Source organism: Solanum verrucosum, unplaced genomic scaffold (assembly GCF_900185275.1).
Source record: "Solanum verrucosum unplaced genomic scaffold, falcon-dt-bn FXZP01000127.1, whole genome shotgun sequence".
Taxonomy (NCBI): domain Eukaryota; kingdom Viridiplantae; phylum Streptophyta; class Magnoliopsida; order Solanales; family Solanaceae; genus Solanum; species Solanum verrucosum.
The window spans coordinates 597,440-741,618 of NW_026020321.1; the positions used below are offsets into that span (position 1 = coordinate 597,440).

Sequence of the window (144,179 nt, forward strand, 5' to 3'; positions counted from 1 at the left end):
TTAAAAGTTACAAGCCCACCAATCATGGAAGGGAGAAAATTAGAATCAATCTACGTCATGTCAGCAGAGACAACTTATGTTGAGAAAACGCGGAGTAATAAAACAACTGATCTATGACATGCACGTCTTGGGCACGTGAGCTATAGCAAACTAAAAATCATGATGCAACAATCAAAATTAAAAAGGTCTTCCCAAGCTTGAGATAAGAGGAGACACTATATGTGTTGGATGTCAATATGGGAAAACACATCAACTTCCCTATGGAGAATCAAAGTATCAAGCGAATGAGCCATTTGAGCTAGTACACTCAGATGTGTTTGGACCAGTAAAGCAGTCCTCCATCAACGGTTACCGTTACATAGTAACATTTATTGATGACTTCTCAAGGTACGTATGAATTCACTTCTTAAAAGAGAAATCTGAAGTATTTGAGAAGTTTAAAGAGTTTTAATATACTGTGTAGAATGATATTGGAAGAAAAATCAAATATCTTCGTACGGACAATGGGGGAGAATACACGTCACGAGAGTTCAATGAATATCTTAAAGAGAAGTTGATAAGACGACAACTAACTTGTCCAAATACACCACAACAAAATGGAGTGACTGAAAGAAAAAATAGACATCTGGTGGAGTTATGCAGAAGTATGCTGCATAGTATAAATGTACCAGCAAGGTTTTGGGCAGAATGCATGGAGACTGTTGTCCACATCACTAACAGGCTGCCGCAGGCAAGATTGAGATTCATCTCACCATTTGAGAAACTTAAAAAGATGATTCCTACCGTAAGCCACTTTCGAATTTTTGGTTGTGTGTGCTATGTGTTCGTGCCAGATCATCTCCGCAACAAGTTTGATAAGAAAGTTGTTCGTTGCATCTTTGTTGGATACGACGAACAAAGAAAATGATGGAAGTGTTGTGACCCTACCACAAATTGAACATATGTGTTAAGAAATATGGTATTTGATGAAGCATCATCATGGTGGTCTGAAGAAGCCACATTACCAAGATTCAATAGAATTGGAGCAAAAGCTACAACATAAGCTTGAAGAAAAAGGACAAAAAAGTAAAACATAATTACAACAAGAGGTATGTGAAAAACTCGAATCACATACAAAAGAGATATCTTCAAGCGGAGAAAATAAGAGCCCATGGAAAACTGGAATTCATGAAACTCCAGAAGAGTTGCAAGAAGGAGTACATGAAACTCCTCAACTACGAAGATCCACACAAATGAAAAGCCAAAATAGTAAGTATATAAATGCGGCACTGGCTGAGGATGACAAGGTCAAGGAACCTACCACCTTCGAAGAGTAGTGAATAGAGAAAGGCAATGGAAGAGGAGATTTTAGCCTTAAAGCTAAACCAAACTTGGGAGTTAGTGGCTAAACGTATGAATGTTAAACCTGTATCATGTAAGTGGGTATATAAGTTGAAAACACGTCCTAATGGATTTATCGAGCGGTATAAAGCACGATTAGTAGCCCGGGGATTCTCACAAGAGTACGGTCTTGACTATGACGAGACATTTAGTCCCGTGGCAAAAATTACTACTGTTCGTATGTTACTAGCTCTAGCAGCTAGTAAGTCTTGGACACTTTGGCAGATGGATGTGAAAAATGCTTTACTTCATGGAGAATTGGATCGTGAAATATACATGGATCAACCACTAGTCTTTGTGAATACAATCAATTCGGATTATGTGTGCAAATTGAAGAAAGCTTTGTATGGTTTAAAACAAGCCCCCCGGGCATGGTACGGAAAAATTGTCGAGTTCCTGATCCAAAGTGGCTATCAAGTGGCACCAGCAGATTCAAGCTTATTCGTAAAAGCTCGTGAATGAAGGTTAGCTATCATATTAGTCTACATGGATGATTTAATCATCACGAGAGATGACTTTGATGAGACCTATCAAAGTAAAAGAAATTTGATGGTACAATTTCAAATGAAGGAGTTGGGCGAACTAAAACACTTCCTTGGTCTTGAGGTTGAAAAAACAAAGGATGGATTATTCCTTAGACAACAAAAGTACGCGAAAGATCTACTCCAAAAATATGGAATGATGGGTTGCAAGACATCTTCTACACCGATTGAGCCTAACTTAAAACTATGTTCCCATGAAGGGAAAGACTTGGAGGAAGAAACAATGTATCGTCAACTTGTCGATAGTCTTATCTACTTAACATTGACCAGACCAGATATTGCATTCGCAGTTGGAGTAGTTAGGCGATTTATGCAGAAACCAAAAAAGCCTCATTTGGAAGCAATCAGGAAGATATTAAGGTATGTGAAAATAACTATTGACTATGGACTATTCTATATGAAAGGGGCTCCCTGCAAGATAATCGGATACTGTGATGCGGATTATGCTGGTGACCATGATACTCGAAGATCAACCACCGGATATGTTTTCAATCTTAGATCAGCCGCAATATCATGGTGCAACAAAAAGACAACCAATTGTTTCACTTTCAACTACGGAAGCAGAATATTGAGCAGGAACGATGGCAACACAAGAGAGCACATGGCTAAAGCAACTCATGAAAGACTTGCATCAACCATCAAATGATATCGTATCACTATATTGTGACAACTTGTCAACTATTCGTTTGGCTGAAAATCCTGTATTTCATGCCCGGACGACGCATGTGGAAGTACAACATCATTTTCTTCGAGAAAAAGTTCTTCAAGGCGAAATTGAAATGAAGCAAATCAAGACAGAAGAGCAAGTAGCAGACATATTCACAAAGAGCCTGGACAACATGAAGTTTATAAGATTTTGAGAAGCGCTTGGAATGATTGAAAGAGAAAATAAAGTTGGTGCTGAGGGGGAGTGTTAAGAAATCATCACCAACTTAATTGATCTCCAAGACATTTCAAAGAAGAATCTAGAATAATGAAGAGTTATAAAGAAATAAAGGAAGAGCTCTAGAATGAGTATTCTAGAGAGAAAAGTCTAGAGATGTTCTAGAAAAGGTAGTTCTAGAAATAGGAAGTTAGAAGAACATTCTAGAATATAGTAGCAAAACCCTTAGCTAGATTCTTCCATCACCACCTATAAATAGAGGTGGTCCATTTAAGTTGTAAGCAACCAAGAAAGTAAGCAAGAGAACAAACAACAAGTGAGTAAGAAATAAGAGAGAGTTGCCTGTAAAAATTGTAAGACCGAAGCGGGTCCTTACTTTGATATAATAAAATTCAAGTTGTGAGAAATTGATTGTGCTCGTCTCTCCAAACAACAATATTCAACAAATCATGTATCATATATATATATATATATATAGAAAGAGAATCTTTGGCCCGTCTACGTGGCTGCCACCACAAACCAAGATTCCCTTTTAATTTATTTATTTTCAAAATTAGTCTTCCCTTTCATGAAAAGTTGTGACTTTTATAAAGAGTTATGATTTTTATGAAGAGTTGCGGCTTTTACGAAGAGTTGCGACTTTTATGAAGAGTTGCAACTTTTATGAAAGGTTAGTGACTTTTTCAAAGAGTTATGACCTTTCCGATATGACACAATAAACATTTGTTCACACTACCCTTTGTTGTCTATAAATAGAGGGATTTTCTCTCATTTTAAAACAACGAAGATTCTGAGCTTCTTCTTCTTCTGCACAATTAAATGTTTTCGTACTTTGCTCCTATTGAGTGGCTCATTGACACTATTGTTTTTATATCAATACACTGGTGAATAAAATCGTTCTATCCTGAGAGGATCTATTCCTTTAAAACTCGGATACTAGAGGGGAATAATTTCCTTAAGGGGACAATGTGAATTCAGTGGGGTCCATTTTTTCTTTCTGTTTCATTTGATTGTTATAGATCCTGGCCGGTATGTTTTTTTACCGTCGTTAATTTATGCTTATGTTATTAATTGTTGTTTTTGAGTACATGTTTTAAACTTTGTTGTTTATGCTTATGCTTTTGATCATTATCTTGAAGTAAAGATATGTAGATTAGAATTCTTAAACTTGTGAATTGAATGACTTTGATCTTTATAGAGTTTTCAGTGGCAAAAAGATTCATGGGATGTCCAAGAAAGGACTTTTGAGTGTTCAGAAGTTGTGGTGGTTTCACACTACCTTGGAGTTTTAGTTATTCAACTTTCTATCTTTTCGAGGTATTCAATCGATTAGTGACAAAAAAAAAAAATGTAGTGGGAAGGTAAGTATTGTACTCAACTTTAATCAAAGTTTGGGGTTCAAATTTTGGATTGGAGTCAATGAATTACCCCTCAAAGTAGGATGAATCCATATTAATCAAATCTTAAGAAATAATTATCTCCTTATAAACATTAGATTAAAAATTGCATTTTTTTAAAGTTTTAACCATATTGATAGAAACATAAACAACAAAATATGCCTTTTTGGCTATCAAAGTAGTGCCATCGATTGCGAATGATTTTGAATAAGGGACTTGCCATGACATCATCACTACAAGAAAAGTGTGGATTACTTGGGGATTTTCCTAGGGATTGTATACGAAAATTTGCAAGAAACTTAGTTTCCTGCGGATTTCCCTAACAAAAATAATTTGATGGTAAAACCTTCCTAGGTAATTATATCCTGCGAATTTCAAAATCCGCAAGTAATTTACCTAGGGATTTATATTTCGCATGTAAATTACTTGCGGATTTTCTTGCAAAAAATACTAAAAATATCCAAAATATTTTGGTAAAAAGTAACAAAATAGGAATTTTCTTACAATTTTTTTCACAAATATAGCCGCATGAAAATATTTTAATAATTTTTTAAGAAATTTCTTTTAAGCAATATTAATTATTATCTCATAATTAATTATTTAGTTTATATAACCTCACACACATATACAACCTCTTCTTGGTTAGAGACCCATATTTATCCACTCATTACACATTCACTCCTCTTCTTTATTACCTATATTAAATACTGTCTACCCATATTAAATGATTAACCCTTTATCCCAATCCCAATTACCTATATTAAATACCATTGTCTATCCAGTGCCCACCCATACATAATTGCTCCACTCTCCCAATATTCTAACTCTTAGCATTATATATGCTAATATCTTAGGGTCTTCCATCGATGTGGTACAAGAAGTACCAAAGATATTATATTACTTTTTGGTGTTTTTTTTCGATTTGATTAATTTTTAAAGCTAAATTAAATTAAATTAATTAATTTAATATTTATAAATTACATAAAAAGAACTATAAAGTCATCTCATATTAATATGGTAACAAATTATATCTTAAAATATTAGCTAAAGTTCATGTGATTTAACTCTTAAAAAATGAAACATGAAAATTATTTATATATTTAAAATAAATCATTGCCACACAATATATCATGAAAATTTTATGCTTATACTTTCGATGAGATAATAATATAACTAAGCATATTAAATATAGAAAAAAATTAAATTATACGTACCAAGTTCTTATAAATAAATAATTGAAAATATAAATTTATTTATAAGTTTAATGTGCAAGGAAGTTATAATCAACAATTAATAGTATATCTTATTAGACATGTGAGGTATTTATAATTTAAAGTTATCTTTTAATAATTATATTTTGAAATATGTAATTATATATTTAGAAATAAATATCATTTAATAACTTACTATAGAGAAATTATATAATTTTTAATGCTTGTAAAAAAAATATATCAATTGGAAATACAAGTAATTTTTTATTTTTTTTCATTTGATATAATTCTATCAATGAGGAAGTAATTAAAAATAGTGCTTAACTTATATATATATATATATATATATATATATGTTTGTTATCTTCGATTTTTACATTTTCCTATTAAAATTACTTTTACTAATGTTATTATGTTATTATAATGTTCTTTTATGTAATTTGTTAATTTTTCAAGTCACGAAATTTCTACGTAAATTCTCAAAAAATTCCTTAATATTTTCCCAGGTAATTAAATTCTTAGGTCAATCCCCAAATAATTTTTCAAGTAATAAAATCCCCAGGTCAATCCCCAAATATAAATCCCAACAAATTTCACAACAATTAATCCCCAAATAATTTCCGAAGTAATAAAATTCCTAGATAAATCCCCAAATATAAATTCCCAACAAATTTCACAGCAACTAATCCCCAAATAAATTCCGAAGTAATAAAATTTCCACATAAATTTTCACCAAAATATCTCCAGAAAAATCTGTAGGATGGATTACCTAGGGATTTTTCTATGGAATAAAAAAATGATTTAAAAATATTTTTTTGGTTCATGTACCTGCGGATTTAACTAGAGATAATGTACTTGCCATTACTTTTTCCCAGGTAATATCGCAAGTTCATGTCTGGCGCAAAATGACGCCAAATTTACCTACGGAATTTGTTGGAAATATACATTTCATAGGTAATATATTCTAATATTGTAGAATTTAAAACTTTTGCAAGAAATCCTCATGAAATAGTTGAGAAAATTTTCCCTAGGAAAAATTTCCATGTAATTCACAGTTTTCTTGTAGTGCATTTAATCCAAATTATTTGAGCGACATACGTCATTTCATTGAACTCCAAGATATACGTTTTTATATTTTAATTAACTTATCAAGTATAAAACAAATTACATAAGATGTATAACATTTAGATTTTGTATGTAGAGGCCTTGAATAGGAGAAAAACTCTCGCAATTGATGAATAAAATGTTTGTACCACTTTTTGAAAATACAAATATAGACAATGAAACAATTACATATCTTTTCTAAAGAATTTGGTGATGAAGAACTAGAGTAAAATGAAGAATTAATAACAAATGCATAAACAATTAGAATAAAATCTTTTTTGTTTTAAGATTAAAAAAATATTTCATTTCATCTTTGGATAAAATATTCTTGACAATTTATTGTAGGGCTTTACCCACTCGAAAACACTTATATTATCAAATATTCAAAAGTAGATTATTGACGTAGTTCACCACCGTGCGAAGCGCGAACAATTTACCTAATTATATTATAAACGTGAAATAAAACATAGAACATTTTATATTATCTCATTGCAATGATAATGTTTTATAACCCATAGTACTTGTTATTCCACGTCCAATCACTTTCGGATCAAACTTTTGCCAAATGAATAAATCAATATGAATAATTGTGTTATATACACACATTTACATACAAACAAATTATCATACATTATTTTAGCAATAATTTAAGAAAGTGGGGTACTGATTTTAGCATGGCCTAAAATAAAATAGAACATTATTTATTAACATATTACACTTCAATTTGGACCTAATTCAAGTTTGGTTGCTTCTTTTTGGTCAGTATTGGGAGTCTTAAAAATCTTTATGGCGTACAAATTGTAAATGTGATAATTAAAATCAAGTTTATCAAATATGATTTTAGATAGGAGGGTATGAAAATCGCAAATAAAGATAAAATGTTAGAATATAATCGGACGTTGTCTTAATATTAATCTATTCATGTAGTCTATGACTTGGTGATAGTCTAGAGCATCGTGTCTGTCGTATTATTAACATATTTACGTAGCTTTTGACTTTTAGTATTTGTTATTATATGTTGTTTACTATATTTAGGTGATCGCACTTTGTTGTTGATATGACGATTTCATGCATATATGCTCCATACTGATTTTTCTTTTAGTTGTCATATTTTTTTTACTATCTGTTTTCCCTTTTCTATTACTGCATCACTTGAGTTGACAATCTTTCAAAAATAATTTTATTTTCACAAGGTGAAACTAAGGTCTGTGTACTATTTCTTTTAAAAATCTGTGTCAAATTAAAATCATCAACAAAGAAAAAATAATTAGGTTGATTATACTTTACTCTATCTTGTTTTTGTTCATGAACATTCACAAAACGGTGTTTTTTTTAGGAATAAGGGTCTGAAAAATATTCAACTTTGGTCGAATTTGTTGTTGTGATACTAAACTTTCATAAGGACTTATTACCTCCGTAGACTATTTAATATCGTAATTTTTACCCCTGAACTATTTAATAGTATATTTTAAAGGTATATATGTGCCCACGTGGACACATTACTATATATAATTTTGCATTATTTTTTATGTCCACGTGCGCAAATATATATGTTTAAAATACGGTATTAAATCATCTAAAGAGGTGCTCATGAAAGTTTAGTATAGCAACAACAAATCCGACCAAAGTTGGATATTTTTCAGACCCTTATCCTTTTTTTTTTAATAAAAGGTAGCCATCGGAATTTTATTTCCCAATTTTTTTTCCGCCGGAGTTTCTTCACGTCGGCAAAGTTGACCGCCAGTTTTCGTCGGCGACGGACGTCCTCCTTCCGATCTCCTTCTCCGGTGAAATCCACTCGTAAGTTCCCTTTTCTATCTACCGCCATCTCTCTCGATTTATACATAACTAACTGTTCTCTTTCACGGATTTATACTGGTAAAATACGATTGGCGATTCCATTGCATATAGAATGAACTCCAATTTACCAGTTACTATGCTTTCCCTGTGATAAGAGGCTATGAAGTTGGTATAATACGAATTGGAGATTCCATTGCATTAAGAATGAACTCCGATTTACTAGTTACTACGTGTTGTATTACATACTTCCCATAGAAATGTAATTGTTGTCGTTGTATGCTGATTTTGGGATAAAGGTCATAACTTTCTAGATCCACATGATTTCAATTTATATTATAGCAATTAGGAACCTAAGCATTTGATATGATCAATCATTTAGGCTTTAGCTAACTTTGGTAATATTCCTACTCAACTAACTTGTAGGGGTGGAGCCAGGCAGTGGTGGATCAAAGATTTTCATTAAGGGATTTTAAAATATGAAGAAGTAAAGACATGAACTAGCCAAATGGGGTTCAACATCTACTATTTACACATAAAAAATAATTTCAACCAGAGTAATTTTTTGTCGAAGGGGGTTTGGATGAACCCCCTAACATCATGTTGGCTCCGCCCCTAGAGCCAGGTAGGCCGAGGGGGTTCCAAACCTCATTTGAAGGAAAATAACACTATTTATACATGATTAAAATTTTTTATATATAATAGATGTTAAACTCCCTTAAGCTTCTTCTTGTATTTACTTCTTCATATAGTGAAAATTCTAGCTCCGCCATTGCTAATTTAATTTTTATACATGCAAATTAGGAGATAAATCACTAATCACATTTTTCCTATGCAACAAAAATAGACAAAGGATAACAATCTATAGATGCCAGAGTCCTCTGCCATTTGATGTTGTTTCTGCCATGGACATATTAAGCACTTTCTCTGCAGATCTAATCAGGAAGGAACTGTGTATGTTGAAATCTGAGTAGGTCCCTCCTCTCCAAATCATGGCCACTAGCATGCCGAAAATGCAGCACATAATAGGGTTGTGGCCTGATTCCTTTTAGCAGATGCACAAATCTGAGTGAGTATGATTTAAAGTATGCTCCCAGGCACTAGTGTCGACACAATCTTCTGAAGTCCCTTCTGGACTTTGGTTGGTTTTTTCTTTTCTCCGGTGGACTTCTTTCACCAGAATGCCACTCTCTTTCTTTCTTTCTCCTTCTTTCTTTCTCTCTTTTTTAACTCCATTGCTGTTCAGATGGACAACAGAGTTTATTTCAGATCTGGGAGAAGTCTTACGACATCACAGAGTCTAGATCAAAAGCTGAAGTATGGTATGACTGGGTTGAAAATGCTAGGCATCACAAAAGGAGAATGGTTCTTAGCAGGGGAGCACTTGGTTGGGTCTGAAAAAGGCTAACAGAGGCTTGAGGCTTCAGGGATCAGAGGGAAAGCGGCCAAGTCATGGAGATGCAGGGATTTCTCAACTAACTTCTTTATAGCTTTGAAATTCAATCAATACAGGAGATACCTATCTCTAATTTCAGTTAAAGGTAGTGATAAAGTATGTGGTTTGCGAGCTATTACATATAAGCTGAAGTTTTACCCTGTGCGCACCCAAATGATAGCGGTTGTAGGTTTTCCTTGTCATAAAACAAAAAAAACAACAGAGCAGTTATTATACTCCCAGAAAGTGCATTCAATGAAGGGTGGAAGAGGAGTTAGCTAAAAAGATAGAAACATTCATTAATAAGGGTATAAAGCAAACAAAAGCACTTAAATTATCAGGGGAGGCAGAGTATGCTGCTAACAAGGGGGGAAGGAGTTATAGAGACGTTTTGCAGAAAAGTAAATGAACTAGAATTGAGACTGAGCTAGCATAAGAAGGCAACATGTTGAAAGATTGAGTCCAGTTAGAAGACGAAGACCTATTGGCACGTTGTCTAGTGGGGATTTTTTTTTGGAGAAGATGATACACCCACTAGAAATGATGTAAGAAGATGGGCCCAACAGACTTGGAATGGAGCACATGGAGTCCAAATCTATGATATGAATGGAATTTTATTTCTTTTTAAATTGCAGTCCAGAAAAGCAGCACAACATGTTTTGATGGGTGACTGGAGAAGACAAAGGAGCAGATTAAAGCTTTAATGGTGGTCGCCGACCATTGGGGCTTTCCCAATAACCCATGAGTTCGAATGGTTCTTGATTCGAGTTCTAGGGTTGCCTCTACATCTCTGGTCCAGGCCAATAATGAAGGAAATTGGAGATCCGTGTGGCGGCTGGATAGAGACAGAAGAAGAAACCGATCTAAAAAATCATCTCTGTTGGGCTAGGATTCGTGTCAAAGGTCCGGCAAAAAATATTCCGGCATCCATCGAGATCGCCGATGAGGAGAACATCTTATCTCTACATATATGGGTAGAATCGTCGGTGACTTTTTGTAAAAAGTACGATGAGGGAGCATGTACAAGTAAGGAAAGAGACGAGGATGGGTATCGAGGGAGGAACCCATCAAATCTTTCGAGGTGCAGAAATATTCATAGGTCTGAAAAGCTGCCTGTTAAACCTAAAAGAGAAGAAAAGGTTTTTTTTGGTGAAAGAAGTCACGTGGGTGGAAAAGTCACAAAGGGGACCACTTCAGAACAAATATAGGGCCACTTGGTTTTAAACCCTGGCCCAAGTGGGCTTGTTAAAAGCCCAATTTTTAAAAGACTGCCCGATAGAACCTGAGCCTTTTATTTGCGATGTAAATCGTTGGGAAAGAAATCATGAAATTATATACTCCTCAACTGTATAGATTTTGTCATAGACCCTGCATTAACTCCAAAATCTTGAGTTAAACCAATTGAAAACGAAGGTGGATTGTCAACAACTTGGACATGCAATGGCGTATCTCTCGTAATTCTCTTAGATGGAGTCGAATCATCCATTTTGTTTTGGAAAAATGGATGAGAGATTTTTTTAAAAACAAATTTATCATAAAACTAACAAGCATAATACATATGTAAACAAATGTTGAAAATGAAAAGAAAAAAAGATTCACCCAAGATTTTGATAGTTTCTTGCAAAAATTGAAAACACGATTAGAGGGAGAAGGTGGAATTCGAATTTTCCCAATTTCAAATTAGAAGTGGAAGAGTGATTTTAGGAGAAAAATAGGAAATGGGGACATGAGAGATAATGCTGATTTTGTATAAAATCATGTACAAAATCTTATTAATGCTGCTTTGATTCGGTAAACAAAGATGTGGTGGGTCCCATTATTAATGGCAAAAAAACTGAAACTACATTTATTGACAGTAAATAAATTAAACTATACCCTAATTGACTAATAACCTAGGTATGTTTGCCAACTCGCTTAATTTTCTCTTCTTTTTTTATTATAAAACCATTAAAAAACTGTTAATTCAATAACTCAATAACAATAAACCAATAACACTTTTTTCGGTTCAATTTATTGGTTGGTTCGGTTTTTGCACACCCCTAGGACCGACCAAGGGATGAAAAGTATGAAAAGAAATTCAAAATAACATTTTAATGAAATCTAGAAATTTTTATATACACTTGATACACATGATATACAGTAATTTACATGGTCTACGAATCCTTTTATGGCCCATAAAATGATCCACAGATCATGGATTGAATCCTTGGAATTTAGTTGCAAAGTTTGAGCCTCTGATCTCAAACCATGAGCTGAATTTACAACCCATAATTTCAATTTGTAGTTCCTGAAGTAGAAATCTCTGATAGAAGTGTATGTAGTAAAACAGTCATAACTTTTCATTTCGAACCTGTATTAAGGAAAGTTTGATGGTGTCGGAAATAAGACTCATAGGACTTTAATTTGATAGGTCATGAGTCACATAAGTACTCATATTCTAAGATATATGATCGTTTGAAGTTGATCCTTGTATGATTTCATGGAAAAACTTAACAAGTTGAAAAGGCTTTGAACTTGGCTTAGTGTTAGGGGTCCCTAATGACCCTTAATCACTTCTGATACACTTACTACACTTGGTAATGAACCTTAACATACATAAACAACTAGGAACCATCCATACGTACGATTCAGATTTTATCTTAAAAATTTCTTTTGGGGTGTTACAAATAACTTTAGTGAAAGTATAATGGATACATCATTTGGTGGAGGAAGTCACTTGGGAGACCAAGTTAGACAAGTGCAACAAATATCTCTATTTTTCGATGATACATATACTTTCTTTATCATTACGTTCAGGGACTAATATGTATTTTAGTGATAGATGGTGTAACGATCCTCATGGTCATTTTGTGTTTTTTGCATGTTTTTTCATGTTTTATCATTTTTAATAGCTTTGATATGTCATTTGAAATCTGCAGCGATGAGTGACATATTTTTCGAAATGATTAGATGAATAATGAGGGAGTTTTTCAATTTTAAAGGTTCTTTTAGTAATTAAAGAAAACTTTTATTAATTACCACTGAACTTTACAATCCGAGGGCAAACTAAATAATTAGTTTCTTCTAAGTATCCTACTTTACCAGAAAACACATTCAAATATTAGATAATAGACATTAAACTACATTCTGTTAAGACATAATTCTCAAGGGGAGATAATATAACTTAATAGATGGTGGATATGTCATATTAGCTAAATATCATATGCTTAGATTGAGAAGTATGCAAACTCCTTGCACATTTAAGTATACAAACTTTATCTTAAGCCACCATGATATTTTTTTTGTAACAGTAGTCTCACCTAACCGTAGATAGTCCTACATATAGCCTCAATTAATTATGAAGGTTGTATACGTATAATTTGCCACATTTATATAATTCACAACTAACAATTATTTGTTTGATATGTACTTGTATACGGTGGTTTGTATTTGTATATGATGATGATTTCCTTTGGTTTTTCAGTTTTGTCATCATATACATTCTATCTTTTTGTTTATTATAATTTTTTAAAGTTTGTATAAACGTGTAATTTTTAGATTTTGTATAATATAATTTATATAGTGTAATTTGTATAATATATTTTGTATAATTGTTTAAAGTTCATATGTTTATGTTTGAATCAATTCGCTATTTCGAGTTTTTATTATATTTATATAATTCCAGACTTTATATTACTCAATTATACAAAAACACGTGAATTATACAAATGTACCTGCAAATTATACAAATTATTGTCCTCTCTCTCTCGCCTCTCTCCTCCCTCTCTCAATCTCGCTCGCCTCTCTCCTCCATCTCACAATCTCTCTCGCCATAATATACAAATACATATGTATAATATACAATTATTTAACCGATATACATATACAGTTCACCTCTCTCCCAATCTCTGCCTTCTCTCGCTCGCCTCTCTCCTCCCTCTCGCAATCTCGCTCATCACTCTCCTCCCTATAACATGTAGCTACGAATTGTAATTAGCAAACTATAACTATGGAGTATAATTAGGCTATTTTTGAGTGACTATATGCGAAAGTTCCTCTATTTATTACTCCATTTGTCCAATAATAGTTGTCCAATATCTACTAAGTCAACTAACAAAGAGGCCATAAATATATCAAAATTCCTATGTATATTTTTGAACTTAAGCCCACTCGGAATTTTATGTTTTCAATTGTATAGACATTATTTTTTAGGAGAAATTTCACAAATGACCACTAAAAATAACTTAATTAGATTTCACAGCTATAGTTTGCTAATTACGATTCGTAGCTACATGTTAGAGGGAGAAGAAAGACGAGCGAAAATGGGAGAAGGAGGAGAGAGGCGAGCGAGGGAGGTGAATTGTATTTGTATATTTGTCAAACTGTATATGTATATCTGTCAAATAATTATATACATGTATTTGGTATACATATGTATTTGTATATCTGGCGAGCGGGATTAGGAGAGGGAGTATAGAGGAGAGATGAGCGAGATAGGGCAGAGAGTGAAAAAAGACGAATAATATTTGTATATCAGTCATATAATTGTATATAGAAATGTATAATTTGTATTTGTATAATTGAATTTGTATATGTATAAGAGAGAGAGAGAGAGAGAGAGAGGAGAGAGGCACACATAATTAAAGTTAAAAAAAGGCTGAGAGTGATAATTAATTCAAACTATAGTTATGTTAGCTGATTAACTAGTATATGTTTGCTTATCTGCGTAATTCCTCCTATTTTTAAAAAATAAAGATATGTTTTAAAATTTTGGTATATAACATTATATATCAATATATATATATATATATATATATATATATATATATATAATAATAATAATAATAATAATATACACAAAACTTTGAATTTGGTTTACACTAATGTTTAAAAACTTGATATGCAGTACTCCCTCCGTCTCTTTTACTTGTCGAATTTTAACTTAGCATACTTATTAAGAAAACAATGATTGGTATAGTGTGTTTATCATTTTATCCCATATTAATTGATAAAGTCTTAAACATTATTACTAACTACATTTTTTAAAGACATTAACTTAACGTTAATAAACTGAGGGTATAATAAGAAGAAAAAAATTGTCATTTCTTGATTTGTCAAAACTGACAAGTAAAAAGGGAAATCAAATTATATAATATTTGGCAAGTAAAATAGGGACGAAGGGAGTACAATACACCCAATATACAATATTATTTAAAATTATAAGATGTATTATACACTAATATATAAATTTTATTTTAACTCTTCGTACCCAATTAAACAAACTCACTTTTTATTTTTAACTCTTCGTACCCAATTAAACGATGTAAATATTTGAATAATTAATTTACTGGTCCCTTTAGAAATAATTTTTTTCCCTTTTTCTACTTTAAAAGGCAAGGAGATTGTTTTTTTTTAATTTCTTCTGATATTAGTGTTTCCATTAAATATTACATAACAATCAAATTTAAATTTTCAAAATATTGTTAATGTGAATAATTCAATAAAACAATTTCTTAACAACTGAGTAATTTCTTAAAGAAAGTATTAAGTCAATAACGGACTAGTAAAAGTAATTAAACGGAGTAAGAAAAAAAATTTAAAAGCTTAGAGGTCTAAAATGTTGTTGATGGTTCTTTTGTTGTTACTCACAAGTAAAGGTACTCAATGATTATATGCATTTTTTTGGTCTTAAATTTAGTGTTCGGAATTTATATTAGGTTTATATTATAAATCCAATTATTTTGAATTTACGCGTCATAAGGCCTCATTTGGGTGGAAACGCTCCCTATCAAGAATTTTTCCATATTAAAATTTTAAAATCGGAATTTCTAATTAAGGAAAGAATAGCCCCATTCGATCATTTGTTGCATCACATCCATCGATGGTGGTAATATATGTATTCATCAGTTAAGCTTAGAGTGATTTTCTACTTTTTAAATGATAAAAGGATCATATTTGTCATTTTACTATAAAAAATAAATTAATATTTACCATTCGTTATGTTTTTTTGTTTGCAATAAATATACTCCTACAATTATATTTAAAGGTACATTTATCCAACTTATTGAAACTAGTTATATTTATTTTTATGTGAGATGAAGTTAAAGTTTTGTTTGTGAAACTATATGAGAAAGTATGTAAAGTAAAGAAGAACATCTAAGAGAAGAAGAGAAGAAGTGAGGAAGAAGAAGAATTAAGAGAGTTTATCTTGTTATTCTCATTAACCACAATGCCTTCAATAGGCTTACAAATACAACTTTATATAGACTTCAAAACTACCCTAATCCTAATTAACTGACAGCTATTAAAATAACTAACCTTTCAGAAAGTTAGTTAATATAGTAACTAACTTCTTATCACTTACCTAGCTATCTAAGTGACTCCTTTAATACCTTCAATACTCCCCCTCAAGTTAGGTACTCTAAAAATGTTTTGAATACCTAACTTGGAACTCAAAACTTCATGTTGAACTCTGGGCAAGCTTTTGGTTAACATATCTGCAGGTTGTTCATTTGTAGGAATGTAGTTGGTAGAAACCATTCCTTGCATAACATTTTCTCTAATGAAATGACAATCTATCTCAATGTGTTTAGTCCTTTCATGATACACTGGATTTGCAGCTATTTGTATCGCAGCTTTACTGTCACTATACACCTTAACTGGAAGAGTAATCTCCACACCAAGTTCTTTTATTAACCCAATTATCCATATCAACTCTGCTACTATTGAAGCCAAGCTTCTGTATTCAACTTCTGCTGAACTCTTGGAGACAATTATTTGTTTTTTAGACTTCCATATGATAGGAGAGTCACCAAGCTTCACTACATATCCTGTTACAGACCTTCTAGAGTTAGGACAAGCAGCCCAGTCTGCATCACAATAAGATGATATATCAATGCTCTTATTGCTAGATAGTAAGACTCCCTGCCCTGGCTCTTTTTTTCCAGATATCTAACTATTCTAACTGCTGCTTCCATATGAGAATGTTTAGGAGCTTGTAAGAACTGACTCAAGGTCTATACACAAAATGAAATATCAGGTCTGGTCATAGTGATGTACATAAGTTTTCCTATGAGTTTCTGATAAGAGCCTTGATCAGCCATAGGTTCTGCTTGAGTTTTGAGCACATAATCATCATATTCCTTTGATGTTAACTTCACATTTGCATCCATAGGAGTCATAGCAGGTTTTGCAGCCCCTAGACCTGTTTCAGAAATCAGCTCTAATGCATACTTCCTTTGATGCATGAGAATACATTCCTTTGACCTTGCAAACTCAATGCCAAGGAAATACTTTAACTCTCCTAAGTCCTTCATTTTGAATGCTTCTTGTAAGTACCTTTTGGTCTCATTGATCAGACTGAGACTTTCACCTGTGATAAGCATATCATCCACATATACAAGAACAATGGTGATGCCTTTTGTGCTATTCTTTGTAAATATTGAATGATCATATTGACTTTGTTGAAACTTGAACTTAAGAAGTGCCTCAGTTAACTTAGCATTCCACTGCCTAAGAGCTTGTTTCAATCCATACAAGGATTTTTTGAGTCTGCACACTGCCTTAGTCTCCCCCTGACTCAGAAATCCTTGAGGCAACTCCATGTAAATCTCATCAAACAAATCACCTTGTAGAAAGACATTGAACACATCCATTTGGTGTATATGCCATTGTTTTGTTGCTGCAATAGCTAGGACTGATCTCACAATTTTCATTTTAACTACTGGAGAAAAAGTTTCTTGATAATCAATCCCTTCTTTTTTACTATACCCCTTGGCTACCAACCTAGCTTTGAACCTTTCCACTTCACCAGTAGATTTGTAGTTTACCTTGTAAATCCACCTACATCCAATAGGTTTTTTCCTTCAGGCAAAAACACTACTTCCCAAGTGTTATTTTGTTGTAATGCACTAATTTATTCCTTCATAGCCTCCACCCACCTAGGATCTTTGGTGGCTTCACAATAACTACTAGGTTCAGTGTATGCAAAGAAAGCAGTAACATAGGCTTGATACTCTGGTGCCAAATGATCATAAGCAATATACTTGGACATAGGATAAGCTACTGTTTCATTCACACTTAGAGAAACAAAATCTTTTAACCAAACAGGAGGATTTTTGTCTCTCATAGACCTTCTTGGACCACTGACTGGTACCATAGGAACTTCTGCTGGTCTAGTTTCTTCTGTCTGTGAGCTTTGGACCAGATTTTGAGGTGATGTACCTCCATGTACCACAACTCCTTCAGGTATTTCATCTCCACCATATTCAATATCACAAGGAACATACAATCTGTTACATGACACACTAGTGTTTGTTTTAAAAGGAAAAATATTTTCCCTAAACATAACATCCCTGCTAACAAACACCTTCCTTGTTTCTAGATCATAAAGGATATACCCTTTTTGAGTCATTGAATATCCCATATGAACTGTCATTTTTTATCTTGGACTTAGCTTATCAAGCTCTTGTACTACCTTTGCATAACAAAGACATCCAATAACTCTTAAATGTGAAATACATGGTTTCTTGTTATAAAACACCTCATATGGAAACTTGTTTTTTAATACTGAGCTAGGTAGTCTATTAATTATGTGTACAACATCTAACACACACAGACCCCATAATCTAATAGGTATTTCATCTTGAAATCTTAAGGCCCTTGTTACCTCTAACCAGTGCCTATGTTTTCTCTCAGCTACCCCATTTTGCTGAGGAGTATAGGCACAACTTGTCTGATGAACTATGCCAAATTTGTTGAACAATTCCTTACACACTAAGTTGACAAACTCAGTACCATTATCAGACCTGATGACCTTGATAGGACTACCAAAGTGTGTTTTAGCATACTCAATAAACTGTTTAATGACTACACAAACATTAGACTTTAATTTCAACAAGTAAACCCAAGTTATCCTTGAAAATCATCAATCATAGTGAGAAAAAATCTATTACCATCAAATGTAGGTACTTTGTAAGGACCCCAAACATCCATGTGTACAAGATCAAAGCATGCTGAAGTTTGTATACTACTTGTAGGAAAAAAAATTCTAACTTGTTTTGCACAAGGACAAACAGTACAATTATGCAGTGTATTTCTTACACACTCAACCTTTATTGACAGAATCTTGTTCAATGACTTTGTGGATGCATGCCCAAGCCTTTTATGCCATAGTTCCACATCTTCAGACTTTTTATGAATATGATTTCCTTTCACAGTACAAACACAACCATTGCTTTGAGACTGCAGTATTTTTTAACTTCCAGTCAAAATATACAGCCCATTCTCCTCTTTACCAATCTCCCTCACCATTCTATTGGAGAGATCCTGAAACAAGCAAAAAGCAGGAAAGAAACTTACTGAGCATCCTAACTCTTTTGTGAGTTTTGACACAGACATCAAATTGAACTTGAATTGAGGCAAATGCAGCACATTAGTCAAAGTTGTCCTTGCAGTAACACTACTAGTTCCAATATGAGTGACTTTAGCAACATTTCCATTAGGTAAATACACTTCTTTAGACACTATAGAAGGTTTATCTAACAAGTTTACATCAGCTACCATATGGTTGGTAGCTCCAGTGTCTACTATCCACTCTTGTATGTTTTTAACTGAGTAAACACTAGCCTGGTTAATACCTGCTAAGTTTGCTGAAGACATAGGGTTTGTAGCAGCACTATTGTCTCCAATATTCTTCAACAGATGAACGATCTGATTATATTGCTCCTTAGTAAATGGATACAACCCTATCTCAGTCTTTCTGTTTTGTGAAGAAGATTCCATACTTTTGCCTTTGTAATCTGACATAGTTCCTTCTACTACATTCTCACTTGTATCACCCATCATATCACATTGTTCTGATTCTTGAAAATGACTATCAGTGATCACATTATGAGCCCTTGCACTTGTGTTATAACCATTACTCCCTGCCTATCCTCTTTTCTTTCTAAACTTGTTATAATCTGATGGGTATCCACCAACTTGTAACACACTTCTTTGGTATGTCCTTTCATTTTACAGAAATCACATTGTACATTGAAATTTTTCTTGTATCTTGTAGAACCATTTCTGGTAAACATGGCCATATCAAAATTACTACCACTTGAAGTAGGATTTGCACCCACGATTCCAGAATTTGCTACTATAGACCTTTGTCCTTCATCACTAATAACCATTCCATACGCCTAATTAACAGTTGGCATATGACTCATAACTAAGATCTGACTTCTTGCTTGATTATAGGAGTCGTTTTGTCCCATGAGAAACTGAAACAACTTTAACTTCTGAAGATGTATTACAAAGTTTTTTGATTTTTCAGTTACAACCGGGACTAGGGACAAGAGCTTCAAACTCTTCCCACAAGATTTTCAACCTAGTAAAGTATGCAGAAACTATAGCAGTACCTTGACTTAATGTAGCAATTTCCTTGTGTAAATTGTAAGTTCTTGAACCATCAATCTTGTTGAATCTTAATAGTTCCTCCCATACTTCTTAGGCATTAGAAGCATACATTATACCTCCCAACAACCCTTTTTCCACTGAGTTCATCAGCCAAGACAATACTACTATATTTACTCTTTCCCAGTGATTCCCCATCTCCTCTGGAAATACTTCTTTCTTACAGGAACCATTAACTAATCTCAATTTGTTCCTTCCAAGCAAGGCTACCCTCATGGATCTATACCAGATTGAGTAATTTTCAACCCCTGCTAGTTGAAACGAAATAATCTGTGTACCACTTACATCAGATTGAGAAAGAAACAAAGGATGATTGTAGTCGACACCAGTCTTTTGACCGGATTGAACAGATTGAGCCTGTTTAGATTGTCTTGCTTTCACTATCATTGTAAAAACAGAGAATATTCAGAGAATTTGACTAGTTCTTCCAACATAATTGAACAATTTTTTATTTACGTTACAGAACGATTCTTTCAACCAGAGTAGAGATCGATTCTTTCAACCAGATTATCTAGTCGACTGCTCTGATACCATGAAACTATATGAGAAAGTATGTAAAGTAAATAAGAACATCTAAGAGAAAAAGAGAAGAAGTGAGGAAGAAGAAGAAGAAGAATTAAGAGAGTTTATCTTGTTATTCTCATTAACCACAATGCCTTTAATAGGCTTACAAATACAACTTTATATAGACTTCAAAACTACCCTAATCCTAACTAACAGACAGATGTTAAAATAGATAACCTTTCAGGAAGTTAGTTAATATAGTAACTAACTTCTTATCACTTACCTAGCTATCTAAGTGACTCCTTTAATACCTTCAATAGTTTGAACATGTAATTTGAAATTTTAAGGTGTATAATTTACTCGTAAATATAAAAAAATCATAAGTTGTGAAAACTATCAAAATTATTTCAATTTTTATACAATCTTACCTAATAAGCAAAAGTTCAAAATAAAAGTATAATGCATTGTCAAAAAGTTATTCTAAAAATGTGTAACATTTATTGATCGAATTTTAATTCATTAAAAAGATAAAATTTGTAACATCCGACAATTTGAAGTGGCTTTGAAGGAGCTTGAAATTTGGAAATAGTCATTTTTGGAAAAATAAAATTTAAGAATCTGGAAATTTGGCTAAGTGTGGAAATCAGTGAGTTTTTGGCCAACTTTGAGCAGTCATAACTCCTAGATCAGGATGATGCAGGAGTAGTTCCAGTTATGTTTAGAAAGCCCTTGGAACGATCTTTCCAACGCCACTGAGTTTACTCGATTCCGAGTTCGTATGAGGGAGTTATGCCCTTTAGAAGTTGGGCAGTTGGAAGGGAAATCCGTCCGAAAATTTAAGGGCATTTTGGTCCTTTCACAAATCATTTCTTTTGAGCTCATATTGTTGTATTAGGCTGATCTTTGGACCATTTTGCCCCATTTTGAAGGAGAAAGAGTTAGGGTTCTTGAGATTGAAGAAGAGAAGAAGGAGAAGAAGAAGAAGAGAAGAAAGAGGAGATCAACAAGATCATTGTGGATTTTCGTCGGGGGTGATCCCTATCAAGGTATGTGAGTTTTCGTGTGGGTTGATCCTTTCCCTCACACACACTAAGTTTATTCTATGATTGAGAAAAGATTGGAATTTGTCGTTGAAGTGTTGGAGTTGTTAGGTGTTGTTGATGTTGTTGGTGGTGTTGTCGAAGTTATTGTTTGTTGTGAGACATGATTGGGTTGTGTATTTAAGTTGAAATCTATTGTATGTTGAGGGAATTATGATTCTAAGAGTTATGACCCTTTTTGAAGTTGATTCACCATCAATTCTCAGCAAGTTTTGGCTGTCGACCCCGATCTACGGACGTGACCTACGGACCGTAGATCGATTGACGGTCCAACTGGTCAACCGTCAATCGGGACAGAAGGTGGGTTTTTGGGGCATCGATCTACGGTCCGTAACCTGACCTACGGACCGTAAGTCCGGACCGTAGGTCAACACTTAGTCATTTTCTTTAAATGAATTCTGGGGAAGTTTCTGACGTGATCTACGGACCTGCAGGACGGACCGTAAGTCCATCTACGGTCCGTCGATGGCGTCCGTAGATGCCATCTGTGTCACCAGAAATCTGATGTCTCAGCCAAATTTCCCCATTTTTTTTCTCACTTTCTCATGCATGTTTCAAAGTATTATACCTATGTTTTACAGTTGTTTCCGACACTCCAAGGTACGCCTAAGCGTTCAAGAATCCCTCCATAACATGTGATCGAACACCTTGAATTCATAATTCCGATTCAAGGAAAGATAGTTCCAAGTCAAGTGAAGTTAGAAGTCAAGAAAAAGAGTATAGAGTTTCAAGTCGAGTAAGAGTCTCAGTTTTAAGTTAAGTCATGAGTTTAAAGTTGAGTTCATTTCTCAAAGTTGTTAGGGAACTATGTATTCCCAAAGAAGTTTTAAAGAAATGTCTTTACATTTGAATAAGGTTGGAAACTGAGATTTCCAAAGGGGCCTTCGGGCTAGTTTTGAGTAAGTATCTCATATCAGCAGGAATAAATATATTTTAAAGACATAAGAGCCAGTACATTTTTGGGAGTAGTATCGAGCACCGAATTGGGGGAGCGTTCAAAGAACCCACAGCCCCCATAGAACCATGTTAGCCACCATGGGAAGAAAATGATCATGCTTTTTAGATGAATCCTTTTCATATTAGACTAGTGGATCCATTAGGCAGTTCAGGTCTTATACTTTTGGCCGGGTATAAGATGCTCTGGCAGCGTGAGGTCGATCGCTGTATCATCACTATAGCTCTTATGTGATGGTTGTCGGTTAGAGAAGCTCCCACAACAATTACTATATTTTCATATGCAGAGATTATTGTATTTTTATATACATCAGTTCATTGTATTTCTATATACATTTCAGGCTTATTGTATCTTTGTATACATACAGAGTTTATGGCATGTTTTAAACAGTCTTTCTTTATATCGCACTTGTTTTAAATTGCCTTATATTGAAAGAAATCAGTCAGGTTGAGTTGAGTTGAGCCAGGTAAGCTGTTCAGTTTCTTCCAGATTTCCTTCTAGCCTTTGTTGCTTAGTTTTCCATCTTGCATACTCGTACATTCCATGTACTGATGCCAGTTGGCTTACATCGTTTGATGATGCAGATTCAGGTACCCCAGATCAGCATCCTGCACGTCGTTGATCCAGCTGAGCACTCCAGAGTCAGTGGTGAGCCTCCTTGCATTCCGGAGGACTTACTTAATTGTGTTCTTAGTTTTTTTTTGGTTTTATTAGGATGTTGCGGGGTCTGTCCCAACATCCATCTCAGTATTTTAGAGGCCTCACAGACAGACAGACAGTCAGTCAGTTAGTTTTAAGTCTCTCATCTATATATATACGTACATATTCTATTTTGAGATTCGAGTTGCCTTCATGGCCATATTTTATAAGTTAAGTTGTTTTGTAATATTGCAGTGCATTGAGTTATTCTGTTGAGTTAGGCTTCCGCTGAGTTAAGAAAGCCAGGCCAAGGGTTCGCTTGGGGCCAGAAATGGTCTCCGGGTGCCGGTCCCGCCAGGGTGTAGGCTCGGGGCGTGACAAACTTGGTATCAGAGCAAAGAGTTCAAGAGTCCTAGCGAGTCTATGAAGCCGTATCTGTAGAGTCCTAGTTATCGGTGTGAAGCGCGCCACATCTATAATTGGGAGGCTGTAACATTTAGGAAGATTTCTCATTTCTTTCACACTCATTTCATGCGTTAGAGTTGATCTCTAAAGAGTTTCCTTCTAATTCACGCTTGCGCGTGTTTCAGCTAGTCATGCCTTCACGAAGAGTTGGTAGAGGGCGTCTTCCTAGACGTTATGTTAATGAGCAAGAGTTAGCTGATGCACCTGGAGTGCAAGATCAAGGGGAAGTTTCTAATGCCGAGTTCAGAGAGGCAATTAGAATTCTGAGTCAAGCTGTGACTAATCAAATTGGTTAGCAGAGGGGAGCTCGACAGGAAGGAGCTGACACTTCTAGGATTCGTGAGTTCTTGGGAATGAATCCTCCGAGTTTCATGGGTTCGAGCACTACTGAGGATCCAGAGGATTTCATTGAGGAGTTGAAGAAGATTTTTGATGTGATGCATGTGGCAGATACTGAGCGGGTTGAACTAGCTGGGTATCAGCTGAAGGATGTTGCTAGAACATGGTTTGACCAGTGGAAAGGGGGCAGAGTTGAGAATACACCACCTGCGAGTTGGGCCTGTTTTGAAGAAGCTTTCTTGGGGCATTTCTTTCCTCGAGAATTGAAAGAGGCTGAGGTACGTGAGTTCCTCACACTTAAGCAGGAGTCCTTGAGTGTTCATGAGTACAGTTTGAAGTTCACACAACTATCCCGCTATGCTCCGGAGATGGTTGCGGACATGAGGAATAGAATGAACTTGTTTGTCGCGGGGCTGTCTCGATTGTCAAGCAAGGAAGGTAGGGCTGTAATGCTTATCGGGGACATGGATATATCAAGGTTGATGGTTTATGTGCAGCAGGTTGAGGAAGAGAAGCTGAGGGACAGAGAAGAGTTCAGAAGCAAGAAAGCTAAGATCGGGAATGAGTCCGGGCAGCAGAGAGGAAATTCAAACCGTTCCTCCTTTCAGCAAAGACAACAGGGACCTGCTCCATCATTTGCTAGAGCACCTGCACCCAGATACAGAGGTGAATTTAATGTTCAGAATTCGAAGGACTTCAGGGCTAGACCAGCACAATCTTCGGGTAGTGTGGCGCAAGGGAGTAGTAAGCCTCCGGTCTGCGCCAAATGTGGTAGGAACCACTCAGGTATTTGTCGAGAGGGCTCCCTTGGTTGTTTCAAGTGTGGTCAGAATGGGCATTTCATGCGAGAGTGTCCAAAGAATAGGCAGGGTAATGGAGGCAATAAAACACAGTCTTTTTCAGTTGTTCCACCAGGCAGAGGACGACACCTAGAGGAGCTACTTCTAGTGTAGGTGGAGGAGCAAACCGCCTTTATGCTATCACCAGTCGCCATGAGCAAGAGAATTCTCCAAATGTTGTCACTGGTATGATCAAAGTCTTTGCTTTTAATGTGTATGCTTTGCTAGACCCAGGAGCAAGTTTATCGTTTGTAACTCCTTATGTTTTAAATCAGTTTGAGGTTCTTCCTGAAAGACTTTGTGAACCCTTTTGTGTTTCTACACCTATTGGGGAGTCTATTCTAGCGGAAAGAGTTTATCGTGATTGTCCTGTTTCTATCAATCACAAAAGCACCATGGTTGATTTGTTTGAGTTAGACATGGTAGATTTTGATGTCATTCTAGGTATAGATTGACTTCATGCTTGTTATGCATCGATAGATTGTAGAACCCGAGCAGTCAAGTTTCAGTTTCCGAATGAGCCAGCCATAGAGTGGAGTAGCAGTTCAGCAGTGCCTAAGGGTCGTTTTATTTCGTACCTTAAGGCAAGAAAGTTAGTTTCGAAGGGTTGTATCTATCACTTAGTCCGAGTTCATGACTCTAGTGTTGAGATACCTCATTTCCAGTCGGTTCCTATAGTAAGAGAGTTTCCAGAAGTTTTTCCTGATGATCTACCCGGAATTCCTCCTGAGAGAGAAATAGATTTCGGCATAGATCTTATTCCAGATACTCGTCCTATCTCTATTCCGCCATATAGAATGGCACCAGCAGAGTTGAAAGAGTTGAAAGAGCAGTTGAGAGATCTCCTAAAAAAGGGTTTCATTCGACCGAGTGTCTCACCTTGGGGTGCTCCAGTTTTGTTTGTGAGAAAGAAAGATGGTTCCCTTAGAATGTGCATAGATTACCGCCAGTTGAATAAGGTTACCATCAAGAACAAGTACCCTCTTCCGAGGATTGATGACCTTTTCGATCAGCTTCAGGGTGCCACTTGTTTTTCAAAGATTGACCTCCGATCAGGCTATCATCAGTTAAGGGTAAGGGAATGTGATATCCCAAGAACAGCTTTCAGAACCAGGTATGGTCATTATGAGTTTTTAGTCATGTCCTTTGGTTTGACTAATGCACCGACAGCTTTCATGGATTTGATGAATAGAGTATTCAAACCTTATTTAGATATGTTTGTTATTGTCTTTATTGATGATATACTAGTTTATTCAAGGAATGAAGAAGATCATGCTAGTCATCTCAGAACAGTTCTTCAGACTTTGAAAGACAAGAAGTTGTATGCCAAGTTCTCTAAGTGTGAGTTTTGGCTTAAGTCTGTGGCATTCCTAGGCCACATTGTGTCCGGTGATGGAATTAAAGTTGATACTCGAAAAATTGAGGCAGTGCAGAATTAGCCTAGACCCACATCTCTAACTGAAATTAGGAGTTTCTTGGGTTTGGCTGGTTATTATAGAAGGTTTGTTGAAGGGTTCTCGACTATTGCATCTCCTTTGACCAAGTTGACTCAGAGGACAGTGAAATTTCAATGGCCTGAAGCTTGTGAGACAAGCTTTCAGGAATTGAAAAAGAGATTGATTACAGCTCCAGTTTTGACGCTACCAGAAGGTACTCAAGGTCTTGTGGTGTATTGTGATGCATATAGAATTGGTTTGGGTTGTGTCTTAATGCAGAATGGCAAAGTTATAGCTTATGCCTCCAGACAGTTGAAGGTTCATGAGAAGAACTACCCAACCCATGACTTAGAGCTAGCTGCTGTAGTATTTGCTTTGAAGATATGACGTCATTACTTGTATGGTGTGCACGTCGACATATTCACTGATCACAAGAGCCTTCAATATGTGCTTACTTAGAAAGAGCTTAATCTCAGACAGAGGAGGTGGTTAGAGTTACTCAAGGATTATGACCTGAGCATTCTTTACCACCCAGGTAAGGCTAATGTTGTTGCTGATTCTTTGAGCAGGTTGTCTATGGGTAGCACCGCCCATATTGAAGAAGGAAGGAGAGAGTTAGCAAAAGATGTGCACAGACTGGCATGCCTGGGAGTCAGATTTACAGATTTCGCAGAAGGAGGAATAGCGGTGACGAGCAGGGCCGAGTCATCACTAATGTCAGAAGTGAAAGAAAAGCAAGATCAAGACCCCATTTTGCTTGAGTTGAAGGCAAATGTTCAGAAGCAAAGAGTATTAGCTTTTAACAAGGGGGAGATGGTGTATTAAGATATCAAGGTAGAATGTGTGTACCCATGGTAGATGGACTCCAAGAGAAGATTATGGAGGAAGCTCATAGCTCCGGATATTCCGTTCATCCAGGTTCCACCAAGATGTATCGTGATTTACGTGAAGTTTATTGGTGGAATGGCATGAAGAAGGGCATTGCTGAGTTTGTTGCTAAGTGTCCAAATTGCCAACAAGTAAAAGTTGAACACCAAAGGCCCGGTGGTTTGGCTCAGAGGATAGAACTTCCTGAGTGGAAGTGGGAGATGATCAATATGGATTTCATCACAGGGTTGCCAAGATCTCGCAGACAACATGATTCTATTTGGGTGATTGTCGACAGAATGACAAAGTCAGCTCATTTTCTACCGGTAAAGACTACCAATACCGCAGAAGATTATGCCAAGTTGTATGTTCAAGAGATAGTGAGACTTCATGGAGTCCCAATCTCCATTATTTCAGATAGAGGTGCACAGTTTACTGCACAGTTCTGAAAATCTTTCCAGAAGGGCTTGGGTTCAAAGGTGAACTTAAGTACTGCCTTTCACCCTCAGACTGATGGGCAAGCAGAGCGCACTATTCAGACCTTAGAGGATATGTTGAGGGCTTGTGTAATCGATTTCAAAGGTAGTTGAGATGATCACCTACCTCTAATTGAATTTGCCTACAACAACAGTTATCACTCTAGCATCCAGATGGCTCCATATGAAGCTCTTTATGGGAGAAGATGTAGATCTCCTATTGGATGGTTTGAGGTTGGTGAAGCACAGTTGATAGGACCAGATTTAGTTCACCAAGCTATGGAAAAAAGTGAAAGTGATTCAAGAGAGGTTTAAAACGGCACAGAGTCGTCAGAAATCCTACACTGATGTTAGGAGAAGGGCATTAGAGTTTGAAGTAGATGATTGGGTATATTTGAAGGTTTCACCCATGAAAGGCGTTATGAGGTTTGGTAAGAAGGGGAAACTCAGTCCCCGGTATATTGGACCTTACCGCATAGCCAAGAGGATTGGCAATGTTGCTTATGAGTTGGAGTTACCACAGGAACTAGCAGCGATTCATCCGGTATTTCACATCTCCATGTTGAAGAAGTGCATAGGCGATCCTTCATTGATCCTACCGACTGAAAGTATAAAGATCAATGATAACTTATCTTTTGAGGAGATTCCTGTTCAAATTTTAGATCGGCAAGTTCGTAGGTTGAGAACAAAGGATGTAGCCTCAGTCAAGGTCCTCTGGAGGAACCAATTTGTTGAGGAAGCTACTTGGGAAGGCGAAGAAGACATGAAGCAGAGATATCCATATCTCTTTGAATCTGCAGATCAAGGTATTAATTTCCTTCTTAGTGCTCTTTAAATTATAATGAGCATGTCGTTGTCGTTGTTGTGTTTGCATAGTTGCTTGTTGGGTGGTTGAGTTGTTGTTGCACCCTTAGCCTTATAAGAATAACTGCATTCGAGGACGAATGTTCCCAAGGGGGAGATATTGTAACATCCGACAATTTGAAGTGGCTTTGAAGGAGCTTGAAATTTGGAAATAGTCATTTTTGGAAAAATAAAATTTAAGAATCTGGAAATTTGGCTAAGTGTGGAAATCAGTGAGTTTTTGGCCAACTTTGAGCAGTCATAACTCCTAGCTCAGGATGATGCAGGAGTAGTTCCAGTTATGTTTAGAAATCCCTTGGAACGATCTTTCCAACGCCACTGAGTTTACTCGATTCCGAGTTCGTATGAGGGAGTTATGCCCTGTAGAAGTTGGGCAGTTGGAAGGAAAATCAGTCCGGAAATTTAAGGGCATTTTGGTCCTTTCACAAATCATTTATTTTGAGCTCATATTGTTGTATTAGGCTGATATTTGGACCATTTTGCCCCATTTTGAAGGAGAAAGAGTTAGGGTTCTTGAGATTGAAGAAGAGAAGAAGGAGAAGAAGAAGAAGAGAAGAAAGAGGAGATCAACAAGATCATTGTGGATTTTCGTCGGGGGTGATCCCTATCAAGGTATGTGAGTTTTCGTGTGGGTTGATCCTTTCCCTCACACACACTAAGTTTATTCTATGATTGAGAAAAAAATTGGAATTTGTCGTTGAAGTGTTAGAGTTGTTAGGTGTTGTTGATGTTGTTGGTGGTGTTGTCGAAGTTATTGTTTGTTGTGAGACATGATTGGGTTGTGTATTTAAGTTGAAATCTATTGTATGTTGAGGGAATTATGATTCTAAGAGTTATGACCCTTTTTGAAGTTGATTCACCATCAATTCTCAGCAAGTTTTGGCTGTCGACCCCGATCTACGGACGTGACCTACGGACCGTAGATCGATTGACGGTCCAACTGGTCAACCGTCAATCGGGACAGAAGGTGGGTTTTTGGGGCATCGATCTACGGTCCGTAACCTGACCTACGGACCGTAAGTCCGGACCGTAGGTCAACACTTAGTCATTTTCTTTAAATGAATTCTGGGGAAGTTTCTGACGTGATCTACGGACCTGCAGGACGGACCGTAAGTCCATCTACGGTCCGTCGATGGCGTCCGTAGATGCCATCTGTGTCACCAGAAATCTGATGTCTCAGCCAAATTTCCCCATTTTTTTTCTCACTTTCTCATGCATGTTTCAAAGTATTATACCTATGTTTTACAGTTGTTTCCGACACTCCAAGGTACGCCTAAGCGTTCAAGAATCCCTCCATAACATGTGATCGAACACCTTGAATTCATAATTCCGATTCAAGGAAAGATAGTTCCAAGTCAAGTGAAGTTAGAAGTCAAGAAAAAGAGTATAGAGTTTCAAGTCGAGTAAGAGTCTCAGTTTTAAGTTAAGTCATGAGTTTAAAGTTGAGTTCATTTCTCAAAGTTGTTAGGGAACTATGTATTCCCAAAGAAGTTTTAAAGAAATGTCTTTACATTTGAATAAGGTTGGAAACTGAGTTTTCCAAAGGGGCCTTCGGGCTAGTTTTGAGTAAGTATCTCATATCAGCAGGAATAAATATGTTTTAAAGACATAAGAGCCAGTACATTTTTGGGAGTAGTATCGAGCACCGAATTGGGGGAGCGTTCAAAGAACCCACAGCCCCCATAGAACCATGTTAGCCACCATGGGAAGAAAAGGATCATGCTTTTTAGATGAATCCTTTTCATATTAGACTAGTGGATCCATTAGGCAGTTCAGGTCTTATACTTTTGGCCGGGTATAAGATGCTCTGGCAGCGTGAGGTCGATCGCTGTATCATCACTATAGCTCTTATGTGATGGTTGTCGGTTAGAGAAGCTCCCACAGCAATTACTATATTTTCATATGAAGAGATTATTGTATTTTTATATACATCAGTTCATTGTATTTCTATATACATTTCAGGCTTATTGTATCTTTGTATACATACAGAGTTTATGGCATGTTTTAAACAGTCTTTCTTTATATCGCACTTGTTTTAAATTGCCTTATATTGAAAGAAATCAGTCAGGTTGAGTTGAGTTGAGCCAGGTAAGCTGTTCAGTTTCTTCCAGATTTCCTTCTAGCCTTTGTTGCTTAGTTTTCCATCTTGCATACTCGTACATTCCATGTACTGATGTCAGTTGGCCTGCATCGTTTGATGATGCAGATTCAGGTACCCCAGATCAGCATCCTGCACGTCGTTGATCCAGCTGAGCACTCCAGAGTCAGTGGTGAGCCTCCTTGCATTCCGGAGGACTTACTTAATTGTGTTCTTAGTTTTTTTTTGGTTTTATTAGGATGTTGCGGGGTCTGTCCCAACATCCATCTCAGTATTTTAGAGGCTTCACAGACAGACAGACAGTCAGTCAGTTAGTTTTGAGTCTCTCATCTATATATATACGTACATATTCTATTTTGAGATTCGAGTTGCCTTCATGGCCATATTTTATAAGTTAAGTTGTTTTGTAATATTGCAGTGCATTGAGTTATTCTGTTGAGTTAGGCTTCCGCTGAGTTAAGAAAGCCAGGCCAAGGGTTCGCTTGGGGCCTGAAATGGTCTCCGGGTGCCGGTCCCGCCCAGGGTGTAGGCTCGGGGCCTGACAAAATTGAACATGAGTTATAGTATATTATTTTTTATAAAAATGGAACATAAATTATAGTGTACTACTCTTTTATAAAAATGAACATGATTAATATCATTAGTAAATGTATCAACATGTTCATATTCTGCTTATGTTTCATCACTCCTTTGGTTATATTCTCACAAATTTTTTTATGTAGATGAAAAACAATAAATTTTTTTATAAAATATATATTTGTGGGCCAACTTTTGTATTTGAAAAATGTGAAGTCATGATAAGAAAATTTTGAATTAAACTATTTGGAAAATTTGGGATTTCATCTCATGAATTTGAAATCATGAGATGGAAAAATCACATGTCCAAACCCTGATTTGATCTCATCAGATGAAATCATGAGATGGAAAAATCACATGTCCAAACCCTGATTTGATCTCATCAGATGAAATCGTATCTCCAAATGCCTAACTAAGTTTAAAAAAAATGAAAAAGTGTCATATTTGTCCTTATACTATTAGAAAAAAGTTATATTTACCTTCGGTTATATTTTTTTTAATATATATTTATTCGTACCATCCAACTTTGAGTTCATATTTTTCATTGAATTGTTAAGTCTCGTGCTCCACTTTTATTATCCTACGTGATGCCTACATAAATATATTTTTATCACAATTAAAACTTGCTTCCAATATAGTTATTATACCCACACATCTAACCCATTAAATCCATTCCTAGTACCATATTTGCCTAGTCACTTTTCCATAGAAAAACGTAAGCATCAATAAAAATATATTTATGTAGGTGTCACGTAGGATAATAAGAGTTAAACAAAATGAAATTTAATTATTCAAAGATAAATAAGAACTTAAAGTTGGATGATAAGAATAAATATATCAAAAAAGTACTATGAAAGATAAATATAAACTTTTTTTCAAAGTACATGCACAAATATGACTTTTTTTAAAAAAGAAATAAAACCTTTCTTCTTCAACTTCTTTGACTATATTAATTTCTTTGTCATTTTAATATTATTATTATTATTATTATTATTGATGCTAAACAGTCAGAAAATTTTGGCAAGAATTTGGCCAGAATTTTGAAAAGACAGTTATAACCTTTTTCCTTCAAATTAAGGCTTGCTCTTTTCTAGTAAATTGTATAAAGCATTTATTAATTTGATAAGATTAATGTTTTGAGTCCCACCTAATAAAATATTTAACAGTTTTGTTTCTTCGTCAAATTCATTTTTCGTCATTCTACTTCTTTACCTTACCTTTTTTTTAATTCTCCTGGCTCTTTTTTAAAAATAAAAATAAATGTGGAGTAAATTAAAAAAGAAACTAACAATAATAAATATCTACTTTATGTCTCCAATAAAGCAACTCTATAAGATAACAGAAAAAACACTATTTTTGAGATTTAATTTCATATTTTTTTGTATATAAATAATTAATATATATAAAAAAATTATATTATAATTCAATTTTAAATACACTATTCATATTTTAAAATAAAACACTTACGCTTCATGTAGTGTGAAAATTCTATACTTACACTTTCAATGAGTTTATCTATAACTAAATATATTAAAATAAATTATTAAACGATAAACTAAAATTATAAAAATACAATTTTTGTGAAATTATTCTAACAAAATTTTAAAATGGAAATAAAATTTTCATTCATGCATTTGATTTAAAAATAATTAATATTTTTTAAAATATTAAGTGATACAAATTAGTTAATAAGATATATCAACAGTTAGCAATAACTTTCTTTTAATTTAAATACGTACATTATTTATAATTTTATTTTAATGTAATATTTATTATATATAATTTCTTTTTATTTATCTTCTTGCTTTAAAATTATGTATATATAATTAGTTCGATAGAATTTCATTTACGTAGAACATTCATTCTATACAATGTTTATATTTTTTTTAGGAAATTAGAAATAACATTATTGGTGGATAAAAAATGTATGATTTCTATAATATAGAAGATGTGAATGTTTGATTTCAAAATATAGAGGGTCTATTTTTAATTATACAAATGTTTAGTGTAATTAATTAGGATTGATACTTATACGTTATAGTATGAATCTTATGATTTTTAAAATATATTGATCTCTATAAATTGTTTTGAGTTTTGACTGTTTTTACTGTAATATTTTCAGATTATATTAAAAAATAGTAATATATAAATTAAATTTGTTTAAACACAATAATTCATTAAATTATTTAATTACAGCTCATATTCATAACAAGTATCAGTAATAATTCAAGTTATCAAGTTGATATAATATAGAGGCGCAAGACTATAGCATTAATGTGTAAACACTCTCTTAGCTTTTTTTTTTTTTTTTTTTGAAATACTCTTAGCTTGTTGTTAACTAGGGATATCACTTAATTATTTAAATATGTAGTTTATTTTTTTAAAACATAATAATTAGCAAATATGCAAAACTACAACATTATGTGTAACTATCTTTGGTTATTGTTAAATGGCTTAAGTCATCTATGGCCCCTTAAAGTTGTCAGTATAATTCACTTAGACACCTTAACTAGGACTAGTACCTATTAAACACCTCTACCCTCTCGAATTTGAACCATTTAGACACTTTTTGCCGACGTGGCACAAAAAGTGTAATTCACATCTTGGTGAGCGCGTGAAATTAATATTTTAACATTTTTCCTTTTCCTTTTAAATCTTTTCTTTTATTTTCTCATTATTATTTTTTAACAATAACAATCTTTTTATTTTTCTTCTCTTCCAAGACCATACACCTACTGCCACCACTTTTCTTCACAAATTCATCGCCATTTTTTTTACAAATTTTTCTGCTTTCTTCTTCTTTTTTTAATCTTCTCATTATTGTCTACTTCCATCATCTTTTTTCTAGAAAAAGATGGAGATCACCATCCACAATTTTTTGTTGGAAAAATGGAGATGTCTTCTTTGTCGGAAAAAATGGAAACCATCTACGTCTTCTTTGCCGGAAAAAATGAAAAATCATTATTCAAATATTTTATCTCTCCCTCTTCACCTCTCCCCCCAGACACCACCTTGACCAACACCCCTTCTTCCTCACAAATTAGAGTCGAAACAGCAAAAACAAAAAAACAGTAATATATAAATTAAATTTGTTTAAACACAATAATTAATTAAATTATTTAATTACAGCTCATATTAATAACAAGTATCAGTAATAATTCAAGTTATCAAGTTGATATAATATAGAGGCACAAGACTATAACATTAATGTGTAAACACTCTCTTAGCTTGTTTTTTTTTTTTTTTTTTGAAATACTCTTAGCTTGTTGTTAACTAGGGATATCACTTAATTATTTAAATATGTAGTTTAATTTTTTAAAACATAATAATTAGCAAATATGCAAAACTACAACATTATGTGTAACTATCTTTGGTTATTGTTAAATAGAATCGTCGCTTATGAACCATATGATTTTAAGTGTTTCTATAATGTGTCGATGTATACTAATTCTAAAGTACTTTGAGTTTCGATTGTCATTATTGAAATATTTTCAAATTATATTTTTACTTTTTATGCATAGCTTAATTTTTTTTAACATACTAATAATTACTACAATTACCTAATTAGAGCTCATATTAGTAACAAATATAAGTAATGATTCTCAAATCATCAAATTGACATAACACAGGGGCACAACAAGACTACAATATTTGGCTTTTTTGGTTTGTTATCTAGATTTGATATATATGAACTAGAGTGTTTTGAGTTTTGACTGTTATTATTAAATTATTTTACATATATTTAAAAAATTATGTAAAATGTAATTTAATTATGTAATTTAAATTTATTTATATATTAAATACAATTAAATTACTTAATTATAAAAATTCATAACCAGTTTCAAAAAAAATATTAATTTGGGGGAAAAATAATATTAATATTATGACTATAACATATCATTTAATAACAAACATTTTTTTTGTAAAACAAAAAATAATACTAATAAAGAGAAATATATATGTTATGAAATTTTGATAGTTCATGCTTAACAAATTTGTATTGTCATTATCATCGGAGAACTATGAAGATGTTTTTCTTTCAATTTTTTTTATAAAAGTTTATTTTGAAATCATAAAGAACTTTCTATATCTTTTCCGTGTTATTATAATTTTTCAATGAAGCGCCATCAATATTTTTATCCAAAAAATATTTGTATACGTCTCTAGTACTAAAATAAAAAAATATATATTAATTTTAATGAGTCTTTATTTGTGTATGATATGATTCATATACGATCGAGGATATGAAGACACTCACATAATAAGAGAAACATTATTATAGTTTCAATTTTCTTCATATTTCGCTCACATACATTCTAAATATAATCAAATAAAATATATTTTTATTATTTAACTTCTTTCTAGAAATCGATGTGTAACAACAACTTTTTGAAATAAATAGGAGTAATTGTTTTGCCAACTCGATCAATTTCAGATTTTTAATTTTGAGTATTATAGATATAAATTTTTAATATTTAAATTTAGATATAATTTATCTTTTCTAGATTAGAAATTATAAACTAAAATAGATCATCTACACTTTACTCCTCTTTTATACTTTTTAAAATCTCTTTTTATCATTAAGAAATAAGAAATGGAAAATAAATAAACAAAAAAAGAATAAGTAAAAAGGATGAATTTTTGAAACTGAAAAAGAGATATGTTTTTTACTACTTTTTTTATTATGTAGTTTTTTACTACTACGCTTACATTTTTAATTTTTTTTAAAACAATTTTTTTTTTTTTTAGATCTTGAAAATTTCAAGAGAGAAGAGTGGGTGAAACTTAAGTTTTTTTTGGTGGATTTTGTGGTTCATTTTTAATGTTTAACTATGAAATCATAAATAATTAATCTCATCAATTATTTTCAATGCATTGAAAACACAATTGAAGAATATATTTAATATTTGAGTTAAAGGGCAAAAATGTCCAAAAACAAACTAGTTTATAGTGTGAAAATGTTCTTTTACCATTCTAACAAAATTATGGCCAAATTTTTCTGGTCAAAAAGACTTTTCCTATTATTATTATTGCATAATCATTTTATTTTTGTCATAACCTAACAAAAATTGATATTCTTTAAAAACATGTTGGTAAAGAGCATTAAATTTTGGAAAAATTACACCATATACATATTTAAGAGATAATATTACGGGTTTTAAAAATACTCTTAAAAAATTCTTATTTATAACAATTTATTTACGGGTTATAACATATCAATTAAATTTAAGTTTATTTAAAAATCAATTACGATTTAATTTAATAAATGATTAATCTCTTTACATTTTTATATTATTAATTATTAATAGTTAATTAATTTAATTGCAGTTCCTTTTTTAAAATAGAAATTATCAGTTACACAAATTTAGGAATTTACATTGATTAGAGTTCCTTGAGTACCGTTACACTCCAAACCTCCCAAACGTTAATCCTCCCCCCTCCCCCCATGTCTAACCAATACTACATGCTACCACCCCACTACCCCACATTCAAAATCGTCCCTCCCATCTTTCTCACCACTCCACTACCCACATTCACAATCGTCCCTCCCACCTTTCTCACCACTCCACTACCCACATTCACAATCGTCCCTCTCACCTTTCTCACCACACCACTACCCCAACTTCACAATCACCCCGCTCATTCCGTTTCTCATCATCATCATGCCGAAGAAAATCATTGAAACGCCTCGAAAGAGTCCTCAATTAGTTGAAGGAACTTCTACGGATGAAGTACATGCTCCAACTTTCAATATATTGACTCAAACCCCGCCGCCAAAAAATGTTGAAACTCCGGCAAAGGGTGGTTCCTCTCACTTTAAGGATCAAAATGAGAAAAAAAATGAAGCAAAGAAAAGGGTGAGTCCGGCAAATCAAAAGGAAAAGAAGAAGAAGGGAAAAATTGTAGAAACTCCTACTGATTCTGATTCTGATTCTGATTTTGTTAGTGAAATAAAAAAGAAAAAAAAAACAAAAAAGTAATAGATGTAGAAGTTGCTCAATCTTTAAAATCATCAATAAGAAGAACAACAAAAAAGAAGGAATCAGAAATTCCAATATCCGAAAAAGGCAAAAAAATTGTTAGGGTAAGTACTATATTTAATTTATTTTCATATTATTCATATGATGCATGTGCCTCAACAAGAAGATAGTTCCAAGTATGTATTTCTATACTTTACTGATTTCATCAGAAAAGTTAACTTAATTTATTTCTTAAAATGATTTTTCTTTTAATTTTTTTCAGTGATTGTGGTTTGTACACATGTCTAATTTGCTGAATACATCAGTAATGGTGTTTTTGATATGCATTCTGTTGATATCGATGCAAAGTACCATCGTCAAAGATATGTCACAATCATATGGCATTATGGAAAAACAAAGAATGAGAATGTCGCGATCAGTGAGAGTGAAGTAACTGGTACGGTTGCTAGCAAATTTGGTGGACCTCGCATAGCAAAAGAACACACTCCGGATACCAACAATTATCCTACACCAAGACTATGGAAAAGAAATTTGAGATAGTTGATTGCACCTTCTACTTTTTAGAATTACATGTTTTTTTAACTTTTGGACAATATTTTTGTGTTTCAGTATTTGATGATATATAATATCCACTGTTTTATTCCAGTTAGATACCATCTACATATGAATTACTGACTGACTATTATAATTTCAGGATACTAGTAATATACAGACTGCATACCATTTGGATACACCATTTGGAAGATATATTACACATTGAGTATAATAGTTTTAAGGATGACAGTTATATACAAACTGCATACTAATTGGATTCAACATTTAGACTAACTGATATTACTGTGTATTACTAACTAGAAACAAAAAGAATACCAATTTATAGTTCATAAACCAACTTTGTCTTATAATTGGTATCCCAACTGTACACTTATGGAATCCAAATTCATTCATTCATGATTTTTTTACTTCATATTCTAACACAAAAAATAAAAAAATAAAAAATGAATGAAGTTGGTATCCAACCTGTATAAATACCTTGAAGATATGATTATGCCAATGTAAAATAGTGATTATTGTATTTTGTAACAACCTCAATTACATCTTTTTTTATATTTATTCAAGTTGGACACCTAATGGATACCAAATTATTACTAATTGTAAATTATATTCTCTTAACAAGCATGTATTAAGTACTTTAAAGATGTATGAAATTGATATACAATTTGTATAAATACTGGAAGAAACGAATCTGACAATCTAAAACAATGATCATTAACTTTTGCACCATCATTAATTACATCTTATTTTATTTTGATTTAGAGTAGGACACCAGTTGGATACCAAATTGATACTCATATAAACTTACATTAAATAATATCAACTGCTATTAGGATACCAAATGCATACCATAATTACCTTATATAATTATCACTAATATGAACACTATCTTATATATTAAACTGGAATGAATTTTATTTCCAGCAGTATGCAATTTGTATGATTAATGAATGAATCTTGTATAAAACATGAACAATATATTAAACACTTAGTTGTAATGCATGTCATGCCAATTCTGTTTCATATCAAAACAAAACATGAGTCTAAAAGACAAAATAAAATAATTTTTTAATATATTTTATACTAACAGGTGGGCATCGATCACTAACTATATATTTTATCTCTATATCATTAATATTAACATCTATCATAAGCTGCAATTTTATCGCACTTACTAGACCACTATACAAACTAGAAGATTCATAGATAATCCCCTCCATCTGAAAATCAACATATTTCCCTGTTTCATTAAACAAAAATAACAGTTAGTTTTACATAATACAAAACAATAATAAATATGTTGTATTTATATTAACTTTTCATACCACAGATAATACAAATTTAATCCAGTTCATTCTACTCGCACAAAAATTACACACACTCGTCATTACTTATTCATACAAATATCATTCCGACAGTATACCAGAATTCATACCATAAAACAGATTTCATAAAAAAAAAACATTTCACATTTCATACCAACTTAATACACATTTCATACGAATAATCATACTTCTTGCTCATTTTTTTTACACAATACAAATTATTTTTTCATACCAATTTCATTCTATTCACACAAAATTACACACAATAGTCATTGCTTATTCATACAAATATCATTCCAAACAGTATACAAGAATCCATACCATAAAACACATTATATAAAAAATAACATTTCACATTTCATGCTGACTTAATACACTTTTCATACAAATCATCATACTTCTTACTCATATTTTTTACACAAAAGTAAATACATTTTAATACCAATATCATTCCAGTTACTATATCAAATTCATTCCAACTGATACATTTTATTTATATTTAAAAAAAAAAACAGTAATTCATATATTAATTTAAATCTGCATACCGAATCCCTCTCATTATTATTATCATCAAATTGACTAAAGAAATTCCAGTTTCATAACAATGTTACAATAAATTTCATAATTTTTTTTCACAAATTTCATAACTTTACAACGATAAAACTATTAATATTCTATACATTTATAATCAAATCATTCATAAATGTCACACCCCAAATTCGGATGTGATGACACGTGTCCATTTTCCACCGGACACGTCAGCCTAACCCAACCACAACGATAGAGAAGTAGAAATACGAGAATAAAAGATAATAAATAAGCGGAAGACTTTAATTAAGACTCAACACTACCCAGAATTTGGTTGTCACATGTACAAACCTCTAAATACAGAATTCGAATAAAAATATACAAGTCTCAGAGTATAGTTCTCAAATAGAACAAAACTGAAAGTAAAGATAACTCAAGGGCGCGTCTGGGATGAACCGCTACCTCTCGAGTATGTCCCGAAGCTCAATCTGCTAAAGAAAATACTAAGCCGAATCTGAGAGAGAGCTGCCAACCTACACAATTGTGTAGAAGCAAGGGTGAGTACCGAAAACCACAGGTACTCGCAAGTAACTCTAAACTAAGCAAAACTACCAGCTACAAACAACTCCTTTCAGTCACAACCGAACCACCGAAACTTCAATCTAGTAGCGAACCAACCAACCTATACTAAACAGATCATATTCAACAGCCAGAACCAACAGTATATCCTCATCAACCTCAGATCAACAAATACGAGCAAGTAGATCAAATTCCACATAAGAAGGGTAAACCGATACAATCCACACATCACAGACAAAGATAAGGCAAATGCGATTCAAAATGCAATAATGATGTCATGTAGTCGTGATGCATGTCTGTCCTACGATACACATCTGTTGACATAATCAGTCCGCGCTGAATACTCAAATCAGAACCCATGGGGGCCACACATGGACCATGTATCTCCGCCGGAACCAGATCCCATCGGCATCCAAATCGCTAGCCGGAGCTAGTCCATTTCATATATCTCTAGCCGGAGCTAGTCTCAACTGTGTCTCATATCCATCCATCCTCATATCAGTGTCTCAGAACTCATGCAACAGATAGTTCGCACATGGGATGAATAATGAATATGCACATGCCATCAATCACAATCATATCACGATCACATCATAGTATTACACATCATCTGTCTCAATCACAACCATATTACGATCACATCATAGTATTACACATCACCTGTCTCAATCACAACCATATCGCGACCACATCATAGTATTACACATCACCTGTCTCAATCACAACCATATCACGGCCACATCATAGTATTACACATCACATGTCTCAATCACAACCATATCACAACCACATCATAGTATTACACACCAACTGTCTCAACATCAATGTCTGTATCAATCATAGCCTACTCATGCTCTTCTATCCCCTCAATATCAGTTATCACATGACTTATTCAGCAAATTCAAGTCACATATAACACATTTAGCTCGTTTTATTCCCCATCTTTCATTTACAAAAATTTCAATCAACAAATAAAACTCATCCTCAATCCCCATTACTCCCCAACACAATTAGGAAAGTAGTCATGCGTAGTCTAAGAGTTTTACAAAGTTTGGAAGCCACTTGCCGTAAAACGAACTCCAAAAGTTACTTGACTTGAGCCTTTCCTTTCGGAGTAGAATCCGGATCACGATAATCTATTCAAACAATTATTCACAATCACAATTCGAGTCCAATGACACCAAAATCAAGAAATTTAGGGAAAAAAGGCAAAACGGTCCAAAAGTCTCATACCAGAAAATGATACCCAAATCTGGAAATTATTGATGTAAAATGATCCTTAAAGTATTTGGAAGCTAATGGTGAAAACCAATTTGAAAACGGAGTTGAAATCAATTCACAAACTCAATTTGAAGGAAAATCCACGTTCTTGAAGAAGCCTAAAATATTCGGATCCGAAACCCCGACTCGAAAATGAAATATCTCTTGAAAAACATCTTACCCATGCTTAGATAAGTTCAAATATGAAATTTCATCAAAAACGGAGTTAAGATCGACCTTGAAATTCTCAATTTATCAAACTATAACTTTATCGGGAAAGTCCAAATTGTATGCGGTTAATATGATGAAAATAATCGATGAATCAATAATTTTATGTTAAAATCAGTTTACCCATAACATAAGGATCGTAAATATACCTTTTTCATCAAAAAGGGAGTCCAAATCGATAAAACCCCAATTTTTCCCAAGAGATTTACGCATAGGAAAAAAAAACCAGATAAAGAAATTATGAGAAAATGTCGAATTGAAGATTGAATACTAACCCTCATATTAATTCAAGAAGAAACCTGTAAGAATCACTCCATTCCGATCTCTAGAACTCCCGATATGCTCAAAATACCAAATGAACACAGTCTGAGATTTTTATAACAGTACATTGCTGTTATGCACCAGAAAAACAACAGCTAATCTTTCACTAAAAAGGCCGTAATTTCCCCATACGATAGTGAAATGACCCGATTCTTTTTTGTAAATGTCTTAAATAATGATACGAACATGCTCGTTCAATCGGAGCTCAATTTCATGCTCGTTTGCCCAGTCAAATATCATTTATACTCGGTAAATAATTATTTCTTATTTGCGATAAAAGTCCAATCTCGGGTTAGTGAAAATGCACCAAACTTTGCAGATAAGTCCTATAATTCATGCTCAAAATTTTAGAACTTTCAGAATAATTTTTCGACCTTTAAAACTAATAATGAACCGTTTAGTTGCCACAATTTGCTGAAATAGTGTCAAAGCATCCAAGAAGCTTAAAAGCTCACCCAAAACTCATTTGGCACTTCCCGAACACAAACCAAATATGCTACTAGCTTGAAAATGACATTTCGGACTCGATGAAATCGTCGGAATTTGAATTCGAGGTCTCCTTGACCCGGTATCCGATAAGGCGTCAAGAAACTAACTTTAGACTCAAAAACTCGAAACGCACTCGGGGCCTCTAAAAATTCAACCAAGACTCATTCTAGACTTAGAATCACCCCCTGAATCCAACGGTGCCCTCGGAATTCCATTTCGAGCACTGGAACCTCGTTTGTTGACCAAAGTCAACTCTTGATCAAAATTTCACAATTTTAGCAACTTAGGACCTCAAATCTTCGTTTTAACTCCAAATTCGACTCCGTAAATTCTCATAGACCCGTTTCGACATTCTAAAACCGCTGGAATCGACGGAAATCCAATTCGAGTCTCGAAACTCCAAATGACTTGAAATAACACTTTTAACCAAACTTTAACTCTTAAAAACTCAACTTTCCAAAAACTCAACTTTCCATCAATTTTCCTCCAAACCAACTTCGAAAATACAACAATTAGGACTCGGGGCAACTATCGAGACGGGTAAAACGGTCATTTTATGAAAATTTCCAAAAATGACCTTTAGGGTCATTACAATATATTAAGCCAATTTTGCACGAAATCATGATAAAGTCAATATACAAAATAACCAAAAAAAATAAAATAGAAACGTACCAACAAAATCATAGAATGTCATTAATTACAGTTTCACATAAATTAGTACGTATTATGAACTAAATGGATGATTTATACAAAAGAACATCACAACTTAAATATAGTATACAGAAATAAAATTACAAAATGTGATTTACATATATATTCCATATCGAGTTAATAATAAAATTGTGAAAAAAAATCAAAATGTTGGGGGATTTCATACAACTTTTGTATAGTTTTCATACCTGAAAAAAGTGAGCAAAATTTTAAGAAAATTTTTATGCTCTAGAATGAATTTTTTAAACCTCAGAGTGAAATTTTGTACTTCCTCTGTTACTATTTATTTGCTCATTCTTTTACTTGATGCACCTATTAAGAAAATAATAATTAATATAGTTAGTTTATTATTTTACCTCTATTAGTTGATAGAATTTCAAAATCAATTTATTCATTAAAGAGGTTTTACATTATTCAAAAATAGTAACTCTCTAAATAAATTAAAGATATAATAAATAAAAAATATTATCTTTTGTTAATTTGTCAAACCGCTTAATTATTTAACGCTCCCTAAATAAGTGACAACTATCGGATGCATGCATTTATTTCTTGGTGAAACTGATGATATTATTAATACAACTATCCATTATTCCATTTAATACAAATTAAATTACCCTCTCCGTCCTCGCTTAAATATTTTATTTCTTTTAGTCTTTTCAAATTGAACTAAAGTTATATTTCAAGCTAACACCTCAACTTTTTTAAAGAAAAAAATATGTATTTTTATTTTTCTATTAAATAGTTAAGTTAACTAAATAAAACAATGATATTATTTTTAATTATATGTATCTACCTCAAATAGCTAGGAGGTTCAAAATCTATATGTATACATAAAAAATAAATCATTATATATATACCATATAATTTTTTGTATACCTCCTCGCTACCCTCAAGATTTGTCCATGCATATTGAGAGAAATTTAATTTGCAGGTGTTTTAGCAAAATAATTATATATAGCATGCTATACGATTTGTACCCTCAAAATCAATATATTGACGTATGATTTGGGATCATGATTACAATTTCTAGATTCTACAAAAAGTATGATTTGAAATAATTTTAATGTAAAACTTGATCTATATATACTTGTTCTACTTTCTCAATTTTTTGGATCGAACCTATCCGTTGATCTTCTAGTCAGACAATTTTCTTTTTTCATTATTTTTAGTAGTGTTTATGTTCTCTTAACCTTATGCTTACTATTTTGTTGATTCTCGAGAATAAATAGATAATTACTTATTGATCTTGAGATTATAGGAAGGTTAGAGATAGAAGTGTCTAAGGATGAATTTGCGGCTAGGATGAAAATTATATGACTCTATTGTCCTTCATTGCATTCATAGCTTCCTCTCTGATGCTTCCCTTTTATGACCTTCCACTCCTTCTCCTTCTTCTCATAATGATCGATTTTAAAATGTGTGGTAAATGAAAGGTATGATTATGACGATATTGGAATATGAAAAATAATTTTTAAAGATATGGTTTGAGTAGTAGGTGGGCCTTGAACACAAATAAGTCTTTTGTAAAAATTTGATAACATAATTAAGTATTTTGTCTATTTTTAACATGGTATGGTGCTAAAAATAATCCAACTACAGTAAGGCTGTAAATGGCACAGATTATAAAGTCAATAATTAAGCCATACATTGTCCACCTTACCTATTGCTTCCGATAGACTATGATTCTTGAAAAAACACACCAAACGAGTTATTTTCATGCTACATATCTAAAATTCAGACTATACACGTGATAAGAAAGCAATTTCAATTGTTTATGCAATTGTTATTTTTTTCCGTTTTAATTAGCGGTGATAATTGAACGGGTTACGCTATAATTGAACGGGATACAATGGATCAAGCCAACAAATCAGCTAAGATCCATTTCAATTAAAATTTGTTTGCATCAAAATCAATTATTCAATTTTTACTAAGTTTTTATTATTTAATTTGTTTTTTAATAAGATTTTAGTCCCACATTGGTGGTTAATGAGATGGATGGACACCTTATAAGGCTTGGACAATCCTCCTCCCTTTGAGCTAGCTTTTGGGGTGTGAGTTAGGCCTAAGACCTAATATAACAGGGCATCAGAGCAGGGTCATCTCACCCAATGTTGGGGGACCCAAAATTGAAAAATTGCACATGCACCAGATGCTAAGCACTGGGCGTGAGGTGGGGTGTTAAAGAATGACAAAAGTTTCACATTGGTGGTTAATGAGATGGGTGGACTCATTATAAGGCTTGGGCAATCCTCCTCTCTTTGAGCTAACTTTTGGAGTGTGAGTTAGGCCTAAGACATAATTTAACATGCTATACTAAAAAAAATACTCCCAAAAATAACCAAATCGAACCAAGAAATTATATATATAAATTTTGTAATTGCTTAAATATTATTCATAAGTAAAATATAAATATTTTGTTAAATTTTAATTAACTTAAGTCTTTAACTTTTCATTTCCTTAAGCCCAACAATTAAATTTTAGTCTAACTATTAAACTCTTAAGTCCATCAAAATCCATTACTATAGTCTTTACCTATCATACCTCACATCATATAGTCACACTTTCTCTTAATTGAATCACTTTGTTCGTGAAATAATAAGACACAATACATAAATATGCCCTTTAACTTGGCCTTTGTTGATAACTATGCCCTCCAACTTTGAGTGTCTGTAAATAAGCACTTAAACTTGTATAAAGTTGAACAAATAGATACATATGTCCTACGTGACGTCCTACATTGCAATATCATATCTTGCATGGTGTCCTACGTGTATTATGTCATGTAGGACGTGTGTATCTACTTGTTCAATTTTATACAAGTTTAACTGTCTACTTGTGCACACCCAAAGTTGGAGGATATATATATGTTAGTTGAAGCCAAGTTAAATGGTACATTTATATATTATAACTCTAGTATTGTTTAATTGAGTCCACGGTAGCTTTCCTATGGATTGTTCATGTACTTGGTATTTGTGTCTATTGAGATGTGTATGCCTTCAAAAATTTATTACTTTCACAGTGAAAGAAACCTCAAAACCCGAACAAAATCGACACTAACCAAACCGATGGTTATTTTTTTCATTTGGTTTGATTTGATTTTAGAAATTTAAAACTGACTTTATTGATTTGGTTTTGATTTTCGCCAATAACCATTCCAAATCGAACCATGAATATCCCAGGCTATATATAAAACAAATCAATTTTTTTAAAAAAAAAAATCTTTCAAAAAAATATTTTGACAAAATTTTTCATTAGTTCATTTGGGCTTACACATCAATCCATTGTTATTGAGTTGAGCTAATAAATAGGTTGTTCAATAATCCGTCCAAACTTAAATGAGTTTGGCTACCTGAGATTGATTTTGTCACCCCTAGTTTTAACCTACATTTTTTTTACTGAGGAGGTTCAAAATTCACCTTGAATTTCTAGTTCAAATCAAATCTTAAGCACCATATTTTTATATTTCAAACCCCCTTACACCTTGTTTGGATTGTTGTTACATGTTGTATTGTATTATTAGTTTAAATACAATGTTTGGTTTGATCATTATTTAAATTTTATTGTATCACATAGTTTAAATTCATCCTTAGGTAAAGGACAAAGAGTCCCATTTTGTGTAACTACTGATTTGATATGATCTCATCGTCACCTTAATATCTTCTTCTTATTTTATCTTTAATTATTATTTAATAATCTTAGTTTTTCCTTTACCTTACCTTTTTATAATCACTCTACCCTATTTAATTTTTTAAGATTATCATTCAAATAATAGGCGTGTAAAAATAAATAACGACAAAAAATGATACAATCTATCCAAACATTATATTCACTAAAACAATACAATATGATATATTATAAAATAATTCATAACAACCATCCAAATAAAATTCTATAGTGAAAATGTTAAATCCGTCATGGTCAATACGATGAGAGTGAACACCAAAAAGAAAAGTCTAATCAACCAGTAGTATAAAATTACAACAACAAAAAAAGAGAGGAGTTAAGAACATGTAACATGTGGATTTGTCTATTGTTCTTTTATTGTTTATTATTATATATCTTTATCTTGCTAGCTAGTATTTTTTTTTTGGCTATAAATAAGAGACTCATTTCCATTGGATTTTCACAACAAAAACTCATCATCTCTTTTTATACTTTTAATTTTTTCTCTTATTCATCATCATGATTGGTCAAATTACGAGTGGAATATTTGGTCACCCTGATGACTCAAAGAAACTTAAAGGAACTGTGGTGATGATGAACAAAAATGCTCTAGATTTTACTGATCTTGCTGGTTCTTTGACTGATATAGCCTTTGAGTTCCTTGGCCAAACGGTTTCTTTTCAATTAATTAGTTCTGTTCAAGGTGATCCTAGTAAGTTACCTCTCATGCACTTTATATAATTATCACATATGCATTATTTTATCTGCTGCAGTGACAGGGTCAAGATTATCACTAAAGAAGGTTGATATTGACGTTATTAAAGATGGTTCAATATGTATTGTTTGTATATAAAATATAATTTTATCTGTGCTGTATAAATAACATAACTTTCTATCGAAGGAAGTTTAGATGAATGCCTTTGTGTTAGTCGAAGATGTCTCCTACAATTGGAGTACTCGAAGTTTAATTGGAAGGAAAATAATAGGCGTGTGACAATTTGCATCTTACATATTGGTGTGTATTTTAGAGGCGTATTCAAGATTTCGAGATGATGGGTGCACTATTACAAAAATGTTGATTTAAGATATAAATTTGATCGGTTTGACATTTAGGTTCTTATTACTAAAAGATGTTCAAATTTTAGTGACAATATTATAACATGATCGAGTATTTATAAGCAACACTGTCTCTGTATATAAATGCTGCTAAATGTTTTATCGACCTTAGATGCAATATTAACATGATAGGAATTATATCAAAATTATTTTTCATCTGAACTAAATTTCTGACTTCGTTACTGTTTGCCAGCAAATGGTTTACAAGGGAAGCACAGCAATCCAGCCTACTTGGAGAACTCTCTCTTTACTCTACCACCATTAACAGCAGGTAGTGAAACAGCCTTTGGTGTCACATTTGATTGGAATGAGGAGTTTGGAGTTCCAGGTGCATTTATCATAAAAAATGCGCATATCAATGAGTTCTTTCTCAAGTCACTCACACTTGAAGATGTGCCTAATCATGGCAAGGTCCATTTTGTTTGCAATTCTTGGGTTTATCCATCTTTTAGATACAAGTCAGATCGAATTTTCTTTGCAAATCAGGTATGATTACTTTTTCAAGTATTAAGGGGTCGTTTCGTAGCTGGTTTGGAGGTGAGTTATGCATGCATTAATTGCTGCGTAAGTAATGGTATGTAATGAGTTATGCAGGTATTAAATTGATGTTGTATAAGTAATGTCACGTTTGGTAGGTAGTTAGGGGGTAACACTACTAGAAACAAAAGTTTTTTTCATCATCGGGAATCAATGGAGAATTTGTGCTATACAACATGATTTTCCTATTCATTTTTCAGCAATTCAGCTCATTGAGAAAATGCATGGTGGAAAATAGATTTTCAGTGCAATACAAGGAAGTTTCTTAATTTTTCCATATGAAACAATTACAATATTTTTCTTTTCTCGCCAATTTAATAAAAATATTTGTGGGAATAGCTACTGAACATTTTTCAGTCGGAATATAGTGATATTTTTGGTAGTGCAAGTTATTCATATATAAAATTAATACGATGTTTGGTTTACTATTTAAAAATAAGCATAACTAATACATACTACATATATATGTTATATGAGAAAATCCATATATTGTTATAGGCAGGATATACATGAATGACTAAACTATGCATAACTAATCCATACATAAATTCCCTTATACTAATTCATATACTACTAATACCTGGATGACTCTAACCAACTACGAAACGACCCCTGAGCATGTAAACAAAGGCAAGTGTTCAAACTCAAAAGTTTTAGCAATGTCTTGATTGTTTATGCAGCCATATCTCCCAAGTAAAAACACCAGAGCTTTTGCGAAAATACAGAGAAAATGAATTGCTAACATTAAGAGGAGATGGAACTGGAAAGCGCGAGGCGTGGGATAGGATTTATGACTATGATATCTACAATGACTTGGGTAATCCTGATGAAGGTAAAGAAAATGTTAGAACTACCTTAGGAGGTTCTGCTGAGTACCCGTATCCTCGGAGAGGAAGAACTGGTAGACCACCAACACGAACAGGTTAGTTAGGCATTCACAAATATCAGTCCATTCTACGTACTTACTCAACGCGTATAGCTTCATTGAAAGCAACTTTTTGATCAGTTACATTGTTGCTTTGTATAGATCCTAAAAGTGAAAGCAGGATTCCTCTTATTCTGAGCTTAGACATCTATGTACCGAGAGACGAGCGTTTTGGTCACTTGAAGATGTCAGACTTCCTAACATATGCTTTGAAATCCATTGTTCAATTCATCCTCCCTGAATTACATGCCCTGTTTGATGGTACCCCTAACGAGTTCGATAGTTTTGAGGATGTACTTAGACTATATGAAGGAGGGATCAAACTTCCTCAAGGACCTTTATTTAAGGCTCTCACTGCTGCTATACCTCTGGAGATGATAAGAGAACTCCTTCGAACAGACGGTGAAGGAATATTGAGATTTCCAACTCCTCTAGTGATTAAAGGTACAATTTGTTACATCATAAGAAGTAATCTAGCTAATGATCACTCACCTTTATGTGTTTGTATGATTTAAGTATTGATTGTGCAGATAGTAAAACCGCGTGGAGGACTGATGAAGAATTCGCAAGAGAAATGCTAGCTGGAGTTAATCCTGTTATAATTAGTAGACTTCAAGTAAGTTGGTTTCTTCGCGATTAGGAAATTGTCTCGAGTTACTTTTGATTGTCTATAATCTATATAGTCTTCTTGTAGATAAAGAGTATTGATGTTTTGTTTCTTGATTAATTTGCAAGGAATTTCCTCCAAAAAGCAAGCTAGATCCCGAAGCATATGGAAATCAAAACAGTACAATTACTGCAGAACACATAGAGGATAAGCTGGATGGACTAACGGTTGATGAGGTAATGTATTTACTCGAAATTCCACACTAGTTTGTATGATTACGAAACGTTACAAGTACTAAATAAGGATTTTTACATGTTTTTTGACAGGCGATGAACAATAATAAACTTTTCATATTGAACCATCATGATGTTCTTATACCATATTTGAGGAGGATAAACACTACAACAACGAAAACATATGCCTCGAGAACTTTGCTCTTCTTGCAAGATAATGGATCTTTGAAGCCACTAGCAATTGAATTGAGTTGGCCACATCCAGATGGAGATCAATTTGGTGTTACTAGCAAAGTGTATACTCCAAGTGATCAAGGTGTTGAGAGCTCTATCTGGCAATTGGCCAAAGCTTATGTTGCGGTGAATGACTCTGGTGTTCATCAACTAATTAGTCATTGGTAATTCCCTTTATGTCATACGACTTCTATTGTGATTCATGATACACAATAATAACTAACTCGAAGGGGATCCTTGAAGTAACTGGTAAAGTTGTTATGAGTTCATAAGGTTATGTACAATAGAACCTTGTGGTTCGGCCCTTCTTCAGACCCTGCATATAGCAGGAGCTTTAGTGCATCGGGATGTCCTTAATAATGACTAATTCAACACATGCTTTGTACTATTAATCTAATACGTTTGATCATCTTCACAGGTTGAATACACATGCGGTGATTGAGCCATTTGTGATTGCAACAAACAGGCAACTAAGTGTGCTTCACCCTATTCATAAGCTTCTATATCCTCATTTCCGGGACACAATGAATATTAATGCTATGGCAAGACAGATCCTAATCAATGCTGGTGGAGTTCTTGAGAGTACAGTTTTTCCATCCAAATTTGCCATGGAAATGTCAGCTGTCGTTTACAAAGATTGGGTTTTCCCTGATCAAGCCCTTCCGGCTGATCTTGTTAAGAGGTACTATACAATAAGCTCCATCAAAACTAACATTATACGAAAACATTATGATGTTCACATTGGTATTTTGCTTCTATGACCAATTCAATTTCAGGGGAGTAGCAGTTGAGGACTCGAGTTCTCCTCATGGTGTTCGTTTACTGATAGAGGACTATCCATACGCGGTTGATGGCTTAGAAATATGGTCTGCAATCAAAAGTTGGGTGTCAGACTACTGCAGCTTCTACTATGGATCGGATGAAGAGATTCTGAAAGACAATGAACTACAAGCCTGGTGGAAGGAACTCCGAGAAGTGGGACATGGGGACAAGAAAAATGAACCATGGTGGCCTGAAATGGAAACACCACAAGAGCTAATCGATTCGTGTACCACCATCATATGGATAGCTTCTGCACTTCATGCAGCAGTTAATTTCGGGCAATATCCTTATGCAGGTTACCTCCCAAATCGCCCCACAGTAAGTCGAAGATTCATGCCTGAACCAGGAACTCCTGAATATGAAGAGCTAAAGAAAAACCCCGATAAGGCATTCTTGAAAACAATCACAGCTCAGTTACAAACATTGCTTGGTGTTTCCCTCATAGAGATATTGTCAAGGCATACTACAGATGAGATTTACCTCGGACAACGAGAGTCTCCTGAATGGACAAAGGACAAAGAACCACTTGCTGCTTTCGACAAATTTGGAAAGAAGTTGGCAGACATTGAAAAACAGTTTATACAGAGGAATGGTGACAACATATTGATAAACAGATCAGGGCCCGTTAACGCTCCATATACGTTGCTTTTCCCAACAAGTGAAGGTGGACTTACAGGCAAAGGAATTCCCAACAGTGTGTCAATATAGAAGGTTGACATCGGAAAATGAAGAAAGCTGGAGTTTGAATAAATCTTGAAATAAATTTTCATTATGTTAAGTGTGATCTCCCTTTGTTTGTTTCATTTCTATAAGTTTATTTCTCCTAAGTTTACTGTACTTTCATTTCAACCATACTTGTTATGTATTTCTCAGTATGTTGTGAGAATAATAAAACTAATTCCAGCTGAAAATCATATATCATATATCAAATATATATATATATATATATAAAAGAGAACCCTTGGCCCGCATACGTGGCGTCATCACAAACCAAGATTCTCTTTTAATTTATTTATTTTCAAAATTAGCCTTCCCTTTTATGAAAAGTTGTGACTTTTATAAAAAAAATTGTGACTTTTATGAAAAGTTGTGACTTTTATAAAGAGTTGTGGCTTTTATGAAGAGTTGCGGCTTTTACGAAGAGTTGCGACTTTTATGAAAGGTTAGTGAGTTTTTCAAAGAGTTGTGACCTTTCCGATATGCACAATAAGCATTTGTACACTACCCTTTGTTGTCTATAAATAGATAGATTTCATCTCATTTTAAAACAACGAAGATTCTGAACTTCTTCTTCTTCTGCACAATTAAATATTCCCATACTTTGCTCCTGTTGAGTGGCTCACTGACACTATTGTTTTTATATCAATACATTGGTGAATAAAATCGTTCTATCCTGAGAGGATTTATTCCTTTAAAACTCTGATACTAGAGGGGAATAATTTCCTTAAAGGGACAATGTGAATTCAGTGGACTCCATTTTTTCCTTTCTGTTTCATTCGATTGTTACAGATCCTGGTATTTTTTTTACAGTCATTAATTTATTATTATGCTATTAATTGTTGTTTTTGAGTACATGTTTTAAACTTTGTTGTTTATGCTTATGCTTTTGATCATTATATTGAAGTAAAGATATGCTAATCAAGAGTTTGATGTAATCATTAAACTACTGGTGTCATGTAGATTAGAATTCTTAAACTTGTGAAATTAATGACTTTGATCTTTATAGAGTTTTCAATGGCTAAAAGATCCATGGGATGTCCAAGAAGGGACTTTTGAGTGTTCAGAAGTTATGGTGGTTTCACACTACCTTGGAGTTTTAGTTATTCAACTTTCTATCTTCTCGAGGTATTCAATCGATTAGTGACAAAAAAAAAAGGAATGTAGTGGGATGGTAAGTATTGTACTCAACCTTAATCAAAAGTTTGGGGTTCAAATTTCGGATTGGAGTCAATGAATTACCTCTCAAAGTAGGATGAATCCATATTAATCAAATCTTAAAGAAATAATTATCTCCTTATAAACATTAGATTAAAAATCGCAATTTTTTTAAAAAAAATTAACCATATTGATCGAAACATAAACAACAAAATATGCCTTTTTGGCTATCAAAGTAGTGCCATCGATTGCGAATGATTTTGAATAAGGGACTTGCCAAGACATCATTTAATCCAAATTACTTGAGCAACATACGTTATTTCATTGAACTCCAAGATATGTGTTTTTATATTTTAATTAACTTATCAAGTATAAAACAAATTACATAAGATGTATAACATTTATATTCTGTATGTAGAGGCCTTGAATAGGAGAAAAACTCTCGCAATTGATGAATAAAATGTTTGTACCACTTTTTGAAAATACAAATATAGACAATGAAACAATTACATATCTTTTCTAAAGAATTTGGTGATGAAGAACTAGAGTAAAATGAAGAGTTAATAACAAATGCATAAACAATTAGAATCAAATCTGTTTTGTTTTAAGATTAAAAAATATTTCATTTCATCTTTGGATAAAATATTCTTGACAATTTATCGTAGGGCTTTATCCACTCAAAAACACTTATATTATCAAATGTTCAAAAGTAGATTATTTACGTAGCTTACTACCGCGCGAAGCGTGGATAATTTACCTAGTTGCATTATAAATATGAAATAAAACATAAAACGTTTTATATTATGGCATTGCAATGATAACGTTTTATAACCCATAGTACTTGTTATTCCTCGTCCAATCACTTTCGGATCAAACTTTTACCAAATGAATAAATCAATATGAATAACTGTGTTATAAATACACATTTACATACAAACAAATTATCATACATTATTTTAGCAATAATTTAAGAAAGTGGGGTAGTGATTTTAGCATGGCCTAAGATAAAATAGAACATTATTCATTAACATATTACACTTCAATTAGGACCTAATTCAAGTTTGGTTGCTTCTTTTTGGTCAGTATTGGGAGTCTTAAAAATCTTTATGGCGTACAAATTCTAAATGTGATAATTAAAATCAAGTTTATCAAATATGATTTTAGATAGGAGGGTATGAAAATTGCAAATAAAGCTAAAATGTTAGTATATAATTGGACGTTGTCTTAATATTAATCTATTCATGTAGTCTATGACTTGGTGATAGTCTAGAGCATCGTGTCTGTTGTATTATTAACATATTTGTTTACTATATTTAGGTGATCGCACCTTGTTGTTAATGTGACGATTCCATACATATATGCTCGATACTGATTTTTCTTTTAGTTGTCATTTTTTTCTTTACTATCCGTTTTCCCTTTTCTATTACTATTTTGATTTGCTTCACTTCAAAAATAATTTTATTTTCACAAGGTGAAACTAAGGTCTGTGTACTATTTTAAAAAAAAACTGTGTCAAATTAAAATCATCAACAAAGAAAAAATAATTAGGTTGATTATACTTTACTCTATCTTGTTTTTGTTCATGAACATTCACAAAACGGTGTTTTTTTTAATAAAAGGTAGCCATCGGAATTCTATTTCCCAATTTTTTCCCGCCGGAGTTTCTTCACGTCGGCAAAGTTGAACTATGTATGTTGAAATCTGAGTAGGTCCCTCCTCTCCAAATCATGGCCACTAGCATGCCGAAAATGCAGCAATAATAGGGTTGTGGCCTGATTCCTTTTAGCAGATGCACAAATCTGAGTGAGTATGATTTAAAGTATGCTCCCAGGCACTAGTTTCGACACAATCTTCTGAAGTCCCTTCTGGACTTTGGTTGGTTTTTTCTTTTCTCCGGTGGACTTCTTTCACCAGAATACCACTCTCTTTCTTTCTTTCTCCCTTTTGTAACTCCATTGATGTTCAGATGGACAACAGAGTTTATTTCAGATCTGGAGGAAAGTCTTACAACATCACAGAGTCTAGATCAAAAGAACTTAAATTATCAGGGGAGGCAGACTATGCTGCTAACAAGGGGGGAAGGAGTTATAGAGACGTTTTGCAGAAAAGTAAATGAACCAGAATTGAGACAGAGATAGCAGAAGAAGGCAACATGTTGAAAGCGCGAGTCCAGTTAGAAGACGAAGACCTATTGGCACGTTGTCTAGTGGGAATTTTTTTTTTGGAGAAGATGATACACCCACTAGAAATGATGTAAGAAGATGGGCCCAACAAACTTGGAATGGAGCACATGGAGTCAAGTCTATGATATGAATGGAATTTTATTTCTTTTTAAATTCCAGTCCAGAAAAGCAGCAGAACATGTTTTGATGGGTGACTGGAGAAGACAAGGGAGCCGATTAAAGTTTCAATGGTGGTCACCGACCATTGGGGCTTTCCCAATAACCCATGAGTTCGAATAGTTCTAGATTTGAGTTCAAGGGTTGCCTCTACATCTCTGGTCCAGGCCAATAATGAAGGAAATTGGAGATCGGTGTGGCGGCTGGATAGAAACAAAAGAAGAAACCGATCTAAAAAAAAATCTCCGTTGGGCTAGGATTCGTGTCAAAGGTCCGGCAAAAAAAATTTCGGCATCCATCGAGATCGCCGATGAGGAGAACATCTTCTCTCTACCTATATGGGTAGAATCGTCGGTGACTTTTCGTACAAAGTACGATGAGGGAGCGTGTACAAGTAGGGAAAGAGACGAGGATGGGTATCGAGGGAGGAACCCATCAGATCTTTCGAGGAGCAAAGATATTCATATGTTTGAAAAGCTGCCTGTTAAACCTAACAGAGAAGAAAAGGTTTTTTTGGTGAAAGAAGTCACGTGGGTGGAAAAGTCACAAAGGGGACCACTTCAGAAAAAATAGAGGGCCACTTGGTTTTAAACCCTGGCCCAAGTGGGCATGTTAAAAGCCCAATTTTTAAAAGACTGCCCGACAGATGTTAAGCCTTTTATTTGCGATGTAAATCGTTGGGAAAGAAATCATGAAATTATACACTCCTCAACTGTATAGATTTTGTCATAGACCCTGCATTAACTCCAAAATCTTGAGTTAAACCAATTGAAAACGAAGGTGGATTGTCAACAACTTGGACATGTAATGGTGTACCTCTCATAATTCTCTTAGATGGAGTCGAATCATCCATTTTGTTTTGAAAAAATGGATAATCTGATAAATAATGAGAGATTTTTTTAAAAACAAATTTATCATAAAACTAACAAGCATAATACATATGTAAACAAATGTTGAAAAACGAAAAGAAAAAAAGATTCACCCGAGATTTTGACTGTTTCCTGCAAAAATTGAAAACACGATTAGAGGGAGAAGGTGGAATTCGAATTTTCCCAATTTCAAATTGGAAGTGGAAGAGTATTTTAGGAGAAAAATAGGAAATGGGGACATGAGAGATAAAATTGATTTTGTATAAAATCATATACAAAATTTTATTAATGTTGCTTTGATTCGGTATACAAAGATGTGGTGGGTCCCATTATTAATGGCAAAAAAATTGAAATTGTATTTACTGACAGTAAATAAATTAAACTATACCCTAATTGACTAATAACCTAGGTATGTTTGCCAACTCGCTTAATTTTCTCTTTTTTTATTATAAAACCATTAAAAAACTGTTAATCCAATAACTCAATTAACAATAAATCAATAACACTTTTATCGGTTCGATTTTTGCACACACCTAGGACCGACCAAGGGATGAAAAGTGTGAAAAGAAATTCAAAATAACATTTTAATGAAATCTAGAAATTTTTATATACATTTGATACACATGATATACAGTAATTTACATGGTCTACGAATCCTTTTATGGCCCGTAAAATGAACCACAAACCGTATATTGAATCCTTGGAATTTAGTTGCAAAGTTTGAGCCTCTGATCTCAAACCATGAGCTGAATTTACAACCCGTAATTTCAATCTGTAGTTCCTGAAGTAGAAATCTCTGATAGAAGTGTATGTAGTAAAACAGTCATAACTTTTCATTTCGAACCTGGATTAAGGAAAGTTTGATGGTGTCGGAAATAAGACTCATAGGACTTTTATTTGATAGGTCATGAGCCACATAAGTACTCATATTCTAAGATATATGATCGTTTGAAATTGATCCTTGTATGATTTCATGGAAAAACTTAACAAGTTGAAAAGGCTTTGAACTTGGCTTAGTGTTAGGGGTCCCTAATGACCCTAAATCACTTTTGATACACTTACTACACTTGGTAATGAACCTTAACATACATAAACAACTAGGAACCATCCATACGTACGATTCAGATTTTATCTTAAAAATTTCTTTTGGGGTGTTACAAATAACTTTAGTGAAAGTATACTGGATACATCATTTGGTGGAGGAAGTCACTTGGGAGACCAAGTTAGACAAGTGCAGAAAATATCTCTATTTTTCGATGATACATGCATGTACTTTCTTTATCATTACGTTCAAAGACGAATATATATTTTAGTGATAGATGGTGTGTAACGACCCGCTAGGTCGTTTTGAGAACTAGGACTATTTTGACTCTTCTCATAAATTTAAATCGAAAACTTTGGAATATTCGGTAACTACGAGTATCTAGTTGATGAAAATTTTATTAAATAATTAATATAGTTAATAGTTAGTGGGCCAAGTCAACAGTTCATTTAGTACCCTTGTATATTTGGCCCATGAAATTAAGCTAAGTAAAGAAGGGTTAATAATTTCTTAGTCATAACTCAAAAATAATAACAAAAGGGCAGAGAGCGGCGGTTGGCTACGGGGTTACTGTGGTTTCTGGTAAGAACTTCAATCCTTCAATTTGTATATGTAAATTGTGCAATATAATGCTCCTGTAATAATTTCGTTTATTACAGAAAGTGATCTGATTCCTTTTATATTAATGCTATTGGGAGGGGTTGGTCAGAATAGGTGGAGGAACGGAAATTTTTTAGCAGTAATTAATGTGATGATTTCTCTTAGGGTGAATATACAGTGAGGTGGTTAAATTTTGTTTGGATTGAAAGAAATGGAAAGTGGAACAAATCTGGAAGGTGATAACGTTCTTTGGACTAGATTAGGAAGAGAAAAATCTTATGTTAATTTTTAAGGGTAATCATTGAACAATTATTAGGTATAATCATTGGAAAATGGGAAATCATTGGCAAACAATATGTCCGCATAGTGGAATCTGTGTAGTTCCATTGGTTATTATTTTGTTTTGTTTCGTGGGTGAGGTTACAGGTGAGTAATCATTTGGCTTAAAATTTAATTACTTTTATATAGTTATTACTCTTGAAGTTTTAATAGATGGATATAAGTAATACACTTTGGTGGTATTATAGTATATGAATATCACTAGATTCATGATATTTGGAGGAGTTGAGGCTTAATCCTAGGCTTGAAATTTAGCAAATATATTTTGACATATAAATTATATCAAAATTAGGAGCTTGATTAGAGATATGAGTGAGTTTTGGGTTTAGGATAGACTTATAATAATATGGGTTTCTATGAACTCACATGCTTACAAATATTTCATAATTGGTTGATTGGGAACGTTCTGAAGCTTTGCGAAAGGGGAAGGAAAAATCTTGAGGATTTGTGGCACGTGTTCGGCATTCAAGGTATGTTAAGACTTTTAGACTTCGTTGGAGGATGTTTTCCTAATTTAAAGATTAAAAAATGGAATAGTCAATGGGTAAGGGCGAAAGATGGGAGTCTCGTACCAATGATGTGACAGGCATTGGTACGAGTACCGGTGTTATAAAGGGAAAGTTTATTACTATAGAATGCGGATTTTAATCTGAGAATGCCAAAGCATATGGGTATATTATTGACTGATTATTTTGTGTGATTGTGTTCTTATTTGAACCTGTATACTTGTGATGGTTGAGGTGGTTATGTATTATGCTGATATTTGATTGATTGAGATGCATCATCATCCCCTTTATTTGAGATTATATTGTGCACATCCATTGACATGAGATTGAGTATAAGTTGGGCACGTGGAGATCGTGTCCGTGCTGGGGATGGTGAGATGTTAAGATTATATTTTGGGCACGTGGAGATCGTCCGTGCGGAAATTGTTTGATTTTATGATAGTGCGTTGAGATTGTCCGTACAGACACGTGGAGATCGTCTGTGTCGGTATATGGACCTTGCGAATCCCCCATGGGTCATGAACTCTCGATGTACTTCCGAGGAGTATCATGTATATACGGTTGAGAGAGTACTTGGCATTCTGAGGCATATCATTTCATGGTGTCACATTGAACTGCATCTCATTACATCATTTATTATTGTTGATTACATGCTTTATTGGTGGTTGTACATTATGTGAAGTTTGTTTATCCTTATTTTGATGAAACTCGACTGGTAAGCGTACTATAGACTTGTATAAGTAAAAGACTTATTTTTATTATTTAAACTCCTGTCACTACTTCTTCATTGTTGGTCTATGAGATATACTGGGTACACGTGGTTTCGTACTCAGATTACACTTGTTGCACTCTTTTGTGGTCCAGATTCGATTCTGAGTACGAGCACATCACGTGGAGCTTTTTGAGTCCGAGCTTGGAGTATCTTGGAGTTGTGGTGAGCTGCTTGGTTGTTCCGTGGCCCACACCTCCTTCTACCTTTTATTTATTCTATTATTTTAGTATTCAAACAGAATATCCCTTATGTTTGGATTTGTCATTTAGTTTCAGACTTGCATCATATTTAGAGGCTCTTGTACTTATGACACCAATTCTTGGGTAGTATTTTGGCTTTCCGTATTTCATATTTATAAAGAACTTAGTGTTGGAAATTTTATTCGTTGATTACCTTTTTACCCCATTAGTTAATCATAATTGGTAAATATGTTGGGTTGACTTACCTATTGGTTGGGAACATAGGTGTCATCACGACCTGTGAATTTGGATCGTGACATGGTGTAACGATCCTCATGGTCATTTTGTGTTTTTTGCATGTTTTTTCATATTTTATCATTTTTAATAGCTTTGATATGTTATTTGAAATCTGCAGCGATGAGTGACATATTTTTCAAAATGATTAGATGGATAATGAGGGAGTTTTTCAATTTTAAAGGTTTTTTTAGTAATTAAAGAAAACTTTTATTAATTACCACAGAACTTTACAATCCGAGGGCAAACTAAATAATTAGTTTCTTCTAAGTATCCTACTTCACCAGAAAACAGATTCAAATATTAGATAATAGACATTAAACCTACATTCTGTTAAGACATAATTCTCAAAGGGAGAAAATATAACTTAATAGATGGTGGATATGTCATATATATTAGCTAAATTTCATATGCTTAGATTGAGAAGTATACAAACTCCTTGCACATTTAAGTATACAAACTTTATCTCAAGTCACCGTGAATTTTTCTTTTGTAACAGTAGCCTCACCTAACCGTAGATAGTCCTACATATAGCCTCAATTAATTATGAAGGCCGTATAGGTATAATTTGCCACATTTATATAATTCACAACTAACAATTCTTTGTCTGATATGTACTTGTATACGGTGGTTTGTATTTGTATATGATGATGATTTCCTTTGGTTTTTCAGTTTTGTCATCATACACATTCTATCTTTTTGTTTATTATAATTTTTTAAAGTTTGTATAAACGTGTAGTTTTCAGATTTTGTATAATATAATTTATATAATGTATTTTGTCTAATATATTTTGTATAATTATTTAAAGTTCATATGTTTATGTTTGAATCAATTCGCTATTTCGAGTTTTTATTATATTTATTTAATTTCAGACTTTATATCACTCAATTATACAAAAACACGTGAATTATACAAATGTACCTGCGAATTATACAAATTATTGTCCTCTCTCGCTTGTCTCTCTCCTCCCTCTCCCAATCTCGCTCGCCTCTCTCCTCCATCTCACAATCTCTCTCGCTAGAATATACAAATACATATGTCTAATATACAATTATCTAACCGATATACATATACAGTTCACCTCTCTCCCAATCTCTGCCTTCTCTCGCTCACCTCTCTCCTCCCTCTCCCAGCTCATCACTCTCCTCCCTATAACATGTAGCTACGAATTGTAATTAGTAAACTATAACTATGGAGTATAATTAGGCTATTTTTGAGTGACTATATGCAAAAGTTCTTCTATTTATTACTCCCTCTGTCCAATAATAGTTGTCCACTATTGACTTGGCACACCCCTTAAGAAACTATAAATAGAAGGATAATTTTACTCTATCGCCCTTTGAATATAATAAATACAATGTCTTGAAAAATATAATAATAAAATAACTATAATTAATGATAAGGGTAAATTAGGAACTAAGTGTAAAATTATCCATTGATTTCATAAAGTGGACAAGTATTGTTGGACATCTATTTTTAGTATAGTGGACAAGTATTGTTGGACGGAGAGAGTATAATCAAATGGTTATATAGTAAAATTATCCTTCTATTTATAATTTTTTAATAAGTGTGTAAAGTCAATTATGAACAAGTATTATTGGAAGAAGGGAATAATAAAATGTTAGACATTCCTTGTATAAATTATGTTATCTTTCCTACACTTCTGTTCCATATATTTTCATTGAATTCTAGATATTCTACATCTACTAAGTCAACTAACAAAGACGCCATAAATATATCCAAATTCCTATGTATATTTTGGAGCTTAAGCCCACTCGGAATTTTATGTTTTCAATTGTATAGACATTATTTTTTAGGAGAAACTTCACAAATGACCACTAAAAATAACTTAATTAGGTTTCACAACTATAGTTTGCTAATTACGATTCGTAGCTACATGTTAGAGGGAGGATAAAGACGAGTGAAAATGGGAGAAGGAGGAGAGAGGTGAATTGTATTTGTATATTTGTCAAATTGTATATGTATATTTGTCAGATAATTGTATATATGTATTTGGTATACCTATGTATTTGTATATCTGGCGAGCGGGATTGGGAGAGGGAGTATAGAGGAGAGAGATGAGCGAGATAGGGCAGAGAGTGAAAAAAGACGAATAGTATTTGTACATCAGTCATTAATTGTATATATAAATGTATAATAATTTGTATTTGTATAATTGAATTTGTATGCGTATAAGAGAGAGAGAGAGAGAGAGAGGAGAGAGGCACACATAATTATAGCTAAAAAAAAGGCTGAGAGTGATAATTAATTCAAACTATAGTTATGTTAGTTGATTAACTAGTATATGTTTGCTTATCTGCTTAATTTCCCCTATTTTTTAAATAGAGATATGTTTTAAAATTTTGGTATACAACATTATATATCAATTATATATATAATAATATACACAAAACTTTGAATTTGTTTTACACTAATGTTTAAAAACTTGATATGCAGTACTCCCTCCGTCTCTTTTACTTGTCGAATTTTGACTTAGCACACCTATTAAGAAAACAATGATTGGTATAGTGTGTTTACCATTTTACCCCATATTAATTGATAAAGTCTTAAACATATTTACTAACTACATTTTTCAAAGACATTAACTCAATGTTAATAAACTGAGGGTATAATAAAAATAAAAAAATTGTCATTTCTTGATTTGTCAAAAATGACAAGTAAAAAGAAAAATCAAATTATAAAATATTTGGCAAGTAAATAGGGAAGAAGGGCGTACAATACACCCAATATACAATATTATATAAAATTATAAGATGTATTATACACTAATATATAAATTTTATTTTAACTCTTCATACCCAATTAAACAAATTCACTTTTTATTTTTAACTCTTCGTACCCAATTAAACGATGTAAATATTTGAATAATTAATTTACTGGTCCCTTTAGAAATAATTTTTTTTTCCCTTTTTCTATTTTAAAAGGCCAGGAGATTATTTTTTTAATTTCTTCTGATATTAGTCTTTACATTAAATATTACATAAAGTATTAACAATCAAATTTAAATTTTCAAAATATTGTTAATGTGAATAATTCAATAAAACAAATTCTTAACAACTGAGTAATTTCTTAAAGAAAGTATTAAGTCAATAACGGATCAGTAAAAGTAATTAAACGGAGTAAAAAAAAAATTAAAAAGCTTAGAGGTCTAAAATGTTGTTGATGGTTCTTTCGTTGTTACTCACAAGTAAAGGCACTTAATGATTATATGCATTTTTTTGGTCTTAAATTTAGTGTTCGGAATTTATATTGGGTTTATATTATAAATTCGATTATTTTGAATTTATACGTTATAAGACCTCATTTGGATGGAAACGCTCCCTATAAAAAAAAATCATATTAAAATTTCAAAATTGAAATTTCTAATTAAAGAAGGAATGGCCCCATTCGATCATTTATTGCATCACATCCATGGATGGTGGTAATATATGTATTCATCAGTTAAGCTTAAAGTGATTTTCTACTTTTTAAATGATAAAAGGATCATATTTGTCATTTTACTATAAAAAATAAATTAATATTTATCATTCGTTATGTTTTTTTTTTTTTTTTTTTGCAATAAATATACTCCTACAATTATATTTAAAGCTACATTTACCCAACTTATTGAAACTAGTTATATTTATTTTTATGTGAGATGAAGTTAAAGTTTTGTTTGAACATGTAATTTGAAATTTTAAGTTGTATGTTTTACTCGTAAATATAAAAAATTCATATGTGTGAAAACTATCAAAATTGTTCCAATTTTTATACAATCTTATCAAATAAGTAAAAGTTCAAAATAAAAGTATAATGCATTGTCAAATAGTTATTCTAAAATATGTAACATTTATTGATCGGATTTTAATTCATTAAAAATATAAAATTGAACATGAGTTGTAGTATATTACTTTTTATAAAAATGGAACATAAATTATAGTGTACTACTCTTTTATAAAAATGAACATGATTAATATCATTAGTAACGGTATCAACATGTTCATATTCTGCTTATGTTTCATAACTCCTTCGGTTATATTCTCGCAAAAAAAAATTATGTAGATGAAAAATAATTAATTTTTTTATAAAATATAAATTTGTGGGTCAACTTTTGTATTTGAAAAATGTGAAGTCATGATATGAAATTTTCGAATTAAACTATTTGGAAAATTCGGGATTTCATCTCATGAATTTGAAATCATGAGATGGAAAAATCACATGTCCAAATCCTGATTTGATCTCATGATTTCAAATCATCAAATGAAATCGTATGTCCAAATGCCTAACTAAGTTTAAAAAAAATGAAAAAGTGTCATTATTGCCCTTATACTATTAGAAAAAAGTTATATTTACCTTCGGTTATATTTTTTTTAATAAATATTTATCTGTACCATCCAACTTTGAGTTCATATTTTTCATTGGATTGTTAAGTCTCATATCTCCACTTTTATTAGCCTACGTGATGCCTACATAAATATATTTTTATCACAATTATAACTTGCTTCCAATATAATTATTATACCCACATAACTAACCCATTAAATCCATTCCTAGTACCATATTTGCCTAGTCACTTTTCCATAGAAAAACGTAAGCATCAAAAATTATATTTATGTAGGTGTCACGTAGGATAATAAGAGTTAAAAAAAATGAAATTTAATTATTCAAAGATAAATAAAAACTCAAAGTTGGATGATAAAAATAAATATATAAAAAAAGGTACGATGAGAAATAAATATAAACTTTTTTTTCAAAGTACATGCACAAATATGATTCTTTTTAAAAAAGAAATAAAACCTATCTCCTTCCACTTCTTTGACTATATTAATTTCTTTGTCATTTTAATATTATTATTATTATTATTACGAGAGATGCTAAACAGCCAGAAAATTTTGGAAAGACAGGTTGAATAAAACCTCTCTCCTTCAAATTAAGGCTTACTCTTCTCTAGTAAATTGTATAAAGCATTTATTATTTTATATAAAGCATTTATGTTTTGAATCCAACCTAATAAAATATTTAACAGTTTTGTTTCTTCGTCAAATTCATTTTTCTTCTCCTTTTTCGTCATTCTACTTCTTTACCTTACCTTACCTTTTTTTCAATTCTCCTGGCTCTTTTTAAAAAAAATAAAAATGTGGAGTAGATTAAAAAAGAAACTAACAAGAATAAATCTCTATAAGATAACAGAAAAAACACTATTTTTGAGATTTAATTTTTTTAAAATTATATCATAATTCAGTTTTAAATACACTATTCATATTTTAAAATAAAACACTTACGCTTCATGTAGTGTGAAAATTCTATACTTACACTTTCAATGAGTTTATCTATAACTAAATATATTAAAATAAATTATTAAACGATAAACTAAAATTATAAAAATATAGTTTATGTGAAATTATTCTAACAAATTTTTAAAATGGAAATAAAATTTTCATTCATGCATTTGATTTAAAAATAATTCATATTTTTTAAAGTGTTAAGTGATCGATACAAATTAGTTAATAAGATATATCAACGGTTAGTAATAACTTTCTTTTAATTTAAATACGTACACTATTTATAATTTTATTTAAATGTAATATTTATTATATATAATTTATTTTTATTTATTTTCTTGCTTTAAAATTATGTATATAGAATTAGTTAGATAGAATTTCATTGACGTAGAACATTCATTCTATACAATGTTTATATTTTTTTTAGGAAATTAGAAATAACATTATTGGTGGATAAAAATTGTATGATTTTTATAATATAGAAGATGTGAATGTTTGATTTCAAAATATAGAGGGTCTATTTTTAATTATACAAATGTTTAGTGTAATTAATTAGGATTGATACTTTATAATATGATTCTTATGATTTTTATAATATATTGATCTCTATAAAGTGTTTTGAGTTTTGATTGTTTTTATTGTAATATTTTCAGATTATATTAAAAAATAGTAATATATAATTTAAATTTATTTAAACACAATAATTCATTAAATTATTTAATTAGAGCTCATATTATACAAGAATAAGTAATAATTCAAGTTATCAAGTTGATATAATATAGAGGCGCAAGACTATAACATTAATGCGTAAACACTCTCTTAGCTTGTTTTTTTTTTTTTTTTTTGAAATACTCTTAGCTTGTTGTTAACTAGGGATATCACTTAATTATTTAAATATGTAGTTTAATTTTTTAAAACATAATAATTAGCAAATATGCAAAACTACAACATTATGTGTAATTATCTTTGGTTGTTGTTAAATAGGATTGTCGCTTATGAACCATATGATTTTAAGTATTTCTATAATGTGTCGATGTATACTAATTCTAAAGTACTTTGAGTTTTGATTGTCATTATTGAAATATTTTCAAATTATATTTTTATTTTTTATGCATAGCTTAATTTTTTTAACATACTAATAATTACTACAATTACCTAATTAGAGTTCATATTAGTAATAAATATAAGTAATGATTCTCAAATCATCAAATTGACATAACACAGGGGCACAACAAGACTACAATATTTGGCTCTTTTGGTTTGTTATCTAGGATTGATACATATGAACTAGAGTGTTTTGAGTTTTGACTGTTATTATTAAATTATTTTACATATATTTAAAAACTTATGTAAAATGTAATTTAATTATGTAATTTAAATTTATTTAAATAATAAATACAATAAAATTACTTAATTATAAAAATTCATAATCAGTTTCAAAATAATATTAATATTATGACTATAACTATGTAAACTTAATATTTTAACATATCATTTAATAACAAACTTTTTTTTTATAAAACAACAAATAATACCAATAAAGAAAAATATATATGTTATGAAACTTTGATAGTTCATGCTTAACAAATTTGTGTTGTCATTATCATCGGAGAACTATGAAGATGTTTTTCTTTCATTTTTTTTTTTTAGGGAAAATGGTTCAAAACACACCTCAACTATTGTCTAAATTGCTATTACACACTCTAACTTTGCGGGGGTCCTATAACCCCCTAAACTATTTTTTAGTGTATTATTAAATGTATTATCGGCTTTGATGAACAAGCAAGTGACCATACGTACAGTGAGCGCGTCAGGGTTAAATTAAGAGCAACTTTCACATATAGCAAACACAGAATTCATATTTATATGCTATAGCAAAATTTGCATAATTGCGCTCCATAGCAAACATATATATGTATAATTCACTATACATATACAAAAAAAAAAACAGTTGTATAATTCGCTATGCATATACAAAGAAGGCAGTTGTATAATTCGCTATACATATACAAAAGAAAGCAGTTGTATACAAAAGATCAATTGTATATTTGTGTATGTATAAAACGAGAAAGAGAGAAAGACAAAAGAAAACTGGGCAGATAAATATTTGTATTGTATAATTATAAGTGTATAGGACAAAGATATATGTATTTGCATGTGTATATACAATTTTCTCTCGCTTTATACAAACAAAAGCTCAATTTATACATTTCGTTTATGTTTGTATGAGCGAGAGAGGCGAGGGTGGCGAGCGAGATCTGGGAGAGGGGAACAAAAATATATGTATATATACAATTTTCTCTCGCTTTATACAAACACAAACACATTTTAGACATTTGTGTTTGTATAAAAGCGAGAGAGGCGAGCGAGACTGCTACCAAACGAGAGTGGCGAGCGAGACTGCCACCAAACGAGAGTGGCGAACGAGATTCCACTAGGGAGAGTGGCAAAAATAGCAATAATTTGCTATAGGGTACAATTAAATCAAAATATATTTATAGCATTTAATTTGAATTAATAGTTTGATATTATATACAATTTTCTCTTAAATTAAAGCAAAATGGACCCATCTCTATTTTCCACATGGCAGTGCACATTACTTTTTTTTTTTTTTTTCATTAAATACCCTAGTTTTAGATATCAATTTCATTTTTTTTTATAAAGACATATATACATGTCAATTTTTAATTGGATATTTCTTAATAAGGTAAACTTAATTATTAATTATCATTATAACTTAAATGCCAACATTTTTTTTATTTTACTTTTTGTTTACTTCTTCGTTAAGATTCAGCTATGGCGGAAGACTTGTGCCGACGCCGGCAATGAATCAGTCGCAAGAACTCTTGGCAGTAGAATCATCACAACGATACCACATATCTCCTTTAGGCGCAACAACTACCATTACCACCAGAATCGCAAGCTCCACCACTATCAAATTTTGATGGTGAAAATGCTAATCATCACTAATATTTCTCCATAACTATCAAGATGACAAAGAAGACCACAAAATTTTAGATCTGTAAGAAAGATAATAAAAATTTATTGTCAAAAAAAATTCATAACTCGCTAAAAGGAAGACCCATTTCTTTTTTGGGGAACTATTAAATTTTTTAGATGAATTTGAACAAAAACTACAGGAATAGACCAAGATAAGATTTAAAAAAAAAAAGATATTGTAAAGGGACTAAAAAAAAATATAAATTCATTTGAATTGGCATTACAAAAAAAAAAAGGAAAAAAATCTTGAGAAAAAGACATAATAAGTACAGCTATTTTCAAAATTCAAGAAAAGTACAAAAAAATAATTGTATATAAAACAAAAGATTAAGATTAAAAAAATAATTTACAAACATTAACTATTACCGGTTTTAAACATACTCTTAAAAAAATATTACTTATAACAGTTTATTTACGGGTTATAACATATCAATTAAATTTAAGTTTATTTAAAAATCAATTACGATTTAATTTAATAAATGATTAATCTCTTTATATTTTTATATTATTAATTATTAATAGTTAATTAATTTGATTGCAGTTCCTTTTTTAAAACATAAATTATCAGTTACACAAATTTAGGGATTTACATTGATTAGAGTCCCTTGATTACCGTTACACTCCAAATCTCCCATACGTTACCCCCCCCCCTCCCCCCACGCCTAACCAATACTACACGCCACCACCCCACTATCCCACGTTCACAATCGACCCTCCCATCTTTCTCACCACCCCACTACCCACATTCACAATCGTCCCTCCCATCTTTCTCACTACCCCACTACCCCAACTTCACAATCACCCCTCTCGTTCCATTTCTCATCATCATCATATCGAACAAAACTATTGAAACGCCTCGAAAGCGTCCTCGATTAGTTGAAGGAACTTCTACGAATGAAGTACATGCTTCAACTTTCAATATATTGACTCAAATCCCGTCGCCAAAAAATGTTGAAACTCCGGCCAAGGGTGGTTCTTCTCACTTTAAGGATCAAAATGAGAAAAAAAATGAAGCAAAGAAAAAGGTGAGTCCGGCAAATCAAAAGGAAAAGAAGAGGAAGGGGAAAATTATAGAAACTCCTTCTGATTCTGATTTTGTTGGTGAAATAAAAAAAAATAAAAAAACAAAAAAAGCAACAAATGTAGGAGTTGCTGAATCTTCAAAATCGTCAACAAGAAGAACAACAAAAAAGAAGGAATCAGAAATCCTAATATCCGAAAAAATCAAAAAGGTTGTTAGGGTAAGTACTATATTTAATTTATTTTCATATTATTCATATGATGCATGTGCCTCAACAAGAAGATAGTTCCAAGTATGTATTTCTATACTTTACTGATTTCATCAAAAATGTTAACTTAATTTATTTCTTAAAATGATTTTTCTTTTAATTTTTTTCAGTGATTGTGGTTTGTACACATGTCTATTTGCTGAATACATCAGTAGTGGTGCTTTTGATATGCGTTCTGTTGATATCGATGCAAAGTACCATCGATAATGTATGCCACAATCATATGGCATTGTGGAAAAACAAAGAATGAGGATGCCGCGGTCAGTGAGAGTGAAGTAACTGGTACGGTTGCTAGCAAATTTAGTAGACCTCGCATAGCAAAAGAACATACTCCGGATACCAGCAATTATCGTACACCAAGACCACATAAAAGAAATTTGAGATAGTTGATTGCACCTTCTACTTTTTAGAATTACATGTTTTTTTTTAAAACTTTTGGACAATATTTTTGTGTTTTAGTATTTGATGATATATAATATCCACTGGTTTATTCCAGTCAGATACCATCTACATATAAATTACTGATTGACTATTATAATTTCAGGATACTAGTAATATACAGACTGCATACCATTTGGAAGATATATTACACATTGAGTATAACAGTTTTCGGGATGACATATACAAATTGCATACCAATTGGATTCAATATTTAGACTTACTGATATTACTGTGTATTACTAACTAGAAACAAAAAGAATACCAATTTATAGTTCATGAACCAACTTTGTCTTATAATTGGTATCCCAACTGTACACTTATGGCATCCAAATTCATTCATGATTGATTTTTTTTACTTCATATTCTAACACAAAAAATAAAAAAATAAAAAATGAATGAAGTTGATATCCAACCTGTATAAATACCTTGAAGGTATGATTATGCCAATGTAAAATAGTGATCATTGTATTTTGTAACAACCTTAATTACATCTTGTTTTATATTTATTCAAGTTGGACACCTAATGGATACCAAATTATTACTAATTGTAAATTATATTCTCTTAACAAGCATGGCTTAAGTACTTTAAAGATGTATGAAATTGATATACAATTTGTATAAATACTGGAAGAAACGAATCTGACAATCTAAAACAACGATCATTAACGTTTGCATCAACATTAATTACATCTTGTTTTATTTTGATTTTCGAGTAGGACACCAGTTGGATACCAAATTAATACTCATGTAAACTTACATTAAATAATATCAACTGCTATTAGGATACCAAATGCATACCATAATTACCTTATATAATTATCACTAATATGAACATTGTCTTATATATTAAACTGGAATGAATTTTATTTCCAGCAGTATGCAATTTGTATGATTAATGAATGAGTCTTGTATAAAACATGAACAATATATTAAACACTTAGTTGTAATGCATTTCATACCAATTCTGTTTCATATCAAAACAAAACATGAGTCTAAAAGACAAAATAAAATAATTTTTATTATATATTTTATACTAACAGGTGGACATCGATCACTAACTATATATTTTATCTCTATATCATTAATATTAACATCTATCATAAGCTGTAATTTTATCGTACTTACTAGACCACTATACAAACTAGAAGATTCATAGATAATCTCCTCCATCTGAAAATGAACATATTTCCCTGTTTCATTAAAAGAAATAACAGTTAGTCTTACATATTACAAAGCAATTATAAATATGTTGTATTTATATTAACTTTTCATACCAAAGATAATACAAATTTAATCCACAACTTCATTCTACTCACACAAAAATTACACACACTCGTCATTACTTATTCATACAAATATCATTCCAAACAGTATATAAGAATTCATACCATAAAAAAAATTTCATAAAAAAAAAACATTTCACATTTCATACCAACTTAATACACATTTCATACAAATAATCATACTTCTTGCTCATTTTTTTTAGACAATACTGATTAATTTTTCATACCAATTTCATTCTACTCACATAAAATTACACACAATCGTCATTACTTATTCATACAAATATCATTCCAAACAGTATACTAGAATTCATACCACAAAACACATTATATAAAAAATAACATTTCACATTTCATACCGACTTAATACACGTTTCATACAAATCATCATACTTTTTACTCATATTGTTTACACAAAAGTAAATACATTTTCTTACCAATATCATTATTCCAGTTACTATATCAAATTCATTCCAGCTTATACATTTTATTTATATTTTTAAAAAAACAGTAATCCATATATTAATTTAAATCTGCATACCGAATTCATCTCATTATTATTATCAAATTGGCTAAAGAAATTTCAGTTTCATATCAATGTTCCAATAAATTTCATAATTTTTTTCCCACAAATTTCATAACTTTACAACGATAAAACTATTAATATTCCATACATTTATAATCAAATCATTCATATATTAAGCCAATTTTGCACGAAATCATGGTATAGTCAATATACAAAATAACCAAAAAAAAAAAACAAACAGAAATGTACCAACAAAATCATAGAATGTCATTAATTACAGTTTCACATAAATTAGTACATATTATGAACTATATGGATGATTTATACAAAAAACATCACAATAAATATAGTATACAGAAATAAAACTACAAAATGTGATTTACATTTTCATCGCTCTTTTTTTTTTTTATTATATATTTTAGTAATAAACAAATACAAACAATAAATCATAAACAATACTAACCTGAAGGATCCATCTTCCACCATGTTTAATTAATATAGATACGGAGTCGTCCATCACAACAAAATGAAGATTTTTCAAACAAAAAAAAACTGAATTTACTCGTCAATGGCAAGAATTTTGAAAATAAAATAAAATGAAGAGAGAGAAACGTTGAAGAAAGTGGATAAAATCAGATTTTTTAATTAATTTTAACAAATTAGAGTGAATTAAGGAAGATAAATATTCCTAATTAGTTTGAATCTCCTTAATTTATGCTAATTAAAAATTATCATCAATCAATTCAAATTTAATTAATACTCTTATTTCTATTTTTTTTATTTTTTTTCAAATTCAAAATCGTTTTATTTTCCTTTTTTATGTTTTTGTTTTTTTCAAAATAGATTTTTACAATTACTTAAAAATCTTTTTTTTTTAATAAAATGGTACAACCTAAAAAATTTTAATGTTGCAACTTGAAAGTTATATTCTAGTGCTACAACTTGAAAATATTAGCCTAATATTTGTTATTTATAAAATTTTCACTTAATTTTTCTATACCTACAAATTACAATTTGATCCACTATCTATGACCCCTCAATAATCCCATAAGTTTTCCTTTCTTCTTAATAAAAATATTTAGAAAGAAACTCACAAGTTAAATTATTCAAAAGTTCATAAAATACGTATAAAATCAATAGCATCTTTGGCTTCTATTTCATCACACTGATTGGTTACTATTTGATTTTTTTTTTAAAAAGGAGTTAATAAATATGTATAAATTCCAAATCATACTAATGTCAATTATTAAAGGGATTTGAAGCTCAAGTTGATAAATTAATTTATCGCAAATAAATTTTATTTTTGAGTAGGTGATATCTCTCGAATATAAGTTTTGGGGCTATTTATAGATAAGATTTGAGCTAATTTTGAATTAAATTTTAGTCTTAGTTTATTGAAGTTTGAAGTTACATTAGTATTTATATCAAAAGTATCTTAAAATTTACAATGAATGGTATGAAAAATGTATTTTATGATGTTTAGTTATGTTAAATTTTCAGAAACTAACATAAAATTTATACGCTTATAAACAGATTTCATACATGAGTAATGAGTTATGTGTGTGTTGGTTTTTTTCAAAAATTTAATATGAACTTTATAAAAATCCATATATATATATATATATATATATTTCTTAAAATTTTGCTCACTTTTTTCAGGTATGAAAACTATACAAAATTTGTATGAAATCGCCCAACATTTTGATTTTTTTTCACAATTTTATTATTAACTCGATATGAAATATAATTGTGAAAAAAAATCAAAATGTTGGGCGATTTCATACAAATTTTGTATAGTTTTCATGAAAAAAGTGAGCAAAATTTTAAGAAAATTTTTATGCTTTAGAATGAATTTTTTAAACCTCAGAGTGAAATTTTGTACTTCCTCTGTTACTATTTATTTGTTCATTCTTTTACTTGATGCACCTATTATCTTTTGTTAATTTGTCAAACCGCTTAATTATTTAACGCCCCCTAAATAAGTGACGACTATCGGATGCATGCATTTATTTCTTGGTGAAACTGATGATATTATTAATACAACTATCCATTATTCCATTTAATACAAATTAAATTACCCTCTCCGTCCTCGCTTAAATATTTTATTTCTTTTAGTCTTTTCAAATTGAACTAAAGTTATATTTCAAGCTAACACCTCAACTTTTTTAAAGAAAAAAATATGTATTTTTATTTTTCTATTAAATAGTTAAGTTAACTAAATAAAAAAATGATATTATTGTTAATTATATGTATCTACCTCAACTAGCTAGGAGGTTCAAAATCTATATGTATACATAAAAAATAAATCATTATATATATACCATATAATTTTTTGTATACCTCCTCGCTACCCTCAAGATTTGTCCATGCATATTGAGAGAAATTTAATTTGCAGGCGTTTTAGCAAAATAATTATATATAGCATGCGATACGATTTGTACCCTCGAAATCAATATATTGACGTATGATTTGGGATCATGATTACAAATTCTAGATTCTACAAAAAGTATGATTTGAAATAATTTTAATGTAAAACTTGATCTATATATACTTGTTCTACTTTCTCAATTTTTTGGATCGAACCTATCCGTTGATCTTCTAGTCAGTCAATTTTCTTTTTTCATTATTTTTAGTAGTGTTTATGTTCTCTTAACCTTATGCTTACTATTTTGTTGATTCTCGAGAATAAATAGATAATTACTTATTGATCTTGAGATTATAAGAAGGTTAGAGATAGAAGTGTCTAAGGATGAATTTGCGGCTAGGATGAAAATTATATGACTCTATTGTCCTTCATTGCATTCATAACTTCCTCTCTGATGCTTCCCTTTTATGACCTTCCACTCCTTCTCCTTCTTCTCATAATGATCGATTTTAAAATGTGTGGTAAATGAAAGGTATGATTATGACGATATTAGAATATGAAAAATAATTTTTAAAGATATGGTTTGAGTAGTAGGTGGGCCTTGAACACAAATAAGTCTTTTGTAAAAATTTGATAACATAATTAAGCATTTTGTCTATTTTTAACATGGTATGGTGCTAAAAATAATCCAACTACAGTAAGGCTGTAAATGGCACAGATTATAAAGTCAATAATGAAGCCATACATTGTCCACCTTACCTATTGCTTCCGATAGACTATGCTTCTTGCAAAAACACACCAAACGAGTTATTTTCATGCTACATATCTAAAATTCAGACTATACACGTGATAAGAAAGCAATTTCAATTGTTTATGCAATTGTTATTTTTTCCGTTTTAATTAGCGGTGATAATTGAACGGGTTACGCTATAATTGAACGGGATACAATGGATCAAGCCAACAAATCAGCTAAGATCCATTTCAATTAAAATTTGTTTGCATCAAAATCAATTATTCAATTTTTACTAAGTTTTTATTATTTAATTTGTTTTTTAATAAGATTTTAGTACCTAATAAAATTATTATCTCTCTTTATTATGGCTAGATTTTTTATGAGTATGGTTAGAAAATTAAACTGACCCACAATCCTAATCAAACCGATCTAAAAAATTGACATTTGATGTGGTTTAGTTTGGTTAATTAGGTTTGGTTTTAAATTTTGAAAATCGATACTATTTGATTTGGTTTTACTTAAAAAACTACAAAAGTCCCACATTGGTGGTTAATGAGATGGATGGACTCCTTATAAGGCTTGGACAATCCTCCTCCCTTTGAGCTAGCTTTTGGGGTGTGAGTTAGGCCTAAGACCTAATATAACAGGGTATCAGAGCAGGGTCATCTCACCCAATGTTGGGGGCCCCAAAATTGAAAAATTGCACATGCACCAGATGCTAAGCACTGGGCGTGAGGTGGGGTGTTAAAGAATGACAAAAGTCTCACATTGGTGGTTAATGAGATGGGTGGACTCATTATAAGGCTTGGGCAATCCTCCTCCCTTTGAGCTAACTTTTGGAGTGTGAGTTAGGCCTAAGACATAATTTAACATGCTATACTAAAAAAAATACTCCCAAAAATAACCAAATCGAACCAAGAAATTATATATATAAATTTTGTAATTGCTTAAATATTATTCATAAGTAAAATATAAATATTTTGTTAAATTTTAATTAACTTAAGTCTTTAACTTTCATTTCCTTAAGCCCAACAATTAAATTTTAGTCTAACTATTAAACTCTTAAGTCCATCAAAATCCATTACTATAGTCTTTATGTAACACCCCGTATTCGAAACAGACGAAAATGCAGATTTTGAGAAGTTGCAGGTGCAACTTACGGTCACCATCCACGGACCGTAGGTTAGACCACGGCCCGTGCTGGTGGTCCGTGATTCACCACTGCAACCCCTCCCCAGCTAGCTTAGAAAATTGGTTAAGTCTCGACTCACGGACAGACCCACGGTCCGTAGATCAGACCACGGTCCGTGGATCAAGACCTCTTTTACCAGCCTTTGACACAAACTACGGTCGACCAGCATGGACCGTCATTCGATCCACGGTCCGTAGGTCTGACCGTAGATCGAAGGATAGCAGCCAGTTAGCTGAAAATTCTGATAGGTCAACTTCAGATGGTCATAACTTTTAGCACAAAATTAATTATGTGTCCCATGACCTATGGTTAGATATATAATTGAATTACCTTTCCAACGCCACCGAGTTTGCTAAATTCCGACCTCCGAGTAAAAAGTTATGCCCATTTTAGTGAAGACCTGTCAGGCAGACTCGAACTACGGACCCAATCTACGGACCGTAGATTGACCTACGGCCCGTAGGTCCAAACCGTCGGTCACTCCGACAGCAGTTAATTCAGGGGTCTTTTGGTCTTTTCCTATTTCGTTTAACCCCTAAGATACGTCGTTTAGACCCTAAATCATGAGGTTTTAATTAGTTTAAGCCTAGAAACATAACTAGAACTTACCTAAGTCAAATCATTAATCAAACTTAGAAGAATTAGAACGCTAAAAGGAGAAAAGAGGTCAAGAACCCTAGTTCAAGAACGCAGCAAGTTTCCTTCAGTTCCAGCCCTGAAATCGAAAGATTTCTCCGTGGAATTCGTCACCAGGTATGTGGGATTTCACTAGTGGGTTCCTTTCGCCCATTAGGTCCCTAGAATTCAGTCAGATTCTTGATTCCATGATTATGAACAGACCTAGGGTTTCTAGAATTATAGCAGATCATCATGAATTAGTTATTTAAATGTTCCAAATCAGATTATCATGTTATTACTCAGTTTATCGCATGAATTTCAGAACCCTAGCTATGTATTTCTTTAGTTCTTGAATTACACATGCTAGGTCAGATATTTCAGTATTCAGTTTTACATGCCTCAGTTTATGAATACATCATTATCAGATTAATTGTTGCATTCTCAGTTTGCATGTTCAGTTCGAGCTATCCAGTATTTACAGAAATTCAGTCATAACCAGTTAACTACTTAATTCATTGGGAGTAGCATAATACCGAGTTGGACTAGGGTTTCAGCGTACCCATATAGTCCCAGAACTACGAGCCACGTAGGTGTAAGTCCCCTCTGTGGGCAACATCAGTTTACTGATCACGCCAGCATGCCTTTATACCTCTGGCAGGGTATATTGGGTCCTCTCGATGGGGCGTATACATCGGACTCCACATTTAGCTCATGTGATTTTATGTCGGTTATTAGTAGCTCCCACAGTTTAGTCAGACTCTATTGCATTGACCACATTTACAGTTCATTCAGTATTCAGTCAGCATGTTATAAATTGGTCATTGCATTCAGTTAGCTCAGTATTCAGTATCTATATCATGTTCAGATTATTTCATTGCTTTATTGCTTTGTTCAGTTATATGTTCTTTCAGCTTTACTCTATCCTGCATGCTCAGTACCTTTCAAGTACTGACGCATACGTGCGCTACATCTTCTCGTGATGTAGGTTCAGGTTCTCAGTATCCAGATCACGCTTAGATCGGTTCTCGATCTTCAGTTCAGCAGAAACAGTTGGTGAGTCCTCATTCTTCGGGGACAATAGTCATGAGTTCTTTTCAGTATTTTAGTCTTTAGTTTCAGTTTTGCTAGATCTAGTTGGGGCATGTCCCAACATTTCTAGTCAGTTTAGAGGCTTATTTCAGACATAGTTAGATTCAGCTTAGTGTTTTGAGTTTGATATTTCTTTTGTATTAAACTCTCAGATTTCATATATTCAGTTACAGTATATGGGTATTCCCCATCTTTTCAGATTTAATTATGAATTAGCTTCCGCATCAGTTTATTTTCTTTAGTATGCTCATGATCATGCCAGCAGGGTTAGCTTGGGATCACTTGTGGCCTAGGTCCCGTGTCCGCGTCTTGGGGGTAGCTCGGGGCGTGACACTTTACCTATCATACCTCACATCATATAGTCACACTTTCTCTTAATTGAATCACTTTGTTCGTGAAATAATAAGACACAATACATAAATATGCCCTTTAACTTGGCCTTTGTTGATAACTATGCCCTCCAACTTTGAGTGTCTGTAAATAAGCACTTAAACTTGTATAAAGTTGAACAAATAGATACATATGTCCTACGTGACGTCCTACATTGCAATATCATATCTTGCATGGTGTCCTACGTGTATTATGTCATGTAGGACGTGTGTATCTACTTGTTCAATTTTATACAAGTTTAACTGTCTACTTGTGCACACCCAAAGTTGGAGGATATATATATGTTAGTTGAAGCCAAGTTAAATGGTACATTTATATATTATAACTCTAGTATTGTTTAATTGAGTCCACGGTAGCTTTCCTATGGATTGTTCATGTACTTGGTATTTGTGTCTATTGAGATGTGTATGCCTTCAAAAATTTATTACTTTCACAGTGAAAGAAACCTCAAAACCCGAACAAAATCGACACTAACCAAACCGATGGTTATTTTTTTCATTTGGTTTGATTTGATTTTAGAAATTTAAAACTGACTTTATTGATTTGGTTTTGATTTTCGCCAATAACCATTCCAAATCGAACCATGAATATCCCAGGCTATATATAAAACAAATCAATTTTTTTTAAAAAAAAAATCTTTCAAAAAAATATTTTGACAAAATTTTTCATTAGTTCATTTGGGCTTACACATCAATCCATTGTTATTGAGTTGAGCTAATAAATAGGTTGTTCAATAATCCGTCCAAACTTAAATGAGTTTGGCTACCTGAGATTGATTTTGTCACCCCTAGTTTTAACCTACATTTTTTTTACTGAGGAGGTTCAAAATTCACCTTGAATTTCTAGTTCAAATCAAATCTTAAGCACCATATTTTTATATTTCAAACCCCCTTACACCTTGTTTGGATTGTTGTTACATGTTGTATTGTATTATTAGTTTAAATACAATGTTTGGTTTGATCATTATTTAAATTTTATTGTATCACATAGTTTAAATTCATCCTTAGGTAAAGGACAAAGAGTCCCATTTTGTGTAACTACTGATTTGATATGATCTCATCGTCACCTTAATATCTTCTTCTTATTTTATCTTTAATTATTATTTAATAATCTTAGTTTTTCCTTTACCTTACCTTTTTATAATCACTCTACCCTATTTAATTTTTTAAGATTATCATTCAAATAATAGGCGTGTAAAAATAAATAACGACAAAAAATGATACAATCTATCCAAACATTATATTCACTAAAACAATACAATATGATATATTATAAAATAATTCATAACAACCATCCAAATAAAATTCTATAGTGAAAATGTTAAATCCGTCATGGTCAATACGATGAGAGTGAACACCAAAAAGAAAAGTCTAATCAACCAGTAGTATAAAATTACAACAACAAAAAAAGAGAGGAGTTAAGAACATGTAACATGTGGATTTGTCTATTGTTCTTTTATTGTTTATTATTATATATCTTTATCTTGCTAGCTAGTATTTTTTTTTTGGCTATAAATAAGAGACTCATTTCCATTGGATTTTCACAACAAAAACTCATCATCTCTTTTTATACTTTTAATTTTTTCTCTTATTCATCATCATGATTGGTCAAATTACGAGTGGAATATTTGGTCACCCTGATGACTCAAAGAAACTTAAAGGAACTGTGGTGATGATGAACAAAAATGCTCTAGATTTTACTGATCTTGCTGGTTCTTTGACTGATATAGCCTTTGAGTTCCTTGGCCAAACGGTTTCTTTTCAATTAATTAGTTCTGTTCAAGGTGATCCTAGTAAGTTACCTCTCATGCACTTTATATAATTATCACATATGCATTATTTTATCTGCTGCAGTGACAGGGTCAAGATTATCACTAAAGAAGGTTGATATTGACGTTATTAAAGATGGTTCAATATGTATTGTTTGTATATAAAATATAATTTTATCTGTGCTGTATAAATAACATAACTTTCTATCGAAGGAAGTTTAGATGAATGCCTTTGTGTTAGTCGAAGATGTCTCCTACAATTGGAGTACTCGAAGTTTAATTGGAAGGAAAATAATAGGCGTGTGACAATTTGCATCTTACATATTGGTGTGTATTTTAGAGGCGTATTCAAGATTTCGAGATGATGGGTGCACTATTACAAAAATGTTGATTTAAGATATAAATTTGATCGGTTTGACATTTAGGTTCTTATTACTAAAAGATGTTCAAATTTTAGTGACAATATTATAACATGATCGAGTATTTATAAGCAACACTGTCTCTGTATATAAATGCTGCTAAATGTTTTATCGACCTTAGATGCAATATTAACATGATAGGAATTATATCAAAATTATTTTTCATCTGAACTAAATTTCTGACTTCGTTACTGTTTGCCAGCAAATGGTTTACAAGGGAAGCACAGCAATCCAGCCTACTTGGAGAACTCTCTCTTTACTCTACCACCATTAACAGCAGGTAGTGAAACAGCCTTTGGTGTCACATTTGATTGGAATGAGGAGTTTGGAGTTCCAGGTGCATTTATCATAAAAAATGCGCATATCAATGAGTTCTTTCTCAAGTCACTCACACTTGAAGATGTGCCTAATCATGGCAAGGTCCATTTTGTTTGCAATTCTTGGGTTTATCCATCTTTTAGATACAAGTCAGATCGAATTTTCTTTGCAAATCAGGTATGATTACTTTTTCAAGTATTAAGGGGTCGTTTCGTAGCTGGTTTGGAGGTGAGTTATGCATGCATTAATTGCTGCGTAAGTAATGGTATGTAATGAGTTATGCAGGTATTAAATTGATGTTGTATAAGTAATGTCACGTTTGGTAGGTAGTTAGGGGGTAACACTACTAGAAACAAAAGTTTTTTTCATCATCGGGAATCAATGGAGAATTTGTGCTATACAACATGATTTTCCTATTCATTTTTCAGCAATTCAGCTCATTGAGAAAATGCATGGTGGAAAATAGATTTTCAGTGCAATACAAGGAAGTTTCTTAATTTTTCCATATGAAACAATTACAATATTTTTCTTTTCTCGCCAATTTAATAAAAATATTTGTGGGAATAGCTACTGAACATTTTTCAGTCGGAATATAGTGATATTTTTGGTAGTGCAAGTTATTCATATATAAAATTGATACGATGTTTGGTTTACTATTTAAAAATAAGCATAACTAATACATACTACATATATATGTTATATGAGAAAATCCATATATTGTTATAGGCAGGATATACATGAATGACTAAACTATGCATAACTAATCCATACATAAATTCCCTTATACTAATTCATATACTACTAATACCTGGATGACTCTAACCAACTACGAAACGACCCCTGAGCATGTAAACAAAGGCAAGTGTTCAAACTCAAAAGTTTTAGCAATGTCTTGATTGTTTATGCAGCCATATCTCCCAAGTAAAACACCAGAGCTTTTGCGAAAATACAGAGAAAATGAATTGCTAACATTAAGAGGAGATGGAACTGGAAAGCGCGAGGCGTGGGATAGGATTTATGACTATGATATCTACAATGACTTGGGTAATCCTGATGAAGGTAAAGAAAATGTTAGAACTACCTTAGGAGGTTCTGCTGAGTACCCGTATCCTCGGAGAGGAAGAACTGGTAGACCACCAACACGAACAGGTTAGTTAGGCATTCACAAATATCAGTCCATTCTACGTACTTACTCAACGCGTATAGCTTCATTGAAAGCAACTTTTTGATCAGTTACATTGTTGCTTTGTATAGATCCTAAAAGTGAAAGCAGGATTCCTCTTATTCTGAGCTTAGACATCTATGTACCGAGAGACGAGCGTTTTGGTCACTTGAAGATGTCAGACTTCCTAACATATGCTTTGAAATCCATTGTTCAATTCATCCTCCCTGAATTACATGCCCTGTTTGATGGTACCCCTAACGAGTTCGATAGTTTTGAGGATGTACTTAGACTATATGAAGGAGGGATCAAACTTCCTCAAGGACCTTTATTTAAGGCTCTCACTGCTGCTATACCTCTGGAGATGATAAGAGAACTCCTTCGAACAGACGGTGAAGGAATATTGAGATTTCCAACTCCTCTAGTGATTAAAGGTACAATTTGCTACATCATAAGAAGTAATCTAGCTAATGATCACTCACTTTTACGTGTTTGTATGATTTAAGTATTGATTGTGCAGATAGTAAAACCGCATGGAGGACTGATGAAGAATTCGCAAGAGAAATGCTAGCTGGAGTTAATCCTATCATAATTAGTAGACTTCAAGTAAGTTGGTTTCTTCGCGATTAGGAAATTGTCTCGAGTTACTTTTGATTGTCTATAATCTATATAGTCTTCTTGTAGAGAAAGAGTATTGATGTTTTGTTTCTTGTTTAATTTGCAAGGAATTTCCTCCAAAAAGCAAGCTAGATCCCGAAGCATATGGAAATCAAAACAGTACAATTACTGCAGAACACATAGAGGATAAGCTGGATGGACTAACGGTTGATGAGGTAATGTATTTACTCGAAATTCCACACTAGTTTGTATGATTACGAATCATTACAAGTACTAAATAAGGATTTTAACATGTTATTTGACAGGCGATGAACAATAATAAACTTTTCATATTGAACCATCATGATGTGATTATACCATATTTGAGGAGGATAAACACTACAATAACGAAAGCATATGCCTCGAGAACTTTGCTCTTCTTGCAAGATAATGGATCTTTGAAGCCACTAGCAATTGAATTGAGTTTTCCACATCCAGATGGAGATCAATTTGGTGTTACTAGCAAAGTGTATACTCCAAGTGATCAAGGTGTTGAGAGCTCTATCTGGCAATTGGCCAAAGCTTATGTTGCGGTGAATGACGTTGGTGTTCATCAACTAATTAGTCATTGGTAATTCCCTTTATGTCATACGACTTCTATAGTGATTCATGATACACAATAATAACTAACTCGAAGGGGTGCCTTGAAGATACTGGTAAAGTTGTTATGAGTTCATAAGGCTGTGTACAATAGATCCTTGTGGTTCGACCCTTCTTCAGACCTGCATATAGCGGGAGCTTTAGTGCATCGGGATGTCCTTAATAATGACTAATTCAACACATGCTTTGTGCTATTAATCTAAATGTTTGATCATCTTCGCAGGTTGAATACTCATGCAGTGATCGAGCCATTTGTGATTGCAACAAACAGGCAACTAAGTGTGCTTCACCCTATTCATAAGCTTCTATATCCTCATTTCCGGGACACAATGAATATTAATGCTTTGGCAAGACAAATCCTAGTCAATGCTGGTGGAGCTCTTGAGAGTACAGTTTTTCAATCCAAATTTGCCATGGAAATGTCAGCTGTCGTTTACAAAGATTGGGTTTTCCCTGATCAAGCCCTTCCGGCTGATCTTGTTAAGAGGTACTATACGATAAGGTGTTGTCAAAATTAACATTATACGAAAACTTTAGGAAGTTCACATTGGTATTTTGCTTATATGACCAATTCAATTTCAGGGGAGTAGCAGTTGAGGACTCGAGTTCTCCTCATGGTGTTCGTTTACTGATAGAGGACTATCCATACGCTGTTGATGGCTTAGAAATATGGTCTGCAATCAAAAGTTGGGTGACAGACTACTGCAGTTTCTACTATGGATCGGATGAAGAGATTCTGAAAGACAATGAACTACAAGCCTGGTGGAAGGAACTCCGAGAAGTGGGACATGGTGACAAGAAAAATGAACCATGGTGGCCTGAAATGGAAACACCACAAGAGTTAATCGATTCGTGTACCACCATCATATGGATAGCTTCTGCACTTCATGCAGCAGTTAATTTTGGGCAATATCCTTATGCAGGTTACCTCCCAAATCGCCCCACAGTAAGTCGAAGATTCATGCCTGAACCAGGAACTCCGGAATATGAAGAGCTAAAGAGAAACCCCGATAAGGCATTCTTGAAAACAATCACAGCTCAGTTACAAACATTGCTTGGTGTTTCCCTCGTAGAGATATTGTCAAGGCATACTACAGATGAGATTTACCTCGGACAACGAGAGTCTCCTGAATGGACAAAGGACAAAGAACCACTTGCTGCTTTCGACAGATTTGGAAAGAATTTGACAGACATTGAAAAACAGATTATACAGAGGAATGGTGACAACATATTGACAAACAGATCAGGCCCCGTTAACGCTCCGTATACGTTTCTTTTCCCAACAAGTGAAGGTGGACTTACAGGCAAAGGAATTCCCAACAGTGTGTCAATATAGAAGGTTGACACCGGAAAATGAAGAAAGCTGGAGTTTGAAATAAATTTTCATTTATGTTAAGTGTGATCTCTTTCATTTCTGTATGTTTGATTCTCCTAAGGTTACTGTATTTTCATTTCAACGTTACTTGTTATGTATTTCTGAGTATGTTGTGAGAATAATAACACGAATTCCAGCTGAAAATTCCAATATATTTTGCAACAATTAATTGTCATGTCTTCTGATATTTCTGGATTTGAAAATCACTACATGAAGTTTCAATATTAGAATTCGAAGCCAAATAGGGGATTTTCGAAATAGAAAAATCTCGTCGCTCAAGGATCGGATCTTTTATTTCATCTTCTAAGCTAATAGATTGCTCACTCAAATCAATGGCATGTTAAATTTGTGCGGTAAGCATTATCTTGAACCATGAAAATAGTGTATGGGGTAGGGGTGTACTACCATGCATATATATCATTATTGGCTAAGAGATGTATATATTCTACATACAATGTATATCACGTACATGGTGTATGGGGTAGGGGTGTACGAACACTACAAAGAGAAAATGTGCAAGATATTCTCTATAAATTAAACGGAAAAGGCCAAAAATACTCCTGTACTATTCGAAAATGTTTAAAAATACCCCTTATCCACCTATTGGGTTAAAAATACCCCTCAGTCAACCTTTTTGGTCCACTATTACCCTTTAAACTAACAACCCTATATTTTTTAATTATTATTATTATTAATTATAATTATTACGTGGCGTCTTTCTATTGGTTAAAGTAAATTCTAACCCACCAAACTTTCTCCTACCTACCGACCTGACCCATATTGATATCCCTGACCCAAACCCAATTAAAAAAATTGGATTATCTCATCTCCCCTAAACCTAATATCCTATTTTTCTTCTTTTCCCTTTTCTTATTAAGAAATTTCAAGATCAATTTCACCTAAAATGGGTTAGATTTTCAGTGCAATGATTTATTGAAGTTGAGGGATTCAAGTTGGAGCATTGAATTTTGAAGTCTTCTCTTCATTCAAATATCTGAATCTTCTTCTGTTACTTATCGTGATGTAGGAGAGTCTTGAATGGTTGCCAATTTTTTTACTGCTGCGAAACCTAAAACGATGGTCGTAGATTTGTTGTCGCTATGACGACGAATGGTTGTCGTTATTGAGAATGGCAAGGTAAAAATCAATTTTCATCTCATGTGACAATGTTTATTCACATTAAAAAAATCATTGGATGTCATTCGTCAAAAACGCAACATGTTAAGGAAGACGTGAATGATATGTCTAAATTGACAAATTTGAATTATGTATCTACCTTGAGGAGAAAGTTTCAAATTTGGAGTTCAAAGACAAGCGGTGGAGGAAGATTGTGCTATGGTCATGGTTTTTTTTTTCTTTGAAGATGATGTCTTGAATTGTTGTTTTTGCTACTTTTCTCTAGATAAGTTTGTGATATGAAAAATTGTTGATAGTGTCTAGTTAGTGTAATGTTCTTAATTGTAATTTCTATTGTTGTTGGTATTGTAGCGAAATTGTGTTTAGTTCGCAAGCTTCATTGTAATTCGTTGCTAATGAAGTGAATTAGGATCAATTTTGTGTTCATTTTTGGATCAATTTTTTTATCTCATAATGGTGCATGCACTTTAGTTGAGTTCTTGCTGTTGTTTTTTCTTTATAGTTTTTGTGTAGTTTTTGGTAGAGTTTAGGTACTGTTTGATCGAGTTTAGGTGTTAGATTTGAAGCTATTTTTATTCTAATTTCATAGATTTGTTATTCTTCAATGCTTTTATAATTTTATAGTTTGGTGAATTTCTCATGTTTAACAACTATAAGAATAGCTTTGAAACTTAAATTTTATTTTTCCGGAAGTGTAAAGTCATTTTGTGGCAGCATTGTGTAGTATCTATTGTGGTGCTTTAGAAGTATTCTTGATTTGGCTGGCCTGGCATGTTTCTGCAACAAATTGACAAATTCTTATTTGTATCAATGACACAATAAAATTGACTTATTTTAAGTGTTTTAAAGCTAAAATAACTTTTAAGCACTTTTGGAGTACCTGAATAAGTTAATAGAAGTGTTTTAGTTAAAACTTATTAAAGTTACACATATATTAACCAACAAACTATGATATAAGTTATGAGGGGTAGTAAATGGTGCACATTAACAATATCTAGCCATTGCAATACATTTCTGAATATTCTGTTCATACAAAAGTAAGCTGAAATATGCAAGACGTGTTTTTCCACAAATTCACAATGTACTTCACCCTATGTTGAGCATAACAAAAATAATTAAATATGAATCAATACAAAATTAGCAAATTCTTGAATTAGTCACCGCAAAAATATGTACGTTTCCTAAACGTTGGTCATTTCTTCTCTAATCTTGCCTTCTTAGTCTTCAATTTACCAACTTTTTTTCCTTCTCTGCAACCAACTGGTTTGATGTCATTGCTGCCTTGCCTTTCCAGGTAACTTTCTTTGGTGAATAAGGCAGATTGGTAGGCTCCACGACACCAAATTCATCTCCCTTGAAGCTAATTTTTCTAGTACCAGTTGGTCTTCGTTGTAATTTTTTTTGTTGAAGCCTAGTCCTTTCTTCAGATACCACCTTCGGCCTCAAAATTGGCTGGCCGTCTTCATTTTCATCTTCCTCTTCACCTTCCCATTCATCATCACCAATGGTTGAATGTTGATCAAATTGTTGTTCTTGTTCAAAAGTTTGACTCTCGTGTGCTGTTGTTAAGGTCACATCTTGCACTTTCTGGGAAGATCCTTCACCCATATTCTTTATCTTCTCATTCACCTGCAAAAACAACCATGAATATTTCACCGAATCAAACAAACAATAAAATTAAGAATATTTCAGTTTATAAGCATTCAAAAGTAACAATATTTTACCAAAGGACAAGTTATGATGTTGTGACCTCTGTTACAACAATATCCACATGTCATTCAAAGTCCTTTTCTTGAAGATGACCAAGCCCCCTCTCTCTTCCTTGCCTCGTCCTTCTCTCTCTTTCTTTTCAACTTTGGTCTACCAACCATTTTATGTATTTTCGGTGGTTCCATTGCATGTTTTGGTTTCACTTTCCAGAATTTTTCACCTCTAACTGGTTGTAGTTTATGCATATAAACTAACTTGTAAGCTTCCTTTGAATACCACCAATGCACCTCGCTCATCGGATTTTTTTCCTGGTAAATCAAAGCTTTGATGGCATGGGAACATGGTATTCCTGTCAAATCACATACCCTGCATGTGCACCTCTTAAATTGAAGATTGACGGTATGCTTGTCTTCACCTTCATGCACTTCATATCCAAAGTCTCCATTAAAATGAATTTCACACCCTTGTGCTATTTCTCTGTAATCAGTCAACAAATCCTTGACATATGGACTGATTTCATCTCTCCAATTCCTACATTCCTCCTCACGATCTTTCAATAATTTCATTACCTTTCAAACAACAAAATCCACAATTAACAAAAATATAACATAATTCTAACAAGAAATATCTTTGCCTACTTGGTAGCAGTTTTGATGTACTTTTTTGAGCTTTAAATTTCAAATACGCACAAAAAAGCAGTTTAGTGTAATTGTAACTATAAGCTAGATTAGGCAATTTAGTGATGTGAAGGTGACCAATTTCTTCAACTTCTAGCAATGATGTTAAAATTAAAGTTGTGCTTACAAATCTATAAAAATCTAAGGTGCACGGACTCTTCACTTTCAATGCCACATTCGTGTCGAATTCTCTAAAAATACACTATTTTTAGAGAATTCAACATGCACTCGTTAGCATTTTTGATGAGTTCGATAAACATAGGTAAAGTAATTACACAATGTGCTTAAAATTTTATACACATCAATGTTATAAATACAGAAAATTGATAGTAATACAAGTGACAAAAACTCTAATAATGAAAAAAATTATCAAAGACAAAGTAATAGTTAAATACCTTGACTCTTATCTCTTCCAACATCTTGATAATTGGTTTGTGTCTTGCCTCTAAAATCCATTTATTGAATGATTCTGTAAAGTTGTTGTCAACCATTTGATTCTTGCATCTGGTGTCAAAATAAGCTCTACACCATTTTTGGGGTGGGTAGCCTATTAGTTCTTTGGCAGCCATTTCAGAACCAGTCCCTAAAGTTGTCAATTGGTCATTGAACTCTTCTCCATAAGTGCTCCAAGCACACCACCACATTAATTTTTTCATTAGTACACCTCTCCAGTTCTTACTCCAGTTAGCTTCTATATGTCTAGCACACCATCTGTGATGTGATTTAGGAAGTACATCATCAACCGCACCAATCAACCCCTATAATATCCAAATAGTTAAGTACATAAAATAAGATTAGTAATTAAAAAAACTTACAACACAAATGTAAATTAAGTTGAGAATCTATAATCTTTTGCATGTCTGATATAAATGTAACTCATTCACCCTCCCTCAACTCTAAAGAAGATCTCAATAGCTCCATAAACCACTTCCAAGTTTTATTTGTTTCGTTATCCACCACGGCCCAAACAAGTGGATAAAAGTGTTTTGCTGAATCTTGTGCCATAGCAACCAGTAAAATTCCCTTGCATTTTCTGTCACGACCCGAGTCTACACCCTGGACGTGGCCGACACTCACGAACCATTGCTGGTCCCCAAGCGAACCCTCATCCTGGCTGACTACAAGCGGAAAACTGATTCAAGTATACAAAGCTTAAAAACTGAAATAAGAGTTCATAAAACTTAAATACAAAGAAAACTCTGTATAATAAAATATATACAACTCGCCAAAAAAAGGCAACTTTAGTCTTTAAAACATTTAATAAAATAAATGATACAGACTTCTCAACTATACTGACTATCTATGAAGCCTCTAACTGATAAAGATGGAAGTTGGGACAAGACCCACGACATCCTAACAACTGATATAACTGAAAGGTAAATGAAATCCTCCAGAAGCAAGGAGGCTCACCATAGCTAACTCGAACTCTTGGATGTATCAACGAAGCTCCTGTTGATGATCCTGAATACCTATGTCTGCATCATGAGAAAATGCAGACCAAATGGCCCAGTACGTGGAATGTACGAGCATGTAAGAGGATTTCTAAAGCATAAACATAAGCTTGAAACTTGATAAAAGGAAACATACTTACCTCTTCTCAAACTTACTCAGCTGAAGGAATACTCAAGGATACTCAAAACTACTCAACCTACTCAACTCAGAAGTACTCAAGAATAAGATACTCAACTCAAAGATATGATATTCGATTCTAGGTACTTAACTCTGGATACTCAACTCAATATGACTGAACTCATTTCAATATAAAGCAATTTAAAACAAGTGCAATATAAAGAAAATAAAAATTAATATACAAAAATAGTTCTAAAAAATAAAATGTAGTTGTTCTCTACATGTTCATGTGACATCTAAACAGATTAAGTGAAATACACGTGCAAAACACATCTGGTTAGATGACAAGAAAAGTACACATCAAATATCGTCTATAAGGTAATATTATTGAGATACGACTAATTTCATGATTGAACCTCATCAAATTGAAATAAATATATACAATATTGCATTTAACTAATAAAATTTTTCATTGACCATCTTCATAGGTTCGTGTGAATAAGAGATATATATATGACGATCCACATTGAACATTCACAAAAGAATCTACAATATTATTTTGTGCAAAACTTATTATTCAAATCTTCGCTTAAATTTTCTCAATTGATGTGTCGAAAAACTAGTTTAATTAAAGACACCAAATAAAAAGGAAATCGAGACGTTCTCTGAAGATCTCATTAGGACGAGTACACTGACGAACCTTGTTAGCTATTTTCCGTTAAGTTGGTCACATTTTTCGCCGGAGATCGGACGAATTTCTGCCGTCCGATGTGAGTTCAGTTACAGATCCGAATCCCCATTTCCTGTAAGTTGCCGTTTCCTTGTTTAATTCAATCATTTCTTTGCAGATTTGTATACAATTATGCTGAATTGTCACTTTGATTTATACGTGAAATTTGCTGTATTCCTATAATTCTGACCAGTCTGATGATTTTTCTCAACTGTGTTGATGTGCAAATCAGCATTCTAGGTGTTACCCCTTTTTACTTTTTTGAAAAAAAGGAGCAACAACAACAATAAGATACCCTAAGTGTAATCCCACAAAGAAAGGTAAAGTGTGCGTAGACTTTACCACTATCTAAAAGGTAGAGAGATTGTTTTTGATAGATGACTCAAGAGAAAAACGCCCAAACTAGTATAGAGAAAGAAATAACAAAAATACTACAGACAACTTGAATAATCATCCTAAATAATAGTCATACCAAGATTAATGATTATCAAAGTGTAAAAACAATAGTCATACAAAGATATAATGATAATCAAAGTGTAAAAAATTACAAATAGTAACCAAACTCAAAGGATAAAGAAACTACATAAGCAATACGAGTAATAGTAAAGAGGAATAAGTTAGACAATGTCTTTTCTAAAGTCCTGTCCTCGGTAAGCTGAAGCTGCATCATGTCATGTCTAATCACCTCTCATCTATACTTCTTCGACCTACCTCTGCCTCTCTTGATAATGATCTATAACCAACCTCTCACACCTTCGCAATGGGGCATCCGTGCATCTCCTATACACATGCCTAAACCATCTTAGGCTTGCTTGTAAGCATTTCATTTGTTTGATTTTACGAGATGTACAACTTTAATGTTGTGCTGGCCTTTTACTGCTTGATTTTTATTTGCAGTTGTTGCTACTATTAAGCTTTTCCCCTGTCTCCAAATTCCGAGAATTAAATTTACTTTTTGTATTTCTTGAAAGTTATACACTTTAGACTAAAGCATTTTCTTTTGGCTTTTACCTAGAAAGAAGACATGATCTTCTTAATTGTGAAGATGAGAAGATATTAATCTGGTATGATGAGTTCGTTATGCTAAGCATGCATTTACTGAAACCTTTTGAATTACAATTTTAGTCTCCACTTTTAACCAAAGACCTTCTTGTACACGTCCTCGAGGGCAGTATTCATGTCAAAGAATTCTTGGTTTAATATGGATGCAAAATAATTATACAATGTTGAATTAATACTCAATAAAATTAGAGTGTTTGTTGTTATTTACTATGCTGACGGGAGGTAATAATACTTGGAAATAGTCGAGGTGTGTGCAAGTTAGTCCGAACACCACCATCAATTCCTCATAGAAGGTGATCTTCTCATATGTTTCATGTAGGACAAATCTCAATTGATTATTTCCATTTCTCTGTGTAGATGTGGATAAATCATATGTGTTCTCACTGTTGTATTACTACCCAAAACGTTTAGTGAATTTACCATTTCATGTATTTTAGTTTAGTATATGGATTAATATGGATCATGTTAGTAAAGATTCACTGCAAAGTTCATATAAATAGTCAAGACATGCATAGGTATCAAGGTTGTGGTTAATGGTTCTGCACAGTTACAGATGCAAAATAACCACTGAAGGAAGGGGTGGTTCTCTCCTCTCTTAACCAAAATCTCTGAGTTCGAATTTGGTAATGAAGTCCCCTTCAGCTGGGAGCATTTTACCGATTTATGAGTTGATTTTCGTTACTAAATGCTAAAAAAGGTATATTGTTTTTAAGTAGTAGCTGAAGTTGTTTTTCAAAAGGAAGTGGTTTTTCTCGTATTTTTGGAACCTTGGTCAAGCACAAACTCCTGCTCGAATATTGACAAAAGTGTTTTTCAAATTTATTAATCAAACACAATTTGTGACTCTTCAAAAGTACTTTTCCAGAAGACACTTCTAATAAAAAACAACATATTTTTGAAGCTTGCCAAAGAACCTATGAGTTTCGAATAATTAAATTTAAGATTCTACTAACATATAACCAAAGATTTTGGATCAAATTTTAAAAATTACCTTTGAATATATGTTTGGCCATGAAATTCAATCTTTAAAAAATTTCAAGTTCTCAAGAACAGTCCTGCACAAGTTTTTAGATTTCCAGGACTTCCAATCACAAAACTTCAATTTTTTTCTAAGTAAATCCATATTCAAACACATAATTTAAAAGTATTTTTAACCGCTTTTTCCCTTTAGAAAATGAAATCTTTGCACTGTCTTTCTTTCTCAAAAAAAAAGAGAAGCTTTTATATTAATATTAGTGAAAAAATTAATTTCAAATGTTTTGGAGAGAAAATCATGTTTCATCATAAAATTTTAAAAAATTCTAAAACTAGTTTTGAAATTTGAATGATACCCAAAAGTTATTTTCACTCCAAATCACTCGTATTAATAACTAAACACAATTTCAATTTTTTATATTTTATTTTTCAATTAAAAACAAAAAATTATATTATTTTTTTTCAAATTTCATGGACAAATTTGCCCTTAAAATGTCGAAAATAATACTAAGTATGATTTTGTCTTTCAGAAACAAAACATAAGAAAGCAAAACCCCTGAGCTTCGTACTTTAATCGTCAGAACAGCGAGAAGACTTCTTGCCGGTGAAGATCGGAGGTTTCGCCGGCGACGGATTTTTTCTATTTCAGACTTCGAACTTCAAGTATGTATCCCTCTCTCTCTCACACACACTGTGTAATTTTCAATTGAACGGAATGGTTATAAAAGGGACATTAAGTAGTTAGGGATTGAAATGGAGAAAAATGGTTATGGAGGATTCACGTAGCTGATATTAACTAGTTTGGGAGTATTTTCCGTCCGATCCCTTTGAACAATCTGAGCCGTTCATCTTTATTAATTCATTTCCTCTCACGTGCTCATCCCTTTGCTCTAATTCCTTACATTTGAAGTTGGTAGATAGTAGAAGACGTTGTAGAGAGAGAAAAAAAGAAGCAAAATCCGATGATGGGAAGCGATTCAACATGGGTAGGAAGAAAACCTATGAGACGACTTGGTGGAATGTCTGATGCTCTCTCCATTGCTGCTGAATTGGGCTTCTCTGTACCTCCTCCTCCTTCCCAGGTTCACTTTTTTTTTTTACTGCCCAAATGGGTCTTGTTGCTGAATTCCCATTTTAATGTAGATCTATTTGATTGTGATGAACGCAAGTTTAATGTGGTTTTTTGGAAGTTACATTTAGGCATTTAGGGTTTAACTAAGGGGAAATAAAATGATTTAAAAAGGGCTTCAACTAAAAATGATACGCACCTGTCCAATGTTGCAGAGAAATGGGGGGAATTTACATGGTTTATCTTAAGATTCTAGAGGATTTGTTGGTGGACGGGAATATTTGCTTGTAGGCTAGACATGTGATACGATTTGGAAATAGAGCACTTGTTGGTCAGATTATTTCATGGAATTTTCCTCTTTTCATGTGTGCTCTTTCTATATACTACAAAACCATTTTAAACATCTTGTGTATTGGAAAATCAAGGCTTTACATTTCTAATTTTGAAAGATTGGGACAAGGTGGAAGGAGTATTGGTGACAATCTGCAATGGTGGTTGACAAGGGATACAGTCTCCTTACTATTTTTGGTACTCAGTTGACCACATACCTACTAGACAATATTTCTGCTTCTAGGAACCATTTGTATCAGTTCTTGGATATCATTTTCTCTCAAGGTCATAATCACAATGGTTGCTCACTCAAAGAGAAGAAATATAGTTGCCTAGTTGACTGGAGGAGTGAATTGAGGCAACTAAAGTATAGTCTAAAATTCATAAACAAGTTGTGCAATGGCATTAATTTGGATAGGGATCAAACTCAGTTGGTAAGTAAATTACATGGTGGTAATATTGCATCAGATGCCTACTTCAATTTCGGCATGGTCTTGCAATGAAAACGATACTATAATTTAAATATAGGTTGTTACTTGTACTTCTGTTACTCTTTTTTGGGCCTGCTTTGGACTATTTTCCCCTAAGCTAAGGGTCTATCGGAATCAACCTCTCTACCTTTGAGGCGTAGGGTTAAGGTCTACGTACACTCTACCCTCCCAGGACTTCACTTTGTGCCACTATATTGGGTATGTTGCTGTTGGTGTTGCTCGACATGCTACTATGTGGATTTGTCGTGGTGTGCATAAGCTGGCTCAGTCACTACCCATAACAAAAGGAAAAAGAAAAAGAAAGAGAAGAGTCTAGTTGGTTTTTGCTGGGAAATGAAAATTTCATGCTACTGAAAAAGAAAAAATAGTTTAGGTGCTTTTTAGTGCTGCAGTTTATCTATGCTTTCATGTTTGTTGACCTTTCATCGTTGCAGATTGCTTTCCTTTTCCCAACTTTTTTGTTTTCTCTATAGTTCTTGCACTATGGGGATACCCAAAATTTGTGCATTTGTATTCAAATGGCTTTCAATATGTCCTTGCTTCTCTCTCTGTTCATCTTTATCGTTATCGTTCTTTGTTTCCTCTCATACTTTGAGACTTATTTGTATTTATTGATTGGAATTCAACAACATCCCCCTGTTTAGGAGGAGATGCAAAACTTATCCACCACCACTGGCGAAAATGGTGATGATTTGATAAGGGTCTTGAAGGAACTTACTGCTGTTCAAAGGAAGATTGCAGATTTACAAGTGGAACTTCAAGGTCGAAAGGTAACATTGTTGTTGTTCTAATGATTTATCTGTTCTTTGTAAGGTTTTACATTTTCCTTAAAATATCCAACACGATGTGGTACTTTAAATCTAGTGAATGCGCTTCATGCCTTTGTGAATATATATCACTTTGACTTTTTAGTTTGACCCTAATATACAAAATGTTCTATCCATTTAGACAGGGCATGGATACCATATTGTTCAAATTAATTTGAGAACATAAAAAAGAGAACATCCTACTTTTTAGAGCAATGTTAACAAAAGCTCACAACATATACAATTATTTGGTTGTGTATTAATTAATACCTGTTAGATATCGTTTTCTATTTTGTCCGTGTATTCAAGTGCATAAATAGCTTGCGCACTATAGTTAGAGACTAGCTCACATTGGGTTGGCAGCTTAGTTTAATAGTTTGGTAATTTGGTCAAAATGGGTGACCATTAAATATTAATGCAATGAGTTTTCTAATGAGCATGTACCTCTAAAATTTATACTTGTTTCATCTTGAGAAAACATAAGTTCAGTAGTATCACCTGTCTGTGTCTAACTTAAAAGCAGAATACTTTACTGAATTCTAGATTCGACTTGGATCTGCATGAACATAATCTGGGATAGGATCATTGCAGTTCAATCATTCAATCTCCCGACTCCCGGGTGATGTACTACATTAAGGAAAAACCTAATATTTAACACTACAAAGCATTTTGATTTGATTGGGCACAGAGAGGATTTGCCACTTTCTTTGCTATTAGTTCAACTCAAACTGTACTTTTTGTGGGTCTTCAGCTCGTGTCTCTTCATAGTGGACTCCTAGAGTACTGCATTGGACATTATATATTGAGTTTACAAGGACTAATAATTGTGATATTTTATTTTCATCACCTGGTTACCTGAAAATTTACTCTTTTAGACGGTATCACGAACTAACATAGTACTGTGCTACAACTTTAGGAGGACAAAAATGTTGCTCATCTGACACATGTCAGTGAAATGGAAAAGAAGATTGAAACATTGCAAAGGATTACTACTATTTTGAAGGACGTTATTCAGAACAAGGTAATTGACCTAATCTAAATTTTAACTCCTATTTTTTGCATTGTCTAAACATGAATATGATTGTTCAAGTGGTTGCTGATTTCTGTAGATTTTGTTCGTACTGAACAAATAAGAGACATATTCATGAAAGGATAATTTGGAATAAAGAACTTTGTTTCTGCAATCAGGGGCTGAGCCACCTTGTACTAAGGGGGGTTCGGCCCCCTTCGGCGGAAAATTATATTAATTATACATGGTTAAAATAATTTTTTATGTATATATAGTAGATGTCGAACCCCCTTTGGCTATTTCGTGTATCTATTTCTATAGATTTTGAACCTCCTTATTGAAAATCCTGGCTCCGCCACTGTCTGCAATATTTAGGAAAGACTGAAAAGGAAGAATGATGTTGGTTTTTATATGCATGTTTTTTGTTTGCGCACAGCCATATTCATGAAAGTATTACAGCTGTGCTTCTTTGTGCACTTTTTCATTCTTGCATGGGGGAATCAACGGTAGAGAGAGAATGCTTGTTTGTGCACTCTTTCATTCTTCCATGGGGGAGTCAACAGATAAGAGAGGCAAAAAAAGAAAGAGGTAGTGGTGTCGTGTCCTATGTTGGAGTTATACTTAATCATTCAGGTCTATAAATGAATATCGCAAACTGAGACTGAAATCCTTAACATACCCACTAGGTTAAGTCATGAGCCTCTAAGAATACTAAAAATATAAGATTGAGCTCCCACCAAAGTGACTAGTGAAAGTGAGTTGCGTTGAAGTCTAACCAATCTGATCGTGCCTGGAGTGTAATCTGTAGAATCTGCATCCAAGAAAATTGAAGCAGGCCCTCACAGGCTAAGTATCTCCGATAGGATACCAGGAAGTCTCATAGACTATTTCCTCAGCAGAAGAGAACGAAACTTTTGGGTTAAAGGTACAAAATAGCAAGAACAGGAAAGATCACATATGTTGGAAACTGGCATATTCGTCTAAAGGTAGCTGATAACTAGAGACTGCATGCTCACAATATAACTAGACTATGAATTGAACTGTAAACTGAATAACTGGCATGTACATGAATGCGTAGATACTTTTGAAAGCAAATGATTTTCGGAAAAAAAGTTTTAATGTTGTGACCCTATGTACGTTGAGATCTGGAAACACACATGGGGGGGGGGGGTGTCGGCCTATCCCCTAAGTCGGCGCTTACGAGCATGGGTAGCTAACCCTGGCCCTCGTGGCTCTCACACAAGGGGAGGTTGGCCATTTCTCTCTTCCGAGTCTGAATGTGATCACACCAGTAGCTAAATTTGAACTGAGCTTAAACATGACAATGCAGTGCATGTGATGAGTAATGGTTCATGATTCCTGTACCGTAATATTCTGAAAGCTGAGTATATAAAGCGCACAAATAATGAAAAGTATCTAATAATACATGTACAACTTGTACTTTCTTACTTACGACTGAACTAAATGAGAATAGGGTGGACTGAGAGCTGATTCACCAGGATATTATCTCTGGTATTTTATCGAACGTGTAGGGTACATGGGTTCTAGAATTCTCATTAAGTAAGTTAGTAAGCTTTAACTTATCATTTCTTTTTCTATTTTCTTCATTTTTCTGCTGTGTTTGCTTAAATCTCTTCTGTGGGTCTTTTAGGACCGCATAATTGCTCGCCTTCAACAACCATATTCGTTGGATTGCATTCCTGTTGAAGCTGAATATCAGGTTTGTTACTTGCCAACTGTATAAAATTAGTTTATCTTCCATGAATATCTAGAACTTAAGAGATAATTGCTTGTCCATATATATACTCTTTTATTGTTTGATCACCGTGGTTGTCCATATATATGTACTGACTACCAAAGAGTTTTAATCTCATTTGCAAAAGATTATTTTTGCAGAAGATTGGGAAAAAACAACATAGGTATGTGGAAGAATTTTCACAGAATATTATTTAATTAGATTCATTGCATTTGGTTAACGTAATATTGTGAATATCGTTTATGATATTTTAGGGATTTTTAACATTATATTCATCAGCACCAGATGGTGCCGGTATCGGCATTTACAATCACAGAAGGCCCAGTCCAAAATATAGAAGGAGTTAAAAAATTCATATTGTTTCTGCATCCTCTACAGAATTTCCTTACACCGGAATATAAAAAACAAAAACAGTTCTTCTTAATTTCCTGTATTGAGCAGCTCGTGTCTTCCAAGCACCCAGCTTTCCTTTCTTTCCACACAGTCCACCCCGTATGCAAGCTGAACAGCATTCCACCATTTCTCCTGTCTAATACTTCTTGTCACATTGCTCCAAGTCCACAAAAGGTCCTTTGTATCTTTAGGCATTACCTGTATAATTATTTAACCTCAGCCAAAGACAAAGATAATTACTATAAAAGGTCAGTGACTTGTACAATGCAGAAATAAATGGCTATTGTTCTCTGCCTCCTCCTGACACAAAAAACACCTAGATCTCAACTGTATCCCCTTTTAACAATGTAAAACACAAAACTTTGAATGGAGCTTTGACTTTCCAAAGAAATTTCCAAGGCCAGTCAGGGTTAATGGAATCAGTTCCTGACAGAGAGTGATAGGCAGAATTGATTGTGAACCTTTTTTTGCTGCTTCCGTTCCAAACTATGTAGTCCTCAAAATTTCGTGAACCATGAAAGACCTCGTGTGTCTTCAGAATTTCAGCCACCCTTTCAATCTCCTAGTCATATAACAATCTTCTAAAAGAGATATCCATTCCTGTTGACTCCATGCATCCTCAATTGTAGCTTCAGGTGTAGACGCCAAACAGAACAAATCTGGATTTAATTCTTTTGAAGGACCATGTCCTAACCAATTATCATTCCAGAAGAATGTCTTCCTTCCTTTTGTCTGAACTCAATGTTTATAGCAAAGTTCTCCCAAAATTTCCTGATGTCTTTCCAAATACTAACCCCAAAAGAAGAATTCACTGGTTTAGAGCACCAATGTCCCAGTTGACCATATTTTTTATTTATTGACTTCCTCCAGAAGGCATTATTTTCAGTACATATTGTCTCCATCTTTTCCTATGTAACTACACACAACAATGTTCTAGAATTCCTTACATCTCTTTTTTTTTCTGGGTTGATTGCTTACCATTTCGGCAAACATTATCCAGACAATTAGTAACTACTCGGCCCGGGTCTATCTTTAGTTTTTCATTTTCAAAATAAGCAAACTATAAGTTACTTTATCACCCCCAGTTTGAGGGAGCATGATCAAAGTCAAGAAAGAAAACCTAGTCATTCTTAATAGTTACATTAGTCAGAGAGCAATTAGAAGTGTAGAATATTCATAATATTTATCCTCAAAAAAAAGTGTTGAATATTCATAATACATATGTCTCATAATCAAGAAACACAAATATTGCGAAACTTTTGTACTTGAAAACTCTTATATAAGGAGCTCTTTGATGAGTTTTTAACCAGTTAATTTGAACAAGATTTTTCTGCTATACCACACCGTGAGTAATTAACTCTGATTTTTTATCACTAAAAGTTGCATAAGCTAACTTATCAAAAATGTAAAAATTGTATGAGTTCGTCTGGTTTTACATTAGTTCTCTAGATTGAAAATTTCCTGTTATTTTGCCAATACTCTTAATTTAGTCTAAGCTCAATGTTAATATCACCTGGTTAGAACTTCTTAAAGCTGCGGTGTTTACCAAACATGAAATTATAAAACCAAATTAAGTGTCTCATTATGTTTTGAAAATAACTCTATTTCTTCCCTGATGTGATGCTTGTCATTGCTATTCTTTGCTTTATCAACAAGAATGAGTATTATTTTCATAATACCTAATCTCTAATTCTTTATTCTTTTGCTACTGTGTGCACCATTGCTACACAATTCAAAAGCACTTCAGCATTGACAACACAAATAAAAAAACAAAGAACAGCAATTGATGAGTGCACACAATGAATGTGGGGCACTTTGCCAAAGAGCTACTGCTTAGTCCTTGTCTTGTAACCCTTTGAAACTTAAACACCCAGTGAGAAAAACTAAGAGGAGGAGATTTTTTGATAACATGATGATAGTGGAATAAAAGATACACCTATTTATAGCTGTAGGATGCAATCTTCAGTAGCCATTATGTGTTGGTTCTATGTAAAGAGAGAAACATGAGAGCATTTGAAGGAGTAGATAGTGATTTGGTTAAATTGCAAAGTAGTCCTCTGCTTATGTTTCTTTTTTGTGTACCCTTGAGATTCCTATATGTATAGGTGATTGGATTGCTTTCTTAGAGAACCATACATATTTTGGTGTAGGTTCTCTATGTTTTGGTATATTGCTTGTACTTGTTTATGAGGTTCTCCGCCATCATTAATAAAAACAATTACCTTATCAAAATAAGGATAACCTACATCTTATATTTAGTTGAAAGAGGAACTAACCAGATACCATCATAACATTCTTAATTACATTAACACTTCGCTTCTAACACACCCTACTGTACATTATTTACCTTGTAAAAATAGACTCACTGTAGTTACACTTCGACTGATACCCAGATGCTTCTATACCACTCTTTAGCTTTTTAAAGCTGTTCATTTAATCATTCAGATACGTATCAAGCCAATAGATGTCTTAATGTAATTGAATTGTGCAGAAACAATTTTCAGAATTGCTGATGAGGGCTGCTAGTGATTATGGTGCTTTAACGGCCTCCGTAACAGATTTTCAGTGGAGTCAGAATTTTAAAGAACCACCAACAGTATGGGGGGTATGCACTTCTTTTTTCAGTCCTGCTGATTAACTTTTTCTTCATATGTTACCAAAATTAAACTAATTTGTTTTAATGGTTTGAGTTTGAAGCATTATTTGTAATATTGTATATAATATGTTTTGCGTGGAAGCTATTATCTTATTTTGTATGTTGGGTTCTTGTATAAAGAGTAAATGGCATCATCATGTTTAGCATATATCTGTCCTGTTGACAGTCAGGTCCTTGATGATGCTCATGTTTTATTCCCTATTTGTCTGGTGCTAGAAAATATTGAGTTTTATTTTGTGGAAGGCATGTCACTAGTTCTACATACACTTTGATGGAAAGAAAATTGTAAAACTCAATAAGGAAAAAAATAAAATTGTATGTGGCGTAGTTAGCAGGAGCTATAACTGTCAAATAGGGACAGAGATGTATGATGCAGCTAGATGTTAGTGTGTATAGAAGCAACACATGTTTGTATGTGCACTCAGGGAAGACTGATTCAAGTTGTAACTGCAAAAGGATTAAAGGATATAGGAAATTGCATGCCTGGTGAGTTGGAACCCTCAAAGTCAATGTTGCTTGAACTTTCCAAAAATGTTGCCGCATTGGTGTTAGATCTTCCAAAAATGCACTACTTTTTGGAATATCCGACATGCACCCATCGATATTTTTGAAGAGTTTGAGGAATATAGCTCAAAGTACACAATGGGATACAAAATTATTCCTTCTCAAGACCCCGAATTAGTCATGAATTCACATCTATGGATAGGAAAACAAGGTTAAGTATTTTAGACATACCAAATTGCATTTGATATTTATGTTTGATGTTTAATTAATGTAGGAAATGCTTCGTCCAATTCCTGTTGCTTTGGCTTCCAGCACCCGTTTCTTTGAAGCCATGTCTGCCATGAGAGAGTCAATTGCAACACTGCATGCTTTGAGAGTTGGTCATTCTTCTTCCTTGTCTACAACACCAAGCAACGATCCTATTCAGACAACACTTGGAGATACTGATTGCGTGACTCCTCCCCCATGGAGAACAGAATCAAGCTTTGATGATTTAGCAGTTGGAAGCCTGAGAAGGCAAGAGAGTGAGCCTCAAGAAGGTAGTGAAATTGAAAAAGGTGATGGTATGAGCCACAGGAGATTGTCATGGCCTCCTTCAGTTAAAAACATCTGACGGGTTTATCCACATTTCCATGAATTTGTTGTTTTGGTTCTCTTTGTATTCCTTTAGTTGCTTGTATTATCGGTGTCTGACGGGTGTGTTTTTCTCGATTGAAGGAGATCCCTTTAGTGAATTTCCCGGGACATCTGTTTGGTTTTAATCTTGTAAATGTATTCCTTAACTGCAGCAATTGCTGGAACTGTCCAAAATGAAAAGATGTTTTTTCACAGATATATTCACTCTCCAATTACATATAGACTTTGTTTTTTCTAATTGATGATGGTGACAAAGATAAAAGTGAAAATAAGCACACACTTAACCTGATGGTATATATGAAATAGTGTCTGTGTATAAAACTTAAACTCTATTTTATTACTGTACAAAGGTCTTTACCAGGGAAGGGAGCAATAAGGCAAGTATAGTATGCCCAAAAATTGTACATGAAATCAGTCAACTCTTTGTTCCCTTGCGATAGAGATGACATTTTTCCGTCCGTAAAATCTGAAGATCAATGACCATGAATGCTTGAGTTTCTATTGTGAGATGATCACCCCCAATGCATGAGTTGAGGGGGGAAGAATGGAGTTTGCGAGTTCTTCATTTAACTTAACTGGGAGTGGTGGCATCTGCTTCAGCGTGCAGGACGACTCATTCAACCTGTAAATAAAGAACAAAGGTAGAATATAAAAGATGTAAAGGGACAGGCATACTCAAGAAGAGGGAACGTACTTATGTAGAATCTTGAAGATGTTATCTCGAGCTTGACACAAAAGTCGAGTATTCTCGTGTATCTGCAAGAACAAGAACGAAGGTCTACTAATTAAAATTTCACAATTAACAGTAGGCAACTTGCAGACTGTTTAGTAGTTAGTTATTATTTGACAGTTAGAACTTAGAAGCAAGAAACTGAAATGATACTTACTTGATGTGTAACAAGATTTGCAGAAATTTGTTCGAAGATCCGGGCGTTTTGATGAATAAGCTGTGTGGCTGCAAAGAACAAAATTCTGTTTTTTTTCAGAATAAAAGAGGTTGGAATTAGATGATAAGAACATTAACTTGAGATATTAGGTGTTTGTCCTCAAAACACTTTGTGCTCAAGCTGATATCTTTCTTCTAGTTATAGATCTCTTTTATACAACAAGATGATAATATTGTGTGGATATATCATATAAAGATATTGTGTTTGGTCAAAATAACAAGTTTCTTACACACAACTTAATAGATTTAAGTTTCCATCACTTCAAACATTGAGAAAGAATTTAAAATGCAAATATGGAGTTTGTGATTATTAACACCAACAAGACATATATAGTGTTCACATAAAATGAAAATTCTTGAGAAGTAGAACTGACCATGGTACGATGCGAAACCTTCACACTTATTAGAAACCACTCCTTGAGTGTATGGAGCATAACTAGGCTGCTGCATTACCACGGGGGACGATACTGCAGTAGGATCAATCAATTTTTCCTGAGAAAAGAATAATTTTAATTTTACACATTCATCAACACAAAAAGGACCAAAAGCAGCAGTGACTGTATAGGATATATATATATATATATATATATATTATTTTCTCTGCTCGACTTCAAGCTAAGAATGAATTGATAGTGTTTTGAGCTGTTGTATTGTAACAAGACTGACCAAAAGAAGAAATCACACATCTCTGTTGCTCTCATTAAAGCAAGAGCATCGTAAGGAAATTGATCGTTTGTAGCCAGCCTTGAAACGTCTTGTTTACCTAGTCATGGTTAAAGGGGATAGTATCTTATATGTCGTCTGTGGTTTAAGAGCTAATTAAAAAGGTCTAATCATGCTACTGAAACAACATTCATGTATCATACATAAAAGTTAGACAATTGTGATTAACGGATCATAATTCATAGCTACGTCAGGGATTGCACTCTGACTACACCTTGATGCGGACTCATCATCTAAGTCTTGCATGTTAGACATCCTACTAGTCATGAATATATCATGATGTATATGTATCTCAACTTTGATTAAACAAATATATGTTTTTTTGGGAGAGAGATTTGTTCTTTTCTTACAAATGATTTCCTTGAGTCGAGGGTCTATACTTCCACAAGGTAGGGTAAGGTCTGTGTACACTACACACTACCCTCGATCCCCAGAACCCACCTGTGAGATTACAATCCCACTGGGTATGTTGTAGTTATAGTTTTGTGCTTTTCTCCCTTCCTCTCCTCCAATAAGCATCTAGAGAAACTTCTCTGGCTTGGAGATAGATAAGGTATCTCATTTTCTCTTGAGATTGCCGCGAATTCTAAATTATCTTACCGGACAAAAGAATATAGGCTTCTCTGTTGGATCATGCTGCGTTTCACACGTGAAATGAAGCAAGCATGCCTTATAGAAACTTCAATGTATGGGAATACAATTCATAAGATGCTATAAGTGTTAGAAAGCACAGGAGAAACCGGATCTCTAGCTCCTACACTGCTCATTTGTTAACTTATATACACCGATGACATAAAGAAATGTTTACGCAATCAGTGTACTTTTAACTTATTTCCCTAGTTCCTAATCCCACATATTATGGACGGGTTGCTAATAGTTATTTCATCTTTTGATTAACCTGGTAAAATAAAAGTTCTTTTATATATAGACGTTAAACTCTCTGGACTCATAAAAATGAGATGGAACAGATTACAGAGAGGGAAGACAATATTAATAACAAAACATAAAAAAAAAAAGTGCTTACCTTTCTATCTTTATTTTTCTTCAATAGATTTGCATCATCTTTCCTTCTCCTGCTGTTTTCCTTTTTCTACAACACAGTCAATACAACAACACAAGAAAAGAATTTGAGAATTATACCTAAACAATATAATTTGTGACACCGTTTGACTTAACACAAAATTTAAGAAAGAAATGAAAACTTTTGAAAATTGTGCAGCTATAAAGCATTTCATCAAGGAGATATTTGAAGTTAAATTGTTTCTAATTATAGCAATGTGACATTCTTTTTGAGACAGAGGAAGTATATATATGTCAACTCTTTTTAACGAAATACCTACCACTTTACGTATTTTCACAATACCAAATACGTTTTGAATTCAATTAACAGGAGGACTATTTTGTGGTTAAGAATTTCTATGTTTTTAGTACTAGCTACGACTTATTTGGAATTGAGGTATAGTTGATTGTTTGATGTATGCTTGTCTATATTTTGTTTTCGAAGTAACAAATTCAAGATTTGTCCTTTTTTTCTGGTTATATTTTGGTCAAGTATCAAGTTCAGGTAGACTTTTGAGCTAATATACTAAAAGTGCAGCAGGTAGTATAGAACACATACCGTGGTCCATTTGCATCGTAATGCCACATCACGAACAGTCTTGTTCTTCAGTGCAATTGCAATTTTTGCATAACGGGATATGCTCGTCTCAGAGGCGTATCTGCAGGTATATATTTTGGAGTTATTGCCTTGTTATACGCGGTATAGATAGAGCTTACAAATAAACTCTAAACCTCAAGTAAATTGGCTTAGAACAACAAATAAGAGACCAAAAAACTTTGACAAGTTACATAATAGTTAATAACGAAACATCAGCCTTTTATCTTTGCTTCTTATAATACTAGAAGTTAGCAGAGTTAAAACTATGTTCAGATCATATTATGAGTCAACTAGTAGAAGTTTGATGCGTACAATAGATCCTTGTGGTCAGCCCTTCTCCCGACCCAAGGGTGGACCTAGTCTATTAAGAGAATTAATGTGCACGTGCACCAGTTAATCTCCGAAAAAACTCTGTATATATATGTGTGTACATACCTTAAAGAACTATCATATAACCCCTCAAACATATCTGATTAGGGAAGCTGGTCATTGTGCTCCTTTGGCTCTTGATGCCAGTGGGTGGCTCGAGTTTGAACCTCGGTGACAACACTTGATGACAGAGCTATTCAAATTCTTCTCCTAACTTCAATAACTCTATATCGTAAACTAACAAGGATAGTGTTCTTGATTTTCCGTGATGCTCTCATTTTTTTCCCTCTAGTCTCACATTTCCCATCTCCCTAAAACAATTGTGCTTGACTTCAATTCCTAATTCCTCACGGAGAAATCTCAAGCAAGATGGAGTCAGCTATATACGAATCTTCAAAGATTGTACCCTTAGAAATTTCACATGCAAACATTTGACTAATTCATCAGTACAACAATCACAAAGCTTAGACAACCACAACAACAAACAAATAATTTGACAAGCCAACATAATTGGCCACAAAGGCAAAGCTATCTCTATCGAATAGCTTTGGTCCAAATTCTATATTTATATTGAAAAAGTACAAAATTATTAATTTAGAACTCAATAACTTCAAGCTACTAGAATCCCGAACCTATACCTCTGACTAGCCAACCCCATAAGTAGAAACAACAACTTATCATTGAATATGTACAAATCATTTTAGTCCAAACCCTATATTTGTATAAAAAAAAAAATCATCAAATACGTACAAATTATTAATTTAGAACTCAGTAACTTCAAGGTACTAAAATCCTTTCACACATAAATTTCAATTCCTGACTCCGCCTCTAAATAGAAAACAACATGTAATATCAAACTCAAAACATCAAATTGAATACCAAAATAAAAAAAAGATTCACTTACTTTACCAAGCCTTCCTCCAAAGTAGCTTGTTCTTCTGGAGTCCAATCCATTGAAACTTGATTTTGTTGAAAATTTGTAGGTGAAGATGAACTGTCTCTTCCACCTATTGAATTATTATTATTATTATTATTATTCCCACTACATGAATTTGTAACATTCATATGTTGATTATTCCCTTCTTTAATATTCATATTTTCCATTAATCACTTACCACAAAAGGAAATTTCCTTTATATATAAAAACAGAGAAATTCTGTTTTATTTTCTTTTTATATGCAAAAAAAAATGTATCAACAATGATGTTTGGAGAGTTAGAAAAAAAAAAAAAAGAGTTGAAGATGGAGTTGAAAGATATTATGGTGAGATTATTATTCTTTGGCAGATGCATGAGCATAAAAAATAATGAGAAAATTCAAAGTTATTAGAGAATGGAAAGAAAGAGAGAGAATAAAAAAGGAGGGAATCTATGAAGGATCACACTTAGTTATGACAAAAAGGTTGGTTGATACACAACTGAAAAGCAAAAATAAAAATAATAATAACATGCTAATGCAAATACAATTTTGTGTTTGTTTTTATGTGAATATAAAATTGTAGAGAAAAAGAAAGGGTTGTTGTGAAAGGTATTATATAAATATATACTACAACAATAATATATTCAGTAGTTAGTGTAATTTCATAAATAGAGCATAAAAAGAGAGTATAGTGTATGTAAATTTTATCTGCACTTTGAAAGATAGAGGAGATGTTTTTCGACAAAAAAGCATGTCAAAGCAAATCGAAAAAAATAACAAAAATGAAGAAATTATAACAAAATACTACAGAAAGCGTGACAAAATACTGTTGAAAGAAACAAAACTAACTACAATGTTCTAATTGGCTCAACTTGTTACCTAAAACACCTTTTGAAACTCCTTTACTAGTAAACAAAGTGGATATATATATATATGATTGATACAAAAACTAAAGTATCAAAAAAATCAATATAGTAGTTCTAGACATAAACCAACTTATTGGCCAAATTGTGACAATAAATTAGTAATACTTGTAAATTTCAATAAACACAATTATTCATAATATAAAAATAATGACTTGGACTCACAATCTCTCATGAACTTTTTTTTTTCTAATACCAAACATACATTTTCTTATTTATTTTTTAAATAATGAATGATGAAAAAAATCAAACTTAGAATCTTTGTTGTCAACAGACATGGACACTCTGGAGTCTGGTACTTCATTAATTATATAATTACTTTGTTTCAAAACTTGTACTAATAATAAGGGCAGAGTCAAATAAGATTAAGGGGATTTATTCAAATTTATTTTATAAAAAACTATATTGTATATTTAAGGTAAATATTATTGTTTCAGATGTTGAATCATTTTAATTTATTCGTATTTTGAACTTTCTTAGTGAAAATTATAATATCGCCATTGTATATGAGTATATCAGTATTAAAGGATGATAAATTATGTTTTAATTAATTATTTTAAGGTATGTTTGTGTAACATGCGTGGAGGTGGGGGGTTGGGCATTGTCAGTATATTTTTGAGAGAAAAATAAAGAAAGAAAGGGAAGTGGGAGCTGACGCACTGACAGCTTCTCACTCACTTCTGAATTCCCTTTCTAAAAGGCATTTAAAGGCAAAGTTTCTTCTTTTTTGCCTTTAACTTTGAGAAAATGAAAGCTTTATTTACACAAAGAGAAGGGAAATAAAAAAAAGTATCTTGTTAATTAAAAATATGGATTAAAAATGTCATTTTATCCAATTTGATCCAAAAATGTCCCAACAATTAATATTTTAATCCAAAAATATTCATATTGTTACTTAGTGGGTCAAAAATTTCATTTTCCTAATATGGTATATATGTACACACATAATTAGTGTATATTTTGTAGGAAAAATTACTGAAATACATGTCTTATATTTTCCTTATTTCCAATATCCCCTTCTATTTCTAAAAATCTCTAAAATCCCTTATTTCTTTAATGTATTCGAGCTACATATTAATGTATCCGACCTAGTATTTAATGTATCTGAGCTACATATTATGTGTCCGGTTTATTTTATAATGTATCCGAGCTACATATTATGTATTCGAGCTAGTTTTTAATGTATCCGAGCTACATATTATGTATTCGGTTTATGTTATAATGTATTCGAGATACTCTTTAATGTATCCGAGCTATATATTATGTATCCGATTTGTGTTACTTTTTAAGGGATTAATGTAATTACAAACTAAAGAGGGATAGATTGTAATTTCATATTAAAACCATGTGATTCCTAAAATTTACCATATTTTGTAATATTACGGGCGATGGGCCAAAAATGAAAAAAAGTCCATTGAATTAATTATTTATGTGCAATGAATATGAATTTATGGTAAGTTTTATAAAGTGGTGTATGAGGTTAGCTATGGTGGGTATGATGCGAGATAGAGATAGAACGAATACGTATTGTGAAGAGGTGATTGGACATGACAGGACAGATTTACAGGTTACCGAGGACATAACATTAGATAGGAGAATATTGAGGTCGAGGATTAGGATAAAAGGTTAATAAGATGTTGAGCGTTGTTTAGTTTATTTTATCAGTATTGTTATTATTATAATTTTTCTGCTATTACTATAAGTTGTTTCCTTTGTTTTTGTTATCATATTATTTGTTGTTGCTAACTCTCCTACTTTTTTATTCTTCTACTATTACTATATGTTTTTTTCTTTGCTTCTATTATCATATTCTATTCTACTTTATTTTTAGCATGACTAATTCACTACTATATTTCTTTTTAATACTTGATGTTGATATACTTTACTTGAGACAATGGTCTATCGAAATCATTTCTTTATCTTTACAAGGTCCAGGCAAAACTGTGTACATACCACTCTCCCATACTCACTTGTAAAATTATACTAGTATATTATTGTTGTATAATATACATTGAATTAGTGGACCTATTTCTTTGGTCTAGTCACCTTGTTTAGCCCAAGTTGCCATCTCATTCTGGAGGCTACATTGATGCTATGTTTCAAATGATGTGGTATACCAAGTTAACATAGAAAACCAATAGGATAACGCCACTTGCCTAGTCAAATCAAAAAAGATAAAAATATGCCAGGAGTATAAGTGACATGTTTCGGTCAATTAAATTTTGTGTTCATAACTTCAATCTAATTGGTTAGAGATTCAAGTCAACCAATTAATTCAAATGAGAATTTATTCAAGTCAACCAATTAATTCAAATGAGAATTTGTCCTTATTACAACTCTTTCCATCTACAACTATAAATAGAGGTAATTATAGTTCAAAAAATACGTCAGAACTAAAATAAAAAGTCAAAGTGAGCTCACTGGGGATCAAATTATATAAATTCTCTACAAACTGCAAGAATTCGAGTGTTCTAAATATATGAAGATAAAGACCAAAATTGAAGATCAAACTTAAAAGGCTAATGAATTTATTTCTGCAAGGAAGAATTGGAGGAGTTATAGAGATTATAATATTCATTGTATATATTGACATAAATTACTACATGGCTTGTTACAAGATTTTTTAGACTTCGTTATTTTCTTGACGCGACTTTAATTGTCTATAAATTTTAGCATGCACAATAAATAATATCTACCGCTTATCAAGGGTCGGCGGCTCAATGCCTTTGAAAATCAAGCGTCCGCCTTAGACCTCCAAATTTGAGGGCTCTCATTTTTTTTAGTAATATTAAATTTATTCTAATTTTTTATTTTAAAAAATAATTATATTGTGTCATTTCAATTTATTTGTCTTACTTTGTTTAGTTCATTTCGAAAAAAAATATTTTATTTTATTTTATTTTGTCATTTTTTAATTGTCATTTTTTACATGTCATGTTTAAGACCATAAGATTTAAAACCATTTGTACTTTTCGAAATTTTGTTAGAATATATTAACAATTCTACATCTTGAAAAACTATTTTAAAAAAAAATAAAAAATAAAAAAATAATAATAATTAACACCTTTGATTTATTTTTGATTTTAAATTACTAATAAACTTAAGTTGTGTCTGCTCTTATCTCTCTTTTCCTCTAGGTTTAAAAATATCAAGATGATTGCAACAAAAATCAACCCCAAATCTAATACTATTGAGTCAACCTACTCCTAAAGAAGGTCAAAAGTTACCTTGGCAATTATTGGTCAAATCAAAAGAAGCACAGTTGAAATGTTAGGACAACAAGTGCTTCAAGTGTCATCCAATAAACTCATGATTTCACTCATCTTCTCCAAACAAAGTGAGATTTTTTTTCATGCATCCTAAAAGAGGGGAACAACATTGCTATGATGGTTGAAAGAGCTTTGACTTGATTCAATCTGTCAAAAAGAATGAGATTGACTATCCAACAGCCATTTCATGCAAAAGGATGATACTTCCTCCGTTCCGTTTCATTTTCTATAAGTTAGTTTGACTTAATACATAATTTAAGAAAAAAATAATATTTGGAATTTATGGTGTCAAATTAGTGAAAAATGTGTGTGATTATAAAATTATTTTATTAAGGATAAAATTGATATTTTAAAATTAAATTCTTCGTAAATATAGAAATATATCATTCTTAGCTTTTTGAAACTAAAAAGAAAGAGAGTCATATAAATTGGGACACAAAAATAATATGTAATTGGAGCATATAAATTTCCTATCAAGGTATACTCCCTAGTCAAAACTCTATTCAAATAGTTATTCACATGACCATTCTTCATCGTCCACTAAGAAATACAATATTAACAATGAGATGTTATTGTTATATTGTCGTAGTTCCTGCATTCCATATTAATTGAATTTTTAAGGTATTTCACACCTTTTAAGAAAAGTAGATTAAGACATAAATTGAACATTGTTTTCATTTTTACCCTTATTAATTATTGTCAAATTTATTATTAAAATAACTAAATATTAATTAATCACTAATTACAATACTAACTAATGAAGGGTAAAATTCGAAGAACACTCTAAAAATAGTCTTGAAAATTAAACAATTAAGTTAATTTGAAAATGAAAAATACCTCAAAAATTCAATTAATATAGAATGAAGGGAGTAGTAATTGAAATTTCAGACAACATTTAATCATTGTTTTTTGGGGATGAAAATTGGATCATAAAAAGTAAGGAAAAGAACACTTGTGCATCAGAAAGGAAAATTATTTACAAGCGGTTATTCTTTTATTTTCATACCCCCTCGTTTTTAATTACTAATGCGTCTTTATTGCTTAATACTATCACAATATATATTTACTTTGATGGCATCAAGGAGGAACATGCAATGTTTCAGTAAAAAAACTGATCAATTATCGTTTGATACCATCAGAGTGTATAGATACATCAGAGTATATATATATACACACACACAAGGGCGTTGCTACCCTTTTCCTAGGGTGTCCAATTGGACACCCTTCCTTGGAAAATTACACTGTATTTATAAGAAAAATGATACTTTAAATGGTTAAATAACATATTTTGGAGATCCTTGAAAAACAATAAAGTTTTTTTAGCTCAGTGGTTTTAATCGTTTAGTTCAAGCTAAGTCCTTTGCAATCTGATGTGTGCGAGTTCAAATCCCCTAAATATTTTATTTGACTTTTGATTTTTTCTTTTCATTAAAAATTTAAATAAAATTTAGAAGGAATTATTTAATTTAAAGTTAATAAGCAAATTCTATTTATTTATTTATTCCATAAAGCTACTAAAAGTGAAAAGGCTTCCTATAAAATTTCTTTTAATATAACTCGTTTGATTCTACTCTTTATTTTTCATTTCTCGTTGTTAGTCATCTAAAGTTCGTAAAATCTTGAAGCATAAAAGTTATTTCACTCTAAACTGGATTTTCTCTCTTTTTTTTTCTTTGTCTGTTCACTTTCTATCAAATAAATGTGAACATTAAAGCTAAATATTATGTAGAATGATTTTAAACTTTTTGATATATTTTTTAGTTAAAAAAATTAATCATTAATGTTACGTAGTTTGATTTACAAAATTTAAGTGCACCCATTCATTAAATAATTTTTATTAGCTATTAAGTTTTTGAATACCCTTCGTAAATTTTTTAGCTACACCACTGTATATATATACTCTGATGGTATCAAGGATGAAGAAGTAGTGATTCAATGAATAGAACAAGGGGGCGTCGGATAAATAATTTGAACCGTGAATCTAATTAGAATAAATAGATTGAGTTGAGTCCAATTTAGATAAATAATTTACCTAATGAGTTCAATTTGTATAATTTCCCCTAAAAAGTAAGGATGAAAAATTTACAAGAGAAGATGTTAAATTGCAACTAAGTTAATGATTTTGTTTATTCAATATTTTGACCTAATTCTCCGTTCGTCACTCCTAACCATAGCTAATAGACACATTTTCATCTCATCAAATTAATTAATGGAAAAGGGGGTAAATATTTCTCTTGACTCTGTCATTTAAAGAAATATATTACTTGTTTAAAAAATTCATATATATTTTTGTTGTCCAACAAATAAGGTATATTTATCATTTTTGTAAACATATCTGTATTTACTAAATTAAAAAAAGATCTTAAAATTGGTGTTTTAATTTAAGAAATTATTGGAAATTTTAGTAGATTAATTGGTTTGCTATCCAAATTTTAACCTTGTTAATGAAGATTCGATTCCCCACCTTATAAGTTGTAATCCTCTCCCCTTCCTTTCCCCTAGCCCCAATTTTGTTGTTTTCAAATAAACTCCATTAACGTCATGCGGTTTTAAATAATTATCTCACTCTTTTTTTTACCCCTCTAGACCTGATCCAATTTAAAAAAAAATGCAATCCCTCTTCTACTCAAATCATAATATGAGTTTAGGTCGAATCTAAATTAAAAGGCATTGGATTTTTTCTACATGGGATTGATCTAGGTTGGGTCTAGAGGGGTAAAATAGTGGATAAGGTCAACGAATTTAAAAAAACAAAAGGGATAAATATGCATTATCTATTAGATGACAAAGGTATATATAAATTATTTGTCAAACGAAGAGGAATGTACCACTTCACTAATAAGGAAGATCGGATTCAAATCGCAAAATTAAAAAAAATATATTTATATCGATCTTTGCTTTTAATTAATTATTAAAAAAATTAATATAATTTTGTGTAAACATCAAACAAGCATAAAATTTTATATATAAAAAAAATTCAATTTCATACTTTGAGAGCAAACGAGTGCATGCATGTACAGAAGGAAGAAAAAGAAAGGTCTGATATAAAAGGTAGAACATATTCTAAGTGGAATTTTAAAGGAGACAACTTTTTTATTGCCTTTTTTCCTTATAAAAGTCAATTGGATTTGATCACATTAGAATCTAAATTCTAATCTTGACTTGTTTCCTATTTCTAAGTACAATAAAAAAGATATTTATTGATAATAAATTTCTTTTCTTAGCGGTAAAATTTATTAACGTAAAAATATTTAGCGCCGCAATTGAATTAATGTCACTATATTCAGAATCGCTAAAGTATTTAGCAATATTTGTATAAAGTATGGATTATAATACTCTTATTTATCATAGAAAAATTTCATAAAAGTACAATTATCTAACATACATTGTAAAAATATAACCCAAGACTTACATTACAAATTTTAGCCTAGAGGTATTTATCATACATATATATATATATAATATAATTTATACACTATTATACAAAACAAAATTTTGTCTAACTTTGCTAGAAGATTTTTCTCAAACAAAATTTTAGTTTTTGAGTTGACTTTGATTAATATTTGGAGTTTGGATGCTCGGATCGTATTTTCGAAAATTCCATTGGATTCAGAGGATGATTTTAGCCTAGAAAGGAGTATTTGTTGAATTTTCAAAGGTACCGAGGTTTTTTAAGCGTTAAGTTAATTATAACGACTTTCATTGGTTTTGATCAAGGATACCTTAGATTCGTGTATCGATGATTTCATTGAGTTTGGAATGTTGAGTTTAGTCGGGTAGCATATTTGGTTTATAAACTCAGAGTTCAGAACGAATCCCGAGGGTCCATTCGAAAATATTTGTGCCTTATGATTTTGTTGGTTTTTCTGTTTTTGGTGCCTGGGTAACTGGTCATCGCGATTGCAAGACCCTTTCTCGCAACCGCGTAAGGTTGTTATAGGATGCATTGTGATCGTGTAAAGTCCCACCGCAATCGCAATGATCTACTTAAATGAGTTGACATGTACGTTCACTCATTGTGATCGCGAGGCCTTGGGTCGCGATCGCGATGAACAATTTTTTTGCCTGAACATCATTTTCTTCTCAAAGTCATGATATCAACCTCATTTCACCATTTTTGAATATCAAGAGCTTGATTTTGACAATTTTAAGTTTTTTTCAAGATTCATTGATTGAGTTACAATTTCTAACTTCCTAACCCTTTTACCCATTGATTAATTTGTGATTTTGATGTTTAAACATGGATTTTGACCCAACTTGAAAGCCTTTTGAAAAAGATTGAAGGTTTTTGATAGATTAATGATATTATGAATTCAACTCCATTTTTGAAATAATTTTCACCATTAATTTCTAAATTCTTTGGTAACATATTTATGCAACAAATTTCATATTTACCCTTCGTTTTTGAAATCGGGTTGTTAGGTCGATTTGACCCCGTTTTCTAAATTGTTTGATATAGATGTTGTTAGTTTCAAAAAATTTTGTGATTATTTTATTGACTATATTGTGTTTATTCAGATATTGTTCGAAAAGGAAAACTCAAGTCCCAAAGTGATTTGTTGATTGATTAAGACAAGTGAACTTCTAAATCTTTGTTAAGCTTGTAGAATCTTGTATTCTCCTTATATGTGTTGGGGAGTAATGATAATTGGTGATTGGTTGAATTGCTCAAATTGATTAATATTAATGATAATGAAGGGGATAACGAAATGAAATGTGATGATATTTGTTGTGTGGTATATTGTGATAGACTTGAATTGTGATATCGATTTAGTTATTGATGAAATACTATGATAGTGTTGTTGTGACTATGAATTACTATGGATTTTTCATCTTGTCATTATTGTGTGAACATGTCTATCTATATCGATTATGAAATATTGTGACGAGATCTATTGTGATTATGCCGATGAAAAATAATTTTGATAAGTGATATTGATGCTAATGGGAAATGATTCCAGCGAGTGATACTAAGGCAGAAGTTTGTTTCGACGAATGTTAGACCTTGTGAGTACCCCATTGATTCCGGAGACAGACATGTATCACTTTACTTGATATATCATTATATTTCTCATGATTACTATTTGTGATGTTGTGATCTTCTTATGAGACTTTTGATTGATGTGCTTAATACTTAATCATGATTGATCTAGACTTGATGGATCATTGTTACTGAACTATGTGTCTTGTGAACTGTGAATTCTTAGGTTGAGTTGATTTTCTGTGCAAGTTGTAGTTTGTGAAAGTTCGATTTGGATGAAAGAAGTACTCGTATTCTATTTGCTTTACCTTGTGTTTAGTGGTTTGCTTGCTAAGTTTCGTGTTGTTTGGTACTCACTATTTGTTTCTACACTTGTGCAGGTTATGAGCCTAGATTTGCGTAACTATTCTTCCTCCCTACTTTGTCCGAGTCTTTTCTGTGGAGACTTGAGAGGTAGTTATTTGTTACTTCAACATGCTCTCTTGTTCCTTTACTATGTTCTTGCTTTATTCTACGAACAAAGACATTGAGACTTGTATTTATCTTTCGATTATGTTGTAATATATTAGTGAAATTATAGCAAGATTTAATGCATACAATTATATCATTTCAAGAATAGTTATTACTATCTCACCTTTTCGTATGCAATCTATTTTGACATTAAAAAGCTGGAGAAAAAAAAATCACGATGAGGTTTCTCTGCCAAAAAATATATTTATTTTTTTCTCATTTTTTTTAAAAGATAAATAAATTAGATCTTTTCTTTTATAATTTGAAGGTAATATTAAGAAAGGATGATAACACTATTATTCAATTAAATGAACAAAATTAATACGTGTTAATGTCTATCACATGACAATCTTAAATTAATTGAAATATATTTTAACCTATTTATTGAATTTAATGAACGTTATTTCATATTCCCATAAATACATATTCAGTGTTCTATTATAAATACCAACTGGAATATTGAGATGAGTATCAATTTTGTATTTTTCATCTTATCTATCTAATCCCTACTTAGTCTTTTTTTTTTTTTGGCAATATGCTATTTATTGTGTGCCCAATTGGTATCTCCATATTGGTGAGATTTTGTAGAATTGAGTTCATTTTTTCTTATCAATTAATTTAGTTTTTCTGCTACTATCTACCATCTCTCGTTCTTTAATTAATATGTTATTTTATTGTAGTTATCAGATTTTAAAAAAATATTTTGTCATGCTTTTTATAATATTTTACCATAATTTCATTAGTTTTTTTTTTCTGTATGTTTTTCCTTAAGTTGAGGATATATATATAAAAAATAACCCTTCTACCTCCCACATTAATTCATGTTTTATGTGCAATCATTTGAATCTCTAATTAAAGTGAATAATAATTACATATATCGATGTTTTTTTTTAAGTCCTATAGTTTTGATCTTATGCCTAAAATTAAGTTATATAATTATATTTTTTGGTTCTGTTGTCTATGTGTATGGTCGAGTATAATTTGTTTAGATAGACTACCTTGTTGATTTTTAATAATTTTGTATGAGAGAGTGATTGAATTATGTATATTAATATAAATCGATCTTTTTTTGAAGTGTTGTCGTACGTTATTTATTCTTATTTTAGTTATTTTCTTGAATAAATATTATATAGATCCATGAAAAAAATTTATTCATTTACTTATATGTATTCTTGTAGGGCATCAAACAATTTTTATGAGTTGACATAATTATTATAATATTAAAGCTAAGTACTTTGTATACATTCATAAAAAAATTTATGAGTTGGCATACGCTCAAATGTATCTATGATATAAGAACTGTGAGAGTTTCATAAAATATGGTAAGTGCATATTTTAGTTCTAAAAACCGATGTTTGAACAAGTATATATAGAGAGAGAGACACTCACTATTAGTACTGTTTGACATGATACTATTATTTTCTTAAAAATATTTGAACATGAAGTTGTACTACATAAAATAGTTCAACTTTTAGACGGCGAAAAACTCTTTATTAAATTATTGTTATTAACTTTAGTACTTGACGAGCTTTCAATTGCAAATTAAAGTCATGAGACTCGAACAATTTTATCTACAAAAATAGTCTTGGTAAAAAAGAAAAAAACTTATAATGCACTATTTATGAGCTGAATTGGAGTTCCACTTAGTACTTTATATTGAAGTTTGTTAGAGTATTAATTTTTTTATAAATGTAATTATTACGTGATCTTAATGTTTTTCGTATTGTATGTCTTAGAATATTTATTTTGATAAATTAAATGTTTTATATATTATATGTTCATTAAAATTTATGAAGTGATAGGTTTATCGCATTACTTAATTAAGTCATCACCTTAGAATATTTTCCCAATTTAAAGACATGTATTTCCTCTTGTATTAAAAAGCATGCGGCTTTCGATACGAAATGTTGACTTTTCATAAATTGTTTTGAAAAATGAATTTAAACAAGATTATAACATAATAATTTTTCTAATATATAAAAAAATTATATCAACAATGATTTTGGAATTATGCAAAAGGTCATTGTATTTAGGAATTTCAAAATCGATTAAGATTTTTTTTAAAATAATTTATTTTCCTTATTTGAACTACGTAATGTGATATAAGGATATATTCCATGCTAAATTCTTATATATTTAGCTGGCGTTTGACTAAAGATGTTGCATTTGATTTTGGAAATATATCTTTTAATTTTTTTTTTTTTTAAAAATCACTTTAACTCACACAAGTTCATATTTTTTTCAAGTAAAATTAACATTCTATCAATTATTACTCCATAAAAAATGTGTCAAGTCAAAAGTATTTAGCTATGACTAACAAACAAACTTACCATGTACAAGTTTGAAAGTTCCATCATTTTTCGAACTGATCTTTTGAATTAATTAATTATTCAAAATCAACTACAATATCTACTGTCAATTTTTTTTTTTTTATATATATATATATATTGTTATTTTGGTCTATCACAACAATAAAAATAATTTTTTGGTTCTTACGAAAATCACATAGCTTCTACCATTTTAAAAACAAAAAAGGAAGCATTACAGAAATCCACCTTTTAGTTTACTTATTACCATTATCCCTTATAAGTTTTACAAATTTCCAAAATCCCTCATTTTCGCACATAAGATTTGTGTATCTTGCGCATCAGATTAATGCATCAACACTTATATTATTGTATCTCGCGCACCAGATTAGTGTATCATGTATAAAATGTATATCAGATTAGTTTATCATATATAAAATGTAATGTATCTTTTTTAACGATTAATGTATCTCGCGCATCAGATTAATGTATCAGTGCTTATATTATTGTATCTATTTGAGGGATTTTGTAATTATAAACTTTTAAGGAATATATTGTAATTTTGCCTTAAAAATATGTGATTTCTGTAATTTGCCCAAAAAAATAAAATAATTGTGGAGCGTCTAGCTCCTTTATTCCACTTCAAAAATTCTATACAAAAAGGCCCAAAATAAGCCCAAATATATCAAGCAAGTAGTACCTAACTGGGCCCACCCAAAATAGAAAATAGACCATTCTATAAATTGATCCTAAATGGTAGGGTTTCCTATCTGATACTCCTCATTTCACTCCGCCTCTTTCATCAACATGTTTTCTACTAGAATGGGTCTGAACTTGACTTACTTTCCGCCTCCTCGCTTCGTGGATCATCTATGTGTATCTCCTGATGCCATACACTCTTCTCTTTCTCAGCCCGCTGAAGTAGGCATCCTTCCCTTTTTTTCTTTATAACTTTTTGTAGCTCCTCTGACCTTCTCTTTCTTTGCAGAGGTATACTCCAGTGGATGCAGTGGATTTCAAAAAATTGTCTCGACAAAGATGCCAAGTCTTGTGTGTTATTGATCGAACTCTATGTAAGTATCCACTTTTTCCTTTCTTTCTTTTTTCCTTTTCATGAAGCCGCCGTTAATACTTGAGATGGTCAGGTTTGTTTTTTGTTCATTCTCCTTATATTTTTTCACATGAATTCTTGTTACTGTTGATTTGCAAAAAAAAATTTATAGTTTAAATCTTTATATGAAAACCGTTTTTTTTTTTTAATTGTAAAAGCATGAGAGTCTTAGAATATCTTATGAGAAAGTCTTTTGTTTGCATGGGAGTTTGGACAAAGAATTTGGGAAATTTGAAAAGGAAAAAAAGTAGCACTTAAAAAGGAATTGGGTTGACCTTTCAGATGGTCATTCAACTAATAGTTATCATCTTAGAAAGTCATTTTTTTTTTGTTGAAAAATTGGAAATCAACAAAAAGAATGCGATAATAAACATTAATTGAGTGAGACCATCTATTTTAATTTTTTGTTCATTGTTAATAATGTTATTTTTATATTTCAATCTTTGTGTTTGAACAATAAATTTAAGCATTTGAAATTGTACCTAACTACCTACCAATCTCTGATATTTTCATAAATTTTCTTTATTTTTTTTTGAATTCTCCTAAGATTCAACATGGAAGACGAAACGAACTTAATATCAAGTACAACCATATACATAAAAGTTGGTGATTGTGATTTAAGAGTGAGCAATCATCTATTGCTCAAAAAAATACAAAATTCATCCACGTGAGAAAAAAGCTTGCAATTTTGGTTCAAAATTCAAAGGTGTTGTGGGCCAACATAATGGTCATTGTGCTAAGGTATGTGTAGACACTACTCTCTTTATACACCACTTATGGGATTACAGTATATACGTATGTTGTTGACTTGTTGTTGCATGTTATACAAGAGATTTTTTCTGACAACGATCCACGTAAAATATAAATTTCTAAGAGTTTAAATTATGTATACTAATGTAAATGATTTGTATAGGCTACCCACAAGGATATCTACATACTATATGTAAACCTTCTTAAAATATGAGATTCTAATATTACTTAGGGATCACAAGCCTACATCATTTTGTGTGTTTTTTAATCCTCTTGATAAATTCATATTTCAATGTTACTTAGGATAATGTTGAATTCTCGTACAACCAATTTTTTCAGAAGAAACTAACTATAAGTGATGTTGAGCTTTATAGGTTTGTATATATATATATATATATATATATATATATATATATATATATATATATATGCAATAAAGTATTTTTCTCAAATCTAAAGTGAGAACATGAACTTTTATGATATATAAGTTTAGGTATTATTGCAAAAGAAATCAAAAAAATTATTTTTACATTGGGTTGGCATAAGTTTGTGAAAGAGAAAGGTTTAAGAGCAAAAGATACAATTATTTTCACAAATTTATGCCAACCCTTTGTAAAAATAAATTTTTGATTACTTTTGCAATAACAATATCTAAACTTTCATAATTTCCTATATCATAAAAGTTCATCTCCTCACTTTGGATTTGAGGAAAATAATTTAATGCATTTTTTTTAGGTATATATAAGCTTATTAAAGTTCAACATCACTTGGAGTTGGCTCTTTTTGAAAAAGTTGCTTGAATGAGAATTTACATTATCCTATAAATAACATTAAAATCGTGAATTTTACTAAGAGGATTAAAAAAGCACAAATGTTATAGGCTTATGATCACTATGTACTATTGGAATCACATATTTTAAGAAAGTTTACATGTAGTATATAGACTAGATTCGCCTTGGCCCATGCTTTATACGGACCATCTCACATGTTTTTCTCTTGTGGAGTCTTACAATATCAACAAATATGTCAAAATCAATATTTAGCATCAACATATTAGTATCTCCCCTTAGAGCGAAAGGTAGTAGGACAACACTTGCAAGCGAGAGTTTAAATAATACATGTATGTCGAAAATGTGAATACATAACTGAAATGTTATAAATAAAAGAGTGATTTTACTTGATACATGTTTTTCAACTTCTCTCACGATGTGGGTTATTCCAACTTTATAACCCAAGAAGAAATTCAGCTTGCAAGGTTTGCTTGTATCATCCTTAGACACTGAAATAAATGAAAAGGCAAATGAAAAAAGATGATGTATAAGGAAAGACTTGAAATATTTACTAAAAAGTAGTAGGTGTTGATATTGTAGAGAAGCTAAATTGCCAGACAAAAAAAGAGGAGGCAGCAAATGGTAAAAACATACATAAGTTAAAAGTGATAAATTCAAGAAATGAATCATCTAATATCAAAACGGAGAAATTTATTCATGATCTCGGAGTGCAACTTAGTTGGAAATCTCAAGGAGTGGTTTCTCGACTCAGGTGTCACTCGACATATTTGCACTGCAAAAGAAGCCTTTGCAAAGTATACTCTTGCTGAGTTGGATGAAGATTTGTTCATGGGGAACACAACAACAACAAGGATTATAGGAACTGGAAAAGTAATGTTGAAAATGACATCCGATAAGGTGTTGACTTTGAACAACGTTCTGCACGTTCCTACTATTAGGAAGAATCTAGTTTCTGTTGCACTGCTCGTTAAGAACGGGTTTAAGTGTGTCGTAGTTAGTGACAAAGTTATATAGAAGTAAGAATGAGATGTTCTTAGGAAATGACTACCTCACCGAGGGCCTCTTCAAACCGAATGTAATGGTTGTTGACAGTATTAATAAGAATTCTGCTTTTGTTTACTTATTGGAGTCAAATGATTTATGACATGCCCGGTTTGGGACATGTAAATTACAAAGCCTTGCAAAAATTGATTACTTTAGAAGTATTGCCTAACTTCAAATGTGATAAATAGAAATGTGAAATTTGTGTTGAATGTAAGTTTGTTAAACATCCTTATAAGTCTGTTGACAGGAATTCAAAACCTTTAGACTTAATTCACACAGATATATGTGATATGAAGTCAATACCATCTCGCGGTGGAAAAAAGTATTTATAACTTTTATTGACGATTGCAATCGATTTTGTTATGTATATTTGCTTAATAGTAAGATGTAACAATTGATGCATTTAAGCAATACAAAAATAAAGTGGAGAATCAATTAAATCAAAAGATAAAAATGATTCGGAGTGATAGGGGTGGAGAATACGAATCTCCTTTTGCAGAGATATGTTTGGAATATGGTACTATTCATCAAACTATTGCACCTTATACATCACAATCAAATGGATTGGCGGAATGGAAGAACATAACATTAAAGGAAATGATGAATGTCTTGTTAATCAGTTCTGGTTCACCGCAAAACCTGTGGGGTGAAGCCATCCTTACGGCAACAAGGTACTCAATAGGGTACCCCATAACAAATACAATTGATTCCATATGAATTATGGAAATGAAGGAAACCCAACTTAAAATATTTCAAAGTGTAGGGGTGTTTAGCCAAGGTAGAGGTTCTTTTACCCAAGAGGGTGAAAATTGGACCTAAAACAGTGGATTGTGTATTTGCTAGGTATGATGTGAACAGTAAGGCCTATCGGTTTTTGGTTCACAAATATGATAATCCTGAAATTCATGTTAATACGATAATTGAGTAAGATAATGCTGAGTTCTTTGAACACATTTATCCGTATAAAACTGAAATGTGGGTTGACAAGTGAAAGACCTAAAGACCACGGGAAGAATCAACGAAAAATACACTACATAATGAGGATCCTAGGCGTAGTAATCGTCAACAAAAATCTACTTCTTTCGGACCAGATTTTGTGGCATTCTTGCTTGAAAATGACCCTCAAACATTTAAGCTCTTCGTCTGAGTCAACTTATTGGAAAGAAGCAGTCAATAGTGAGATTCAATTGAATCAATTTTGAATAACCATACTTAAGAATTGACCGATCTTTCTCCGAGAAATAAACCTTTAAGATCAAAGTGGATCTTTAAAAGGAAAATGAAAGTCGATGAGACTATTGACAAATATAAGGCTAGACTTGTAGTCAAATGATACAGATAAAAAGAAGGTCTGGACTACCTTGATACATACTCGCCAGTAACAAGGATAACATAAATTAGGATATTATTAGCACTAGCGGCAGTGCATGATCTTAAAACCCACCAAATGGATGTTAAGACAACCTTCTTAAATGGAGAGTTGGAGGAAGAAATTTACATGGAACAACCTGAAGGGTTTGTAGTACCTGGTAAAGAAGAGAAATTGTGTAGGCTTGTTAAGTCGCTTTATGGGCTCAAACAAGCACCCAAACAATGACATGCTAAATTTGACCAAACAATGTTGGCAAATGGATTCAAGATTAACGAATGTGACAAATGTGTTTACATTAAAAACATTCCGAATCATGAAGTCATTGTTTGTCTGTATGTTGATGACATGTTAATAATGAGTAAAGATATTGACGATATAAATGCTACTAAGTTCATGCTAGTTGTCCAGTAAGTTCGATATAAAGGACTTAGGAGTTGCTGATTTGATCTTAGGGATCAAGATTCTGAAAACTCCTTAAGGACTAGCATTATCTCAATCTCATTATATTGAAAGAGTATTGGGCAAGTTCAAGTACTTAAATTTCAACGATGTCAAAACTCCAATTGATATAAGCTTTACAGTTCAAAAGAATAAAGGTAATAAAAGTGACTCTCAATTGGAATATGCCAGAGAGTTGGGAAGTTTGATGTATATTATGAATTGTACGCAATCAGATATAACATGTGCTATTAGCTAGATGATTCGGTTCACTAGTAATCCTAATCAAACTCACTAGATGGCAATGAAACTTGTGTTGGGGTATCTGAAACATACACAACACTATGCTTTGCATTTAATAAATATCCTGCAATTATTAAAGGATATAGTGATGCAAATTGGATCACCGGGTCAAATGAAGTAAAATCCACAAGTGGTTATGTGTTTACACTTGGTGGATGAATAGTCTCTTGTTGTCCAAACAGACATGTATCGCTTTCTCCACAATGGAATCTGAATTTACCGCCTTAGATAAGGCCAGTGAAGAAGCTGAATGACTCCAAAATTTCTTAGAGGACATTCCATTCTGGCCTAAACCTGTGGGACCTATATGCATACATTGTGATAGTCAAGCAACAATAGGTAGGGCAGAGACCGTCATGAACAACATGAAGTCTCGACATATACGACGGAGACATAATACCGTAATACAACTGCTCTCTAGTGGAATTATCAAATTGACTATGTGAAGTCAAGAAATAATGTGTCAGATCCACTAACAAAGGCCTACTGAGAGAGGTAGTTGAAATATAATCTAAGGGAATGGGTTTACGACTTAGGATAAGTCACCATGGCGCTAACTCTACCTCGCAGACTGGAGATCCTAAGAGTTAGGTTCAAGAAGAAAAACAAAATTGTGACTGATGGTTCGACATTGTCAATCAACTCAATCCATTCTCATGATGAAGACAATGTTCAGGAACGAGGTTGAAACATTAAGGTTTGTTAATAAGTTAAATAAAGCTTAAAGTTTTTAATGATTTGCTAAGTTTGGCAAATTTGACCAAATAGTGTATCTACACGATGACATGGTTAGAAATCACCTATGTGAGTGTGAAGTGTAAGCCGTTTCAAAGAGAATTATTGTCAAAAGCCTATTTTATATACACTTATGAAACTAGGAGGTGTTCATGGCTGAAAAGAACACAACCATAAGAACCATAAACGGTAAAGAGTTAATTGTGTGACATATGGTTGTCTAGGTATATATCAAAGCTCGACGGTTCAAAGATATCGCATCTACTGATTGACCGAGTATTTCCGACATATGTTTACTACGAAAAATTCAACGGGAAACCTATTTATCCAAATGCAATTGATCCTTGCTTGTAAAGTAGACACTCGTCCATGCATTACTTTATGTTATAACCATTCCCTATTCATGTTGGGGGATTATTTGGGTATATAACAAGAGTTAATGGGAAATGGAGGGAAGATGAAAAGAGAGGAACTTGAAAGGTTCTCTTATGCTTTAGTAAAAAAGTATTTCTCCCTCATTGGTGGTGAAAATAAAAATTGAAGTGTTTAAATAGAGAAACACTTCTATTAATTGTTAAAAGGGTTGGAAAGAGGGACCCCCATCGCGCCGTCATCATCGTCGCTTGCTCGGCTTGGCTTCGTCTACGGCTACAACTTTGGCTTTGGAAAATGATCGAGAGATTATTTTTGGAAAAGTTTGTTTTAATTATTTAGTTAATTATTTATTAATTAATTAAATTTTATTTTGTTAATTATTAATTAAATTAAATTAAATTAAATGGCCAAAATATCTTAATTAGACAAAACGTCCCGAACCGACTTCGATTCGCGTGACCCATTTTATTTAAAACACTTTCCCATTTTATTTAAATTTTCTGCCATTAGAGATGACTGTTCTGAAAGGTTGCAACTTTCAAGAACAGCCATGACAGTTTGAAATATTGCAAACTTTCATGAATGGTGTGTGGTTTTTGAAAGGTTGCAACCTTTCGAACCAGTGCTTCTTATCTATAAATACTTGTGAATCTTCATACTTTTCACTTACAAAATTTCTAAGCTCTTATTCTTTTTCTGTACAAATTTTATTCGTGTGCTTTACTGTCATTGAGTGGCTCGCTGGCACCAAAGTTTTGGGTATCAATACACTGGTGAATGATGAGTCCACAAATTGGACTCATTTAGGGCTATATTTTAATAGAAATTGTGTCCTCAAATGCATGTTTTATCTCGATATCTGATGAAAACCTTTAAGTTTCAAGCACTTGAAGTTTGAGGCAAGGCATGGACACTACTTAGCAAAAATGAGCAAAAAGAAGCCGAAAGAACAAAGAAACAAAGATTTGTGAATCGCCAAACCCATTCGGCGAATCACCAAACCCATTCGGCGAATCGCCAATAGATCGAATATTCACCTTTTGTTCCAGTGTGCTGAGCCCAGAAGAAAATGAGAAAATCGGTGGTGAAAAGGAGCAGTCGGCATATCGTTGAACGACTCCGCGAAGCAGTGCTACATCACCCAATTATCCAGGACACAAAGACGCTGAAGACAACTGACGAAAGGCGACGAAGTAGACCAAAGGGGGGATCGCCGAATGCATCGGCGATTCTCACTAACGTCGCCGAAAGATCCTTCGGAGCACATTTTCTGAACACTATAAATACTAGTTCAGTTTTTACTCTTAGGAGCGAGTTTTACCTAGTTTTTAGATTATCAAGTTTTAGACAGAGTTTTGGTGATATTTTTGCTCTAAGTTTGAGAGGGTTTTGAAGACTTGAAGATCCAAAGGGTTTCATCTTCAAGATTTAGATTTGGGTCTCTTGGATTCTTCAATTTTGGCCTGTATCAAGACTTAAATCTTTCATACCCATTTGAATTCAAGCTCAACTTGGTATAAATTTCTATCTCTTAATACATGTGTGGCTAAAACCCAATTCCTGGGGTGTGATTTAACATATATGGGTTAAGATAATTGTTGGGTCTTGCTTGTTGATAGTTTAATTGTGATTTTGTTTAGTAGTTGTGGATGAATTTAATGAATTTGTAGTTGCAAATACAAGTTTATTTATGTGTTTTCGGCTTGCTCGAGAGAGAGGTCGTAAAACTAAGACCACTAAATTGATGACCAGTGCGAGCGGGTCGACATGAGGTTCAACTCGAGATAGTGAACCCTAGTCCCATGTCCACACACTCAGCTCGAGAGAGTGAGTAGGTTAAGGCAGAGGTTGTTCATCATGCAGCAAATGGGTGTCCGAGAGGAACCCGTTTGTAACGGGGTAAGTTGCTCGAGAGAGACCTTATCCCCCTTACAGTCTAGCCGAGTCATAATTACTCTACGAGTTCTCTATCAAAAACATGTACCTAATGATTTAGTCTATCCAGTATTCCATTCACATCCTAAGAATCCCCCTTTCATTTCTTAGATCTCTTTGTTAATTTTGCTGTTTTTACTTGTGACAAAACCCCCAATTTGATATTTGACGCTTGCGTCACCCTTTTTAAATTTGTTATGTTCTCATTCGCCAAAGTCTTTAGCTACAGTTAGCTTTAGCACTTTCGTACCTAACCACTAATTTTCACACCCACTCCCTTGGGACTCGACCCCAACCCTTGGTTGGGTTACTATACTATTGCACGATCGTAGACACTTGCATCACAAGTTGTGTCTTTGATTATGCAAATGTCAAAATGGTACCACTGCCGGAGAGTGGTGTTACGTGAAAGCTTTTAGTTTAAGACGAATTTTGCTTTTAATAATCGTAGTTTATTAATCTTATTTTTAGTTTTGTTTTTCTTTGAATTTGTTGATGTAGGTAGGTTCCCTGAGCATGATTGAGGGAAATGGTGGCAACTCGGCTGAGATGAAGCAAGAAGTCGAGAGGGACTTCACATTACCTGCAGTGGTAACTCAGCTGAACGAGTTGGCCACCAAAATAACAGAGGTGGAAAACCAGTGCAATAGTCAAGGGAGGTACATACCTCTTCACGATAGGAAGCAGTCTACAGATAGGGAGAACAATCGTGTCTTGGACACACTCCAAATCATTCTCCAAAAGATCACCGAACAAGATTAAATGTTGAAAGGGATGAAGGAGAGTATTGAAGTGTTGAATCAAATGGTTGGCTCTCACTCTAGATCGATCCAGCTGATCAGGACACTCCTGAATTATGCGGTGCCTCCTCTGCACTCAAACAAACTATTGGGGTTACCTAGTAACACTAAGGCCAACCCAACTAATGAGGAGTGAGTAAGGACTCACGTCGTACTATGACGTTAAATAAGGTGCTTCTTGGGAGGCAACCCAAGGTTTTAAATGCTTTATATTGCGTTTATTAATAATGGTGTGTTAGTGGTGCAGTTTTGAATGAGGAAAGTGGTGAAAAATACAAATTGGTGAGAAAATGGTTAGTTGGCGGATCGCCAAAGAGGTCGGTGAGCCCGACTTGACCCGCTGTTTGGCTCAATTCAAGTTCAAGTCAGAACCTGTAAAACTCAGCGAACTTACGAAGCAGTTCAGTGCGCCGCTGACTAGGCAGGCGACCTCGATGTAGACCACCGTCTTGACCCCCAAGAAATTGAAGACTGTTAGCAATCAGCGGGCAAGTTACCACTCGGCGATTCTCTGAGTAGATCGGTGAGAGTGACTAACGTCGCTGAATGGACGTGAACTGGACGGTTTATTATGGCCAAGAGACTAAAAATTTGAAATTCTTCACTTTTCCTCGCTCTTGAATCTCCTAAACTCACACTAAGGTAGTATTTTCTTTATTTTAACATTTTTCTAGCATTTTAGTTTGTTTATTTGTGCTCGGAGTTGGAATACTTTTGTAACGACCCTAAAAATGAACTAGTGAAACTAGAGCCTCACATGTGAGTTTGGAGTTGAGAACTTGATGAAATGATGAGAAATGACCATGACGTCCGGAAACTAGTCATTTGAACTAGTGAGTTGTAAGGGTCAACTTTAAATGGTCATATCTTTTAGCTCAAAACGAATTAGGTGGACCTTTACCTATCTAATTAAAGGTCTTTGAGTCCTCTTTCCAACGCCACCGAGTTTGCCCAATTCCGACCTTGGAGTAAAAAGTTATGCCCGAAATATCGAAGCACTGTCAGGCTGAAAAAAAAGGGCGAACTAAGACGGGAAGTGGTAAAATTTTTAAGTTAAGACTTTATGGGTCCTTAGTCCTTTTCCAAAATTGACCCTATGTTATTTTATTCTTTTCCTAGCAACTATAAGACCTTTTTATGACTTAATTCCTTTCATTTAAGCCACTCCTCTTAGAATTAAAAAGAAACCCATCTCCTTTCATATATTTCTCTCTAACTCAAGGAAGAAGAGGAGTTGGAGCTAGGATTGAAGATTTTTGAGTGCTTCTTCTTCAATTTTTGTGGGTTTTCAACTTAGAGGTATGGGGATCCTTATCCTTGATTATTCTTTCTTTCAAGGAACCCAATCAAAAGGTTTTTTAAGGTTTTTCAAATACACACAAAAACCTATTTCGATTCTAGCATGGGTTCTTGCATAAAAAGGTTTTAAATGATGATTTATATGATTATTAATGATTATTAATGGTTTTTAGAAAGAAATTCCCATGAACCCATGTCTTCTCAAATTCTCTAAATTTGGCCTAAAGTGGGTGTATTGATTTTGTGTAATTGACGGATGATTATTGTGTATATTGTTGTGGACTGTTCATATATGTATTTATCTATGTGGAATTGTTAAGAATTGTTAGTGAATTGAAGGATGTGGGATGTTAGCCTTGAATGAACAAAATTGTGAATTGGTCATGATTATTGGCTTATGCTTAGCTTAGCTTGTATAGTTGAATGTTGTTATTATCATTGTTATTGTATTGTTAATTGTTGGAATATGAGGATGATGAAGATAGCCATGGAAAGAGGGTAAGTTGATCAAACTTGATAAATATTGTATAATTGGCATGGAATTGAGTATTGTGGCTTATGGCCTTTGAAAAGGGTGGTAAGATGGCTTGATCTCTTAGTATTAATATAATTGTTATTGGTTGGTTTGATCCACCTTTGGTGGAGGTGGTTATTTGTTGTATTATTGTGAATTGAGGCCATGAAGGGCTTTATATAATGTTATTATATTGTTGTATTATTATACACATATTAGGTTATATGTAAAGTCCTATATGAGGCTATATGTAAAGTCTTATATGAAGCTATATGTGAAGGTATGATGTGAATGAGTTTTATGTGAAGCTATATGTGAAGGTATGATGTGAATGAGTTTTATGTGAAGCTATATGTGATGGTATGATGTGAATGAGTTTTATGTGAAGCTATATGTGAAGGTATGATGTGAATGAGTTTTATGTGGAGCTATATGTGAAGGTATGGTGTGAATGAGTTTTATGTGATCTTGTGATGATCCTATGTAAAGTGGATAGCATTGTGAGTTAAAGTATGACTTCTCATGATGTATATATGAAATGATGTTGGATTATGAAGTATCCTTAAATGAAAATGTTGTGACTTGGTTGGTAGACTAAAGTGTCTCTCCTTGTTACTTAAAGTCTTGAATGCATGAATGTGTGAAGTGGGCTAGAACTAAGAAATGGTGCCCTTTCATAAGTCTAGCTTTCCTAAGTAAATGTAAAACTATGAAATCGGTAGACCTAATGGTGGTAGCCCTTCTCATGTGTGAAATGATGAACCTTGGACCGGTAGGCTTAAGGCACCCTTAATGAAAAATCGATAGGCCTAAGGCACCCTTCCAGGGGGATTTAATGAGCTATCCTTAATGAACCTTGATCGGTAGATCCTTGTGGTGCCCTTCTTGGTAGATGTGCTATGGGTCGGTAGACCTAATGATGGTGCCCTCTCTAGCACATACATGTGAATGAAATTACTTTATGGGAACTAAGGCTAAGCACCGAGTGGATATGGTTAAGATGGTAGCTCTCCCGAGTATGAGGCAAGAGTACAATGAACATCTTTGGATATCCCCTAAACCATGTGCCTACATGGGATGTGTCCTAGTTCTACCCTTGGCAAGTAGAACACCTTCCACGGTGTAGGGTTTTATGACACCGGATTCCATGTCTAGCTCGCATGGTCTATGTCGGTTAATGCCTATTCCCATCATGTGGGATGTGCACTCTAGTTATTGGATAGGTTCTACAACGTGTAGGTAGTAATATGGGATACTATCTACACATGGCACGAGTAGACTTTGAAGATACTAAAGTGAGTTCCCTAAGTCTAACGACTAGTATGTGAAAGTCCCCTTATGTGCTTGAATGTCTCCAAAATGGTTTCTTAAAAAATGTTGGTCTATTGATGTTATGTTGTAAAGGAAATGTCTTTATCTAAGGTAATCTTGGGGAACACTTAAGTGTGCTTGAAGAGGTTGTATAGGCGGTCACTTCTTGTCTCACTCAAGTGTGCCTTAAGATTATATTAGGTAGAGGTCCTATGGTAATGAAATGACATGTGTTCTTTTAAAGTTAAGCATGGGTTGTAAATGAACATATGTTGAGTATATGTATGGTTGGCTATGGTCTTATATGTTAATGTTGACTTGTATTATGTCTCTTATACTTGTAAAGGAAAGGTTTTATCAAATGATATGAAAGCATTTACTTCCTTGAAAATGTCCTTTTTGGCATGTTTTTGCATGGTCTCCATACTTAGTACTTAATTGTGCTAACCCCTTTCTTTCCCTTTTTGGACTAAAGTGTAGGGATTTGGAGATGATGACATGTCATGGCTATTTGATAGGTTTCTAAGTGTTGAAGATGAAGACTTGGTGAGTCCTCATATATTCGAGGACAATACCCTATATGTTCTTTTATGTCTTTTTAGTATTGTTTAAGTTGTGTATGGGATTGGTCCCGAATTTTGTACTCTAAAGTATTAGATGGTTTTGAGACATCATGTATAAAGTCTAGAAAGTCTTCCGCTTGCTATATATATTTTTTTTATGAAATATTTTCTTGGTAAAGAAAGTTTTAAATTCCTTATGGTTTTTTTTGTGTCTATGCGATGAATGAATGCTAACAGGCTTGTATTAGACCTCTTCGAGGTCGAGTACGCCGGTTACGACTAGGGGGTGCTCCCGGGTCGTGACAACTTTGCCGCCTAGCTTTTCAATTGCAATTTAATCGGGATCAAATGTTGGTTTCCAAATCCCGAGTTTATATTCAAAAATTATTTACTCATTTGCAATAACTTTCTCTTAGTGATCTGTGCTGGGCCTCTCTAGTAGGATTAGAATCCTTAATTGCCTATTTTAATTTGAAAAATCTTGCTTGTATGGTTTGACTGGCAAATGCCCCTAATCTTTGTGCTTTTTAATAAGTTGGGTCGTTATTGCGTGTTGTTAGATTGATTGGGTGAAGTCTTAGTAGCCCACGTTTGTGCTAAATGTCGAAAATTTGCTCAATGATAGAGTGGGTGACACCATTCTAAAGAGCAAATATCGTCAAATGGCCAATTTCGGCAAATCTAAGAGAAATTTGAGTATCTCGGGGTGATGGGTAGTATGGGTCTTGTTTGATTTTCATGAGTGCGTGCTTTGATTTCATTTTCGGGGGTAGAGTTGAATTCGAGAAGGTGGGTTGAAAATGGGCATGTTGGGACACTCGGTGAGCTGAGTCGAGCTCGTCCAATCACTCGATGGTTCGCCTATTATCTTCATCTCGTGTTTAATTTCATGTCAAGTTTGTGGTTTGAGTCTGTAACTTCTGGAGAGATGCCTGAGTTTGCCGAAGGCACTCGACGACTCGTTGAAAGTACTTTTTTGTAATGACCCGAACCCGAAAGATCATTTTTTTTATAATTTTGAATAGTCATTTAAATATAGTTAATTAATTGCAGGTAATTTAATTACTTTTAATAATAATGGGTGGCAAAATCTGAAATATTAAAATAGGTTAGTAGGAATTATTACTTTTAATACATAATTAGTTTAGAAAAGAAAATAAAGAGAAGGAAGAAACTTACCTGCGTATAGCGGCGACTGGCGTGGAGACGATCCACTTCACGATCAGGTAACACAATAAAAATTCCTTATTTTTGCAATTGGAACATGAATTGATAGTTGTTTATTATTATTATTTTAATAATGAGAGGAAACAGTAAAGAGGAAAACTAATTTCGCACTTAAGTAAATTGTTATATATATATATATATATTTGTAAGTTGAGGTGATTTAGAATTGGAGAATTGGACTTCGTGTCATCATGTTAGCATTACATCCAGATGACGGCTATGTAAACATGACAATTAATGAAGGCATTCATTTTGATTGTGAATACAGTGTTTGTTCGTAATAAAAGTGATCAGGGTTTTAGTCTGAGTTTCACGATTTTCTTATAATTATAAGGTTATAATTAAAGTTTTGATATATTGGTATATGGAATTAAATATTAGAAATATTGTTTGAGATAAATATTGTCAAATTTATGATACTTAGAGGAAATTAGACTTAACCCTAGACTTGAAATTTAGGAGGATGATATGTAGCGTATGGGTTGACATCAAAAATTAGGAACTGGATTATAGTAATATGAGTGTTGTTAAATTAGAAATCTTACCACAATTATTTTTGTGAATATATTGCATTAATTTGGAAGTTCAACGAAGAGGGAAGACTCAAGTCCCGGAGTGATTGTTCGGTCATTTGAGGCAAGTGGATTTCTAAACTCTTGTTAAGTGTATGAAATTCATGTATTTCCTTGTAATATGTGTTTGGGGGTAATGAGACTTGGTGATGGGTTGACTTGTCCACATTGATTAATTATAATGATGAATAAGGGGTAATAAAAGGCAATGTGATTAATTGTTTGTGATGTGTTGAGAATGGTTTGAAAGGTTTGGTGAATCATTGTTGATGTTGTATCATGATTGTGTTGGTGTGAATTGTGCAATGTTATGAAGATGGTCATCTCCTCATTATTTGTGTGAATATGTCATCAGCATTGTTCTGAGATATGATTGTCACAAGTGGTATGTGAATTGAGAAAGAATAAGAAATTAAAGAGGATTTACCATTTCGAGGGACGTATCGCATGCCACGATGGATACTATATTTCGAGGGACGTGTCGCGCGCCACGACGAATACTATATTTTGAGGGACGTATCGCGCGCTGTGATAGTTACTATTATCGAGGGTCGTATCGCGCACCGCGATATATGCATGGACAGATATGTCCCCCATGGGTCCCGAACTGAGAGATAGCGGGTGTGTATCATTAGGTCAGACATGCATCACTATACTTGACATTGCATTTCATTGTATTGTACTTTTTTATTATTGGTGAACTTGATCTTATGAGTGTCTTTCCGTGGAACTTTTGACTGAACTTGTTGTTGAAGATATGCAATTGTTAGTGTTGTTGTTGAGGATATGAAACTGTTGTTGTTGTTGAGGATATGAAATTGTTAGAGTGTTGTGTTGAGTTATGTGCTTTGTAAACTGTGAATTGTTATGTTGAACTGGTTTTAAGCAGGTTGTAGTTGTGGAGGTTGTAATTGATGAATATTGAGCTTGTTGTTGAGAATATATGATAGTTAGAATGTTGTTGTTGAGATATGTGCTTGTAAATTGTAAACTGTTAGGTTGGGCTGGTTTTATACAGATTGTAGTTGTGAAGGTTCGGTTGGGGTGTAAGGAGTACTCGTATTCTATCCCCTTAGCTCGTGTTTAGAGGTTTACTTGCTGAGTACCGTGTGATTTGGTACTCACCCCTTGCTTCTACAAAAAAAATTTGTAGGTTACTAGCCCGAACCTTTGTGATACTTTCCATTCTCTTATTTTCCGAGGCTTCTTGGAGATTTGTGAGGTAGTTGTTTGTCATCTCAATAGACTTTCTTACTCCTATTTATGATCTTGTTCTATTCTACAAACAAGGTCAGTTGAGACTTGTATTTTTCTTTTGAATCAATTGTAATACTTTAGAGGCTTGTACACGTGACAACCAGTTTTTGGGGGTATTTTTGAGTTGATTATAAAATTTCTGAATTTTATTGTAATGGTTGAGTTTTAGGCTGACTTGTATTGGTGGGATAAGACGAGTGCAATCACGTCCATTTTTGGGTTTTGACAAAATGGTATCAGAGCCCCATGTTCATAGGTCTCACGTGTGTACAAGTCGAGTCTAAGTAAAGTATCAAGGATCGGTACAGAGACGTCTGTACTTATCTTTGAGAGGCTATAGTGACTTTTAGGAAAAATCTTCACTTCTTGGATCTCTATTGTGCGTACTTGGTCCAGTTTTGATTCCTATCACTTCACTCCATTAACTCTCACTTATAGTGATGACTCGTGCATTGTTTCTCATGTGGGTAGTTGGGGTGTTGTGTATGGCTTGGAGTCTAGGCTTATTGAAAGGAGGCTTGTTCAGACTAAGAATGTTTAGCAATTTGGAGGGGGTTGAGTAAGGTTAGTTACCCTAGTAAAGAGAATAGTACTGGCGTGGTATATACGATATTTATAGTGGTTTAACAATTGGAAGTGAAATGATTAAAATGATGGCTAGATAATGGACATATAACTTTGGAAACTATAATTAGTAAAGTTGTCATAACATGTATGAGTTACTTAGCGAATGATGAGAATGATGTTTCGTCAATTGAGGTTAGAATTTCTTTTGTGCTTTCATAGATTGAGTGTATACCAAAGAAGGTCATGACACGACTATTATAATGGTGCCAATTCTTACTTGGTTAGAGTTATGGAATGTGTTACTCTTGTTATGGACCTGATCTACGAAGGAATGCTTATCACTTTTGATGAGAGACTGAACGAATTTGACAATGTTTTACAGTTATTCAATGGATGGAAATGTGTGGGCTATTTGGGTACAATCTTCTCGGTAGGTATGATGTGTTCTAGTGGTGGATCTAACGAACTTTCATGATATGATACTAATGGTATATAAAAATGGATACGTCAATTGTTAAGTGCAAATACTAACTACTAAAGGAGTTATATATTATATCACATGCTCATATAATAAGATTGGTGTTGGATTCATATTTGAGAAATCAACTAGCTTGTAAGTACGGATGGATGGGTTAAGCATTATTTATAAGGAAGTTTTTAGTGGTGGATCTTTGGTATGATATTGATGTGTTTAGGTTGTGAAATGTATCTTGAGGATTTTAAATGGGTGCTGATTTCACTGTAAGCTCCATGGAAGTGAATCGACATTAGAATGACAAGCTTATAGGTAAAGGAAGTCTCAACGAGTATACTTGTGTGAACGTAATTGAGAATTTTAGTAAAAAAAATTGCGTATAAAATTGCATTAGTCTTTTGAATTGGATTGGTATAGTTGGTTTTGAGATGTCATGTCGATGACATAGTTGACTTTGTGGTGATGTCAAGGGCTAACTGAGCATAATGGTAATAAGAGTTCATGATGGATTATACAAAGATGCAACTATATAATAAGGATTGTTTGGTCAACAAATTTTGTATGGTAATGACAAATTGCAAGTATTTAAGGTTGTGGTTGGATACCAATTGGTGAGAAGCTTGATTGCAAGGAAAGTTATAGGAGGTATTGAAACACCGCTCGAATATAATTTAAAGGAGCTAGATTCATAATGAAAGAAAAAAATATTAAATTAGTGGGATATAGTGTAGCCTTCGGAAGGAGGTGAGAGTACAAATATTTTCTCTGATTGCAAGGGTAAGGAGGTATCTTCAGAAGGGTTGAGAATTGGGTTCAGAGATACGTGATTTCACCCATTTTGCTCTGGTTATGGTAATATATAGTGTCACACGATCATCAGATTGGTTAAAAACTATTGCATAAAACTTGAGAAAGGAGTGTATGGATGTTCAGCTCGAGTATGATGATTAGTTCTTTTGTGGTTTTGAGTTTGATAATGAGTATGGTAGGATTTTTAGCAAAAGATATGATAAGGTCGATGGAGAGGCGATCAATGATAAGCTAAGATACGTGAATTCATAAAAATCTTCAAGGTATAAGCTAATGTTGATAGATAAAGGGGTTGGGTTACACAGTTGGATTCAAAATTGAAGTTTTTCATGATGAGTTTAGGTTTGTGGTAGTGTTTTGTCAAGGTATGGATTGGTAAGGTAAGAAATGATTGATCTCATTGAGTATGGAACATTTGGAAGGACTTAAAATTTGAGTAGTAACTTTCGTTACTTTTGATTGTTATACCTAAGGGGGGTTTCACATAATGTTATGGTTTAGAGGATAATGTAAAAATGTCATGGGTTGTTGGCCAAAGAATAAGACTGGTAAGTGAGTTAACAAAAAGAACAAAATTTTGGTGTATTGAAGAGTTCAAGGTATTTGAAATTTCCGTCATGAAAAGAATTTAAGAAAGCTGAAGGAATAAGTCATCTCATATAGATTCTTGGTTCGAACTTGAAGGAAATATGGATTTTCATATATAAGTTCTAATATGACTATGGATGTGAATTGGTTTGGTATAGACTTATTAAGGTTTTATCATCGACTTTTATAAAAATTGAATTTTGATTTGAGTTACAAGCAATGATGTGTGGAAGATTCTATGTGGTTATGTCGAGTTAGATTGTTCAAAATACGATAGGTAACTTATGGATGTTAAACAGTGTGGAGCTACAGTTCTACATGATTAATGAAGATTTTGAGGGGATTGAAACTACTTTGTTGATGGGATGATGTAAACTGTTATGATGTGTTACATAGGGATTTGATGGTGAGTAGAGGTTATGAGCTTATAATATACATAATTATTGGAGTGACAAATGATGTCTTTGAGTTTTGGCATGAGGTACAAGATGGTATGAATGGTTGTTGAAAAATGGTATGTGAAAGTTCGTGTGATGTTGACATTGGGTGTGATTCCATTATTTTATCTCGATGGAAAAGTACTATCATATTTGAAATTAGTGCTATCAATCTTGGGTGTGACTCATATCTATCATGTAATGTTTAAATGGAAAGAGAGGGATCCATAATTTGAAATTTTTAGAGGCCACAATGTGTTTGCTAAGAAGACTTTGATACTAGTGACAATTTGAGAGTAAGGTAAATGGTTGGTGTAGTTATGATGTTTGTTGGTATTAAGAATGTTAGCTTCAATGGAGTACTGTGAGAAGTATGTGAGGTTTGATGAATCGAGTAATTGTAAAATTGTAACGGGGATTAGACTGGTTGATTGTGAGTGGCTAAAAATTGAGAGGTGGAGTCAGATGAATGGAATTTTATTTATATGGGGACTAAGGAGTATCTTGTGTTATTTGACCTTGCTTCTGTATATTCTTATCTGACCACCTTCTTCAAACTGGACATTATTTGGAGTATGATTCGCTGCTTATGCTAAGATTATTTCCACATCTATGGGTAGATCCCTAGTGGTGGATCGGGTGTACCGATCCTTCAATGTCCTCTTGGTAGGATAGAATGCTTAGGCAGACTTAATTATTTTTGATATAACATATTTGGTGTTGTCTTGGAGCAGTTGAAGTATTTCAGTGGTTCTGTATATACCACCTTACTTATGAGAATTTATAGAAGAGCTACCATAGGTATTTACAGTTGTTCGACGATTTTATTATTCCTCTAGTTGTTGAGATCACGTTCCAACTGTGTGTGGTTGATGTGAGGATCATTGGGTCTAGTTTTGTTGTTCTTAAGGATTGTCTACAATCATAGCTACTGATATAACATTTTCGATAGTATTGTTAGAGGTTTTGTATACTTGGGTGTACCGCTTGTTGGGTGGTTACTTGATCTTGTTTTTCTTTGGGTTAGATAAGTTTGATTCACTCTTGATATGTCTAAAGATCATATTTTTATAGTTTAAGCTCGTGGAAAGATTATGTGGTGACAAGGAAATCTTGATAAGATCTATGATGGTTTGTGCAATATGAGTATCTGGTGGTTGGTTCAAGTTCACTTCTGGTTGTAGTGGGTATTGATTCAGAATGTTATCTTGGTTATGTGAGAAAAGATTCGTTATGATGATTGTGTTATGGTCCAGTGGATTTTAGTTTAGATTGAGTTAATGGGATAGTATGTGGCTTGATTATCACTCTTGATTTATAGATCTTCCAAAGTTGATTCGAAGGTTCAGTTCTTAGTAGTTGATCTTGATGGAATAATCTTAAGGAGGAGCTCACTTGGAGAGATATACATCGACTGGTAGCTCATAACTTAAGCTTTTGGTAACGTGGCCATTCTTACTTCTTCTTCCTTATGTTCGAGGACGAACATGAATTTTAGTGGTGGATAATGTAATGACCCGAACACGAAAGGTCATTTTTTTTATAATCTTGAATAGTCATTTAACTATAGTTAATTAATTTGCGGGTAATTTTTTTTCTTTTTAATAATAATGGGTGGTCAAATCTGAAATATTAAAATAGGTTAGTAGGGATTATTACTTTTAATAAATAATTAATTTAGAAAAAAAATAAAGAGAAGGAAGAAACTTACCTGCATATAGTGGCGGCTGGCGTGGAGACGATCCACTTCACGATCAAGTAACACAATAAAAATTCCTTATTTTTGCAATTGGAACATGAATTGATAATTGTTTATTATTATTATTTTATTAATAAGAGGAAACAGTAAAGAGGAAAACTAATTTCGCACTTAAAGTAAATTATATATATATACATATATATATATTTGTAAGTTGTGGTGATTTAGAATTGGAGAATTGGACTTCGTGCCATCATGTTAGCATTACATCCAAATGACGGCTATGTAAACATGGCAATTAATGAAGGCATTCATTTTGATTGTGAATACAGTATTTGTCCGTAATAAAAGTGATCAGGATTTTAGTCTGAGTTTCACGATTTTCTTATAATTATGAGGTTATAATTCAAGTTTTGATATATTGGTATATGAAATTAAATATTAGAAATATTGTTTGAGATAAATATTGTCAAATTTATGATATTTAGTGGAAATTAAACTTAACCCTAGACTTAAAATTTTAGGAGGATGATATGTAGCGTATGGGTTGACATCGAGAATTCGGAACTGGATTATAGTAATATGAGTGTTGTTAAATTAGAAATCCTACCACAATTATTTTTGTGAATATATTGCATTAATTTGGAAGTTCAACGAAGAGGGAAGACTCAAGTCCCGGAGTGATTGTTCGGTCATTTGAGGCAAGTGGATTTCTAAACCCTTGTTAAGTGTATGGAATTCGTGTATTTCCTTGTAATATGTGTTTGGGGGTAATGAGACTTGGTGATGGGTTGACTTGTCCACATTGATTAATTATAATGATGAATAAGAGGTAATAAAAGGCAATGTGATTAATTGTTTGTGATGTGTTGAGAATGGTTTGAAAGGTTTGGTGAATCATTGTTGATGTTGTATCATGATTGTGTTGTTATGAATTGTGCAATGTTATGAAAATGGTCATCTGCATTGTTCTGAGACATGGTTGTGACAAGTGTTATGTGAATTGAGAAAGAATAAGAGGTGTACCATTTCGAGGGATATATCGCACGCCGCGATGGATACTATATTTCGAGGGACGTGTCGCGCGCCGCGACGGATACTATATTTTGAGGGACGTATCGAGCGCTGCGATAGTTACTATTATCATGGGTTGTATCGCGCGCCACAATGTATGCATGGATAGATATGTCACTCATGGGTCCCGGACTGAGAGACATCAGATGTGTATCATTAGGTCAGACATGCATCACTATACTTGACATTGCATTTCATTGCATTGTACTTCTTTATTATTGATGAAGTTGATCTTGTAAGTTGCTGATCTTGTGAGTGTCTTTCCGTGGAACTTTTGACTGAACTTGTTGTTGAAGATATGCAATTGTTAGTGTTGTTGTTGAGGATATGAAATTGTTAGAGTGTTGTGTTGAGTTATGTGCTTTGTAAACTGTGAACTGTTATGTTTGGCTGGTTTTAAGCAGGTTGTAGTTGTGGAGGTTGTAATTGATGAATATTGAGCTTGTTGTTGAGAATATATGATTGTTAGAATGTTGTTGTTGAGATATGTGCTTGTAAATTGTAAACTGTTAGGTTGGGCTGGTTTTATACAGATTGTAGTTGTGAAGGTTCGGTTGGTGTGTAAGGAGTACTCGTATTCTATCCCCTTAGCTCGTGTTTAGAGGTTTACTTGCTGAGTACCGTGTGGTTTGGTACTCACACCTTGCTTCTACAAAAAAAAAATTGTAGGTTACTAGCCCGAACCTTTGTGATACTTTCCATTCTCTTATTTTCTGAGGCTTCTTGGAGATTTGTGAGTAGTTGTTTGTCATCTCAGCAGACTTTCTTACTCCTATTTATGATCTTGTTCTATTCTAGAAACAAGGTCATTTGAGACTTGTATTTTTCTTTTGAATCAATTGTAATACTTTAGAGGCTTGTACACGTGACAACCAGATTTTGGGGGTATTTTTGAGTTTATTATAAAATTTCCGGATTTTATTGTAATAGTTGAGTTTTAGGCTGACTTGTCTTGGTGGGATAAGACGAGTGCAATCAAGTCCATTTTTGGGTCGTGACATTTTTATCGCTCTTTATTTGCACCTCTAAAACCCTTATGCACTGTAACTTTCAGCGGACAAACCCTTGCTCGCCCATAGGACTCTTCTATTTCCGACTTGCCTTAATTGTTTAGCCAACCTCATTGGCGAGCCAGACTTAGCTCACCAAAGCAGTTCAGCGACTAGATCGGCGAGTTTATCTGCAACAAGATTTGTTGTGCTAGAGTTTGATTTTGTTTTCTAAATTTCTCTCGACCTTTTGCAGATATGGTACGCACCAATCTAACTGAACCACCCCTAAAAAAGGCAAAGGGAATTACAATAAATGAAGGATGATCAAACCCTCAAAAGAGGAGAGGGGATGACCTCTAACCGGGAGACAAAGGCAAGAGGAAGAAACATATAGCTAGAAAAGGAGCAGTTATTGAGCCAGATTCTCTGAACCAGAGGATGAACAACCTCTGATTAACCGAAGGGATGCGCTCCGGGCCAGATCTCAGCCCACAGCCACCAGTACTCCCTCAACTGCCACTCCTCCAACTACAGACTCAGTGTCAACCCAGGCACCCTCAGTAACTCCTGCACTGCCTATTGCTCCTCCATCTAGATTGCTGAACAGACTAAAAGGTGAAGGAGTCCGAACTATCATAGAGAAGAAGCTGATATCTACGGATGGTCTGGAAGGCAAATACCCAGATGTTTTGGACACCCTTCGCTACCATGAGTTCGAGCAGTTTACACCGCCCCGAGGCCCCTACCTTCCTTCCTGAGTCAGGGATTTTTACACAGCTTATGGGGAGTTGGTGCCTAAGAACAAGAAGAAGGCAAGTGAGTTTCGACCGGTGAAGTCGGTCATGGTCAGAGGCAAGGAAGTGACGTGTCACAATGAGCATATTAATGCTCTATTGGGTAGACCGCTGCACTCTGTACTTCCTTACGAGGGGTTTCCGATTGTTCAATTCATGGATGATTTGACGGGTTGGTTGGCGCCGATGATTTCTGACACCATCCTGAGGTGGATGGATGCAGGAGTTCCCATTGAGAAGAGGGACATGAACATCGCCTCCAGGTTTTGGTTTGGCTTCATCAACAGCTCCATAATGCCATCCCAGAACGAGTCTATTTTGCGTCATCCTAAGGCGGCCTGCCTTGGTTCTATCATGGCCAGGAGGCGAATCGATCTGGGACTACTGATCTCACAAGAGATGGCCATGAGAGCCAAACAGAAGCTGACGTCTCTGCCATTTCCAGTTCTAGTCAAGGAGTTGTGCTGGTGAGTTGGAGTACCTCGTGAAACTACAAGGGATGTTAAGGTCACCCCTTCTTGCTCCACCAATACTCGGCGTATAGAGGCCGAGTTCACACGAGAAGAGGTTGACAGGAGGAGAGCATCTCCAACAAATACTTCTCCAGAGGTCAATGTTGACTCATTACTAGCAGAGGCACCTTCGCCTACTCCGACGTCTAAGCCCTCGGGTATACCCGCTCCTTCTTCCTCTTCCTCACAGGCTCCAGGTGCCTCTTCATCCTCCCAGCCTGCTAGGATCACTCATGCCATGATCCTGAAGATGTGACAGTTGGCCTATTTAGCTGATGTGAGAGCTACCCGACTGGAGAGGTCTGTTCCGGAGATGAACGACAGGGCCATACTAGCAACATTTACCCCCCTTCAGACTTCTGTTAATGCCTTGAAAGTGAGAGTCATTGCTTGTGAGAGCAGACAGGGGGAGGCCTCTGAAGTGATGCCTTTAAAAGTCGAGGTTGCATGTTTAAGGAAGGATGTAAACTATTTGGAGGCTACAGACTTCACTTCACTGATGCGGGATGTAGATGATGAGGATGCTCTTGAGACCTCGGGGATTCCTCTGGCTACCACCGGAGAAGTGCAGGGGGATGGCACAACACATGCAGAGTCGGATGCAGAGACCGACGAGGAGTTAATGTTAGTACATGTTGATGAGACAAAGGAGAGCAGAGATGAAGGGAATATTCAGAGACTTGCCAGATCATATAGAGACGGTTGTGTAGCCGGTGATCCAGACATTGTCGACTGAGACGTCCACATCATCTCCTAGTGGATCTGGCATTGCTATTCCGTCTGAGGCTACTCCAGGCACTGATGCCCATGTACAGACTGCTACACCAGCCATCGAGACCCCGACAGAGAGAGACTGCATAGACAGGACCTTTCTTTACCTCCCTCTCTGTCTTATTATATTTTTTCTTTTGGATACTTTTAGTTACATTTAAGGAAAAATAC

The 144,179-nt window shown here is 33.1% G+C and overlaps 3 protein-coding genes across 4 annotated transcripts; 2 read left to right on the plus strand and 1 right to left on the minus strand.

Annotated features, from left to right (window-relative positions):
* Positions 1-47,503: 47,503 nt before the first annotated feature.
* Positions 47,504-84,925, plus strand: LOC125835370 (linoleate 9S-lipoxygenase 2-like). Its single transcript, XM_049514496.1, is given in 11 exon segments — positions 47,504-47,696; positions 48,294-48,586; positions 49,318-49,332; positions 49,334-49,559; positions 49,665-50,006; positions 50,093-50,178; positions 50,298-50,405; positions 50,496-50,800; positions 51,055-51,318; positions 51,413-51,938; positions 84,515-84,925. Coding segments are annotated over 11 exon segments (2,586 nt in total). The 3' UTR covers positions 84,743-84,925.
* Positions 84,926-93,252: 8,327 nt separating this feature from the next.
* LOC125835386 (AUGMIN subunit 2) lies at positions 93,253-102,487 on the plus strand. Of its 2 annotated transcripts, XM_049514511.1 has the most exons (7): positions 93,253-93,304; positions 93,552-93,723; positions 95,176-95,301; positions 96,254-96,358; positions 97,998-98,066; positions 100,987-101,100; positions 101,930-102,487. In XM_049514511.1, the coding sequence occupies exons 2-7, from the start codon at positions 93,604-93,606 to the stop codon at positions 102,266-102,268; spliced, it is 873 nt and encodes a 290-aa protein (XP_049370468.1). In that variant the 5' UTR covers positions 93,253-93,304; positions 93,552-93,603; the 3' UTR covers positions 102,269-102,487. The 2 variants fall into 2 exon arrangements, with proteins under 2 accessions (XP_049370468.1, XP_049370467.1); XM_049514510.1 differs by lacking the exon at positions 93,253-93,304 and having other exon boundaries at positions 93,493-93,723; positions 101,930-102,357.
* A 302-nt stretch (positions 102,488-102,789) lies between these two features.
* LOC125835396 (uncharacterized) lies at positions 102,790-107,306 on the minus strand. Its single transcript, XM_049514519.1, has 7 exons — positions 106,891-107,306; positions 105,579-105,678; positions 104,985-105,050; positions 103,612-103,729; positions 103,179-103,246; positions 102,986-103,047; positions 102,790-102,913 (listed from the first exon to the last, which is right to left on the minus strand). The coding sequence occupies exons 1-7, from the start codon at positions 107,088-107,090 to the stop codon at positions 102,790-102,792; spliced, it is 738 nt and encodes a 245-aa protein (XP_049370476.1). The 5' UTR covers positions 107,091-107,306.
* Positions 107,307-144,179: the final 36,873 nt, after the last annotated feature.

Coding starts and splice junctions, on each gene's coding strand:
- LOC125835386 (XM_049514511.1), top strand. CDS start 93,604: ATGATGGGAAGCGATTCAACATGGGTAGGAAGAAAACCTATGAGACGA. Junction 93,724..95,175: donor TACCTCCTCCTCCTTCCCAG/GTTCACTTTTTT, acceptor CCCCCTGTTTAG/GAGGAGATGCAAAACTTATC. Junction 95,302..96,253: donor TGGAACTTCAAGGTCGAAAG/GTAACATTGTTG, acceptor CTACAACTTTAG/GAGGACAAAAATGTTGCTCA.
- LOC125835396 (XM_049514519.1), bottom strand. CDS start 107,090: ATGGAAAATATGAATATTAAAGAAGGGAATAATCAACATATGAATGTT. Junction 103,730..104,984: donor AGAAAAATAAAGATAGAAAG/GTAAGCACTTTT, acceptor TTCTTTTCTCAG/GAAAAATTGATTGATCCTAC. Junction 103,247..103,611: donor AGGTTTCGCATCGTACCATG/GTCAGTTCTACT, acceptor TGTTCTTTGCAG/CCACACAGCTTATTCATCAA.